General features: G+C 43.3%; 2 protein-coding genes across 2 annotated transcripts in view; one reads left to right on the top strand and one right to left on the bottom strand.

The window, feature by feature from the left end:
* Positions 1 to 37,655: 37,655 nt before the first annotated feature.
* On the bottom strand, positions 37,656 to 114,842 carry tgfbr3 (transforming growth factor, beta receptor III). The gene is made up of 16 exons (XM_083647496.1): positions 114,769 to 114,842; positions 94,058 to 94,245; positions 78,159 to 78,296; positions 65,207 to 65,390; positions 62,135 to 62,297; positions 61,527 to 61,674; positions 58,487 to 58,676; positions 57,626 to 57,915; positions 56,686 to 56,841; positions 55,578 to 55,727; positions 54,939 to 55,127; positions 52,916 to 53,188; positions 51,449 to 51,569; positions 46,657 to 46,707; positions 46,217 to 46,324; positions 37,656 to 42,394 (listed from the first exon to the last, which is right to left on the bottom strand). Exons 1-16 carry the CDS (start codon positions 114,827 to 114,829, stop codon positions 42,276 to 42,278), a joined length of 2,529 nt encoding a protein of 842 aa, XP_083503622.1. The 5' UTR covers positions 114,830 to 114,842; the 3' UTR covers positions 37,656 to 42,275.
* A 12,658-nt stretch (positions 114,843 to 127,500) lies between these two features.
* brdt (bromodomain, testis-specific) overlaps positions 127,501 to 144,179 on the top strand; it is a 27,981-nt gene continuing 11,302 nt past the window's right edge. The window contains exons 1-12 of the mRNA XM_083647291.1: positions 127,501 to 127,562; positions 132,743 to 132,955; positions 133,112 to 133,249; positions 133,605 to 133,743; positions 135,563 to 135,684; positions 137,683 to 138,039; positions 138,139 to 138,267; positions 141,369 to 141,584; positions 141,690 to 141,871; positions 141,988 to 142,277; positions 142,437 to 142,541; positions 142,634 to 142,750. Coding sequence (XP_083503417.1) covers positions 132,758 to 132,955; positions 133,112 to 133,249; positions 133,605 to 133,743; positions 135,563 to 135,684; positions 137,683 to 138,039; positions 138,139 to 138,267; positions 141,369 to 141,584; positions 141,690 to 141,871; positions 141,988 to 142,277; positions 142,437 to 142,541; positions 142,634 to 142,750 — 1,993 coding nt within the window. The 5' untranslated portion in view covers positions 127,501 to 127,562; positions 132,743 to 132,757. The remainder of the gene's footprint in view (positions 127,563 to 132,742; positions 132,956 to 133,111; positions 133,250 to 133,604; positions 133,744 to 135,562; positions 135,685 to 137,682; positions 138,040 to 138,138; positions 138,268 to 141,368; positions 141,585 to 141,689; positions 141,872 to 141,987; positions 142,278 to 142,436; positions 142,542 to 142,633; positions 142,751 to 144,179) is intronic.

Below are 144,179 nucleotides of genomic sequence, written 5' to 3' on the forward strand. Positions count from 1 at the left end.
GCAAGAAAGCTAGGTATGCTGAAATGGCAGCAGAGGCAGAGCAGCGAGGTTGGAGGGCTCGAGTGCGGCCTGTAGAGGTGGGCTGCCGTGGTTTTGTGGCAAAGTCCGTTATTGCCTTACTAACTGAGTTGGGCATTCGGGGACGGAGCCTGAAACTTGCGGTTAGCAACATGTCTCAGGCAGCAGAACGAGCAAGTGAATGGCTGTGGATAAGGAGGAAACATGCTAGCTGGGGAGCTCGCTAAGGTCAGATTGATTGTTTGTTGTTGGTCATGATTAACGGTCCGCATCAACAGGGCTGAATCATTGACAGTGGTGGTGTAGTTAGGGATTGTTTGTTGTTGGTCATGATTGACGGTCCGCATCAACAGGGCTGAATCATTGACGGTGGTGGTGTAGTTAGGGATTGTTTGTTGGTCATGATTAACAGTCCGCATCAACAGGGCTGAATCATTGACAGTGGTGGTGTAGTTAGGGATTGTTTGTTGTTGGTCATGATTAACGGTCCGCATCAACAGGGCTGAATCATTGACAGTGGTGGTGTAGTCAGGAATGTCATACCGAATTGACCTGGATAGCTAGGCTTAGATAGTGAGGTAATATGCAGTTGTGCGGTGGTAGCATGGAGGGGGGTGTTTCCAGGACGCTGGATTACACCGTTAAGCCTTCTTGAGGTGTCGTGGGCCTAACTTAACGAAACGTCGGTGAAGGAAGGTGCCCACTTGAAAACCCCAATGACATGCTTCATACTGCTGTTGGCTAGGGTAGGTAACTGGTGATTTGTGTCTTGTTTATTAGTTTGTTAGCCTGTTAGCTTGTTTTATTCTGGATTGGGCTTCTAAATGTGTTTTTCCTCGGATTTTGGCACAAGGGATAGTAACATCTTGTCCTGTGTATTAATTAATACTAAAGCTAGCTTAGGCTAGTGACTGTTGTGAATAGTGCAGCTGACAACTAGGGAAAGACCTAGTGACAGCATGGAAAGACAGCTGACAGGAGGGATTAGACCCCATCGGGGCTGCAATGGGTTAGCTGCTCATTGTGGCAGTAGCCAAGGCCAATAGGCCATTGGTTACACCCAAACTTGCTACGAAACAGAATTATGAAAAAACACCCCTAGAGTCTGCGAGAGCGGGGGCGGAAGATGACTCACCTATGGTTGACACGGTTATTGACTCTGGAACGGACTTGACTATGAGTAGGGAAAACATGTCAGTGGAAGCCACTAGTTCAGATGTAGATGGAAAGAAGCGTCAGGTTTGCTTGTGTGGCTGGCAGAAGATAACAACTTTGAGGGGCCTTAGAATCCATCAAGGCAGGAAGAGGTGCTTGGTAGAGGGAACACAGGGATCCCGCATTGATAATTATTTCTTAAGAAGTTTATCAAGTCAGTCGGGTGAAGTCCAGCGACAGGAAGTAACCCACAGCTCGCAGGACATCAGCACCCCTGATGTTGAGGCAGGTCCTAGCACCGAGGAAAGCAGAGAGGCCAGCCAGCCAAAAAGGGAGAAGATTAGTGGTCAGAAGCCTAGAGTTAAGTGGCCAGGTGCAGCGGAAAGTAGGAAGTGGGAAGATATCAATAGTGATTTGGTTAGGATGTTAGAGAAGCTTAAAGGAACTGCTGAGAGTAAGTTGGAGAAAATGGGAGATTGTATTTATGATTATGGTAAGGAAAGGTTTGGCGTCTTTGAGAAAAGGAAGAAACTAGAGGGTGAGGTAGTTAAATCTAGGCGCCAACAAGAGATAGATAGACTTATCCAGGAGAGAAGACAGCTTAAGAGGCAGTGGAGGAAAGCTACAGAGGTTGAGAAGGAAGGCATTGATTGCTTGCAGTCAGATGTGAGGGATCGGTTGGCAGTTTTAAGAAGAGCAGAGAGCATTAGGAAAAATAGGAAAAAGAAAGAGAGAGCTAGAATAGCATTCTATAAGGATCCATTTAGATTTGTGAAGTCATTGTTTAGTAAGGAAAAGAATGGTAGCCTTATGGTACCTAAGCAGAAGCTTGAGGAATATTTGGAGGAGGTTCACAAAGATAGGGAAAGGTTTAGAGAGATGACAGTCCCAGCTGATATTCCACCTATTGGTGATATAGAGAGCCAGTGTGATGATAGCCCACCAAGGTGGAAAGAAGTTCAAGAAGTAGTGAGACGTGCAAGGGCCTCTTCAGCCCCGGGTCCTAATGGAGTCCCCTACCGGCTGTATAAGAGTGCTCCAGATGTGTTGCAGTTTCTATGGAAGCTGATGAAGGTAGTCTGGAAGAAGCAGGTTATTCCTAAGGCGTGGCGTAGAGCAGGGGGAATCTTTATTCCTAAAGAAAGGGACTCGTTAGAGATAAGTCAGTTTAGACCTATCAGTCTACTTAATGTTGAAGGGAAGGTTTTCTTTAGTGTTGTGGCACAGAGGCTGTCTAGTTATCTAGAAAAGAATAGGCTAATAGATACTTCGGTGCAAAAGGCTGGAATTCCCGGCTTCTCCGGGTGCTTAGAGCACACCAGCATGATCTGGCACCAAATCCAGTCAGCTAGGCGTGAGAAGAGAGACCTGCATGTAGTATTCTTGGACCTGGCTAATGCTTTCGGGTCAGTGCCGCATAGTCTGTTATGGGAGGCCTTTGATTTCTTTAGAGTGCCAGGTAGTATAAAGAGCTTAGTTAAAGCCTACTTCTTAGATATTCAACTCTGCTTTACCACAGCAGAGTACACTACAGCTTGGCAGCAGCTGGAGATAGGCATTATGGCAGGGTGTACAATTTCCCCATTAGCTTTTACCATGGCAATGGAGATCATTATTAGGGCTTCAAAATGGGTAGTGGGTGGAGAAAGGCTGCAGGGAGGGCTGCGGCTCCCTCCAATTAGGGCATACATGGATGACATGACGACTATGACGTCAACCGCTCCATGTACTAGCAGATTGTTGGATAAGTTAAATAGTAATCTACAGTGGGCTAGAATGAAAGTGAAGCCAAGTAAGTCCAGGAGTATTTCAATCATTAAAGGGAGGGTAGTAGGTAAGAAGTTTGTTATAAATGATGAGGTGGTGCCTACAGTGTTAGAGAAACCAGTCAAGAGTTTGGGAAGATGGTATGATGCAAGTCTCAGTGATAAGGGACAGTTTGAGGAGGTGAGGCAGGAAATGATTCAAGGTATTTCAAGTATAGACAAGTCAGGGCTCCCAGGAAAGTTAAAGTTGTGGTGTTTGCAGTTTGGATTGTTGCCTCGGTTGATGTGGCCACTGACAGTGTATGAGGTTCCCCTTTCAAAGGTAGAAAAGCTAGAAAGGATGATTAACTCATTCATTAGAAAATGGCTCGGAGTCCCACGCTGCCTAAGCAGTGTAGCCTTATATGGGAAAGGCATATTGGAATTGCCATTATCTAGCCTGACAGAGGAGTTCAAGTGTGCTAAGGTTAGACTGGAAATGACTCTGACTCAGTCAAAGGATCCAGTGGTTAGGAGTGTAGCGCCCACAGTTAAAACAGGGAGGAAGTGGAACCCAAAGGAGGCAGTACAGCAAGCACAGTCAGCTCTTAGACACAGGGATATCATAGGTCAGGTGCAGCATGGGCGTGGAGGCTTAGGGTTGTGCACAGGGAAACCTGTGTGGAACAAGGCATCAGTAATAGAAAAGAGGAAGATGGTAGTTGAAGAAGTACATAGGCAAGAGGAGGCAGTAAGATGTACTAAGGCAGTGTCGCAGGCAAAGCAAGGACAGTGGGTGAACTGGGAGAGTGTAGAGAAGAGAAAGTTGAAGTGGAGAGAGTTGTGGAGCATGGAGGCCAGCAGAATTAGATTTATTCTAGGGGCTACTTATGATGTGCTGCCATCTCCCCAGAACTTAAATCAGTGGTTGGGCGAGGATGGTGCCTGCCCGTTGTGTTCTAGTGTATGTACATTGAGGCATATACTGTCAGGGTGTAAGGTCAGTCTCTCCCAGGGGCGATACACCTGGCGTCACAACCAGGTGTTGAAATGTTTGGCAGCTGCAGTTGAGGAAAAGCGGCTAGAAGTAAATTCTCTAGTTGCTAGCAAAGAGAATAGACAGATCAAATTTGTACGTGAGGGAGAAAAGATTAGACCAATTAAGGTCAGGCACAAGTTAGGGCAGCTAAGTGTAGGTGGAGCCTGGGAAATGAGGGTTGACTTGAATGAACAGCTAGTCATCCCAGCATATATAGTTAGCACCCGGCTACGTCCGGACTTGTTACTGTGGTCTGAGGTAGAGAAGAGAGTTTATTTTATTGAACTCACAGTCCCGTGGGAAGATCGAGTTGAGGAGGCTTATGAGCGCAAGAAAGCTAGGTATGCTGAAATGGCAGCAGAGGCAGAGCAGCGAGGTTGGAGGGCTCGAGTGCGGCCTGTAGAGGTGGGCTGCCGTGGTTTTGTGGCAAAGTCCGTTATTGCCTTACTAACTGAGTTGGGCATTCGGGGACGGAGCCTGAAACTTGCGGTTAGCAACATGTCTCAGGCAGCAGAACGAGCAAGTGAATGGCTGTGGATAAGGAGGAAACATGCTAGCTGGGGAGCTCGCTAAGGTCAGATTGATTGTTTGTTGTTGGTCATGATTAACGGTCCGCATCAACAGGGCTGAATCATTGACAGTGGTGGTGTAGTTAGGGATTGTTTGTTGTTGGTCATGATTGACGGTCCGCATCAACAGGGCTGAATCATTGACGGTGGTGGTGTAGTTAGGGATTGTTTGTTGGTCATGATTAACAGTCCGCATCAACAGGGCTGAATCATTGACAGTGGTGGTGTAGTTAGGGATTGTTTGTTGTTGGTCATGATTAACGGTCCGCATCAACAGGGCTGAATCATTGACAGTGGTGGTGTAGTCAGGAATGTCATACCGAATTGACCTGGATAGCTAGGCTTAGATAGTGAGGTAATATGCAGTTGTGCGGTGGTAGCATGGAGGGGGGTGTTTCCAGGACGCTGGATTACACCGTTAAGCCTTCTTGAGGTGTCGTGGGCCTAACTTAACGAAACGTCGGTGAAGGAAGGTGCCCACTTGAAAACCCCAATGACATGCTTCATACTGCTGTTGGCTAGGGTAGGTAACTGGTGATTTGTGTCTTGTTTATTAGTTTGTTAGCCTGTTAGCTTGTTTTATTCTGGATTGGGCTTCTAAATGTGTTTTTCCTCGGATTTTGGCACAAGGGATAGTAACATCTTGTCCTGTGTATTAATTAATAATTAGAATAATAACAATAATATGGCACACACAACACACACACACACACACACACACACACACACACACACACACACACACACACACACACACACACACACACACACAATTGCTTCTTTTCATTTAAAATGCAATCAACACTCATTTCAAGTTTAGCTTTACCCGACTGAAACACGTTCAGTTCAATTGCCATTTGAAACAAATGATGAATGCATGATGCTGCATCACTCCATATGACCTTGTGATACTTGTAGCAATTATGTAGTGGTGCTGACAACATTACGGCTAATAAGAGACACAAATAACACCTGAATATGTCAACCTGAGGGAGGATGTTGATTGCATGCAGTTTAAAACAATACTATAATAATTGTGTACTTACCAGTTCATTTTGAAACACTGAGTCTGCCACATGATCCTTTGAAAACCCACCTATAACAGAGAGATCAATACCAAATTATTGCATTGAATGTTCTGTAACTTTAATAATAAAGGTCTGATTTACATAATGTTTTTGTTATTATTCTGATTATTCTGATTATATTCTTCCCGTTTGCAAGTATTGGAGGATCTAACAGGACACTACACAAATCACTAAAGAAAATGGTAAAACATCTTCTCTTTTCTTTTCTTTTCTTACTTCAATACAAGTTCATGAACATTAGGTAGGCAACCTCTGACATTAGGTGCAACAGGGAAACTATCCCTCCCAGTCCATCCTTTTTGACTGTTGACTGTGATCAATAAGCAAAGGCAAATAGGACACAGAAGAAAATGCTTTAGAGGGCATGTTTGTTTGTTTTTTTAAACGGGGTCACATTACCATGGTATGTTAGCAGTATGATTTGTTAGCCCACATATTGAAAATGATTGCAATGAGCAGCATCACATAAGGAGATCAGGGCCAGCCAATTCATAGGGGAATGAATGTCACCAAAGTGAAGTAGTGCTTTAATAAGGCCCGCTATGCAAAGGTAAACAGTATGGGATTCGGAAATGAGAAAAGTGCTGCAGAATAAATAAATAAGTAAATAAGTAAGTAAGTAAGTAAGTAAATAAATAAATAAATAAATAAATAAATAAATAAATAAATAAATAAATAAATAAATAAATAAATAAATAAATAACGACTGTAAGGTGGCAATTCAAAGAAGATGATTTATGGACATTTGCAGAAGCTTCAATGGTTTTAACGGTGATTCCGTCAATTAGAATCTGGGAAAAGCCACTGCCCTTATTTTCTTCACCACTGATGTATTTCTGCAGACCTCAATGTTCTTGGTAGATCCACCTGATTACTAAAATATCTCATCTCTGCAGCTGTACCGCAGCTGAGTTGCTAATTCAGGCCAGTGTACTCCCATTTAAGTAGTCCCAGGTGTCTTCATTTATAGCTGTGTAAGCAGCCAGCCAGGCCAACAGAAAACACATGACTGTTTGCTATGCTGAGAGCATTCAGGGACTACAGGCATGACTTGGTTAAAATATTTGACCTTGTCAAGTGACACATAATCAATTTGTGGATAACATGCCTCAACCATCTGATTTATTTAGCCAAGCAGTTGACTCTCTTACTCTCTGTGGTACTGATGCTGTAAAACCTACACTAGGCTATTAAGCTGCAAGTGACTTCTTCCTACAGCCATGTAAGCTCGTCCTCCTTAGACACCTGCAGAGAGAGATGGACGCACTCAAAATCCCTGTTCCTGAACTGCTATGAGAGCTATGATGCAGACCAGTTGTCTGTAATAGACACATGACACACACACAGTCATAACTTTGCATGAGTGCACATTGCAATGACTAAATTCAGACTATATGGTTTTTGTACCTGAAAATAGTTAAATGTATCAATAAAATTTGAATCACATGATGGACATGTCCATTGCGGCTCTTTTGTGTCTTTCTAGCTCTGTTTCCTTTTAACCTTTATTTATTCAGGGGAGTCTCACTGAGAGCAATGCTCTCTTTTTCAGGAGTGCCTTGTTCACATTCACACACACATTCACACCCGATAGCTGCCCAGTACAACCACATTCTGATCTGCTGGCCACTGAGCAGCTCCACTGGAGTGGTTGGGGTTAGGGGCCTTGCTCAAGGGCACCTCAGTGGTGGTAATGAGGGAGGGGCAAGCGCTGTTTTTTCACTTTCTCCACCCAGATTTATCCTGCCGGCCTTGGGGATTGAGCCGACAACCTTCCGATAACGAGCTCACTTCTCTAACCGTTGCGCCACCACTGCCCCACAAAATACCACTCTGTTGGGGGACAGCTATACCCAAGCACTGCAGGATGTTGGACACCTTAACTGCACGGTGGCTCAGTGGTTAGCACAGCAAGAAGGTCCCGGGTTTGAACCCTGGTCCATCCCAAGTCCTTTCTGTGTCGAGCTTGCATGTTCTCCCCGTGTTCGTGTGGGTTTCATCTGGGTGTTCCGGTTTCCTCCCACCATCAAAGACATGTATGTTACGGCCACATTCCACTAAGTCCGTGTTCGGTCCGTCTGCGCTGCGGTACGGCTTCGGAGCCGATACGTTTCCACTCTAATCATTGTGTCAACTCCCACCTACTCCGCTCCCACCTACTCCGCTGCATTGCGTGTCTACTCCGTCCCAACTCCGACGATCCGGAGCTCTCCGAAAAAGATACGCAAGGCTTCTATTTTCCACGGATGTCGGAGCAAAGCTGCAGCAAGTTGGGCGGAGCCAGGCATGGAATCAACAGAGCAGAGGTGTTTACAGCATTCAATATCAAGCCAGAGGACAAACATGTATGAGGAAAAGTTAATCATTGAAGTGGAAAACCACAAAATAATATATGACATGACACATCCTTTTTACAAGGACAACACCAAGCAAGTCCACCCCTCCTCTGCTTCTCCAGTTGGGAACAATCATCTTCTGCCTGTTTGTTGTTGTATTTATCCCACATACAAATTGTCTCACGCGATTTCACCGCGAGAACTTGTCGGTCTCGTCACTCTAGCTGTCTGGCGGAGCGGAGCCGTGACGTGCTCTGCACGCAGCCGGTTAGTGTTGGCGGAGCACAGAGCACGTAGCAAAACCGGAGCACAGCCGCAACACAACACAAATGCAACCAGTGGGATTCCCCAGTTAGGGTTAATACTCCTGTCAGTGCCCCTGACCAAGGCACTGGCAAAAGAACTGGAGTTGGCTCCTAGCTCCAGATGATGGGTCAAATGCAGAGGATGAATTTCCCCACAGGGACAATAAAGGATAACTCAACTTCTCTACATGCCTCAAAGACCATGCCTGGATGCATGGATGTCTGCTGCTCACCACCTCAAGCTCAATCTTGGTAAGACAGAGCTACTCTTCCTCCCAGGGAAAGACTGCCCTCTCACAGACCTCTCCATCTCCATTGACAACACTGTACTATGTTATCCTATCAAACACCTAAGAACCTTGGGGTGTGTTCCTTGACAATCAGCTGTCCAGACAGCTCCTCCATATCTACAATCTATGGCCAGGTTCCAAACCTCGCACGACTCCCTCCACTCCTCCACACTTGCAGATCGCCTCGCCCCTGCTTCGCTACGAGGGCTCAAAGGTCGCTCATCCCGATCATGACTTTCTCGTCCTTGGCGCCCTCTAATGGTGGAACGAGCCCCTTCGGTCAGGACGGCCGAATCATTGCCCATCTTTTGGCTAAAGCTGTCAAATAAATGTAGTGGATTAGAAAGTACAATATAGGCTATTTCCAAATTCCCTCTGATATGTACCTAGTGGAGTGTAAGCATAAAGTAGCATCAAATGCAAATACTCAAGTAAAGTACAGACCTCAAAACTACTTAAGTAGTACTTGAGTAAATGCACTTTGTTACATTCCCTTCACACCATTAAAAATAGGATGTACTGTAGGTGAGATCTAGCCTATTTGCCCCACATGTTTTGATATAGCCTGTCTGTCCTTCACAATACTCTCTTGAAATATGGCAGAGGCTGAGATAAGACAAGACATGGAGCAAGTTCAGAAAGAGTGCCAACATACATCATGCCAGCAATATGGCACGTAGGCTACTACACAAACAAACTGACAAGTGACAACGTTATTACAGTAATCCATAAACAATTAGGCTATCTCTTTTCTTCCAGATGCAGGGGAAACAGCTCCTATACACGCGTTGGCGCATCGGGTACTTGATTGATTCAACTAGAAAAAGCTCCGCTCCGAAGCTGTGACTTGTCATCCTTTTGGCGAATCTCTATGCGCCATTAACGATGCCTCTCTCCTCCGGCCAGGGGGCGAGCCATGGTAATGAGCAGGACTGATGCGGATCGAGGAGGAAGCACATGTAGCCTACTGAGCAATGCCTTTGAGAAAGGAGCATGTTGGCGGGGTTAACGCTGCAATACAGTTGAGTCTTCTGAAGTTGTGGAGTGGAGGAGACACTCGAGTCTATAGCTATCTGCACGTCCACAGTCCACCAGACATTGCAGTGTCCGAGTCGAGTAGGAGCCACTGTGCAGTTTCCATACCTTCATGTCATGTCGACCTACAGTAAAGACTACGACACTTCGCTGACAAACACCTGGCTACAATGACAATGTATCCCTGCGCATATTAAATATGAGGCTGTAAAAACCTACCTCCCGGACGCAGCAAAGCGGGTCATGTTGATAAGTTTGTCATTGCACTTGAAACTGTTTCTCGTCTTCCATCTATTACGTTAGACTGTCGCCATTTTGCTTAAAATTACGCAGGTTAAACTGGTCCTGAAGAGGGATGTTCAGGGCTGAGATAGGGGGATGTGAGCGTCACCCAAATAGCGCACCGACCCCTTTACTGTATGTCCATGTTAGTTCCCCCCGGTGCTTGATAACAGCTGGAGCTTTGAACAGGGAAAGCCTTGATATATTGTGGCAGTGTCAAAAACGCCAAGTGTCCCCTGCTTAAAAATGGGAGGATCCCAGAACAAAATATTGTATGTATGTATGTATGTGTGTAGGACCTATGTATGTATGTATGTATGTATGTATGTATGTATGTATGTATGTATGTATGTATGTATGTATGTATGTATGTATGTATGTATGTATGTATGTATGTATGTATGTTGGTGTATGTATGTACTGTATGTATGTATGTATGTATGTGTATGTATGTATGTATGTATGTATGTATGTATGTATGTATGTATGTATGTATGTATGTATGTATGTACGTATGCATGCATGTAGCCTATGTATGTATGTATGTATGTATGTATGTATGTAGTTATTCTAAAGCAGTCTCAATTGCCTCCTAGTTACATAGTAATTACATGGTAACTACAGGGTAACTACATGATTTGTTCCCAGTTGTGGCCGTCAAGGACAAAGTACATAGAAATTAGCCCCACAATAAATACAGTTGCATATGAAAAAAAATCTTAACATCTTCATTTTAACATCTGTAACTACATGGTAACTACAGGGGCGTGGGCTGTATTCTAAAGCAGTGTTAATACCTTCGTAGTTACATAGTAACTACAGTGTAACGGGACCCCTTATTCCATAAATTCACATGTTGTACCCTGTACTGTACTTTTCCTGTACGCTACTTACCCTGTAAGTATAATTGTACCCTGTACTTACCCTGTAAGTCCCCTGTACTTACCCTGTAAGTACCGTGTCTACCCTGTAAATACCGTGTACTTACCCTGTAAGTACATATTTTGTACCTGTATGTACAGATTTTTACCCTGTAGAGTTGTGGGCTGTATTCTAAAGCATTAGTCGTTACCCCCTCAAGGACCCTACTTTGAGAACCACTGATGTAGTTTGGCTGGGTGGAGGCTGGGTTTACCTAGGCTATAGTTTGGCCACCATTTTATTTACCATTAGGCTAGATCACTGGGTGTACTGTATCACATAGGAATACAGATTGTAGGCTGCAATGTGTGCAAGTGTTGATCTCTCATTTGGGGTTACCATGCAACAACAGTCTTGTTTGTAGTGTAAGTTGGCCTGGATAGGGACCAGTCCCTCCCCCGGTACCATGCCATTCAGCATGGCTGGACAGAAAGGGGTTCAATTTGTGGCTATATCAACTCAATTCAAAATGGTTCCAATTAAACTTTTACTGGTGAAACTATGCTGCTGTTGTATATTTAATGCCTCATTGCTCTCATTCAAGTAAAACAGCCAGCTTTGACCCTCATTTAAATTGTATAGAGGCTATAATAACATGCTGAAAATGCATTATTGATGCTATCTCGTAATTATTTGACCAAGTATCACATGTTTGTTTTTTCCATGTTTCCACAGGAAATCTATTCAACATTTCAAACTTCTGTGTTGTGTTTCTTGATAGAAAGGTTCGTTTTAACACAGCGAAAAACATTGAACACTGTATTTTTATGAGGTGCAGCCACTTCTATAACTGACTTTATGTGCTTCTGTCCGTCCGTTATGGCACGGACTGTCCTGTCCTGTGGGCCCCAGCCCCAGAATGGTCGGTTGGTGGGGCTGTCCTTCCGTCCTTCCGTCCATTATGGCACAGGCTTAAGACCAGGAGAGAAGCCTTCAGAGAGCCCTCCACTTAATGGACACCATTGGCAAAGTGGTGACAGCCACACTGTGGGGAGAGGAGGCGGAGAAGTCTGATGGCTCTAATCTGCCTGTAGGAGCTTGTAAGGAGCTTGCCTGTCTGATTTTGGGGGCAGATCTCTCTCTGCTTTGTTCAGCTCAACATTTCATTGCCAACCCAGACACACCTGAGGCCTTTTAACTCTGGGCCTGGTATGACCAGGAGCCAGGGCTATGCTCTAAACAGCCAATCCCTGACAGAGGCGAGGTCAGCGGGCAGCGGAGCAAGGGTCAACTGGAAAACACTGAGCGACGTTAAGGATAATGTCATAACCATTGATGATGTCATGTCATTGTCAAGTGATGTCATACCCACTGATGATGTGGATAACGTGGCACGTGAGTTGACATGTTACAACCAAACAAAAAGTGCACCCATGGCGCATCGTATCCACCCTAGAAGTTGAACGTGCGCAGCGCGCAATATTTCTAGTATTATTCATAGACATGTCAATTTAGTTTTCTATATTCCTTTTAATGAATTGAATCCTAATATCTCTCTTTGTATAAATGCTTTGCCTCCCTCCACATGAGTCTCATCAAGCTATTTGGCAATACAGTGAAGCTTCAAGCAATATCCAGAACTTTATATTCAATTACCCCCAATATTAAGAACAAAATATCGTGTTCACCTTCAGTTCATATTAATATTATTAGGTGACATGGATACGAAATGTTGAATGTTTATCAAAGGATGGATTAAAAGTTAAGAGTGTTAATCCATCCACCACCAACCACATTGCATTTCATTTTGACTGATTATCATCAGAGCATCGTTCTTTATACTGCCATACACGCAATGATGTAAAAAATGCCTTTTACTCTGTAAAACATTACTCTGTATTTGACCTATCTGTTGTGGGGAAAAATAGTCTCAGTGTCATGTCCACATCGCTTGATTGGAGCAGTAATTGTCAGATTAATAAACTTGTGAAATATTAATTGGATAACGCAAACACCCACATCTTTGAATAAATTGCTCCAGTGACTGCTATTATCAACAAGAGAAAAAAAAGTCTGCAGACAACTGAAACCTCTGCAAATCTCTTGCATATTTATAAAATGGGCAAAATATTATTTATTTAGTTTCAGTAAATTATTAAATGTGTGGAATGCAGATCATTAATCATTCATATTGATATATTGAGAAACTGTAAGACATAAATATTTGTGCCTACATATTTATCCACTCTACGCCAGTTTATATTAACTTTAGGCTTGGCTCCTTATTCAACAGTGATCTGTTACTATGAAGCGATTTTCTAGTCAGTTACTGTATTTGTGCTTGCCTAACTGTGATCTGTGCTTGTCACTGTGCCTACCTAGATGGTAGAAAACACAAAGCGATTCCAAGGAGTGTATTGTCTTCTTGTGTGAGAATAGGGATTGACACAAGCCCCCTGTTTTCAGAGCATGAAGTAATTCTTTTAATGGCCTGCCAACCGTGCGTTCCAAAGTTTGATTTTGCCCTGCAAAATGAGAGCAAAAATCTCTAACAATTTATTATGCTGTTTGTGCCTCGCTCCACTAGTTATCGTCTGCAATTTATTTCCTACCTTGGGGTACTGCGAGCCATTTTTCTCCATTTTCAGTGGCTCACTTTTCTTCTTGATCCTGCACGCTGCTGACTAAACTCCTGCCTCCAGCCATAGTGCTGGAACATCACAGAAAACGACATCATTATACTGAGCTAGTTAACAAAGAGAAGCAGAGAACCAGTTTAAATCACAGGGCACAAGATATATATATATGATGATTACAGAGATCACCAGCTCACCGGAGGAGGGTTAGCTGTAATGCGTTGCAGAGGGGATGCTGTGTCCGGTTGCAGACGTGAACTAACTCACTAATAAAAGCTGCTTCAGACCTCAGCGTGTGCTTGAATTCAAGGTCACCACCTCACCTGACTGGCGTTCAATATTTTTTTAATGCATTTGATTTCATTATTAACCAAGCCTTAGTCCAAAAATGAGTCCAATGTTTGCTTTAGTTGAGCCTTCCCTTCACCTTCACATGACCTGTAATGCATAATTTCTTAGTCACACCTTCATGTAGGCTAGAATATTTATTTTTCTAATGCAATTGCCTTCACTGCAAAAGGTCCTCATTATCCAAGCATTTATATAAAAAACAATACACTGTTTAAAAACAGACTGGAGGCCTAAATAAGAATAAAACAGCCGAATGAGAGTTAAAAAAAGATATAGAAGATCTGTAAAAATAGTGTTTTTGTGAGTTGAAAGCTATAGCACCAATTTTTCCAGCCAACGGTCTTCAAGCAGGTAATGCCAAAGTCTAGGTGCCTGAATGGTAAATGTACAATCGTCTTTTGTTCTTTAGCCCAGACTCTGACTGGCTGGCAGAGTCCTGCCTGAGGCGGCACACAGGCACATAAGATGTACTCTCTCTGGATGCCAGAACGACTTTTAAAAGTTATCAGTGAAATCTGAAAAATCAATCCGAAGACTGACAAGCAACCGGTAGAGATGCTGAAATATGAGCAGGATGATCCATTGACATGTGTTTAGTCTTTTTCAATAAACTGGCAGCAAATACAGGCCAGTCCAATCCCAGCCACATCTTGTCAACTGAGACAAGAAAAAGTGAGTAAAAGTCTTGAGTTGTTAAGAGACAAAATCCTCCCAATCGTTACAAACACTTTGAAACCCCTTCTCAAACAGCTTTTTACTATGTTGCTCAATATTTCAACACAAATAACTTGTAATTGTATATTTAGATATGAACATTACACTGCTAGTGCAACATGCAGTGACTCTCTCTTTGCTATAGCTTCAGCATCAGTATTCCTGACTCTGTAAATGCTTGAATCAAAAACTAACTGAGACAGGGTCAAGTTGACCCATATTTTGGGTTCATACCCCTCATCCATAAACTGTATAATACTCTGTCCCTGCAGTAGGCAAATTGACCACAAGGTGGCAGAGTATTGCCTGCTGTGCTCCTTTCAAGTATGCCTTTTGAAATGAGACTCATTAACTCCCATTAAATCAGTGCTCACAAATTGTATTTTGATATGCAAAACGATTTTTAAATGCATATTATATGCTGTTTTAATCCTTAATATCAGTAAATATGGCATATTAGAGATTTTAATATTCTTAAGAGATTATTAGGCTCTCATAGCCTGTGTGCTTATGCAGGATTTCAGCATTATCAAATATTAATTCTTCTAAACTTGCTCTTTTAAGAGGACTTCTTTGATGTTGATGTAATTTTTTATAGCCTAAGCAGATCGCACACAGTGGTATCTGCTGGAAAGCTGTGGACCATAATTCATTGATGAGCCATGTGGAGCAAAGATATTCACATCCTAATTCTTGTGCAAGATCTTAAACAGTCCTCAGTTATGGGATGGATATGATGGACTGGCATGGTGTTTGGCCGGCCTTCTCTGGAGCCTCTGACTTATTTAAAGGTCTCAGTAGAGGGAACGGAGACATGATCAGCGTGAACTTGGTATTCACTTAAAATAGTTAAAAATGAACTGGTAACGTCATTTAGAAATGATACAGATATGAGGATGGGTTTAGAAAACGCTTGGCTTCACAGGCAAGTCATGTAAGCTGTTTTGTCAAATGTTTAGGTCACAGTTTTTTCCAAAAAAGTTCTCTTGTCACTGCGATGCAATTAACAAACAGCACTACTTTGATACCAGCCTTGTCAATATAGCACAGAAGGATTTTCGGGAGGAATATTAAGAGAGGCAATTATGGCAAAACAGAAAGTTTAAGGTTATCACACCAATTAAATTATTCATTTTTGAAAACGTTGGCTCTTGGAGTTTGGGAATTGATCTCTCTGTAAACAAGTTAAAGCAACCAAGATTGAAATAAATTGCAAAGACGAAGCCATCTTTGAGCGCTGTGCTTTCTCTTTCATGTAGCTTGACTTCAGGGGCTGAATGTTGCTAATAAAAAATGGGAAGACCTTGGGCAAGTAACACAGGCTGATTAGTTTTGTACACTGGAGACAAGAAGTGCTTTGGAGTCTGCAATGATATTTGTTTTCTTTTCAGCAGATATCTGAGGAAGAGAAATAAACAGAATACTTAAAGTTTCACCGATGTGTTTGTTCTCTTCAAAGGAGAGAGAAATCTTGTGATTCTGTTTTTCAGAGCCTATGTCAGATGTTGTATGTACATCTCATTATATTCAATGAGCCCATTTTGCCTCCCATGAATGCTCTGTAAAGAGAATAGTGGATGACCCTGGCTCTGTTTTTAACTTAATGCGTTTGCACAAAAGAATAACAGATTCTGCTGTGTGTAACAGTGAGGCTACCGTGGGAGCCCCCAGTCTGCCTTGTTATCAAGACCACTGCCTCAAATGGACTGCTTGAGTCCGCCACAGAATACAGTCTAGCCCTTTGGAACATGGAGGAGTGTGTGAGTTAGTAATCACACAAGCCAAACAACGGCTGCTTGGGCTATTCTTCTAAAGGCCTCCACTAATAGGATAATTGATTGACAGTCGTCGGGCAGTTTTATTATACTGTTGCACTTACATGCTGCAACACTTTCAATCATAATTGAGAAACAATTGGTTATAAGGGCAACACTGCCATAGGGGGAATCAAGCACTGGGACGCTTTTAATGATTCCCCTGCCAGAGAAGTTAGATCCAATATGAAGTGAGTCTCTCCGACACTCTGATCTCACCATGCCAGCATGGACCAAGAGCACAGCTATGTGGGGACTCTGGGAGTGGCTTTTGTTCGTTGTCATCATCTTTAATGAGAAATCCCACCGAAGGGCCCAGTTGGACATTATGATGGCATCCAGCTGGCCAGTTCATGTCCATTTCAATATCATGAATTACTTTGTTTTCTAGACAGTGGTGTGGGACTTTCCCTTGTTTGTTTTTGTGTGTGGTATTGTGGCAGCATACTATATTATGTACTTTTCTTTTGTTTCTTTTGTGTGTTTTACCTATTTTCTTTCTTTCTTTTTTAAAGTCATTTTAAATAGTTGTGGTCTGTCTGTGTATGTATTTTTGTTTTGTTTTATGTGAAGCACATTGTTTGCCTTAATTGTGTATGAAATGCGCTACAGTGTATATAAATAAAGTTAGCCTGGCGTTTTTCGCTCAGTTATTTTCAACACTTTAGCGTGGTGAATGGGTCCAACGAGCCAAGCAGCTTCCTGTCCTGTACATCCAGCTGCTGTAGTAAGTGTGCTACAGTACTCAGGACTCTCTACTATATTCCTGAGGAATGCAGACTTTGGCAAAGGGACAGTCTACCCTCCCCCACACACTCATCCCTCTCACACCGTGCTGTCTGTCTGTGTTTGACGAGTTCAGTCAAGTTCATACGCAGCATGCAGTAGCCTATATACTGCACCATTTCCTTGCATTTGGGTCAAAGTCAGAGAGCACTTACTACACTAAATCTAGGAAGACAAAAGGTTATGCATGACTAGCCATTGTTCCCATCTCATTTTTTATTAGCAACATTCAGCAACATTCACATTCCACACCTGTGGAGAAAGAGAATGGGAGTGTGTGAGTGTATGATGAAGACAAAAAAGAGAGGAGAGGAAACAATGATAGATCATCATATCATTGGCCGTGTTAATACTGCAGATTAGCTGTATCATTGACTATATAGTTGATTCCTCTTATCTGTGGAATTCTGAGGATGGCCTTTATACAAGCTGCATTGACCCTGTGGCCGAGTCTGTGGAGTTTTGGCCATTTATTAAACATTAACTTAGCAAATTATCATCACGCTATTTCCATATAAACTCAAGTAATTATTGTGAGGCACATAGTATATGATTTAGCCCAGATGTGAGCAGCTATGTCACTCTTTATAATATACTGTGGGCTCTAATGATGTTTCATTTCCACCAGAGGGTGCTGCAGTTGAACAAATTTGACTTGATGGCCTCACTGAGTGTTATTTTTGCTGTAATAAATGTGGTGTGGAATACTGATAATAAAGCACACCACACTATCTACTCCACAGGGGTGTTCAACTCATTTTACTTCACGGGCCACATGAGACCCAATTTGGGCTCAAGTGGGCCAGACAAAGAAAATCAATCCATAATAACCTATAAATAACAACACCTCCAAATGTTCCTGTTTCTTTAGGCCTGCAGGTACATTTTAAGAACACGGTTTCACATGGGCCTTATCTCAGCTACCATAGGCCTATCATATCAAATCTACTGTCTGTAACTGTGCATTACAATTACATTACGGTAACTGCAATTCTCTATATTCAAGATATTCAAGGGTAGGCTGATGAAAATACCATTTAGTGATGAATAGGCCTACAGAAAACATGAATAGGTTACTTCATTGTAACTTGCTCCTCAAAGCTGGTACGATTAATTTTAGGTGTCAAATCCTGAACTTGAAAAATTGGATTGAAGGACTTCTTAGTGCAATTTTCCCACTTTGCAAAGTCATCATGTGGGCCGGTTTGGACCCTTTGGTGGGCCGGTTCTGGGCCCCGAGCTGTAAGGGGGCCTATGTTTGGAGGAAGTGCCTGAAAGCCACACTTGAGTAAAAGCAGCCTACAGAAAATGACTTTGTCACCTAAGTTTGTACTAAGTCACCTAAGTTTGTACTTAAGTATCAAAAGTAATACTCTGATATTAAATGTAGTAAGTATTGAAAGCAAAAGTGCAAGTAAATGCTGTTAATAAAAAAGCAAGCAAAAGACATGCCTAGGCCCTGGGCTTGAGTGGACGTCTTCTTCTTCTTCTTCTTCTTCTTGAGTTTTAGAGTGGTTGGCAAACGTTATGGTGCATCACTGCCCCCAACTGGAATGGATTGTGCTGCATCATGATTAATGTTGCCTAACTTGCAGAGCACTGATTTGGCAAACCTGCTACCAAATTACTTTGTAGTAACAAGTAACAAAGATGCTTAGGGGAAATGTAATAGAGCATGGGTTCCCAAACTTAAAGGAACACTGCAGATTTTCAACCAGCTTTGTATACCAGCTTCAATAGTATATCCAAAAACTGTGAACAGTTTTGAAGTCATTCATTTAGTTTGGTTTTTGAGAATTGATTTGAGTTAAGTTGTGGACCAGTCATAATTTGTGCATGAATGACATCACTGGTCCACACCTTAACTCAACTCAACTCTCAGTAACTGTCAAACTAAATTCTGATATACTACCAATGTTGTAATGATACAAAGCTGGTTGAAAATTGGCAGAGTTCAATTCAGTTTACCGGGGCGGGGCCCACTTTGAAATCTGAAGATTTTTCTGGGCCCACCCCACCCAACCCTTTAATCACAACTCTGATCAACACAAGTGATTAAGATTATGTATTTCACTTTTTTAATTTAGCATGTGAATTTGGGCATACGGTAAATTAATAATCCATCCACATACAAAAAAGTTAGGCAAACTACCCAAAAGCCAGATTGCCAAAATTTCCCCCCTCTTCAGAAGCATTTGCGTGCACAATTTTTGTGTTGTCGAGTTATTTTCCCTTAGTTTTAGTTAATAAATTGTTGTTTTCACTTTTAGTGTATGGCTTTTGGTGTATAACTCCTCTCATTTGTTACCTCCTTGAGCCGGGTTGTAACATATGAGGAGTCATATCCTGTACACCAAAGTAAAAGTTAAAACAATAATAATGCACTGGGCCCAGGTGCACCCAATCAGCCTAACGACCCCAAATCCAGGCTCCTGCAAGACAGGGCCAGGAGAGTGGGAGGCTCATCACACTTTTAGATGTTATTACAGAAAGGTTATGAAACCCATGACCAAAATTGTCATACATTCTGTCATTGTGTTACTTATGGTTGGAATTAATGAAATTAAATTAAATGATTACCCTTTTTCGTTGGGGACTCCCTCAATAACCCCTGGTGGTCACCGGACCCCACTAGAGACGCTAGCCCATGGGTGTCTGCCTCCCATGCCGGTTCGATCTCCAGCCGCGGGGGTACTACACAACACAGGTTAGATACGTCTACAAGGAATTTGGCTGGCGCAGGTGTGTGTGTGTGTGTGTGTGTGTGTGTGTGTGTGTGTGTGTGTGTGTGTGTGTGTGTGTGTGTGTTCCTGAGTACGTTGGTGATGAGCCAGTTGCATCATAATGTAACGGTCAATGCTGTATTGATCTTAGCACACAAACCCCAAAGAGATAAATTATGTTATTATGTGCTTTATGTAGTACAGTACAGTTTGTCTACCAGTCTGTTCTCACTCCGAACTCGTACCAGAGCCCCACTTTGTCACACGCCTTTTTTGACGTAATGCACCACGGAGCCTTGAGCGTTTTATGGAATGCACCACGGGCGGACCATTAAAAAGCACTCCACACCTGTGGGTTCAGGAAAAGGTCAAGTACACCATCGGGCTCGTTGTCCAGAAGGAGTTGGGAAGAGGGGACTCTCTCTCTGGTTTTGGGTTTGGGGCTTGAAGACTTCTCCCCTGGTGGGACCCTAACCCTAAGCCCACCACCATATCCAGACCCTAAGCCTAACTCTGAGACCTCACCACCCAATGCCTAAACCTAAAGACAACCTACCCAATGGCTAAACTCAACCTGTGAAGTCCCCCCCCCCCCCCCCCCTTCCCGGGTGGTACTACCATCCCCTGGGTCGTACTACTACCGTACTTCCCAACTCGTTCTGGACGACGACCCCGACGGCGTACTTGACCTTTGCCTGAACCCACAGGTGCAGAGTGGTGGATTCCATAAAACGTATACAAGGTGCGTTACCTCAAACGCAGGGCTCTGGTACGTGTTCAGAGTGAGAACATGTTGTCTTGACAGTGCTGAAATTGAGCTCACAGTTACAGTTTCACCCTCTGACAACCTCTGACGCTCTCTCTCTCATAGATACCCCCCCACACACACACACGCACACAAACACACACACACACACACACACACACACACACACACACACACACACACACACACACACACACACACACACACACACACACACACACACACACACACACACACACACACACACACACAGAGAGTGTGAGACACACACTAATTTAGAGCCATGGGTTCAGTTTTGAGGCTTAATCTGACAAAGTCTTTCTGGCAAAATCTCAGTTCCACTCCACTCATCACCTTTTATTAGAGGAGGATTAGGACCAGTCTTCCTCTGGGACATCTTCACCTCCCTCCCCTCCCCTCCCCTCCCCTCCCCTCCCCTCCCCTCCCCTCCCCTCCCCTCCCCTCCCACCCCGTCCCTCTGTGAGCTTCAGCCTGAAGGTTTTGTCTGCTGTCTTTTCCCCCGTAGCCCAGATATTATGCACGGTGAGCTCAGCCTAAAGTTGCGCAACCCCATGCTGGTTCTGGTCCAACACAAACCTTTTGCCTCTACAGTGTGTGACCACCACGGCCCTCTGCGGTGCCAACGAACACATCTCAGGCCACGGTGGAAACTACACTGTGCCATCTGTAATCCTGCTGAGGTTTCTTTGAGCGAGCTGGAGAACAAGCTCTGCCCCCTTCTTACTGAATGGACGTCCATGATCAATAGGAAGGAATTGTGTTGGTTGGCATTGCAGCACAACCAATGCTCCTCCTCAAGCCTTTCATAATGCTGTTGAATAGTGATCACAAGTTGCTGAGATCACAAGTTATTGAGATCATTTTAGGTAGAGGCAGGCCCAGGACACGCTGTATGGACTACATCTCCCAGCGGGCCTTGGAGCACCTTGGAACGCCTCCGAAAGAGATGGAAAAGGACATTTGGGTCGCCCTGTAGCCACTGTGACCATGACCTGGATAGATGGATGGATGGATTACTGTCCATCTCTGCTGCGGCGATGCCCTTTCTCTACAGACGGCGAGCCTTATTTTGAGGCCGTTAACCGTGACTTCCATAATGACCCTCAGGCCCAGACGTTATGCAGGCAGGCAGAGCTTGTGGTGTCCATGTGAGGATGAATGAGTCCCCTCCGACCAGGAGAGACACCGCCGAGAGCTTCCTGCATCCTCTGCCAGGAGCTTCCCCCGGGAGTTTCTGCCTTCATGCACACAATGTTCCATCATGTCAGCTGACCATCTGGATCACTGAGCTGTTGTTTTTATTTCTGTCTTTGCAGTATTAATAATAGCGATAGTCGGCAGTGTAGCAGCATCTGTGGGTCCCTCTTATTTCCCCATCTGTATTTTTTCTCTCTCCCCCTCCATGTCTCCTCCTCTGCTCACTGGGCTTACACCAGACAGCCAAATCTCTCCAGGGCTCTCCAGATGTTTTTGCTGCTCTGTGGGGAAGAGCAGGTGGCCTCAGGACAGCAGGTAGACTGGAAGTGCCAGAACCACCACAGCAGTCTAGGGAAATGCTGCATTATAGCAGGGCTATGGCAGACATCAACAGGTAAAACATGCTGCCAGAATACAGTGTGCACTTCCACAAAAACATACACGTTCACTTAGAAACTCTACACATTTACAGTCATCATTTTAGGAGGACAGAAACAGGTAAAGGGATAAACACTTATTTAGTTTTCTCATTTGAATGATTTGTGGCACTATTAAGCCATTTCCTGTTTACTGGACTGACTGTGGGGATAGGCTACATGTGACAGTAGGGTGTCTGTGAAACTGAAGACAGCTGAAGTAATTCCCTTCACTTAACACCATTTAAGTCACATATCCAAAAATGGTCCACTCCAAAGAGATGCACGGCACGGCCTCAACGTCTGAAACATCTGGTTCACCCAATATGGGCTACACATGTATTCAAATCATCGCATGTAAAAATAACTTTCACTAACAACTGCACAGTTTACAGATTATTTCCCTATGTAGTAGATAGTGTATCAGCATTTTTTACAGCTTCATAACCCCTAAATGTTCGATAATAGGAGTCTCATGTTTGCTCTGAGCAAAGATCCTGTTTAAAATTCAAAACAGGCCCAGGAAAATATCCCCCAGAGAACCAACTAACAGCCTAATTGTCATTTGTGGCTAATCTAATGGCCTAAATATGCTTTATAAAAGCTTTTAGTGTACGCCACAGTTTTGATCACAACAGACCCTGAATCTTAATGACCGCCCACATGATGGCGTTTACCCCTGGGAGCGGGGCTTCGGTGTGGCTGGCTCAGCTACCACACTAGCTGCACTGGTGTCATTAACCATGCAGTTTATAGACGGTCCCTCTCCACTTTTAGCTTGCCATAAGCATGCAGTTTATAGACGGTCCCTCTCCACTTTGAGCTTGCCATAAGCATGCAGTCTGCATTTTGATACAACAGGCTACACTTCTTTGGCACTGCAGCGTATCACGCTCTGCCGTTTATAATACAGATGTGAGCTGCTGGGCTGGCTGAAATGGCATAATGAGATATTGTTTCACGCCAAATCCTGTTTAACGAGTAAAATAAATATATTTGATCAACATCAGAGGCCCACTTAAATATATGAACTAAATGCCTACGTATTTCAAATCTGACTGCCCCACCCAGATAGGATCTTTCCACTATTTTATTTTCTTAGCTCGCCACCCTCCAGGCATGCAAATCACACTGAGAGCTGGCACAAATAGAATTGTTATCCACACACAAAAATGGCTGTTCAGCTCCATCAGCAGCTTCTGCATTTTCAAAGTCCTTGGGGTAGTTAGTTATTTAGTGGAGGGTACTTTGCTGTTCCTGAAGAGATTACTGTAATTCCTTGATTACACACTGTACATGTTTATTGGAGGATGTGAAGACACTAACAGAGAATTAAGAGTCTGGCATTACAAGTGTGGGTATACAATATATACATGATGTACCCATATAGGCTACTTACAGTATGTGGGTAAACACATTTAAACAAAGCCTTAAAACAAAGTTAAACCGTCAGATGTAAAACAAACAAATCTATTAAATAATAAATATATATATTAAATAAATAAATAAATAAAGTTGACATTGGCTGGGTTTCCCAAAAGCTTCTTTGCGCTAAGAAGCTAATTTAACCCTTCTTAAGGCCCCCTTAAGAAGCAAACGTGTTTCCCAATTGCTTCTTTACGAAGGCATGCGTTTCCCAAAAGCTTCTTAGCGCTAAGAAGCTTCTTTGACCCTTCTTAAGGCTCCCATAAGAAGCCAACGAAGCCAACGTGTTTCCCGATTGCTTCTTAGCCTAAAATTATCTTCCAATTATCTTCCGTTAAGAAGGCTGCGTTTCCCAAAAGCTTCTTAGCGCTAAGATGATCTTTCGTTAAGAAGGTTTTGTAAGAAGGGTCTGGGGCATTCTTAACACCTTCTTAATGACGAAACACTGGCAGATCCAGCCGCGTCAGGCAAAAGGAGATACTTGTGTCCACTGTTCCTCTTGTGTTTTTCCCTTTTTCCTTTCTTTCATGTACCCTTTAGTGTTTAAAATTAGGGAACACTTGAAAATCTCCCCTGTATGTATGGTTACTTGTGTTTTAAATGTTTTACCGTAGGCTATATTCCTCTAATCAGAATGGATTCCTTTTATAATGTTGTGGATTTATATAGCACCTTTCACAGAACCCAAGGTCGCTTAAATTCTGTAGTGTTTTGAACTGCAGTCCATGTCTGAAATAAATAATGTTTAATAAAGTTTAACATGACCATGATTAGGTTATTCTACAACAGTGTTTCTCAACCACTGAGTCGTGGCCGACTGCTGGGCTCAGAGTGCCATCTAGTGAGCCGCTCCAGTTAAGATGCTTCTTAAGAGCCTTCTATTTTTTTTATTTTTCTCTTCTGTTAAGAAGGCGTTTGGGAAACACTTCTTTGGAGCCTTCTTAACTCCTTAAGAAGCTTCTTAACTCGTTAAGCTTCTTAACTCTTAAGAAGCTTCTTTGTTGGGAAACTCAGCCATTGTCTGTTCGGTCTGTGTGTGCGTGTGTGTGTTTTGTGTATCTTATGCTGTTATGCACACCCACACTCCAGGTCGGATTGGGCTGAATTGTTTTTACAGCGGTGGGTTATGATTCAAGGATGGTAAAGGATGGTAAAGTCTTGACTTGGACCACCTGGAAAGTCCTGGAAACCACCTGGAAACCACCTCACATCCACACCCCAGGTTGGATTGGGCTGAAGATTTCCATGGTGGTGTGTTATGATCCGGGGAAGGTCATGGGCAGGTTGTAAAGTCCTGGAAACCATCTAGAGAGTCTTGGAAACCACCTGGACACCACCATCATTTCCGGCCAAGCAAAAGGTGCCGTTGCATTGCTTTGCTGGTTACATTGCTAGTAAATAAATAATCCAAATCTCTATCATGATGCTCAAAGGGATGATAGTTGGATGGAGAGGGAACATGGGGATCGAGGGTGGGGGCTCTCTGAATGTTTGATTCTGCCCATGAAAGAGAGTTTGCATTGCAACGGCGGGTAACTAACTGACCACCAAAGCCTGGGGGTCAACAGCGAGGCTGGAGATGGAGAGTGGGGATGGAGTGCGTTCAGCTCCTGAAGGGCATTGAAGGAGCTATCTGGTCTCTGGTGTCTCTGGGAGAGCAGAGAACTTTTCTCCTCAAAGTGTGCTGTCCATGTCCCCAGCGACCGCGATCACAGAGATGGAGCCACAGTTGCCTATTTGGTCCCTGAGTTGCCTCAAAGGCCTGCTTTGAATTCTCAAGAACACATCATACTGCACACCAATGTGGAGGCCAGCATGTACTATCAGGAAAGGTCAGAAAGCTGGCCAAACTGCCATTCTGATACACAGAACCTTTGTGATTACAATTTAATCCATCGGGTATCATTTGATTTTAAGTCAGAGTCAGATTTTGTATATATTTGGTTGTAATTACAATGAATCATAGATTTGAAAAGCGAATACCACTCAGTTGAAGAATTGCCCTATCTATTTTTTATAATCCAGTCAGTATTTGTGAACATATTCTCTACCAAGATAGAAAATCGAGATTCAAGATTGTAGTTTGTTGCACTAACATGCATCCCACTGATAATACCATCCCTGTGTAGGCTACCATCCCTACACATTTGTCTAATTAAAGTAATGCTATCAGGTATGAATTACAAAAGGTCTTTAGATTAGAAAATAATCTTGGCCACTGTATCACATTTTTCATATTTTTCAGTCTTCTATCATTTTTCTGGCTAGTCAGTGGACAGAGTGGAAGTTGTAGGGCAGGTGTAACAAAGGGCAGGGAGGCTTATGTAGGGCAAGTTCAATATAGGGTAGGGTTACTCAGGCAAAAGAAGATCACTGTGGAGCAAACACATCAGGAGGAAGGGTCAAAGCGGTCTCTCAGCAGGCAACGCAGGGTTAATGGATGAGTTTGGAAAATGTTGACAGGAAGACACTTGGCTGGAGGGAGTTGTGGGGTATGGAGGCAAACTGAATTAGATTCATTATAGATTAAATGCTGATGTGCTACCATCTCTCCAAAGTCTCTGTTAATAGGTGAGGACCACCTGCCCCCTTATGTTGAGATTGGAAAGTGTCTGTAGGTTTGGGGAGACTGCTGCCAAATCCCACAAGAAGTAGTGACTCAGTGAGCAATGAGCATGATCTTAAGGTCATGACGTGTTGAGGTCAGAGTCGCAGTGCATGAGCATGATCTTAAGGCCAGACGTGTTGAGGTCAGAGTCGCAGTGCATTGTAAGGAAGATACTCGGGTAGGCTATAGCGAGCTGGCAGTGGAGATGGTGCAGTGGGTTTAGAAAGCTACAACATTGCCCTGTGGGAAATTGGATGCCGATGGTTTGCAGCAAAGTCAACTTTAACACCACTGGGTGAATAAAGTCAACTTTAACACCACTGGGTGAATTTATTTATTTATTTTATTTTTTATTTAACCTTTATTTATACAGGGAAGAGCCCTTGAGAGCAAGCTCTCATTTTCAAGGGAGCCCTGTTACAGTGAGAACATTTACAATAGTTACAATATTACAGACAACTTATACAAATATTACACTATATAGAAAACATTCAAGATTCCAGATAGAAATAAACAAAATAAAAAGCAATAATGAATCAAGTCAACTTTAACACCACTGGGTGAATAAGGGTCAACTTTAACACCACTGGGTGAATAAAGTCAACTTTAACACCACTGGGTGAATAAGGGTCAACTTTAACACCACTGGGTGAATAAGGGTCAACTTGGGTGAATACACATTCCTGGTTGGAGGTGAAAGCAGGCAGTGAAGCTGATGTCCGAGGCTGAGATGGGAGCCAGTGAGTGACTCTCCCTCAGCAGAGAGCAGACGGCCTGAAGCACAAAGTCACTAAAGTCAGTGCCCTTGAGTGCATTTTCTTTTTCTTTTTTCTGAGAAAGTCTGAAAACTTGGAAAAGTTACAAGGCGAGAGATGTAAACGAGAACCAATCAATTCATGATCAAAACAAAACAAAAAAATAATAAACCAAATATCTATTAAAGATGCTCTATGGTCCTCTGGTGAAAGGCTTAGTTGGAGGGAGAGGGAACATGAATGTTTGATACTGCCCATGAAAGAGAGTTTGCATTGCAACTGAGCCTAACTGACCACCAAAGCCTGGGATCAACAGCGAGGCTGGAGATGGAGAGCGGGGATGGAGTGCGTTCAGCTCCTGAAGGGCATTGAAGCAGCTCTTAAAGGGCTGCAGCCACCATCTCTCTGGGGGAGCAGAGAACTTTTCTCCTCAAAGTGTGCTGTCCATATCCCCGGTGAGCAGGATCACAGAGCAAACAGAGCACAGTCGCCTGTTTGATGATGCTTTGAATTCTTAAGCACACATATAGCCTACATACTGCAGTGCACACCAATCTGAAGGCTCATGCTGCGTTAGAACAAGATGAAAATAAAACATTGTCGCTAGAAATTGGAAGCAGTCATGTTGAACTAATTTTGTATGCCTATGTCCAAAGTTATTTGTATTCATGAAATTAACAAGGGCGAATCCACCATAGCTGCGTCCAGAACTGCCATGTTGTCACAATCATACATAAGTGATTTGTCACAGTCATTGATTATTGTCAAATACATTGTGACATCATCAGTGATGATGTCATCACATCATCAGTGATGATGTCATCAGTTATTTCACTGAGCAATTGTGATGCAATGGTAGCTGCAAGTGCAGCAAAATGTAGATGGATGTCACCACTGATGATGTCACAATGATCTCATTGGTGGAGGGCTGTGTGAGATTTCAGTGATGATGTGATCATGATATCATCTCACCACCAGTGTCTGTCACAAATCACTTGAGCAATTGTGATGTCATCAGTAAGTGTCATCATTGATGTTTGGAGCACAAATTCACAAGTAGGTAGAGTTGAGTGTTACAAGATGGGATGTTTAGAACTGTGGTGTGCTTGCTGGGCCTTCTCGTGGTGTTGTAGTGCCTACTTGATAACCGTAATGACACACACACACACACACACACACACACACACACACACACACACACACACACACACACACACACACACACACACACACACACACACACACACACACACACACACACACACACACACACACACACACACACTCAACCCTGTAACATTTACATGAGGTGGTTGGAGAATGGTGCTGCCAGCCTGATGGTCCTGCAGATTGATGGCGGCGTGGCCTGATGACCTCTGCAGTAACCATTAGAGGCTTAGTCCATCATTCTCTTGACATGTGAATTGGGCTTCTGTATGGATGCTTGCCCTGGATAATGGCACAATGGCTTGTTACATCACACCCTGTGTATTGGTACAGTCGCTGTTGTTTCCACTCTACCAGGCACCTTTTCCCATGACATTTTAACAGGAAAATGTACTTGTTGAGGTGTGCGAAATGTCATCTCTTCAGTGTTTTTCCTTTCTCTTCTTTTTTCTTCAAATTGACCTAGGTACCCCAAGTATTTCTTGCAGCTTGAACATGGAGTATCGTACCACAGATCCCCCCCCCCCCCTTCCCGTGAATTCAATACAAACCTGCCAAACTATTCTAAAGCATGGTGGGAATATCATATAGCAAAGCTAAAGTCCAGTAGTCCAGGTCCACTGGGACATTACTGATTCAAACTAATTGCATGATAAAGGCATTAAATCACATCATGTCAGTGACTCGTCAGCTAGTGCATAATAAAAAACGGATATACTGTACAATAAGTTCTATTTACAGTAATATACAAAAGGAAATCCTAAATCTCAAATCATTCATTATTGAATATCATTCAAACACAGAATGTCACAAACAAGGATACAGTAGCTTCCTCATTAAAGAGCAGTAAATAAGTAAAATTGGGTTTTCTGTTTGTAAAAAGTGCAGGGGGGAACTTTTGCATCAAATATAGTTCTGGTGCAAATATCTTACACATTCAAAATTATAGATGCTAGAGCGACCTCCTACTGTAGCTCCTGGACCTCCATAGCAGTGAGAGAGCTGGGGACGGTGCAGCTGTGGAAGGCATTAACAGATCAAACCAGGCACTGTCTGTGCGTCTAGTAGCTCTCACCACCACGCAGCAAGGTCACACCACACGCTCTGCTCTCCATCACATCCACGGCTGATTTACTTTCTGCTGAGGTGTTAGCAGGCCAATAAAATCCCTCGTTATTGGAAATGCTGAACAAATGAAACACATGTGTGTATATGTGTGTATGAATTGAACACAATAATGTAATATGATGGGGAACAACATCTGCCGGGGAGGTCTCACAGGTGCAGAAAAACGAGTGGCATGTTCATGGACGTCAACTCTTTAATCCTATTTATGTGACATTTCCATCACAGGGGAATCTTTAATGAAATATGTTGACTGGAAATCGCCGTTATGACATTTAGACGTGTGTGGTTGTTAACTCTGAACGCACCACAGTCACAGCTCATTTGCCACATGTACCAGAGAGGTTTATGTTTCACTTTCTAATGTTGACAATTCTGAGATGTGAAATTTTCTACAGCTGGGCTACTCCAGAGGACAACCCCAGAAACGTTCACAAAAATGTGAAACGTTGGGACAGTGACACTTACATAAACAGAAGTCCCTTTGAATTATTTGTTTGGGGTCCTAACCCCGAGTGTTTTTACAACGCTGACCATATAGGGTGTCGATTCTCCACAGGGCAGCAGAGCCTGGACGGCACTGTTTACAGCAGAGTAATCAGGCCAATAGGACTTTTATAATAATCCAAGAGGTTCTTTCACAGTAACACATCAGCACGCCTGCTGGCCCTCTGCTCCTGACAGCTCAAAGAGTCAGAGCAGCAGATAGGCTATCTCAGTGTGAAAGGTGCTCTGTCTCCCTGATGCTGCCTAACCTGGGGCCCTCATCATGACAGCTGTTTATGTAATCCTACGTATCGCTGTCTGCAGGACATTATTGATCTTCGGAGGAACTCAAGAGCGAGTCAAGCCCTGCTGTCAGACTGTATAAACCCGCTGATTCATAATGAGGCTCTCTTAGAGTCCTACAGCTGCCTTCAAAACATCAGGAATCTTTTGTACCAATGTCAAAAGACAAATTGAAGCAGGGCGGATAGACAAGGAATCGTACGGTGTGTGTGTGTGTGTGTGTGTGTGTGTGTGTGTGTGTGTGTGTGTGTGTGTGTGTGTGTGTGTGTGTGTGTGTGTGTGTGTGTGCAAGAGAGAGAGAGAGAGAGCGAGAGAGAGAGAGAGAGAGAAAGACCTGAAGGACGAGGGGATAAAAGAGACCTAGCCATGACTGGTTGGATTGCATGAAAGTCTGCTATGGAGATTGAGAGAAGATATGAAGACTCCTCAGGGAGGCTTTATGGTAACGTGTCTGTGGAATTCGGCTGGATCCAGCCAGCCAGGGCCCCTTGAAGGGATACCTTGACAATTTTACGCGGCTATTTTTCTTTGCCAGGCACTTGAGGCAGGAAAACATTCCACATTCTGTCCTTGAGATACCTGAAAAACAGTTTGTCAACATTCTCATTCCCCCTTGATACGAATTGGCACCACTGGCTATAAGTTAATGAGACTGCTGCTAGCTCCCCATTGGTTTCAATGGCAAACATGAACAATACAACAGGCCATTTATTAACTGAGGTGTCAAAACACAAACCTCAAAACACAAACCTTTCCCCCATTGCACCTACCTGGTGAAATAAAAACAACCAATCAAACTGGACGACGTACGGGCAGGCCTGTAATGACTCTACTCATTCATCCACAATCACTTGTGCCATCTGCACAATCATCACCACATTGAGTCTGTGTGGTTACAGATGGTATACCCACTAGATACTGCCTTCGAAACCACATCGATCTACTGAATGTGGATCAAATTATACCACAAATGTCTGTCTTCTATTTCCTCATCATTCTAACCCCATCTAATCATATCTTTCATCTAAATCAAGAAAAGATACTGAAGTGCGAAGTCGGTTTTTCTTTTTGAGAAATTAGTGTTTTTTCCTCTGTTTGTGCAGCTGGTAAAGGCTCACTGTAGCCTCCTGTGGCAAAGACTTTTGATTGGTCTGTTTTTTATCAACAAGGCAATCTTCTCTCAGGGCATTCATCTGTACAGGACACATGTCAAATTAACAGCCTGAATGCAAATGCTAGCTTACATGGAGTATTATGCAATTTATAATCTCGAGTTGCATGAATTTATTAAAACCAACACAATACAGCGCTCTTTCTTTCAGATATTCCGTCCACTATCTAATGTTGAGTATTGAGATGCGTGTGTTTTTGTGTTCCTCTCAATGTAAGAGCATACCTCACAACACACATGATGGTCTTAATGTGCAAATGTTTCTCTCTGCCACAGGGCCGCCCCAGGCATTTTGGGGATATTTGATTCGGTGGATCCCACCTGACCCACACTGAGGCTGTTAATCTGCCCAGTCGTGTCAAACTGTCAATTAAACCTCAGTTTCACCACTCAAATCTATTTGTCATGACAAAAAAGCATATCTATAGGGTTAGGGTTACCGGGTTAACAGCTTTTTACCTTTTGGCAAAGACAGTTCTACTCCAAGTTGAATTAATACCACAGTGTGATAGGCAATTGTCAAATGTAATGTAATAAATGTCCAGTGTAAATAAATGTAAATGTATTAATGATATGTAGCTGAATTAATGCAAAATATCTTTTAAATAATTGAATCCTTTAGATGAAGAAACATATAGGTAAATCTTGTGCTTTCAGAGGTATGTTGTTTTTTTCACATCTCATTATTTTAAGACTGAAGGTTGGAATTGGTTTACTGTGCACAATTTAATTATCATACTTTCGGGTAATGTATAAATTCATACTCCACTGCAAGTATAGGCTGTTAAATGGGGGGGGGGGGGTATGATTTATCTCAAGGCTACAGTTGAGGTGCTTCAAAAGCCTGATAAACCTGACAGCTAATACTTCTGATTCTAGATCAAGGTTTAATTGACACATCACCTGATTCAGAGAGAATCAAAATATGTCTTCCTTTATATCATCAGTATTATCTGAATGACTTCATGACTTAATCTGAATCAAAGCTGCTATATGCCTAATCAGCATTTCCAGTTCAGACAAAGACAACCAAACTGTGAATTTCTGATCCACCTTGGCATTCAATCTTCTAATGATAGAAATGTTTTCAGCACTACAGGTTCTGGTCCTCTCCTCTGAATGGCCCTGCAGCTTTTATTTCCATGCTATATTTGACCATTCTCTTAACTGCAGCTCAGCTTCATTCACCACTCAGTGCTGCCTGGGGCTGCGGACATAATTTCAGCATTCTACGCACAGTCTGCACATCTGTTTCCTGGATGACAGCTTTCACTGATCAGCTGGAGCTTCCAGTGGACCAATCAGAGAAAAGGTGTGTGTTTTCTGTCATTATTGGTTGAGGGCAGACATCTGGTTGTATTTAGAGGCGGGTACTTGGACCTGTGTTATTTGGTTTGGTTGCAGTACAGATTTGAACTCTAGGGGCCTGGCGAGGCAGTTCCCCTGCACTGGATCTGGGCTGCATGGAAAAACAAATCTTAATGAAGTCTGGCCTTCCCTCCTCCCGTCCTCTGCTATGTGTCGCTTGTGGGCCCTGGCAGCAGGGAGAGCTGCATTTTCTATCCTATGACATCCTTCAGGAACAGCCACATCCAAGAGAATTTCACCAGGAAGATTAAATCAGACTGTCTATGGTACTTACTACTTCGAGAAAGGTTGTCCAGAAAAGGGTCCCATGAAAAAGGTTCTAAAAAAAGGGCGTAATATCAAATTTTATGTCATAGGTAAAAAAACAACAATGATATTGACGCAATCAAGAGGCCATGCATTTCCCCAACCCTATGAAAGGCCGAGGTCCAAGGGCATAACTTTGGTTTTGAGAAGTGGGGGAGACACAATAACCCCCCCCCCCCCCCAGCCCCCCCCACACACACACACACACACACACACATACTACATACACACACATACACACGGCGGGGGTTTCAATTCTACCCAGGTTTTCATTTGCATGATCTCTGATGTCCACATGTGGGACTATGTGCTCTCACCCAAGCAGATCCAGCTCCACAAGAATGATGTGAAATTCACTCCAGGGAATATCTTCAACTAGTATCAGATCACAGGGCAAATCCTGGTGGAAGATAAGGAGGACATGTCCTTATGTTATGCAATAGGACCAATCAGCGTGACATCACTGCCACCCAAAAATGCGTAACCCTGCGGCAGGTAACTAGTATGAGTTGTGCCAAACAAACGTTAATATCTCAAAAAGTATACATCACATCGCATATATTTTGACATTCTGAGTGAGAGCAGAATTAGCTCAAGAGTTTAATGTATAATATATGCATGCCGTGTTAAAATTGTGTGAACTGTCGCAGTTTTTAAATTGTAAACACGGTCAGCCGGCTAGAGTCAGACGCTCAAACTCAGGCTCCATAGGGTTCCATTGCCATTGCCACCCAGTGGTGCGGTTTGTTTACCAAAATGCTGCTCGGCTGATCCCTTGTATAACTAAAATAAATACATTGTCAAAAGTTCATATTGTGTTTCACATTATGTTTTACTGTTTATTACATATTGTGGGACTCAGACTCACAGTCCATCTGCCTACTTATGGTTTATCTTTCAGTGGAATCATGATGATATGATGATTTGGGGACAGTTCTATTACCACTAATACTAGTATTACAATTATTACTTAATGGTGATTTAATTAACATGAAATGTGTTGAACCCCTCGTCAAAAACGGCTTCTCTGTAGTTTGTGTATATTACTGGGCAGCCATGAGGCATAAAAAAATAGTCTTTCAAACCAACTGGTAATCACATAAGCACTCAGCAGTCATCTGCACAAAAGAGAATACGCTTGTTTTGGTGCAAAGCCAAATGGGCACGGCAGACTTCTCGCTCTATTGAAAATAAACAGCAGCCGTCCCACTCTGTTTGCCTATGAGTTTTGGAGTCATAAAAACTGTCGCTCACAACGGTTAAACCCTCAGTTCACATTCAACATATATGGATCCACATTTTCCACAAAAGTAGTGGTAGCCTATATGAGGACTATGTGCTGGATCTGATAATGATCATTGGAAATGTTCTGCCCGAACTGAACTGAACAGCAGTGATGTTGTGTCTTGCACAAGTTCATGGGTTAAGTTCAGCTCTGCCACGGCCACATTCATCTTGGCGCCTGAAATCCTCCATTTGATAAGCAGAGATATAAACAGCTTTCTCAGTCAGATAAGGCAAGTTGACCAAATAGAGACATATGGATTGAAAGAATGAACGCTGTCTCATGTTTTTCCTATTTGTTTGGATTTGTGGTTCCGGGCAGTAAGTTTGTCAGGAAAATTAAATGTGAGGAGGAAGGTCAGAGTGTGGGTTGTGTGTGTGTGTGTGTGTGTGTGTGTGTGTGTGTGTGTGTGTGTGTGTGTGTGTGTGTGTGTGTGTGTGTGTGTGTGTGTGTGTGTGTGTGTGTGTGTGTGTGTGTGTGTGTGTGTGTGTGTGTGTTGTGTGCGCGCGTGTGTGTGTGTGTACACATGGATGTGCTTAGAGAGGAAAGGAGAGGGAGAAAAAGAAAGACATTAACATTAACTGATTGGGAGATGTTTGTGGTATATGGTTGGTTATGATCGAGCTTTTTCATTAGGAGCAGTGTAATTTTAGGCTATAGGCTTTTTTTTATAACTGGAAACGCTCAAGTGTTTTCCAGCAATATGTATGAGGGCCTCAAACACACATGCACACACACACACACACACACACACACGCACACACGCACACACACACACACACACACACACATACACACACACACACACACACACACACACACACACACACACACGTGTGCACGCGCACACATACACACACACACACACACACACACACACACACACACACACACACAGGGCCCATGTGCTGTAATCAAGCCAGATTTTGCAATTCAGCAAAATGAAACTGTTTTATGGATTCTGGCAGCTCGCCTATATGAAACATAGCGTACTGATTTTTTGATGTGCGGTAAGAGCTGTAATGTGTGTAGTTGTAATGTGAGGCTATGTTAACGTACCTCAGTCAAGGCTCAGTTTCAGCACGGCCGAAGAATTCCCTCAGTGGAACAGGAATGCTAACTGGGCCAGATAAACACCTTTACTGGACAATATATTCACCCATAACCTGCGGAAACACAAACTTCACCAGAGACTAGGAAAGGAAGTGTGCCTGCACTGATTTTAAATATTTTACATTAGCACTAACGGTGTAACTGGCTTAGCATCTTTGGAGTCCCCACACATTTTCCTGGATAATTTCCTTAGTGTTGTATTACAAAACTCAAGTGCTTAAAGGGATAGTTCAGATTTTTTGATGTGGGGTTGTATGAGGTATACTTGCATACAGTCAGTGTACTACTGTACATGCAGTAAAATGCAGCTGGCGCGGTCCCATTTTGGAGAAAATGGAGACCGGCCGGCCGTGTCAGGTAAGTAGAGCCGTGAGTGAAGGGGGCCATGAGCAAAAACGTTAAAAAACAAAAGACAAAAATACATTAAATGCTTCTATACTGCTCACCTGGCATAATCCAAGTCTCCACAAGACCTGAGATTCCAAGTTAACATGGAAAGACATCATTTACACCCTGTTTTTAGCTGAAATATAGCCATGTGCAGCTGGAAGCTCACTTCTATTTCTTCTTCGTATAGCTTGAGCACTTGGCTCCTGTGCAGATTTCAGCTAAAAACAGGGTGTAAATGACATCTTTTCAAGTCAACTTGCCATCTCAGGGCTTGTGGAGATTTGGATTACGCAGTGTGCCAGAATGTGAAGCAAACCATTCTGGGTCTCCTCCTGGGTTCCAGGCAGCTCATCGCAGGACGTGCTCTTATTGTTCTGACCGCATTGCTATGGGTGTTTGCCACAGAGCAGGAAGAGGTGCTTTGCGGGGAGGTGTGCACAGCCACTTCATCTGGCCCCATCCCCTCGAGACGCTGTAAACCAGGCAGCAACGTCCAAAACATCTCAATTAATTGACTTTAAGCAATAGTGTTTAGGATACCCAAGTCTGTTCCAAATTAGGCTGGCCTCCCCATAGTGTCAGTGTTAGGCGTCATGTCAGCCAAGCAAACTAGAGGCCTCCTCTTTTCTCTTGGAGCAGATTCAGTCATGTCTGGGGTAGAAGCAATCAGTGACTAAATACATTAGCTTTAGATAATAAAGGCAAAACAGCAAACGTGTGTGTATGGAAAGCTGGGAAGGAAAATAATCATATCAGAATCTATGATCTCACCATGTGGCTGTTGATGTGAACGAGCTTGATGAGGTGGACCAGCATTTATTAAACAATTCAATAAATTAGTCATCAGTTGGACGCAAGCCTCTCAGAGTGAAAGATCTGGAGAAGACTCTGGAGAGAGGGCAGGATGGGAAAGCATAGAGATACATTACACATTATTATCATACTGAAACATTATGTGACATCATAGAGGCAGATCACACTGCCTGGAAGGGTCAAAGTGACCTGGGAGGTGTGGGCCAGTCATCCTAATCATGCCGTTCGCCCTCTTGGCCTCTGTCTCTCACACTGTATAACATATCTGTCTCTCACACTGTATAACATCTCTGTCTCTCTCACTGTATAACATCTCTGTCTCTCACACTGTATAACATCTCTGTCTCTCACACTGTATAACATCTCTGTCTCTCACACTGTATAACATCTCTGTCTCTCACACTGTATAACATCTCTGTCTCTCACACTGTATAACATCTCTGTCTCTCACACTGTATAACATCTCTGTCTCTCACACTGTATAACATGTCTCTCACACTGTATAACATCTCTGACATCTCTCACACTGTATAACATCAGGCTGCTTACAAATCTACTCTCAGGCTCTAATCCAAAGCAAAGACGGAGCGGGATCCCAGGAGGGGGGAAAGAAGTACACACTACACATCTCCATTCAGAGGTCCACATGGTCTGTATCATGTTATGACCTCACCAAGGAGACGGGTCATGACTTCACTGCAACAGAGCCGCCCAACACATCATTACAGCCTATTGTTCTAAACCAAATCCATACAGGAGAGCTCTATCAGGAACCGTGCCATGGCACGCAGCATTTTAGAGACATCACGGAAGAAGAAACAAGCACAATCCATTAAGCCCATGGCGCAGTGGTGTGGCCATTCAGTTTTATGGCAGCACGCCCGCTTCCACCACCCACATCGCCCTAGCCACCCTTTGCATCCCGACTCTCTACCACCTTACTATCCCCAGCTATGGCCCCTTTTCCCTCATCCCCCCATACCACCACCACCCATATCCCCCTAGCCATTGCACCTACCCACCTCTCCAATCCTAACTCTCCACCACCTTCCTATCCCTATAACTACGGCCCCTTTTCCCACTAAACGTCCATGAGTGAGTGAGTGACGGAGTATCCTGACTTTTCCATCTTATGACCCCGGCGGGCCCTGCTGGCCCAGCATCGTGAGAAAAAGGAGACAGAACCACGACAATCATGTGAATAAATGAAAATTTATTGGGCATAACAGGTATACAAATATCATGCGTATTTACAGCATATAAAAAGTTTCAAGAACCAAAATGAAACAATAACGGCCGACAAATGTTTTACACATACACAACACCCTAAAAAGGCATTACCGGTGTCATGGAAAAAGTCTTAATCTTCATCGGCTCATTGGAGTTTAAAAAAGACAGCAACAAATACCATGTAGGGACTCAGCTCAATTTAACTGCAGTATAATCCATAATGATCTAAAGTTGGACTTTTTCTTTATTTCAAACATAAGTACAGAAAAACATACCCACACACACAAACATTCACATACACACCGTACACATTCATAGAAAAAGGTGAGGTAGTCAAATGGTTAAAAAAAAATAAAAAATCAAAAATAAGTACAATCAATAATTCTAGAGGTTCGTTTAAGGGGCATATGGATTTCGCTTCAGCTGTTTTCAATTCAGCATTAACTATAAGGAATATAGTGAGTGGTCCTAGTCTAAAAGGCCCTCAGTACATTCTGTACTGTAACAATGCTGCTCTCACTGGCATACCAGATACAGCATCATGATTTCAGTTCACCAATTCATTCCATATTTCTACTTGCTTATTCCTATTCCTATCCCAGCATGCATCACAGAGGGGCGGAGCCTATCCCAGCATGCATCACAGAGGGGCTGGAGCCTATCCCAGCATGCATGGGCAGAGGGCAAGGAGCACTCACAGCAAGAACATTCGCCATTCGCACGACAATTCTCATGAAATGTATTGATAGTTTAAGTGAAAGAATATCCCTTAAATTACACCAAATGAAAGGATTCAGATCCAGAAAGTAACTTGAGTCCCAGCCTCTTTACAGCGTTACACAAGGTGGGGGGGGGGGGGGGGGGGGGGGATAATTACATACTGTGGATGAATTTGCCACAGTCGATAAGAGAAACCACCAAACTACAGGAATGTCAAAAACACCAAATCCCACATTGACCACTGATTATAGGTTATGGAATACTTCCACATAGCAAGAGACAAAATGTGTCAAAAAAGATATTCCAACTACAATGTGATACAGCGTTGTTGTTTTCCAAGATTGATTCACAATAACAGTTTACTGGACAAAGGTCTCGGATGGATTTTGGTGTGGGACGTACCGGACTGACAAGATAAGCCTGGCCAAAATGGGCTCATCAGTTAGTTCCAGCTGCAATTTCAGAGGGATTTCGTATTTATAAAGTGACATCGAAACGGTTAGTTTTAAGAAATAAAAAATAACAGATACTAGAGCCTTCTCCACTCTTCATTGCAAATGAGTGCATACACACACACATAACTTTACACTATTTACTCCACTTTTATATTCTAAATTTGGTTTAACTGCTGTCATCAGTGGTTACACATTGTTTCCTCTCAATGCTGCCCTTGTATCGGGGGAAATGTTATAATTTGTGCTAGCAGAAACTGGACCACCATTACATTTGGCAGCTATAGCATGGGGCTGTGGTGATAATTGATAATGGGCTGTGTTGATAATTGATAATGGATTGCTCATTGGTTACAGAATTAATTCCATGATTTACTAATATCATGATAATGTACAGTTTAATATACATCACTTCAGCTTCTCATCATTAATTTGAAGTTGCATTTAAGATATGGATTCAAAATATATTAATTTTGCAATGCTATATAATAATTTTCTTTTTCACTTCATATGACAATATTTTAGTAAACATTATTTATACAAAGTAGTAATCAATCTGTAACAACTTCAATAGTGAGCGAGTAGTTGGGAATTAATAAAACCATTAGATGACAAAGGATAATTTTCTTTAAACAAAACATGATGTGTTGTATCCCATGTACATGTAGGAAAGAAATATTAGCAGGTTATATTTTATTTGTAAAGCATTTAAATATCATATTCATAACAAACTCGTGACAAGTTATATGACACATTCATGAATGACCAAATAAAAGGAGAATTATTTCAATGTCAACATCCTCTGGATGGACCAACACCATTTTTTTTTTATTTAGGCTTAGTATTTTTAACCTTCCAAAGCAGCTGGATTCACGCGAGAACGAGCTCACGATCACCCAAATCCAAATTCTAAAGTGAAGAGTGAATCTCCCAAACCACATCCACTGCCAAATGAATTGGCTTGAAGAATGTTTATTTGAATCTAATATTTTATTATGATATAATGTAGTCATATGAAAGCTTATTTTTCATTAATGAATGTGTCATGAAACATGGCATGAGGCCTTTATGAAGCTGTTTAAATCCCCTACAATAAAGTGTTACCTATGCGCATACAGAATTCACAGTACTTACACAAATAGAAGACAATAAATTTCTTTTGGTAAATATATTCCAAAATATAATTTTATACACAAATATATATTTATACTCTGTTCCCTCTGTAGAAACCTTTATACATGTTTACATAAAATAAAATAAAATAAAATAAATCAAAAGCTTTGAGATAATATACATTCTGTTTCTCCTTAACAGAGACAAAGCAAAAATGGTACAAAGAAAATTAACTCTATGATTCCCTTCTCAAATTTGTCCCACCGCTCGTAAAAACACACACACATATACTGTATAGGTTCAAGGAAGGCACAATAACAGACATTCATATTATTTTATGACGGTGGGATAACCTTGGGTTTTCAGTTATAAGCAAAATGACATATTGGACACATTGGTAAAACATGAAAATATGTGTTCATAACAACGCGCTTAGCCTACAGCTTATTCTTATACAACACACTGTGAAGTGCCCGATTTATACAGAGAAGATCAACAGAATTGGGAAGACCAAACCAATGAGATGTGTGGAGTATAAACTATACACTCTGAGTGTACTCTGAACGGATTAAGTGGCAAAGGACCCAGACAAAATAATTCATGATATAAAGGTAATTCCCAATGAATACCTTAGTTCATTCTCTAAAAATTCTCTACTGTATTGTCATTCAGCACTGTACTGTATTCATAATTTTGAGTTCTGGGGGAGGGCTGGTATTAACATGCACCTCTAAAGTCCAATCCAGAAGTAAAATAAAAAACAAAACAAAAAATCTCTGCCTCGTAACATTTTTGGATTATTTACAATATTCACAAAAATATACATATCTTTACAACAGCTGTTCATCTAGTAAAAGGGAAGCCGTAATGCCCCTGTGAACTTGCGTAATGTCACTGAAACTTGTGAGTCAGACCTTAGCTTAGATCTAGAACTAATTAAACGCATGACTAGAATGACTGAATAGTAACTACAACATGCACTGCTAAAATAGTGTTGACCAACCTGTGTCTATAACTATTATTAAGACTGGTGATAAATTTGTCTATTCAAAAATGTGGCGTTATTTATCAGCATCAGTCTTTCACATTTTTCTTTCACATTTTTTGGCATTTACTGTATCTTCTGTATACATTCAATATCTACACTGCTCTGTATCTTTAACTCGTCCTTTAAAAATAGCAAATGACTTTCATAACACATGACGTCATCTCACTGTGTCGAACAGGGATGACGTCACTGTTCTCCGACTGCTAATAGTGGTTGCTTTGCTCGTTTGCTACCTTCAGGTTACACGTCACATAAAGTGTTGGACCCCATGTTAACATGCTATGTACAGCATGGGTAGCCATCACCATCTCACTTGCTAATACTGACACTATCTTGGCAAGCAGTCTTGTAGCTTTGCCTTGCCATTGGTGTACGTTTTGTAACCTTGTGCCTAAATGAAACCGTTTCAGGTAAAAGCAAAAGGCTCTGTTATGGTCGGAAAAAGCAGCATTTGGATTAGAAAAAAAAGCTTGGTAGAGAGAGCCAAAGTCCCACCCCCTTCCGGGCGGGGCCTACATGCACCAGCGTTTGAAAAAATATGAATGGTGGTGAATGGCAAGAGACAATAATTTTTTTTATCCTGTTTGAATTGTGACATGAGCTACACATATGATGTTTGTCAATTCAAAAGATAACTTTGCAAGTCAAGAAAGTGGCAGTTTGTCGTAAAACTGTTGCACTATAAGTTCTAAATCAGAAAGACTACACACCAGTCACATAAGTGATGTCTCTCCCGCCAGGCCATGTTGGTGTTGGTGTGACCTATATTGTGCGAGACGAGAGATGTAGTTGATTGAGTGGTTTCACACAAAACTAAACGTTACATTTCAGTTTGTTTTGATTGAGGAAATTGAGGAAAAATCACGTGTACTTCATGGCACAATTCAAACGCCGTTCACCACCACCCATATTTTTTCCGGCGGTGGTGCGTGTGCTGAAGCAGGAAGTAGGCGGTGACTTTGGCTCTGTATTAAACTCACATTTGTTTCTTGTAGCTGTAGATAAGCACTAGATTCGAGGTGTGGCTGCCAAGCTGGGCCTCAGATCGATAATACCAGGACAGTAGTTTTGTAACTGAAGGTGTTACTATGTTTTTTCTTCAACTTCTTCTTTAAAAAAAAATCATACTTCTTTCCTTCCGATCACAAAGCATCCCCAAAATAATTATTTTCATCCGAGGAAACAAACGTCAACAAACCAGTCCCTGTGACCCGTCTGGCCCTTCCTGCGTCCCGCTGGGCCGCCCTGGGCTACGCCGTGCTGCTGCTGGAACAGGGCGTGCTTTGTGTGCTGCCGATGCTGTGGGCCGCACTGCTGTTCTCCGAGGCCGGCTGAGGCTTCTGGACCTGCTGTGTGCCAGCTGTCTCTCCTAGACATACAGCAGGATCGAGAGAGAGAGAGAGAGAGAGAGAGAGAGAGAGAGAGAGAGGGGGGGGGGGGGGGGTTGGTATGGAATAAAAGGAAGATAGAGCAAAATTTATATAAATCGCAACATTCCAGGGGTGGGCAGGAACATAGTACAACTATTTAGTTATAGCTACACATCGTACTCCTCCAAGTCACTGGAACCTGCTCTATAGTTTTACTGAAGTTTATTTTGAAGAAGGAAATTGCTGTCTACTCGCTTACAGTTGACTAGAATTGTCGCTACTTAACCCCTGAGATATAGTTGAAATGATTGTCTTCATTCTTCGTTGCATTGTTTTGTACACGCAGTCCTAAATAGACTATTCCCTATATTTGCTGAGTGGAAGTATTTGTGTAGGCTGCTCATTCTTACTGCTACTTCAGTAAGAGTGCATCTAAGTAATGCTGATTTCCTTTGATCTTATGACTGTGCACTTTGTGCAAGTTGTGAACTTTTGATCTGATCTGTCCCATCTTTTTTCCTTCCTGTACCATCTGCCAGAGGCTAATACCGCAGTTATATGTTCTTCTGCTGTTAATTATCCATAAAGTGACCACTTTGCTGCTATGCTTTTTTTTTACAGATAGCTTACAAAAGACGTCACCTCAAATCTCAGGAGCGACCAATCATCTATCTGACAGATGATATTCTGAATAGGAAGAGGTGAGGAGGCCTGTTGTTCATTCAGTTCATGCCTTTGTTATCTGGAAGCAGTTAGCGTAGCTTTAGCAGATAAAACAGAATAAACAGAAGAAAGGGCCTTCTGACTAGATCTCAAACGGACTTGTTTATTGTTCTACAGTATGTAGGCTAATGTATAAAGGAGCATTCCAGTTTGTAGATTCCCAGGATCCAGAGCTTTAAGTTAAGGGGCAAATAAATGCTTCCATTTGTTTGGAAAAACCTCTCTGGCAGAGCCAACCAAAAACTGTTGAAATAAAGCCAAGTGTGTGTTTCATTTGTGTATTTGGCAAAATGCTTCTGCTATTAAAATGCAGTGCGTCCGCTGCTGGTTTCCAAGCCACGTCCCACCCAGAAAAGTGGAGAGGGTCCTACATGTAGGGTACTTTCTCTTTGTAATTTGTGCTATGAGTGTGTGTGTGTGTGTGTGTGTGTGTGTGTGTGTGTGTGTGTGTGTGGGTGTGTGTGTCTGTGTGTGTGTGTGTATGTGTGTGTGTGTGTGTGCGCGCGCGCGCACGCGTGCGTGTGTGTGCATGTGTGTGTGAGTGTATATGGAGTGTGCATGTGTGCGTGTGAGTGTATATGGAGTGTGCGTATACGTGGACTCATATTTGGCAGGCTCTCTCGCATCTCACTCCCTCTCATAGGCCCCTCAGTTCTGCTAATGTTTACCAGAGCAGAGCTGCCAAAGAGTTCCGGTGAAAAAACAGTCTCTCCCCTCACAGGATCCTGGCCTTTCAAAAACAAAGGGACGTGGATTCACCTCTCCTATCTGTCCATTCTGTGAGGAAACATTAATTCCCAAGTCTGGTCTATTGTATTATCTTGCAAGATAGGAACGATAAAGGGTGATTCCTATGTCATGGAATTATATTTTGTATGAAAACCTCACATCCACTGGCTGCAATGGATGCCTCTCTTGGGACAATCTGCCATAACCTGTGAAAGATGGTTGTGGTTGCTTGATCATAGCACCTCTTGCACAATAGCAGAGTCCACACTCCAAACATAGGATTTCCCAAAATACATGTCCGAGGATTCTTTGGCAATGTAGAGGAAACACCGTGACATTTGTTTTACAAGCGCATTCTTCTCTGTTGTAGTTGTGGAAAAGCCCTCTCTTAAGAGTGTGTGTGTGTGTGTGTGTGTGTGTGTGTGTGTGTGTGCGCGTGCGTGCGTGCGTGCGTGCGTGTGTGTGTGTGTGTGTGTGTGCGCGTGCGTGCATGCATGCGCGCGCACGTGCGTGTTTGTGTTTCGAATCAATGGCAAGATTAAGAAAAAAAAATAGCAGAATGCAGACTGATTATGTGTTATATAGATAAGGAAGGTCAAGATAAGAAAACAAAAATGGAATAATATGTTATGGTGCCTTTTGAAGTATTTAAATTCCCTTGTAAGGAATTAAGCTAGTATGGATCCCAAAACTCCAATAACAGCTCCAACGTGTAATTAAAAAGAAAAGTGGAAACTGGGCTTTTTTCAAGCGACCGAGAACATCCATTGTCCACTGGCCCTAAGGGGATAAATGTACTGTAGCTCTATTTTCATGTCTCACCACGGGTTTAAAATATACTCTGATATTTTTGGTGGTTGTTTTGGGGGATCTACATTCTTGGGGTTAACACGGAACTGCCAGTGTTGCCATGTAAGGGTATTTCAGTGAAGACAGCAGCATAACAGGCCCGTCCAAACTGACCCAACAGAAAGCCCTGCTTTAACAACAACAACAGTACCGGGAACATGCGCCTTAAGCTCTTTTATCACAAATGCTCGCAGGACTGGACCACTTGTATTCTTTTCATAACTATACGATCCTGACACCTGTTTCTCTTCAGATGTTCAACTTTTGACCTCCAAAATCTTTGGGAGATCAGCCAATCAAAAGGCGTGCGTTTCTCTGTTGGTCCCTCTAGGAAACTCATCAAACTCAAATAAAGTGGCTTTCTATAGAGGTGCCAAAATAAATGTTGGGATAAAGATAAGGGAACTCACATCTGACAACTGAGCTGTCCTGCTCGCTGAATGAAAATGTGTTGGCTATACCAAGTAGACTAATGATAAATGCGACTGAACATGACTGCGACTGCACTATCCAACAGTTGGTAGTAAGTGTGTCCATATCAAAAAGCACCTATCCATTCACAGCCCCCTGAGCAAAAAGCTGCACAACTTACTGACGCTGTCCAACCTTGAGCTCCTTCCAAACCGCGAGTGTAAACTTAAACACTTAGTCACATTGTTGTATCTTCTGAAGCGCCTAACCTCTAAACTCGAACTTCCTGGCCCTGTTTATGAAAGATGTCCGCGGAGAACAGATCGGCTGTGGGGCGGCGGGTCAACGGCACGGCAGATCAGCAGTCAAACGGCCGGGTCAAGAACAGGCCGGGTCAAGAACAGGCCTGCTCTGTGCGGCGCTGAACTCAGTGGGCTGCCGGGAGCGCACTTCCTCCCAGGGGTCAGCCGGGGTCAGCGGGCTGGGGACGACGTGGAAGGTCTTTCCATCTAATGGACAGATTGTGTATCTTTTCCTGTGAGCGACCCGCTAAACCCAACAGGGGGGGGATTTCCCAACCCGTCTCGTAGCCATTGTGCTGAGACTGAGAGTATGATTCGCTGACCACCCCGCAGCCCCCCAAAACATTCAAAGGCAGGAAAGAGGAGAGCCGTTGTTGCTGACCAACAGGATATATTTACAGTAGAGGAGTCAATATGTTATTGTTAACTGGCAGCAGGATGTTTGGCAATCCCAACGGCAGATCTCTGGCACCAAGACACTCAAGACATTCTTCTGCACCTTATCTTTTCATTAACGTGGAGAGGCGGGCGAGGGCAGTGGAGCAGCAGGTAGAGAGAGAGAGAGAGAGAGAGAGAGAGAGAGAGAGAGTCAGAGAGAGAGAGAGAGTCAGAGAGAGAGAGAGAGAGAGAGAGAGTCAGAGAGAGAGAGAGAGAGTGAGAGAGAGAGAGTGAGAGAGAGTCAGAGAGTGAGAGAGAGAGTCAGAGAGAGAGAGAGAGAGAGAGAGAGAGAGAGAGTCAGAGAGAGAGAGTCAGAGAGAATCAGAGAGAGAGAGAGTCAGAGAGAGAGAGAGAGTCAGAGAGAGCTACCTGTGTGTGAGTAGATAAACCACAGGGCACCGGTCAACAGCGCCCCGATCACAAAGGCCGCAAAGGCGATCCCCACTACTGTTGGAGTGTCCAGGACGTACAGTATGGCTGAAAGACAAGGAAGCACACAGTTCATACTGGATCACCTGATAACTGAGATATTAGAAACTAAATTCACGCAGGCACGCAGGCACGCGCACGCACACACACACACACACACACACACACACACACACACACACACACACACACACACACACACACACACACACACACACACACACACACACACACACACACACCATACAGTGCACACATGGTATCATTGCATTTCTTTATATTTATTCTTGTATATATGGGGCAAAGTGGGTACAGATATTTTTTTAAATAAGAAGTAAGTAATAGGAATACAAATAAGATAGTTTTGCATAATAACTTACTTTCACCAGGGAGACTGGGCGGGCTTCCGGGTGTTGTGCGTGTAGGTAAAACTGCAAAATAAAAATCAGTTTAATTTAGTATACGACCATGAAATGAGGCAGAGTACAGTACATCATGAACTTGAAATGTGACATTTAAACTTGACATTCAAAAGAACACAATGGTTTTTGCGAGTACAGCCTGACAGCCACACATCAAGAGCGAAGCAGATTGCTGATACTGCACTGTGCTGATATTGCACTGTGTTGATAAGCAGCTCTCTGTGGAATGTGATACAGGAACCTCAACCAGGGGGAAAAAAGTAGCTTCAAGAGCGAAAGCTATTCTGTGCGCACTGACAGTGTCCGAGAGGATGAACCTACTGACTCCAACAATGGCTCCTCTTACCCACTGATTTCAAGGCATCTGGACGGCTTTCAAAAAGTGAAATGAGCTCTAATGATGTCTTAGCAAACAATACAAAGGCGCTTGTGTCGTGGTGAGCTCAAGAGCGAGCCTGGTCCCGGTCCAAGACCCAGCAGGCACAATGGCTGCTATAAGACCCTGCAGGCACAATGGCTGCTATTCTAGGAAAGGAACACCTTTGAATTTTCATCCCGCATGGCGGGTGATGACAGGTCATCAGAGGAGAGTTTAATTTCAGAGGGGGCAATAGCCAGAGGACGCCCCCCCCCACCCCCCACCCCCCAAAGTGGTATCTGTCCCTCCTGACCTGTTATGTGAAGAATGCAGAGACTAGCCACTTTCAGCCCCACAAGCAAGAGAGCAACAACAGCACACTAGCAGCTGAGGCCAGCAAGAGACTGTCATGTGAAACTGTCATGTGGTTTCGTTTTCACACATGAACTGACATTTTGCATCATCTTTCATATAGTGAGAAAGTTACATGACTGTAAAGCTCAGAACTCATTGTATGTTTTCAAAAAACAACATGGGTGTCTATGAGAAAATTGGCCACCATCAAATTCCTGAAAGCGGCTTTCATCTCGCATTTCAAAGCAGTGATGAAATGGAATAAGAACAATAAGGATCCTCTCAACATTACACTTACTTTTTACCTTACACTACCACAGCTTAATTTACTGATAGTTTGTACAATAGTTCAGACAATAGACAGACTCGCATGGCAATATGGGCTTCACATCTCTTTCCCTTCTTATTGGCTGGCGGCAAAAACACTATTTTCAGTGTACCTGGAGATCTACTATAATTGTTGATAACCAATGACATAGTATACCCACTCTCACTTCCATCTATATGGAGCTTAGGACAATCTTTGTTTGTTTGTTTCAATTTTTGTCCCACTGAAGATGTCATAGGAGGCATTGTGACATCACTGATGTCATAAGACTGATGATGTCATCAGTGATGTCATAAGAGCAAAATCATCTTATGACACCACTGATTATGTCACTGATGTGAACTTAAGTGGCACACACACACACACACACACACACATGCGCATGTAACCTTAAGGGCAATAACAGCAACACACACACACACACACACCCGTGTGCCAATAGAGCAGGCGAGGCCACGTAGCAGCAGAGCTTCAGGTGAGGCCGCGCAGCGGGCGAGCATAGGAATCTCACACGCGTAGCGCATGAGATGCCTCGTCATTCAAAACTGCAGCACTTAGTGTAAGCGTTGCTCACTATTTGAACTATTAGACAGCCAGTGCTATAAGAGTTGAAACTAAAGTAGAGCGATGTTTGCAGCTTGAAGCTCTTGCCAGAGTTGGAACAGTTCTGATATGTGGATGAACGTCATTTGTTTATCCAAGTTTGTAATGGAAGAACACTCCTATGAAAGGCCTTGTTTCTGTTCACCTCTGACCTCTCCCTCCTCATGGCGTGTACAACCCACTGCTGGAGCCTCTGTGAGACTCTTGACACTGGAGGTCTGTACACAATAATCTGCATTTGAGTTGACTCCAAAACACTCCGCTCAACAGTTCAAAGCGTGTTTACTCCAAACAGCTCTGCTCCACAGGCGAGGCCATATGATAAGAATTAGTGCAGCGCCACAGACAGCCCATACACAGCAGTTATGCATAAGCATATAGGGTTTGTAACACCGTTTGATGCACAACCTTCCCTTCAGTATGTATTAGGTGGAAACAGATCACAGTTGTGCATGAATGAGCAACAGCTACCATCAACTGAGAATCTATTTCTGTTTAAAGTTTTCTCAGTAGCCTGTTTAGCCTGTGACACAGCACTTAACATTACTACTGCCACTGTGCCCTCAATACAACAACACACACACTACAAAGTTTAGTCAGTGCTTCTGCTAGTGGGTGTGGTTTCCAGCCATTACCAAAGTTGTTGCCAAGTCCATAATTGTGTTACGAATGACACTATTTTTTCAACACATCCTTGCAGATTTATAGCGAGTTGCTAGCAATATCAGTTGGGCAGCATAAACTTACAGTAGGAAGTGGAATATCTCACGCAAAAATGATCTATGTTTATGGTTCACATTTGCACCAATGGAGATTAATTTACAGTATGGAAATTATTGTAGGGCGTGTGAAAAGTTACTTTTAGAATCAGCTGCTTCAGTAGGCAAAACATTTGATGATAAATTAGCCTAAATGACATAGTTGAATGTATAGCCTATGAGCAGCAGAAGTTTCTTGACAGCACGTGTAAGGTGATTTATTGCTGCTATAGTAAATTAAAATCACATAGATTTATCAGCTGCTTAGTAGGATAATAATTTTGAAGGCCAACATATACCTACAGAACATATTTAGTCTTCCTGCTAACTGTTATTGCTATAACTGTTATTGCTATAGATCTAATATCAGAAAAAGCAGATTAATGTCACCGAAGCAAGTCTTAATGTAAATCGTTCTTGACACCAAGGTTTTTCCCTTGTACTCAATAATCATCTTCATTTACTCTGTGCTGAGTAAAAGTAAATTGAACTTGTACTTGAGTAATGATACTGTCTACCCTCCCGCCTCAGAAAGAGACTAAATTATTTGACTTTTCCTGAAGGTAACCTGATCCGTTAAAAAAAGGGAGTAAATTTATTGATGTTGTGAAGCAATAAATCGACTTTGGATGGCACGGCTTTGAGGCCGTTATGTTTTTCCATGCGGCGTGTTGGCCACAAGTGGCCCTCTTTGATTTGTAGATCAAGCTGAACTCTTTGGGAAGATATCCACTCCAGTGCAGAACCCTGGGCCTTGAAAGGCTTCTTGTTTTGTTTGCCATCTCAGCATAAGAGATGCCTTTGTGTTGGAAAACATGCCCTTTGAAAGTGTGGTCTTTCACCGGCTTTATGGCATATCTGTGTTTACTTCATCTGCACCATGGAAAATAAACCCAGTGCACTGGCGTACTGGCAGCAGGCAGCGCACACTGCTGCCCGCTGCCAGGATGCACTGGCTTGGCTTACTCTCACATTGGCACAGTCTGCCCTCACTCATTACTGCAGATTTCACTCTCTCTCTGTTCTCCAAGCTCTGAAGGGGCTGACATGGTCCAGGTTCTTCTCTAACATCATCAGATCATCTCATGCTTTCCCCCCAATGATTGCATCTACATCTCTGACCCAGCAGTGAAACCCAAAAGTTGTGCATTACGTTCGTTAATAGCATCCAATCAAAATGTAATAAACCCACCCACTTCTATCCGGCATGCTGATATGCTTGTTGAACAGTCGCAGCTCACACTGATTAAAAAGCCATGACATATTGAACTTGTGAGTCAATAAAGCCGACACAAACCGACCAGAGTTCCCGCGTTGATGTAATTGCTCGGAGGGGGCGCTGACTTGAAAAGCTCTGGCAGTTGAATGGAGATTGGGCACACATGATATCACCACATCTCAGTTGAGGTCATAATGAGTAAAACGTGGTGGCGGTGACCTCAGACCTCCGCTGCTGCAGGCTCCACCCACCCTCTGGTCACACTCTGTCCCTGCTCTCACAGCCCCAGAGACCATACAGTGTGATAGAGTGAGTGACTAATCAAGCCATGAGGGGGCTCTGGCAGCACTCCTGAAGCCGACAAGAAGACCACCTCCCCTCCACACACACACACACACACACACACACACACACACCTCCCTCCGCCCCCTCTCTGGTGGAAAGGGGAGGCCACAGTGAAGGCCCTGCTAAGTGAAAACAACTGGAGGTCCGTGCTCATGACTCCTCTTTTTCCACCTCTCCCTCAGCACAGACCGGCCCAGAGCAGCACAACTGGGCTTCAGCGTGCGCAAACTCCCTTTCCCTCCAATCAATATACTGTATGCTAGCGCGCGCACACACACACACACACACACACACACACACACACACACACACACACACACACACACACACACACACACACACACACACACACACACACACACACACACACACACACACACACACACACACACACACACACACACACACACACACACACACACACACACAGCGCAGTTAATGATGACCAGATGTGGGGATGTGATGTGCAATGTTTTGTGGCTTGGATGGTTTGGTCTAATCTCCAAGTACTGGAGTGAGATTTCTCTGGCTCATTGGCCAGCGAGACAGGCTGCTCTCTTTACTCCAGTTCTCTTATCACTCTCTGTGTGCTCCCCGGAACGGAAACCAGAACTCAATTCATAATGTGGAGCTCCAACAAGAAGGAAATATGGATGGAAGTCTTTTTGAGAAGGAAGTAGAAGTGTGTTGACGGCGCTAGATAAATGCAGACGAGCAGCTCGGGAGTCATCGTTAATCAGATCTAAATAGGTAAAGAATGTGTTGTTTTTTTCCACTGTGCTAACCTGGCATCTCGTCTCCATCCGCCACCACAACAAGCGGCTTGAATGATGTCTTCGTGTTCAGCATCATAGCCAGGAGAGTGTCCAGAGTGACAGAATCACAGGTCTCATTGGGTTTTAGGCACTGTGTGGAGAAAAAAAACAATCACAATTAAAATAAGAGAATGAAAAAAGAAAAGAACAAATATTATTTTTATTCCCCCCCCCCCTACTGAAAATGTTTTTACAAAGCAAAAGGCAAACGTCTTCTCTCATCCCTGACCAAAAGATATAAATGTGAGGAGATCATACAAACTCATTAACCTCAACTTTACCCTGATCATAATCAGAATGTAACAATTAACTTAACTGTCACGAGTCAGCCTCAGGGCCCCGTCACTACTTTGACAAGATGTTAATCTATCAGCCATGGAGGTCAAACGAGCTTGGCTGAATTGGATAGATGACATGGAGTGACTTGGATGAGTTGGATAGATGACATGGAGTGACTTGGCTGAGTTGGATAGATGACATGGAGTGACTTGGCTGAGTTGGATAGATGACATGGAGTGACTTGGCTGAGTTGGATAGATGACATGGAGTGACTTGGCTGAGTTGGATAGATGACATGGAGTGACTTGGCTAAGTTGGATAGATGACATGGAGTGACTTGGCTAAGTTGGATAGATGACATGGAGTGACTTGGCTAAGTTGGATAGATGACATGGAGTGACTTGGCTAAGTTGGATAGATGACATGGAGTGACTTGGCTGAGTTGGATAGATGACATGGAGTGACTTGGCTAAGTTGGATAGATGACATGGAGTGACTTGGCTAAGTTGGATAGATGACATGGATTGAGGCTGAGTTGGATAGATGACATGGAGTGACTTGGCTAAGTTGGATAGATGACATGGAGTGACTTGGCTGAGTTGGATAGATGACATGGAGTGAGTTGTTGAGATGGATGCTTCTTTTGTTCTGCAGCTGGATACTTGGCAAACCTGACATATAGATTCATGTTTCCTGCTTAGCTGTGGGTGCAGACCTGAAACTGAACGGTTCAGGCCAGCCAGTGCAAAGATGGCAAACTAAAATACCGACTTCAACAGCTAGTCTACTCAAACAAACACTGCTAACGCTCTATGGCTCTGGAGAGATAAAAAAAAACACCTTGATGGATTATAAATTAACAAATCATTGGAGACAAATTGGGGAGGACCAGAGACTTTTCAATATAGAGATACTGCAACTTCCAGTCACTTCCTGTATCTGTGTCACGTGGGTTTTGCCCATGGTTTGCCACTGGTATGTGTGGAGTTTTGGGAACTCACGATCTCTAGCTCAAGTTAGCTTGCTAGGTGAGCACAACACTTCAAGGGGAGAGGTGACCACACCCATTTAGGAGACAGGAAGAGTACCATTTCATACTACTGGAGGAGCCTGGAGTGCAGTGTCTCTATATTATCGGTCTCTGATTATATTGCATACCTGCGGCAGTCTTTGGTTGTTCTGGTATCTCTTGGAGCACAGAGACATTTCACAGTGCAGGAAGAGCAGGGACATATTGAACTTTGAGTTGAAGGTGAAGCTGAACCTCCTCCTGTTTGCCTGGGCGTGAGGATAGTACTTGACAGAGTCGTCCGTGGGACAGATATTCTCCATGAGGGTGTAGTCGGAGGCCACGTTGGGATTTGAGTTGGGAGAAATGAAGCATGATTGGATCATAAAGCCCAGCTGTGGATCTGCTGTGGTGCCTGTGACCTAACGCACAGGAGAAAAGGGGAAAAAACAAACGTTCATTCTTCAGATAGATGCATCATTTGTCTTTTCAGTGTTAGCAGTATTGAAGTGATGATTGATGAGTGAAATTATTTCTTGTTGACAAAGGCTGTTGGGAATTCGCAGTACCACTCTCGTTGACTAGTTGGGTAAATTTTTCATTTTTCATGCTGTAGTCATGAATACTGTTAGGTTTTGAAGGGGAAAACAACATCCTTTAACGTCACTTCAAAAGGACTATCACCATTTTACACTCAAGGGCCTAATGATGAGTGTGTCCATCCATCATTTCTGCTTACTCAAGGCAATCGAGTTGTTCTCATTTTTAAGATCTGTGCTCAGTGGTGCGTTTCTGTTTACGTGAAAGACTTTCAGCGTATTTACTGTATACTGTGGCTACTCATTTTGTTTGGGCAGAGAAAACAGACTTGGTAACAGAGACACACACAAACTGAGCTGCTGTTCAAGATGATCACTCTGATCAATTCAAATCTTGCACACACTTTTCACTTCTGGTTGTTGAACATTTGTCAAAGACAAGTCTAGCTAGTCTTTTGAGTGTCTGGAAGCATACTGAGGACCTCTTGACATCGGCACAATACTTTGGCTCTCCTGGAGCTCCTTGAGAAATCCTGTACATTTAAATTTGAATTCAGTCCCAATAGGAACACCAAGATCTTACTACTCAGAGAACACAAGACAAGTCAATTATCCATCCTTCCGTCGTACTCTTTACGTACCATTTTGGTACTTTTTAAAGGCTTTGATACACCCTAAATAACATTAAATGCATTTTCACTTCATTCCTGGCTCTGTGTGAGAGTGCCTGAAGCAAGCCAAGAGGCTTTCCCTTTGCGTTAAAACTTCACGAGGGACCTTGCCTCCACCTGGAGACTACAAGTGAGCACTCGGTAATTCTCTTCTTGTTGCTAATTTATCCTTCTGTTTGATTATCACTGCCAATGTTTTCTAATGAGGACATCCTCATGCCAAAGTTGGTTGAGACAGTTGGTGACAGGTAGGCTCTGAGTTCAATAAAAGCTACACTGTGAGCGCCCGAGTGCGGTTGCACAACAGCGATCTCCGGCGCACCTTTTGGCCGCTGCCTCGGGTCAGCTCTCGGGCCGGTGTGAGATGTGAAGAGAGGGGCAAGCCAAAGCTTCATACACAGAAAAGCCTTTGTAACCTGCTGGCTCTGTGTCCACACTGTCAGCCAAGCATCTCCCTCTGATATCACCATAAATCACCGCTTCAAAGGAGCTCATAGTATGAGTCTTTACCATCTTTAACATGACCTCTATAATTACTGTTGCAAAACAAGTATTCTGGGCCAGACAGGGTACCAGGACACATGGAAATGAGTGTTAGCTGTCTAGCTTAAAGTAGACAAAATACAAATTGACCGTGCGGGTGCCACGCTAGATCAAAGCATGTTAGCGTTGAAATCCTAGACAAAGAGTACACACGGCGCAGTTTTCTCTGCTATTACGACAGTGTTGATATTCCAACAGGCAGAGACCAAAAAAGTTGTAAGTCAGTATTTATTACAAAAATCAATCCTTCGGCTCCTTTGTCCCCCGGTTATTCTTTTGTAACATCCTTATCTCTGCGGTCAAACTTGGGAATGTAACAGTTGCACAAGACGATATCATATTATCTGCAAGACTCACAGGATGAGGAAATGTACTCTCAAATTTTCCAAACGGTAAAAATGGATGTGTGCACAGTGTACCTCCACAAAGACTTGCTGATTTTCTGAAACCGTGTGGAAGGCCTGGGGCGCTGGGTCCCGGAAGAGGTTTGTATTGTAGAAGTCCATGGTGAACGTCACGTTCCTGACTGGCTCCTTGTTGGCTCGTCCCGGTACAATCCTGGGAACTGCTTTTGGGGGTTCCTGGTTCTTTCGGTACGTGCAGTTGAACTAGGAGGAAATAAGGCAAAGCCAACACAAACATCAGCAGGGATCTGAGATCAGATTCCACCACTGAGCAAGCTCACCCCACATGACTCTGTGTCAGTGTTTCATCACAGCAAGATGGACCAGAAAGTAGGGAAGAGACAAGAGATATGGACAAGAAAAATGAGGGGACAGGGAATGGATGAGACAAAGGAAAATAAGTCGGTAGAGACAGGGGGAGAAGGAACAAAGGAAAGTTATCATTGAAGATGGAGACATTTCAAAATGGAAAATGGAAAAAGACAATGAGAGATTGCAGAAGCCAGTCTTTACTAGCACCATGGGACTCTGGGAAATGAAGTTTAATCCAACTGGACGTGATTTACATAGAGGTATAGATCATCGGCAGGCTTGACTCGTCGACTCTCGCTCTGCTCTTACAGTGCGAGAACCAAAGTGAGTCCGATGTCTTACCATTAAGGAGGACTGGTGCTCAGTGGGCTCCAGAGAAGCCCGCTCCAACTCCTCCGTGTCTCTTGGGAACAGCACGTCTCCAGACTCCAGATCCTCATAATCCAGCGGCCCACCACTCCCATCCTTGGGCTCAGTGTGACTTATGATGACCTGTAATCCACAGCGGGAGTCCATAATTCGCACAACAATAAGATACATTGTGAGGTAAGAGAATGGGACACTTTGACAGAAATCCTTTCCAGGTTTTTTCAGCCAATCTACTGGTGAGTGGTGTTGCTAAATTGCAAACGGCACAGAGATTTGAATCTGCGAGAGGGCTGCCAAAACATTCTGCAACCAATGAGCAGGATTTGAAATGTGGGAATGTCCAGCTATTTCAACAGCGCAACTGGCTCATGAAACATATTTCGCATTTCTCCATAGACTTCAGGAGGTCAGGGAAATGAGTTGAAGGTATTTTGGGAAAATTTGATTTAATGAGGTGAGAGCACGACCTCAGTGACATCAATTGTCTTGCATAAGTCTAGTTCAAAGTTAGCTGACCTGCCACTGGCGCCAGAATCATTTATCACAGGGTCAGAAAATCAACAGCCAACAAAAGGAGATCATCTTTGATGTGTAGGGACAAGAGCAAAACATTTTTTTTTTTTTTTGGTTTGACCAGAGGTCTTAGATGTCACTGCATCCAAGAGTTAACACAAAGGAGATCCTTGGACATCTGCCCAGGATTTTAATCGGCATTGGACTGAAAATGTGTTGTTCAAAATTTCCCCACAAAAGATTTCAAAAGGGCTGGGAGGAAGTGATTCATCCTTACTTGTTAACACACTGCATGCATTCCATGTTAATGAAGATAACTGGGAGTGTCAGATGTGAATATGAATCTCATTCAACTTTAAAGTGTTCTCCACGATTAGAAAAAGATGAGACAAAGACTTTTTCTTTGTATTTACATTATAAACCAGAACTCTGATCCTGTGAGAAGCCACTGGTCATGGGTTAATTTGAACAGTATTGTTGCCATTACTTGTTACCTGATACACTTTACTGTAAATCATGGCATAACGGTAAATTAGGATCAAGAAGTAATTATAGGCATCGTACTCACAGAGTTGATGTAGAGAACCATTGAGCTAGCCTGCATGGGATAAATGGTCGTTTGACAGCCAGTTAGAGGGGTTTCCAGTGTGTAGTGGGTGGCGTTGACTGTTGCTTTGCATTCTGGGTCTTGGAGAGTTAGGTTGGCATGAGGAAACCCATTGGCCTGCGGACAAAGTAAGATCAAACCATGGTGAAATTGGATGCAGATCAAAACAACTTTTCCTTTATTAACTAATTTTCAAAATTAAAAAAAGAAATAAAATAAAATAAAAAGAGGCCACCATAGTTCTGCTCAACTTCAAGTTCCCAGGAATAAACAAGTCCCACAAGGTGGTCTAGCTCCAACCCTAACTTCTCCTAATTACAGTCTATGGCAGTTTCCACACTGTGATGTGGGCTGATTGTGTTCTCCCTGTGTTCAAGTGCCAAATGTTGGGAACCAACACACCCGCTTCAATGTCAGCCAGCATTTAAGAGGGACACCGCCATTTCCAATTCAGCAACATAATGATGAGAACATTCCTCATTTTACTTATGGGACTTGTATCATTTTATGGACCTAAAGACATAACTGAAATCCCCCCAAATAATAATAATGATAATAATCCCATTGTCATGCTTATCAAATGTTTATGTTTGCATATGGTTGTGTTCAGGCAGCATGCAAATCCAATTTATTTTTCTTTGAGGCTGGCTGGGTCGCAGCAAAAAGCTAATAACACAGAAGTTTTGCCGTTGGTAATTCTGAGCATTGATTCCATATGTCTTCTTCTCCCAGTGTGTGACGTCAAAGACGTGTTGTGTGGGCAGTGATGGGGGCAAAAACATCTGAAATCCAATCTGATTAGTCAGAGATACAGCAGTCCATGTGTTTTTTTGCTGATCAGACTCAAGAAAAAAAAATATATATATGTGGAGAAGATGCAGAAGGCACGCTGTCCACTCACCTGTAGGCTCTCCTTGTCGACGCTGACTACCATCCTGGTCTCCTCACACTGCACACTGAGACCCACGCTCAGGACCCCCTGGTGCTCCTCGGGCTCCCCCGCCTCCCACGGCCGGTCGTCCAGGGAGGAGGGCAGCGGCAGGTAGGGTAGGCCCTGGGCCCCGGGCGGGGGGAAGGGGAAGGGCAGGCTGAAGCGGCGCGCGGCTGCTCCCGCACCTGGCTGCAGCGGGCTGGAGTCCCGCAGGATGGAGAGCTCTGGAGGGAACTTGCTCTCCAGAAGATCCACCACATCTGGAAGTCACACAGGCTTACAGGATTACAGCCTGCTGGTGCTTTTACTGGCATGGAAATTGCACAGGGCCCAAGACTGTAAAGCCATTTAACAATTTCACGCTATTCTCTTTATTAGGACAGTGAAAGCTGTGATATTAGTCATCAACGGAGCCTATTTATGACATTGTGGCAGCTGCTAAAACTTGTTAGTGTATTTCATATCTCTCCCAAATTTAACTGAAAGCCCCCCATCACTTTTTTGAATCTTCTTTTAACCATTTTGCAACAAATGTTAAACAAAATGTCTTAACATCTTCATATTGTGGGGCTTTTTCTAGTTTGGTATATGTAAGTTGTAGTTCCTTCCTTTGATTACACTTGTACTGCTTGCCCTTACCTTTGTTTTATTTCTTTATCTATTACCTGTATTCCATGTTTTTACTGATTGTATAATTTTTTTTACTCATTTTACTGTAAAGCACTTTGTAACCTTGTTAGGAAAGGTGCTACATAAATAAAAAGTATTGTTATTATTACATTTGAGTGTGAACAGAGTATGGAGCGGCCGTTTTCCAGATGTTCAGTGTACCTGGCTCTCGAAGGCGGAGGATGAAGTGATTGGCCACAGGAGTGCTGGTGTAGGAGGTGACCGGGCTAAAGCCGCGCTCCTCTGCCCACTTGATCAAGGCCTGCGACCCTGAGGGCAGCTGCTGCTTGGGGCTTTTGGACACTTGCATCAGTCTCTCCGTGTTTGAACTAACACTTACGGTATCGGAGGTCTATGGGAAAGAAACAAATTGATTACAAATATACTGTAAACCCCGGTTCTTGTTAGATGAACGCTACTGTATTATGGTGTACCAAGGAAAGCTACCAGCTGATCCGACCACACCATCACAAAGTTCATAAAGAACCACAGTGCTAAAACTTTAGAAGGTGTGGAGGTGGAAAGAAACACAAGGTGCCACATGACACATGAAAAGTCCAATATGAAAGGTGAGACTGCTAAGTCTCTTTCCTCTCTCAGTGGGAGATGACAGGTGTTTGACAGCAGGTCACTATTCTGCCATGGCTGTAAAACATTTCTTCTCATTCAACTAAGGCCTATTCCAAAAGTAATTTACTGAAAGAGAATATAAGTCATACTGGACAAGTCCACTAAGTACTAAGATACATTGATTGTATTGATAGTAAAGGAAAACCCTGTCCTTTGGTATCAAAAATCTATCCTAACTGACATTTACATGGAAAAAACATAAGAACAATGTCAGAACAAAGTTAAAAGAATTTGCCAGCAACTGCTAAAGTTTCATTTGTTTAGCCTGCATCTTGTCTGTCAGCTCTAAATTAAAAGCTAGCATGACTAGAGGCCAGAAATGAAAGTGAGCTGTTTTCAAATCTTGGATAAGAAAGACATGATTTGTGCTCCGGCACTATCACAGATATTACATTCTAAGTGAGAATCTACACTCAGCAATGTGTCAAGTGTGAGTCAAGTGTACTGTATGTGTGCGTGTGAGGGAAAGGGCGTGTCATAGCTTAACGCATCTGATTCTACTCCTTCATTACTAATTCCCTGATCTTCCCTGCTGCATGTCCTCCCTATGTGAATGATTCTTTCTCACAGCTATTTCCCACACCTTCAGTGCATCTCTGGAGCAACACTGTGGGCAATATGCCTTCTGACAGGAGGAAGGCATTGATTTTATGAGACTATCATATCAGATCACATAGATAGCTGACATTCTCACAAACAGTGATACTGTTTTTCCTACCAATTCTCATGCTTGGAGATAGATTAAAAACACATTTGCCCTTGCACAATAGAGTACTGCAGGGATGCCGCATTTTTGTAGGGTTAACCAGAAATCGCCCCCATTTTTGTTCGTCATTGGAAAAGTCTATGGGGTTTTAGAATGGGGATTTCACTTAAATGCACCAAATAAGGTCTGTGATTAACAAAAGTTTATGGGAGCGTGAATTTGGGTTCTTCACAAACGTTAATCACTTTTATGCCTTTTGAAGCATTTTCTAAAAATCGCTTAAAAAAAACGCAGTTACGTTCCAAAAGACATAAAAGTTAATGACGTTTGTGAAGATTCTCCTGCTGAACCCAAATTCTTGCTCCCATAAACTTTTGTTCACCACAGACCTTCTTTTATGCATTTAAGTGAAATCCCCATTCTAAAACCCCATAGACTTTTCCCGTGACGAACCCGGAAGTATACTTCCGGACTCATTCCTGCAGTGCTCTATCACTCGAGTTCAGATGAGCCAGCATCTTTCATATTCACTTCATATTAACACAGGCATGCACACATTGCTAATAGATATGGAATTATACATTCTCACAAGTTAAACAGTTTAGGCAGAACAATATGAAATAAATTAAAGTTCCTAACCCAAACTGTGTCACATATGACAACAGTGTTGATGCTATACTGTAGTAGAAAGCTATAATGTAAACTAGGCATAAAACTTATTTATTCCATAAATTCACATGATCAGACAGTATGATCGTACATCAAGCTCTTAGCTCGCAGCTGTTGAATAAATCTCCCCCAGCGCGACGATCCACCCTTTGTGCTGTTCTGTAAGTTCCATAGGTTTTGACCTGGCATCACACTCACAACATGATTGACTTACTGTAGAGCGGTGACCAGGCAGCTGTACAAACAGACCTTGCCTGCACTGCCTGGCAGAAGTGCAGTGTCATGGCTGACAGCCGCCCTGCAGGAGTATCAGCATTACATAGTGAGGAGACGCAGAATCCCCAGCACACCTCCACTGAGGTCAGCATGGGGAGCAGAGCAGAGCAGAGCACAGCGGATGGCCAAATGTCAGCAGACGTATGGCATGGGTGAGATGGTTTTTGGTAAATGTTAGATATTGGTGAGTGGTCTCCTTCTGTTTTAATGGCACTTGTTTTTTTTAAACTACAGTTTAAAATTTCAGCCCCCAGAACAAATATGGTCATTGGACAGTTGCCAATTTCCTCATCTACCTGCTCTTAAACAAAACAATTCCACCAAAGTGCAGGTCTCATCTTTCTGAGGGTTGTGTCAGACTTGAATAACACTAAAGCAGACCTTTTAGATTAAAACTGTATACACTACTGTATCATGCTCAGTGTCAAGAAATAAGGAACTTAATAGTACAGTTCTAGGTGCAGGGGCACTGTCTGCGTGTGATATATTGCAGTATTTAGCCAATGTTTGTGTGTTGTATGTGATGAGGTCCAAAGTGCTTATGTCTTAGGAAACCTTAGAAAGAGTGCCTGAAGCAAGCACTGCTCATAATTCACATGATTGTGATTGATGGCAAACTGCGTTGGCTGTATGCACAGCAAAAATACTGTAGGCTCTGCCTATGAAAATGTCTGACTCCCCCCTCACACTGCTGGCATCTATAATGTGATGAAAATCCCCGGAGCTGTCGTGATGAAATTTCACAGTTACCCTCTCCACCCTCCTCACCTGCTCCACTACCCCACCCCTCTGCTGCAGCAGGGACCAGGTGCCAATTCAACGCATCTCTTTTATTGTGATAAATTCCTTGCCTGGTCAGTAGCAAAACGGGTGTGTGATGTGATGCGAGTGTGACCGGATAAAATCGCATCTGTCACTCACCACTACGTCCAGTTTGCCGATCACACTGCGGGCCTTGATGACCCAGTTGACGGCCTTCGCACACTTGAGGAGCAAGACGACGTCACGATGCAGCGGGGCATCGTCCTCGAGAGGTCGTAGATCTACTATGACATCCACCTGGAAAGCACTGCATGGAGAAAGAGGAGGAGTGAGAGAGAGAGATAGAGAGAGAGTGAGAGAGAGAGAAGAATTTTGGATGGTGAAATCTACTCAGCATTAACATGCCTTCTGTGTCTGGCCAACTGATTAAAAACCTGGATGCACTCCCAGAAAAAAAAGCAGGACATGTGCAATACAGACCACTGGGAGCTACATCATGGCTGCCCCATTCCCAGATTTGAAGACACTTTTGCGTATACAGAGTAATCACTCGACTGGGGGAGTGATGAGATTATCTGGCAACCTGGAGATAGAGACTCAGGTCTGAGATATGCTTCTCAAAAGAACACCACTAGGTCAATACTACTAACCCCACCCCTGCTTGATGTCTATCCAAAACAAGCTCCCCAGAGACCAATGAGAGCATCTTGACCTCAAACATAAACTGTAACATGTATTATTTTGCTTTGGTTCCTCTGGCTGATTACCTGCTGGAGTTTGGGGCTTGAAGCTCAATGATGTGGACCTCTTGGTCTTTGTCCGGTCCAGACAGGACACAACCCTTCGATGTCTGAGGCTCAACGTAGCCACCCAGGTAGTTCAGAGACAGAAACTTGTTGTCAATCTTGCAAGTGTCAGACAACAATGGATCTGAAAATGGAGAGATGTTGGTGTTACTGGTTGGGGTTTCCGGTAGAGGAATATAACACAGAGAGTTAGCATTTCGCTTTTTTTGTAGGGTTAGTATTGATCCCCAAAAAAGGATGTTTTTGGAGCGGGTAGGAATAGGTCAGTGTCTGCTCAAGGAGACTTCAGCAGGGCAGATGTTTGCTAACACAGGTCAGTGTCTGCTGAAGGAGACTTCAGCAGGGCAGATGTTTGCTAACACAGGTCCAGTGTCTGCTCAAGGAGACTTCAGCAGGGCAGATTGTTGCGGGGCTTTGACCTGCTCCTTTCCAGTAACCCTTTGGCTTACAGCATAATGGTATTTCCATAGACTGCCTCCCATCCAAGTACTAAGCAGGCCCAGCCCTGCTCAGCCTCCAAGCCCGGACGAGATCATACCAGATCGGGCGTGTTTGGGATGGCACGACTGGTCTTCACATCAGCAAGAAAATATCTGTGTATTCATTTTACATGGGAAAACTAAGTCCAATATTTTGTCAGACTGATTTAACAATATGACAATACCAATCATAAAAACACTCAATCAATTCTTCCAGTATTTCCCCCCCCTCCGGCAGAGCTGTTTGAAGGCTGACGAGCGTATTTACTCAAATATTTGTGAGCTGAAAAGCTGTGAGTTGTTTGTCTTTGACAGAACTCCCAAAAAAAAGCTAGGCCTTGTTTCTCCACACTGAGAGAAAACACAAGGCAGATGCTTCCTTATTTGGCAAACAGAGTCAGATTGCAGAGTATAAACTACAGCGTTGGCACCTTCCTCTCCGGAACCCTCATGGCACTTTAAAGAGCAGAGGAGGGAGCCCAGAGTACGGGCCTGGTACTTTAAAGAGCGGAGGAGGCAGCCCAGCGTACGGGCCTGGTTGGGAAGCAAAGTGAATGAAACACTATCGAAGAGGAGAGGGACTGGAAATCCCGCCGCTCTTCGCTCGAGGTAAACATGGCACCTTGGGCCTTTGCCAAACCACAGGCCCTAATGACACAGACCAAACGCTCGGAGGCTAAGCAACCGCTCTGTTCTCTATAGCGACCGAGCACACCAAGCGCACCTCACCGGCAGCAGTGGAGCCATTATTCCTCCCCTGACACCCACTTTGTAGTATTTCCATGCGGTGAAAGATGCTCATTAAGAACAAGGTGTCCTGTCTGAGTGCTGACGCATTGTGGAGCTGGACGTGCCGTCTGTTCACTTTATAGAGGGCCGGCGAGGGGGAGTGACGCATTGTAAGGCCTCGGCTCAAACATGTGCGAGTATCCATCATGGTCTCCCCTCGAGAATCCCACTTCAAACAGACTCCCCTCTTACCTCTGCTTACAGGAGAGCTTGCTCTATCTGCTCCAGCTCATCTTTGACAGTTTATTTCCACTCACATTTGCTAAACCCATTTATGCCCTCCACAAGATATCATTCTTCCCCCCCCTTAAATGTGATCTTGCAATTTAGGGAGTAATGCCCTATCATCTTCTTAGTGGTATCTAAGGGAGTAAGACCATTATATAGCACAGACAAGTCTGACAAGTCCAGTAGTAAGATCATGTGGGTGACTATGACTATCTGGTGATTTGTGCAATCATAAATTCCCTGTTATCAAGTTTTTTGAAAGACATTTTCTGTAGTTGCCTTTTTTTTTGGGGGGGGGGGGGGGGGGGTCCTCAGTTTTAGTTGAAATCAGTATTCTAGCTTCTTCACATTTGAGTCTCTACATTATCCAACATTCACTTTCTTTCTCTCTCTCTCTCTCTTTCTATACTAGCAGGATACCCGTGCAGTGTACCGAGTGTAATGTTGCGTTCTCTGCACGCCCAACTCGTATGGACTGCGCTGGCCAGAGCAGCGGGGACAGACATTTCCGCGTAGTCTTGTGGATTCCCAAGAAGACCCATACATGTAAATACATGTAGTAAAAATCGTGGGAAATAGCTACGTGTGTTTAATGTACATGAATGTACAAAACTGCCGCTATCTGATTTGTGAAACGCGCATTTTAAAAAATCACGATTTGTCTCTTCCTGGCGCTGCAGGACATCTCCTCAACTCGCCTCAACTAACTACATCCGAACTGCGGAAGCTCCGCCCCGGCTGATGCACAGCCATTGTACAGCATGACCATGTTTGGCCATTAATCTGCACAATCGGCAGTTAATCAACCCTAATTATCTAATTAGCGGCTCCATTAGCTCACCCACCAGGGGGCTCTTTACACTTGCTGAAAGATTCAGCGTGATTGCACATAAAATGGCATAGCTGTGGCCGAACACAATGTGCTCACTCACACACAGTCACTTCTGCCTTCGCATTCTTATTATAGGATTACAAATATAGAAATATAGAAAATGTGTTTTCCTCCTTAGTATGCACATTTATGAATCAAGGTGCACCAAAATCTAATCAGATCATGTACTACTCCACAGGGGGAATCTGTGGTGTAGTGTTTAGATTCTATCATGTATTGCTCTTGAGTCGCCGCCATGATGACATAATGTCCCGCATGGTGGAGGGTCAACTATTTATAAATTAAAAATGATCATAAAGAGTATGTAACTGTCTTGCATAGGTCCGAATCTAGCCAGAATACACAGCCCATGCACTGGGACTGCATTATTCCTCTGGGGCCCAGTACGTGGCCACCACTGAGATTAGCACAGGTACCACTGAGATTACCACTGAGATTACCACAGGTAGCCCCTAAATAGTGTTGAGTGAAAAGTAAAATGCTTGTTCAAGACTAGGAAACATCTTCATCACAGCAGCAGGTGTAAAACCTCTAGCAAGAGACTGGATGCAGACGCTCGAAGTGAAGTTGTGGGAAGTGAGCAGGGAACAGGGAGGCGTGCCCTGGGGCCGAGAGCTATGTTTGGGAATCCTCTCTAGTACGCACCTTCTCCAACTTTGATGTAGATGTCTTGAGTCATCTTGAGCTCAGAGAAAGAGGTGACGGCTCTGTACTTCTTCTGGGCCCAGGTGAGGAGGTGCTCGTTGCCATGGGGGAAGGCCTCCTTCTGGATCTGGCAGGTGAGGGAGAAGTTTCCCGGCTGAAAGTGAACCTCGGAGCCCTCGGATACCTTGGAGGAGGAGGAAGAGCGCAGGAGCGTTAAAAGGAGAACAGAGCGGCGGCGATAAGTTGTTATCTGTGTTCTGCACAATGAGATCATTCAGCTTTTAATGATGTTCAGTCTCCCTGTCAGAGGAGTGAAAGATGTGAGAAAACAGAGCAGCAGGCGTTTGGCTTCGGAGTAAAAACACAGATGATTTATAGGACTTTTTTTCTATCTGGCTTATAGTATGACTTTTCAAGACATCTCCTTACAACGGCTTCTTTGTTGATAATGATATGCACATAAAATTCAACTCTGTATTGACACCCATCCATATATATATATATCTTTTTTTTTTTACAGAAGAAATTTGAGATGGAAAAAGGAGACGCTGCAGGGAGACTGAAAAAAGCACTAACCCTAAAACCTTTCCAAAATTAAACTCACTATCTAAACACTGCGAAACCCATCCTTCACCCGAGATCGCAACCGTTATTTCAAGGCTTCTACAAATACGCTCTAGGTATTTTCACACATGTTCTTCTTCCACAATAAGGTGTCTGCTCTCTAGTGTTTATACAGTGTGCTGTGTTATAGCGCGTCATTGCGAATGTGCAGATCTTTTTTCCCTCCAAAATGGCTGCAGATTCGAGTCTGTGGCCTAACAGAAAAGACAGACAGGACAAATTGACAAGAGAGATAGACACGCACACACAAATAAAATGTAAAACACACACAAACATTCACGGCTCATGCTATTACGCAGAGGCCAAACCACTAGTATCTGTGCAGTCAGTTTTGAGCATATCCAGACTCTTGCCATTGCACAATAACTTTGACCTATTAAATTTCATGCAATTTAATTTAGTTTTGGGATGATTGAATACTAGAGTGATACTACTGGAGGCTGCCTTGCTGTACTAAGCGCGTCAAAGTAGAAACTCCAGCTGTGAAATGTAAACTGCGACCAAAAAAACAATACAAAAAATAGAAGAAAAATAAAAAAAAGGCAGAGGAAGAGGTCTTAAAACGTGTGGAGGGCAATGAAGTGCTGATGTGTTTTTTGACAGGGAGACTGGGCGAGGCCTAGGTAGGAGGGAGGGACCACCCCTTTGGCACTTAATGGAGCTCGGCCCATATGCTTCATTTCAGAGAGATAAACATTCACATGTGCTGAAAAGCCTACCGTACAAACCCAAGCAGGCCAAGCACACGGTCTAGACAGCCCAGCTCATTATATTTCCATGCTTGTTTTTCTTCCTCCCGAGGTATCCTATCTGTATGCATGAGAGTTTAGCTGAGACACTGCTGCCAGGCCCAATTAAAACGTCCAATCGACTAGCCCACTCTGATGCATCCAAGAGGAGCACGTAAGAGCGTTCAGGGCCTCTTTGCGATGACGTTATCGAGTTGTGCCTAAATTTGCAATCATGCTTTAGCGATAACGCGCCCCCGTGTCCCCGTGGGGTGTGAAGCTTTTTCAGACAGAACTTTTCAAATCCCTGCCTGCTTCATGCGCAACATCTGCCTGACCTCTGGACGCTCCACTCAATGTTCCTGGCATTGTCACCAGAGGCAATAAATACGGAGTCCTAGGAGACAGACTCTGTCGAAGAATTCAGGTCGACGTAGATTTTATTTTTAGCGGCGTTTTACTACGGCGAGGAGGAAGAGTAGAGCAGAGAGGAAGATGGTGCGCTGCGCTTCACCTAGCAAAAAAGACCAAATAAATAAGAAGGAGTGGCTGTGCCCTGAGCTGGCGGGGAAGGGGGCGGGGCCGGGGTTTCTTCGCAGACCTTGCCAAGCTCAGCAGAGTTTATCAATTTAATTGCGGGAATGCGACTGTAATTAGTCGCAAAGAATTAGAGGGGAAAGCCTGAAAGCCAAATTAGCTCCAGGCCTTCCAGCGCACTGGAAACCTCAGGAATTTCAAATGGGGAAGTCAGGCACTCACTCTGGGCTTTAACACTCTCTCTCTCTCTCTCTCTCTCTCTCTCTCTCTCTCTCTCTCTCTCTCTCTCTCTCTCTCTCTCTCTCTCTCTCTCTCTCTCTCTCTCTTTATGTGGAGTTGACAGATGAAAAAGGACTTGAAATGCTGACAAAGTACGTTTACTGTCATGGGCTTCGACTTTCAATAACAAATACCCCTTAAAATAAATATCCATCAGTTTCCCATTTTACAAGCAAGCATAAGCTATCAAAGGCAATTAAGAGTGTTACTTTTGCTTACTCGTCTACTCCCATAATGCAGAAAAGCCCCACCAAAGGCTCAATCTTTTCTCATAAACAGAAGTCAGATACTGATTTGGCCAATCTGAGGGTCTTATATTCACTCCAATAAATCAGTGTGTTGTTTATCTCTGTTGTACTATCAAGCAACTCCGGACTGGAATGATTCCAGGCCTGGTTTCATGTCGGCTTCAAGACCAACCAAAGCTTGCATTGAAGGCCTTGTGTCTAATCTGGGCCTGATTCTACTGAGCTGTGAGAAACTTCCCTTTGCCAAGTAAAGCATAACCTCACTGTATGAAAATACAGTTCATCTCTACTTTAAAAGGAGTTCAAGTCGACTGAAGGTAGACTGTGTTAGCTGTTTGGAACTTGTAACATGCTCCTAACTTGAAATACATGAGAATTATGCTGCGTTCATGTGCTGTCAGAGTCTTGGGAAAAACGAGATTCCGAGAGTGAGAATTCACGTGAACGGCCGCTCAAGCTGGAACGACAACTCGGCGAAAATGTTGGTACACAAGTTGCTGACTTGACGCCATATGCAGAAACCATAGAGGCAGAAACATGGCGGACAAAAGAAAATGCTTTGTTGATGGCATGTAATTTGTAACATGGTATTACCTTTAATTTGCTGTTCATGTAGAGTGGCCTAGATTATTTGGAAAAGTTACATATTAGCAATTTAGCAGTAATCCTGATTTGGTTCACACATTCCGATCATTCCGACATCACAAGCACATGAACACGCAAACGTCAGAAGAATGACTTGCCCGCCCGGAAAATAGGACCATCGGAGGAGCGGATGAACGCAGCATAAGATGTTAGACTGATTTGAGAGGAATTTGTTCAGTTGGCAGTAGAGAAAACAAAGAATGTAGAGAAGTTAGCAACAGCATACCATGGGGATTGAAACTCATGCACTCATGTTACTTATGATATTTGCAGGCAGGCATGTTACTGTAACAACTCGTCCACCCTGGTAACCCTGGACTTCGCCAATGTAAAAGAATCAGCATTCGTTCAGCATGGTATCAGTTTATAGTTCTGTTCTAATCTGTCTCTCATATTGTAAGATAACTCCCTCACTCCCTGCGGTGATAAAAGCAGGGGAACATCTGCCAGTACTGAGCACACTGCATGGACCAAGACATTTCAAAGTAGATTTCCTGCCCTTTCTGCCTATGAACATCTACATATTACAGCCATATGCGTAGTACCCAGTAGACAGCACGCCAAATGTTTTAGATCAATTATCATAGAGCTGCAATCCTCCACTGCCTTCTCACTGAGCAAGGCTGTTTGGAAATAAGGATGTGTTGCAAACAGAGGAGGCTGATGGAGAGTGCAGAGAGGGCTGATAATATGATGCAATAAGCCTGTGGTGAAATGAATGTGATAAATGCTTTCGTGGCTGATTTGATCCTCCTCTCTCTCTCGCTCTCTCTCTTGATGAGATACGGTCCTCTCTCGCTCTTGATGAAATATGGACCTCTCTCTCTCTCTCTCTCTCTCTCTCGATGAGATACAGACCCCTCTCTCTCTCTCTCTCTCTCGATGAGATACGGCCCTCTCTCTCTCTCTCTTGATGAGATACGGTCCTCTCTCTCTCTCTCTCTCTCTCTCTCTCTTGATGAGATACGGTCCTCTCTCTCTCTTGATGAGATACGGCCCTCTCTCTCTCTCTCTTGATGAGATACGGTCCTCTCTCTCTCTTGATGAGATACGGTCCTCTCTCTCTCTCTCTTGATGAGATACGGTCCTCTCTCTCTCTCTTGACAGTGGCGTGTCCAGACTTTTTTTTACCAGGGTGGCACAAGTGGGGCACAGACTTATGAAGGGGTGGCCACGGCGCCACCCGCAAGGGCGGTGGCGAAGAAAATTTGACGTTTTTTGGACTTTTAGCCAAAAAAAACACGCACTCGCTCGCACTGTGCACGCACACGGCACACGTCAGAATAGCGTTAATTTACCATGTTCGTCCCAACTAGACTACATATATCTACTTTAATTAGTAACATTACAGTGTCTTACGTTCCTGTGTTTAAAGCATAATTTAAGAGAAATAGACCCATCAATCACACAGAGTAGCACCATACAAATGTAATATAAAGCTTCCCAGTTCTACACACATAATTGACAAGTTTCAACTTTAGTTGCAATGTCTGGCAATTAACCACAATTCCATTGACATCAAGGCAATATCAAGATAACTGTTTAGGTTACTAAAGATAAATCTGGAACTATTAGGATTTGACAGTATATACATACGCACACATACAGCTGGGGGCTCCTGCTGTCAAGCTGCTGGCTTGACTCATCTGACTGACAAGGAGGAGAGCTTGTTGCTGCTCTCTCCTGCAGCTCTGACTGTGACTGACTGACTAGTAGCAGTGCTGCTGGCTGCTCTGTCCTGCTGTGCAGTTTTTAATTTCTTTGTTTTGATGGAGAAGAAATCCTCAATGTTCTGATTTCTTTTCATACTGTAATAGTCACATGAATACAGTACATACTGTATGTCACTTTTATCTCTTGCACAATAGATTTCCTTGTGCATGCATGGATACATTTGACATGCTCACATCAGGCCTACAAAGTTACACAAGACAGATTTACCTAGCTAGCATTAGCATTGACAACCAAACAATGACTGACGACAGGTTTGCTCATGTTAGCAACTAGCAAGCTGAGATGAAAACACACCTGCTGCACCACATTATCACGTAGCCTATAGCACACAGGTGTATTGTCCATTTACCCTGTTAGTAGCAGGCTTAGTTTTAAAGACAGGGTGAAGTTTCAAGTCTACCGTAACATGTCATGATATTTTTTTTAGCGAGGGTGCTTAATTTAAAAGTGAAAATCTCCGTGTTTGTTGGCAGGTAATGCATGTTGTCTTTCTTTAAACCACTGGCACAGTAGCTATGTCATGTGTATCAAAGAGTCTACTCACGCATGCCACAATAAATAAATAGCATATAGAACACTGATGCGGAAATATACCATGGAGGGACAGCGCTTGTGCCATATCCTAATGTTATGATACCCAGTATTGATATGTAGGATAATGTTGCCCGGCCCTGTGTGTGCGTGCGTGTGTCTGTGTGTGTCCGTGCGTGTGTGTGTGTACGGGGCTCTGGTGGGTATGCTGTCTAAAAATGAAACTATGATTTCTGTTCCCTGTTTATCCCAATCTCCAGACGAAAACATCCGTTTCTATAGTAAAGTTGAGTCAAATGTATATCTGAAACCCTCCTGTCTGTGTCGTCAAACTTCCTCTTTCCTTGCAGTGTTCCATCGAAAATCCCCAGATTCTCTGAAATGTATCTGATCAATTCTCTAAAATTAAGGTCACCAAAATCAGATGATTCTCGTGTTAAGGTAAACATGTTGACATGTTTCCTTTGTACTGACAAATTAAGTAAAATGTTAACATTATGTGTGTCTCTGATAGAAGTAAGGGTTATAGTAAATGTTAACAAAAGGCTAATCTGCTTGCTGGCTTATAGACTGTACGGTCCATGTTTTTATCGAGAAGGCCGGAATTGGGTGGCATTCGCCATGTTGAGGTTTACCAGAAACTTATAGCAAAAGCCTGGGGTTTTCCATCAACACTTAACTCGAGCATGAAGACCAGTCGCAAAATGTTGCTTTGTGCCATAGTAATGCTGCATAAGGGATGTAAGGTAAAGGGGATGAAATGTGTTATTCTTAGCAGGAACTCAGTAATATAGCTTATCATTTATAATTGTTTTACTCTGGCACCTCTGCCATTTGTTTGCATATTAAGTGTTAATAAAATAAAGTAAGATATGAAAGTTTTGCATGAAATGTGGGAGCATGCATGTTTGTGGAGAAGCAGTGTCACATCTGAAAGTGTAAGTCTCCAGTTCCTGATTGAAGAGGCAGTGTCACATCTGGAAGTGAAAGCTTCCAGTTCCGGAGAACATCAGCCCTCCCCAACTGGAAAAATAGGAAAGGAGAAGTTGACTGACGGGAAATCATCGTCAGAAGACAGAGGACCACCCACTTTTGTAATTGCTTATTAAGAGGGTCTGTGGCTATGGTCAAGGGTCAATCTCTGATGGCCGATTGATACCAGGAGAGGAGTTTACCCAGATCTGTGTATTGTATTGAGCTTTTTATATTCAATGTCTGTTGTCAATTAATTCTCAGAAATAAATGTCAGATATACTGTAACAAATTGTCTCACTCTATTTTACTTCACCATTCCATGGGACGCGCTGGGAAGGCAGAGATTGGCTAAACTAACCTTCTGATAACTTATGTCTTGTACCAGAAAAAGACCTTCCTGAATCAACACACCTGGTCCATGTAGCCGCCAGGAATCAGACAGAGGACGCTTCACTTCGTCACACACACACACACACACACACACACGACATTGGTTTAGCGTTAAGTTGTTTGCTGCTCAGCTGCGCCAAATCCTCAAATCAAGATCTCCTTCTCTGGGGCTTTCGGCAGGCTAGACACTACTATGGCTCATTACTGCCTCTCAGGTTTAAGACTGGATACACGGAAGCTTGGTTTACTGACTGTGCAGAGAGCCAATCATATGGGGTGGCACCTGGGGTGGCCAATCAGATTCTAGGGGTGGCCCATGCCACCCCAGGCCACTCCCTAGACACGCCACTGTCTCTTGATGATATACGATCCTCTCTCTCTCTCTTGATGAGATACGGTCCTCTCTCTCTCTCTTGATGAGATACGGTCCTCTGTCTCTCTCTTGATGAGATACGGTCCTCTCTCTCTCTCCTGATGGGATACGGTCCTCTCTCTCTCTCTTGATGAGATACGGTCCTCTGTCTCTCTCTTGATGAGATACGGTCCTCTCTCTCTCTCTCTTGATGAGATGCGGAGAGCTAATCAAGCTGCTGGCTCCAGACGTGCGTGTGTTCCTGTGAATTGGCACGCTCTGTTGTGTAGAAAACAATACCATCTGTCTCAGCGGCGCTCTGGAGCGTTCCTCTGCCATGCCGGTCTCCAAATAAAAATCAATAGTGGCGAGCCATGGTTTCAATTAGCAATCCCAGTGAGGGGAGAGCAGTGCGCATGTGTGCGAGTGAAGGGGGCCTCATACTACAAAAGTCTTTAATAAAAATAAACGCGGGAGAGAAAAGGCACGACTTGGTAAACAAAGTAAGGGGCAACACATGCCAACATCCAAACTATGAGAGATGTGTTCCAGATTAATCTTAAGATGCATCATAACCCAATAACACAAAAGCCTACACAGCCCAGCGACATGCACCTCATTCTCAATCTTAACGATCCCTTGGTAAAATGAAAATTGGCTTGAATGTTCCTTGCTCGTATTTCATGTCATTTTAGCCTCCTGCTGATTCATGCCGGCTGTTGATTGACAGAGAGTACTTCAGAGAACATGTTCAGCAACAAAACTCTGGATTGTGGCATTTTAAAAGCCAGGAGGGCCTGGTGGCCAACAGCAACAGTGTGCTCAACATCTCTGAAGCTTTTCCAGGCAGCCCATCTGTGTCCACGGAGCCCAGAGCATTGGGACCAGGAAACAAGGACTGGCAGGCCTGATTCAGCATCCAATTAGCCCCAGGAAATAGCCTCTCCTATGGAAAGCCGAAGTGAGGGAGGTCTGGCAGCGGGGTTCTGTTCTGAAGTGTTAAGACCCACAAACCAGTCGGCTTGACTCTGTCGCTCTGCAATCTCACATCATATTTTCACCTCTGACACTTGGGTCCAAAAGCTGTGGGACTCAGCAATGTCACTGATACACCCCCATTTCAGCATTGGTATAATCCTGGTCAGTACTTTTGACCAGCAAACTTAACTCCATGAAGGTTGAAGGTTCCTACGGCTGTTAGTCCTATGATTGCCGTGCAAACAGGGTGAGAAGATACAGCTGGAATCTTAGCGGTGAAGAGGGAGGCTGGTTATCTTTTCTTTCAGCGGGTTGTTGAGTTCTGTGGCGGCATGTTAAGGAGGTGTGACACTGAAGAGAACCTGAGGAGAGCAGCCGGGCCTGGGCTGGGACTGGCCTGGGTTAGGGGCCATGTGCAGCCCAGGCTGGTGGATAAGATTTACTGTCCCAGCAGTCTGCAGTGCCACAGGGCTGTCACGCAAACACAACACACGCAGGACAGACAGACTCCCACAAAGCTTCTGGTTCAGCTTTGTCTGAGTACAAGTTAATTTGTTTTTGTTGCAGCCAGATGAATGGCTGTCCATCATCATCTGATATCCATCTGAAAAGGCCATGAGATTGTGAAAAAGTACATCTGTCCCAAGTGAAGGCACAGTGACCCGCGTCGTGTCCCACGTTGTGTCCCACGTCTAACATCATTAGATACACAGCAACAACTCTGCCTGTGCTATAGGCCTTCATGGCTGTTCTGTGCTATAGGCCTTCATGTCTGTTCTGTGCTATAAGCCTTCATGTCTGTTCTGTGCTATAGGCCTTCATGTCTGTTCTGTGCTATAGGCCTTCATGTCTGTTCTCTGCTATAGGCCTTCATGTCTGTCTGTTCTGTGCTATAAGCCTTCATGGCTGTTCTGTGCTATAGGCCTTCATGGCTGTTCTGTGCTATAGGCCTTCATGTCTGTTCTGTGCTATAAGCCTTCATGGCTGTTCTGTGCTATAGGCCTTCATGGCTGTTCTGTGCTATAGGCCTTCATGTCTGTTCTGTGCTATAAGCCTTCATGGCTGTTCTGTGCTATAGGCCTTCATGTCTGTTCTGTGCTATAAGCCTTCATGGCTGTTCTGTGTTATAGGCCTTCATGGCTGTTCTGTGCTATAGGCCTTCATGGCTGTTCTGTGCTATAGGCCTTTATGGCTGTTGTCAGCTGTTTTCTGTCTGCCATCGTCGACAAGGGGAGACATTTAATACGACGCTGACCTGCTGGTGTCCTCAGAGACACCCAGTGCGTTCACTCCACATTATCGCAGCTTAGAAAAATACAAGCAGGACAGATGCACATTCATCTGCATGAAATGCATCCGTTTCTTTCTCTTGACATGAGAACATTTCCACTTGGGACAGGAAATAACACCATTAAAATGAATTGGTACTCAGGCCTCATGTCTCCATGTTGTGTAGTGCTATGCCCTTGAGATAGGGGCAAACTGAGCTGTGGTCTCTCGGGCCTCGGCTATAACGCTTTCTCACTGCACAACATGCTGAGGCAATGTATACATGACCACTTCCCTTTAAGGCTTGGTTGGCTTGCCCTGGAACTTCAACCCTTACTGTATGGCTACACATTCAATTTACTCCACATCATTCGACCTAGAACTCGTGAACAAGGAAGACGGGGGGATGGGCTTATTTTCTTGGTGCTTTCCATTTTACCTCACATAATTCATAACACAACTGTGAATTCTTCCTCTTTCCAGGGACGCTTTCATGGCAAAAACTTTTCTTTCTTTCTTTTTTACAATTCACTATCCCCTATCAAACCCTTTTGCAACCTTTTCAGTGAGCAGTCATCTCTCTAAATGCAAAGGAAATCATTGTCCCTATGGACTATGGATCGGCTCCGGTCTGTCCGTCCGTTCATCTGTTCATCCTTCTGTCATGCACAATATCTCAGACGCCACTGATGATATTTTGACAAAACCTCTGGGAATGATACATCCCATAGTTTCAACATTTTCAAAATTACACCCATCAGCCTAAAGGGGGCACTACAATGTTTGTTTAATTGTCAGGTAGGTCACACACAATATCTCAGACCCTGCTGATCGCATTTTCATGAAACATACGGAAATGATGTGCCTCGCTGCTCCGTTTCCGGCATTTTCCAAATTGCACTGATTGGCCTAACGGGGGCGCCGTTTTAATTGTCTATGTCACGTACAGTATGTCGGATCCCAGTGAATTGCACCTCCTCATACGTGAGGGACAATGTGTTTACTGTGCACTTGTTGAGTAATAGGTCTCCTCTCCTTCATTAAGAAGGTCACATTTCAGCCGAGTCTCAAAACGATGACATTTCTAGAGGTCTAGAAGAGGGATATGGTATTAATATACCGTACTCTGTTACAAATGTGCGTGTGTGTGTGTGTGTGTGTGTGTGTGTGTGTGTGTGCGTGCGTGCGTGCGTGCGTGTGTGTGTGTGTTTACCAGTACACATGTTTATTTACATTCCTGGGCCCTGACATGCGCCTGTGCACATTGCGTGGCCTCATGTACTGTATGTTCATCTCCGTGTCACATGGGCTTTCATGGCAAGGTGTTTTGCGTGTGAAGAATAAGCAAGAAAACACTAGACCACCACATATGGAAAGGATTTGAATACCTGATGCTGCATTCTTGTAGAATGCTGTGGTGTGTTAACATACAATTGGAAATGATTGCTTCTGAGAAGCCACGATGCAGTAAAGCCTTCAGAGCATATAAGGGAAAAGTGAAAGTTTTCATAGCAGCATGGTTTAGTTAAGCTGGGGCTGAGGCCTCTTGGCCTCATTTCACTATGATTTTCTCATGTGATACACAGGCTTAGACCAGAGCTGAAGCAGTCCATTTTTTAAGTCTTTCATTGAGGTTCCCAGCGAGGCCCTCAGGTCCCCTTACTAAATACGGCTGGCTCTCCAGGGGGCCTGGCTCCCACTACACTCACAAGCCATGTACCCTGGTCCGTTTGAGCGTGGCGCTGGACCAGCGGACCACTGCGAGGGGCAGGGAGGCGAGGCGAGGGAAAAGAGGCCATAGGGATAAGAAGGTGCTAGAGAGTCAGGATTCAAGGGGTGGGTAGGATTATTGGCTAGGGGGAAATGGGTGGTGTTTGGGGGGGGGCGTGGTCTATGGTCGTGGTTATGTTATTGATGCCCTTTGTTTGTTTGTCAGCAGGATTACGGAAAAACTACTGGGTTGATTTTCATGAAACTTTGTGGAAGGATGTAGCACGGGCCAAGGAAGAACCCATTACATTTTGGAGCGGATCCGGATCCGACTCATGAAATCTGCATATCATAGCATTGCCCTTGGCAGAGGTTTGCACTCTCCATGTGCCCTTCTAGTTTATTACTGAATCCACTACAGAGAGATATGTACCCTGTAATCAATGTCAGTAATAATCTTTCTGAATCAAGCAACATCTTGTTTGCTATTACTGCTCTGGATCACTTCCCCCCGCAGAGCAGATCGGACACCAACTGCCACCGTTAGGATTCAAATTATTGACAAACCAATTACGGAAAGCCTACTCTTCCGGCTTGGAGCAAATATCAAAAGGAAAGGAGGATAGATGAAATCCCTCCTCACTAGAACTCATTGTACAGAGGAGGCGTAGCTTGTCAGGCTATCTCACATTAGCCTTTGTTGGGGTTTGGGTGATGTGAGGCTACGCCCTGGCTGATTTGAACAGCTGCCCAGCTATCAACAGGGTTGTTTAGAAGAGGGCGGCAGAGGGGATATGGCCCTGCACTGTTTCACAGCAACACTGGAGAACAATCATTTTGTCAGGGAGTGCAGTGTCAACAAAGCCAACAAAGGAGTACAGTATCTCACTTTAGCCTTTTAGATTAAGAGAAAAACACATTATTATCATAGTGTGGGACTGTTACTGCTTTGAGGTTGGGAGAATTCACATATAAGTAAATAGAAAATAATGGAACTGATAATCATAGTTGTATTACAACAACACCTAAAATCTAGTGTGCAGTAAGTGTTGTAGTAGAATGAGGGTATTTGTCAACAACAATTACAGTGTGCTAGAAAAGGAAATGGAAATCCTACATCTGTGCAGTATTAAGAAGAGTCCACAGGCATGGCTAAACCACTAAGCACCGATTAAGCATTAAGCAGAGTATCCCTGTGATTAATGTCTCACCACAATGCACAAGGGTGAGTGTGGTGCAGACTGCGTGTGCATGTTGTCCAGATCTAACCATACCATGTGGTGCAGACTGCGTGTGCATGTTGTCCAGATCTAACCATACTATGTGGTGCAGACTGCGTGTGCATGTTGTCCAGATCTAACCATACCATGTGGTGCCGACTGCGTGTGCATGTTGTCCAGATCTAACCATACTATGTGGTGCAGACTGCATGTGCATGTTGTCCAGATCTAACCATACCATGTGGTGCAGACTGCGTGTGCATGTTGTCCAGATCTAACCATACTATGTGGTGCAGACTGTGTGTGCATGTTGTCCAGATCTAACCATACCATGTAGTGCAGAGTGCATGTGCCATGTTGTCCAGATCTAACCATACCATGTAGTGCAGACTGCGTGTGCATGTTGTCCAGATCTAACCATACCATGTAGTGCAGAGTGCATGTGCCATGTTGTCCAGATCTAACCATACTATGTAGTGCAGACTGCGTGTGCATGTTGTCCAGATCTAACCATACCATGTGGTGCAGACTGCGTGTGCATGTTGTCCAGATCTAACCATACCATGGGAAACCTCCTTTGGAGCATGGAAGGCCTCTGTAAATTAACAGCCCCTTAACTACTTTACTCAAAGAAGGAAGCAACTGAAAAGGAAATACAGTTTAGTCTGTGAGGAAATGAATAGACCGTGTTAGGAAGTTGGATTTGAAGGGTCTTAGTGACGCTGGACTCACATGAAAGGTATGTTTGATGCCCTGGGCAAGCTTCTCTGTCTTGATCTTCCAGATCAGCGGTTGAGGGGAGTTGAGCACGAAGACCAGGGGCTTCTGGTGGAGCAGCAGAGACTGGATGGGCTTCAGATGCAGCTCCACCTAGTAAGGCGACCATACAGAAACAGACAGGCGGTTGGAGCCATGTACACTTAGTACACACTTAGTACACACTTGGTAAAGCAGTTTCAGCATGAGGGGGAGATCAGGGCGCCATGCCACAAGGTCAACCACAGTACATCAGATCAGAACATATCACACTGCTACATTGTGCAAATATCAAAGCGTTAATTTGCGCAGGTTCACTCAATATTATGAAAACATCGGGGGAGACACAGTTACTATCCTGCTGTAATTACCGGGCTCTAATGTAGCAGAATGTTGTTCTTTATCAGGCTGTTTGGCTGTTTATGCGCCCACTTTGCTGATAACACCACGACTACAGCGTGCTGTGTTTCTCCCTGCAAGGCACTTGCTTAGCTCTGATATGTGGTCTGATATGTGGTCTGATATGTGGTCTCAGTGGGATCTGAACTTTCACACACTGGGGTCTTTGTTAGGCGAGAAAGAAGTAAGTGACGGGTCTCTGTTAGCATCTCCGCAGCATGCAACTACGCCTTTGGTTCTCAGGCTGCCATTAAAATAGATTTTCACAGCCTGTTAGTGAAACAGGGAGAACAGGCTCCCTCTTTAGGGACCTTAGCTGTTGTATTCTTGTCAGTGTTAGCCCTGTCTGCACCCGCCGGACCAAATCGAGTCAGGTGATTTACAACCTGGCACTGAATCCAAAGTCACCTCCAGCTAAGCAGGGACTCAGCCCTCCATCATCATCTTGACAAACAGACATAAAACTAATCACTGTCAAGTTTCAGGTGCTTCTATATTAAACTGACTTAAAGTTAGCATTAGCATTAGCTTATTTCAAGTACGGTAGATGAGAATTCTGTCATATTCTAACATTACAAGCTTTGAGGAAAAGTGCGTCTGTAGCGTACGGCGTAACGGCGGTCTCTGCTTTAAACTTCCTTCGGTTCTCAGTGTGTGTATTCCCAGGCTAATCATATTAGCCCCTTCCTGTGTGTGACTGGTAAAAGCTTGTAAATCACTAATTCAACCCACAAGAATTGAAGTCTGAGTCACATTAGACGATTTTACAGCCCCTAACTTAATCAGACATGGCTTGTAAAAATATTGGCCTTCACTCTTTACAATAAACAAAGGTAGCCGCTTACGTTTGATTTGATTATAGGAAAAGCTATCTATATTCACAAAGATGGACGCTGAGAAAAATGAACACATTGCAATGATATGATTGACAGTTCCATAACAGTACAGTTTAGATGAGTTAGTCGTGAAAATTAACAGAGAAATGTGTACCAATAACTTATTGCATATTATCAACACTGACATCCGTATCATAAAAAGAAGCCACTACAATTTTTCTGGTGCATTGCTGTATGGTCATCAAATATGGTCATTATTAACCATATTTATAAACTATATTATATTCTTTCAGAATGCTTTGTGTAAGGGCAAAGTCAACCATTTAAATAACAGCTTTATGGGTGCTGGACCAGACTAAATACTGAAAGTGTGTGTGTGTGTGGGGGGGGGGGGGGGGGGGGGGGATCTCCTGCCATCAACCCCATACTTCCTATATTTCTTTCACTTACTGTATACTTTTGGTGTTTTCATATAATGTCAGTGTGTGTGTCTCTCTCTCTCACACACACACACACACACACACACACACACACACACACACGCACACACACACACGCTTCACCAAGTCAACTCCAGGCTAAACTCCAGCCTAGCTCGGCAGAGATGTATCCTACCCAGGAAAGTGACATGTTTATCCACTGTGTGTGACAGATACTCAGCAGTCAAAGATTTGTCTATCTCATATGGAGCCGGGGAATGAGAAAGTGACACAGACAGTATATACAGATAGTGAACATAAAGCGTCAAAACCTAATAAACAGAGTTTTCCACTGAGAAGAGGAACACAACTGAAAGAGTTTAATGATGTGGACCATAAAAGTGCTGCAAAACTTATTAAAAAAAGGCCCTCTGAGAGACGCAAAAGGAAGAAATTACTGAACACTTATCGATGAGGCCAACTGGCTGGTGCCAAACAAACAGGCAAACAAATATCTCTCTCTCTCTCTCTCTCTCTTTGCATATTTGTCTCTCGCTCAGTCCAGGCGCTCTGGAAAAAGCCCGTGCAACGCTCCTCTGAGAATAACAACAACCAAGATATAATCATACCTGGCTTGGCTTTGAGGCCCTGGCTTTGCGCGATGGTAGAGGGAGGCAGTAGGAGAATGAGAGCGAAAGTGAGAGAGAGTGTTGTAAAAGACGAGGAATTTTAGACCCAGACAGAAACATTTCCAGAAGACGTGCGTCACCTGAAAACACGGGCATAAACAGAGTTGTGAGGAGAGGCACTGGGAGTGGAAAAAAGGGGGGAAATAGACATTAGTAATCCATTGTTATGAATGGTTCAGGGAGTAAATAATGAGATATCAAATCTATATGCTTTCTGCTTGGAGCAGAGTTGTCGACGGCAGCTGCTGTGCGTCTCTGTCCACACACTTTCCGGCGTTGATGGTTTTGGGCCATGTCACACAGCCAGGGTGTGGAGAGAGAGGGGGGCCAGCAACACCGGGCATCAAAGTACCCCCATTGTGTTTGCACAGGATCAGGTGGCGCAGAGTTGTCCATGGTGCAGCTACCTTCAGAAGACCCTGTGGAGGGAGAGGGTCCTGCTACCTTCACAAGACAAGACCCTGTGGAGGGAGAGGGTCCTGCTACCTTCACAAGACGAGACCCTGTGGAGGGAGAGGGTCCTGCTACCTTCACAGCACCCTGTGGAGGGAGAGGGTCCTGCCTCCTGATTGATTATCGGGAGGCTGGTACACGGATTTGGGGGTCCAGTGTCCATTACAGTTACAGCACAGGCCACATTTGCCAGTGGCCAGGCATGGAGGAGTTATGGGGGCTTGTCTAGACCTATCACATTACTGAAATCAAACTCCACACAGGGGACGACAGCTGGAGGAGGCCAGTCACAGAACATACCATTACTGGCCGAAGCATGTGTAAACAATGGAAATGTGCTTGTTGGGTGGGTGGGTGGGGCGGGGGGGGGGGCAGTATACCTACAACTTAAAGCTCAGAATCAGATCAAAAAACAAACATGATGCCAACTGGATGTAAATCTCCTTTGGAGAATTGTAAACCTGTTGCTGGTTTTTAACAATACAACATGCTGATGACATCACTGATGACATCATCAGTGATGTCACAATGCCTCCTTCTGTGTGTGTGTGTGTGTGTGTGTGTGTGTGTGTGTAGGTGTGTGTGTGTGTGTGTGTGTGTGTGTGTGTGTGTGTGCGTGTGTGACACAAAATTGAAACAATGCCCACATTGCCAGATTTTTAGATATAAATAGATAGAAGATAGATAGATAGATAGATAGATAGATGCCTGGCAGCCTGCACTTGTAGTGGGTGATTCCAAGCATTTGACCTCTATTGAGCATAGCCCTGACAGAAATAGTGGACTATTTAGTGTGTCGCCATTTTTTTATCGTGTCCAAATTCTCAACTGTTAATTTGATTCACTATTTAGTCCACTATAAAATACCCACAATGCACAGCGATTTCTAGTGAACAGCGAATGTACCCTACATTTTCGCCGGTATACTTTACTTTATTCCATTTTACTTTACTTATACCACAATGCAATGTGGCTGTCTTTACCGAAGGAGAAGAAGAAAGTTGTTAGCTCGCGAGCTAACAAGCTTGTGAGCTACTTGACCTGCACAGCCTGCTATTAGGAGACAGCACCATAGTTGACAAAACCACACATGCACGTAATTAGAATTTCAACATAAGAATTTCAGCATAAGAATTTGTACTACGGAGTGACAATAAAAATCTTGAATCTTGAATCTTGAATCAAGGATTTATTTAGGATTTATCAGTAAAAACATGCAACAACATCAATACTACCTGAGGACATCTCAACCTGCTCGCGAGCTCAGTTGTTTATGTGATAGTGGGCGTGGATTGCTTGCGTCACATGAATACCCGGCGCATCTGGTGACGCAATGATCTCCAGGAAGAAAATGTTGTGTAGTGTCCGAAACTCATTTTGATCATTCCCCATATAGTTCACTATATGATAAACACTATATGGGGAATAGTGAATGAGTGAATGAGTGAACGATTCTGAACGCGCCTCATGTGATTGCAATTCCATGACCTTTCAGGCCGGCGTAAATTACACATAGTTGGGAGAGTGCTTCATCAACAGAGCACATCAGCACTGTAACCTAACACTTTCATAACTGCATAAGCCCTGCTCAAATATTGTGCTCAGCAATGTGACCAACAGTCACATTGCAGGCAGAGCTTACACTACGGGGCTCAGTATCCCTGCAGGAAAAGGGAGTTTCCTTTATTGACAGAGCTAATTAAGTGCCTAACTGTCCTCGGTGACTCCGAGAAAACTCAAAACATCCTCTAATTAACCAAAAAGTCAGCCTAATCTAGGAATACACTCTCCCTCCCAGGAAAGAGTCATCAGCTTGGGAACGACAGCACACTGGATTCCAGGACAAGTAGCAGAAAGATATCAGTGCAACGATAAGGCCCGGCTCGCATCGTTTGCCTGTTTGAAAAAGAAATCAATACGTGCTGATATCCTGCGAGTAAATGACATGAAAAACGTTTACTTGACACACTAAACTGGATAAACACGCCACCACATGCTAAGCCCTGGAACACTTTACTGATTTATGGCACAGGGTCCACATGCTAAGCCCTGGAACACTCTAGTGATTTATGGCACAGGTTTAGAACAAATAGGACTGGCCCAGTACTAAAAAGTCAAAGCTACAAGAGTAGGAACCCACTGCCTGGGACCAATCATACTGGTTTATCTGATGTGTGTGTGTGTGTGTGTGTGTGTGTGTGTGTGTGTGCGTGTGTGTGTGTGTGTGTGTGTGTGTGTGTGTGTGTGTGTGTGCGTGTGCGTGTGTGTGTGTGTGTGTGTGCGTGCGTGTGTGCGTGCGTGTACGTGTTGTCTGCCTGACTGGATCTTGGTTCTTTCCGGATCATTGCACTTGTGGGAGGGTTCTGTGCATGGAGGGAAAGCGAGTCGGCAGTTTGGGGCAGAGCAGAACCTGTTGACTGCTCTTATCAGTGCCACCCACTGATCCGGGTGCGATTGGGGACAGTACCTGGAGCCTTTCCCCTGCACTGTGATGGTAATCAGTCTGCACCCAGCGCCGCGCCGCGCAGCCAGAGACAGACAGGGCCTGGATAGCCATCTTGCAGTGAGAGGGTGGAATGGGAGCAGATGCTGCCGGCATGAGGCAAGGGGGAGACCCAGATCTCATGGTGATAAGAGTAAGTGGATGGAGTCCTCCTTACATCTCTCTGCCTTCATCACAACATGCATTCACATGACCAGAGCACCTTAAGAGTTAACGTTCTTCCATTCTGTATCATGCCGTACAGTCTTAGAACGCATGCAGTAATGTCGACGCACAAAAAAATAAGTGCATAGAAATGGCCCAAAGTACTGTAGGTACAAGATTCTTTCCTGTAAAAAGGTGAAAAGGGTGTTGGTTTTGTGTGCATATGTAGTCATATGTTTTGTGTGCACGCTAGACTCATATCTGAAGCTGTGCTCGTCGCTCACTCAGTCAAAAGATATGTATGAATTCCAGCTGATAAAACAATCATCTGCTCTGCCGGGGACCGAGTCAGAGCCAAGAGCCTGTTTGATGTTTGCCTTTGGTAAACTGATTAGAGGAAGATGGCCTGTTTGAGATATCACCGGAGCCTTTTTCTTTATTTTCAACCGTATCACCCAGTTGTACGCCCAGACAGGTACAAGCCGATCAGACCTGTGTTTATCTCCACCGTTACCAAATACCTTTTGTGCCGCGTGCGAAGGCAGTGACGTGGGGAAAACACAACCGCTATGCTGCTAGGAGAAACATTACCCACAATGCCGCGCTCGCCATCAACACAGATGTGGTGGCGGCTTGTTAGTGGAGTGTGTAGAGTAGTGACAGAGGGAGCATATGGAAAAATATTCAAACTTGATACCCTAACCATCAGACTACCAGGGCAAGAGTAGCAGAAAGGAACACTTCAGATGAGGTCATTGTTTTGGTAGAGCGTCAATGGCAAAACACCAACACCTTCAGGTCAAAACCCAATTTGCCCCAAACACCCACGGGGCTTAGAGCTTGAATGAAATATGAGCAGGAAGTCTCGTCTGTAATACAGCTCACTCTGACCAGAACTCGCCCGCTGCACTGCCTCTCTTACTTTGGACTTACTACAAAACTGCAAATCCAATTTTGTGCAAATGTGCCAAAAAATTATTCTGCTATCATCTGAAAACAGCATTACCCCCCCCCCCCCCCCCCCCCCCCCCCCACACACACACACACACACACACACACACACACACACACACACACACACACACACACACACACACACACACACACACACACACACACACACACACACACACACACACACACACACACACACACACACACACACACACACACACACACACACACACACACACACACACACACACACACACAACCCTGACCTGGTAATGACAGGCCTTATTACAACCTGCCAGCCAAGACCGCTCACTTTAATAGGCCTATATACCAAGCTGCTGCCTCTCCAGTCTCCTCGTCAGTCTCTCCTTTACTGGCCAACATGGATGTGAAGGAGGAAAGAGGCTCCTGTTACATTGTAGCAGATGGAATCATCGCTCTTTAGTTCAGAAAGACAACTGTGAATACAACGTTGCTAGCAAAGGCGTGCTGTCTAGTTGAGCCAGTGTCAGAACGGATTGTTTCATGAAGAAAGACAGGTCCGGGGAACATGCAACAAACAGTCCACTGTCTGCAGTAGTGCTGATTAAGAAACCAGAGTACGATGGAAATCACGCCATTATTATGTATCAAGCCAGTGAGATGATTGCATTGTTTTGAAAGGGACTCCTAAACTTGGCTTTAGTGCCTTTTGAAAAACGTGCACCTTTAATACGCTGGGTGTTTGGGAGATTGGTCCCTTGGTCAACTTGTGAGTGACGGGAACTTAGACACCAAGTTTCCCAAGGAGACCATTGGGTCTGGTCTTTGTTGCTAACACTGTAGCATACATTATGGTGAGTGATCCCAGATGTTTAGAATTACCACAACAGTGAGAAAATGAAAAAAATTAAAACATGTACTGCAGCAGCTCTGGAGCTAAATAATCATCTTGAATGATGTGCGGCTATAAGTCTGGTTTTATGTAGGACAGAGGTTTTCAAAGTGGGAGGCGGGCCTCCCCAGGGGGGGCTCCAAACAGTTTCAGGGGAGTGGAAAAATATGCCATTAGTTATTACATTAGCTATCAAAAGATCACATAGCCAAAATGTGTGTGATTAGGTTAAAGAGATAGTTCAGAGATACAGTACAGTAGTTTGGGGGAATTCTACTGTATTTCCGACTTTCCTAGAGTCAGAAACAAATAAATGCCTTCAGACAGACATTTGTTTTAGTCTGAAGTATGTCAAAAAGCAATATCAGGCTATCTTGTCTCAATCGTTGAGTGTCTATGGGATCAAATAACATAATTGTCCAAATAGTCAGTGACTAGAAGTCACGACTGGTGAGCACTCTCAAAAGTTTCAAAAAGTTACGGTGCACGGCTCAAAAAATAATAAGAGAGGGGCAAAAAACCAGCACTCAAAATAATTCCTTTTGGGTTGTTTTATTTACCTTCAAGCAAGTTGACAATGTACGTTTCGGCGTGGAGCCTTCCTCAGCATTGTCATATGTCAAAAAGCAATATCAGGCTATCTTGTCTCAATCGTTGAGTGTCTATGGGATCAAATAACATAATCACAATCGCATGAGCATCCAGGAATTTAGCGAAAGTCAGTAAGCAAGTAAACTAGGGGCGGAGTGGGAGGTGGTGTTCTGTTGCCCACAGTTGCAGACTTTGAAAACCCCTGATGTAGGAGATGAATAGAATTTAGAAGAAATGTGAAAATAAAAAACTTTTAAAATGCCAGGGACTACTACGGTGGAAAGGTCTTCCAATGAGGCTTGGCGCGTGACTCATTTACATAGGAAGTGAAGGTGGTGGGCATTGTGCACAGCAGATGATGGTTGCTCACCTGACATAGATCCAAAAATACACCTGGCTACATCAGCAATACTGAGTTAAGGATATTTATGTATTTATTTATTTACTATAAATGTACAAGACATAATAAAGACACTTATTGCCTTGACTCAAGGACATCATTTGGATAATGCTAGTCGCCAACTATAAATCAACGCGGTGTATTATAAAGAGCACCGGAGCAAACACTACTACACATGGCTGATTTTGTCCATGTTCTCATCACTTTGACTGATGACTCAATCTCCTAAAAACGTGCTGTATTGTTGTTGAATCTTCTGACATAACGTAATTCCTCCAAGGAGACTCTGCTCTGCCCTTGTTGAGGTAAGCAGCTAATTTAAGAGGGTTGATCATCCCCACATGATGATGTGATTTGAATTCCTGCCTTTTGATTGGGGGTTGCATTTTGCACGTTTGTACAAAACTAGAAATAGTTAGATTCTTGTTCTCCTATTCACAGCAGTGCAAAGTAACTAAGCACCTACTCTAGGATTATTACATGAGTGCAGTTTTGTGGTAAGTTGTACTTTATTTCAGTAATTGGATTTTAGGAAAGCAAACTGTATGCACTGACTAGACCAACTCAAATATTTTGCGTTTTACCTTAATACACACTATGTTATTCTAGCAGCTGCAGTTACTTGTTTTTAAGAAAAAGAGCCTCTATTCAAAAGACGATCAAATCATAAAAATCCTCTTTTAAAGTTTGAGTCTGGCAACATTCATAGGAGGCAATAAGAGCAAATGCAAGTTTCCCATTTAGCTTTCAAGGTTGGAACATCATCGTCACACTCATCCAGCAGACACTGCAATACTTTCACTTAATTAGAATTGAACAGAGCCTATACTGCACCACCGTACTATTCAGAGTATTATTGTGAGTATTCCTACATTTACTTGAATAAATAATTAGCATACTTTCTCTCCATCTGCTCTGTGAATAAAAAACCGATGTGTTGTTATTACTTGGTCACAGCCAGCCGTGTAAAGGTGAGTGCGTGGCTGTCAAAGCACTATGCACAGTCACTGCTGAGGTGTTCTGTTGCACTTAATAACTCAAGGTTGGTGTGGAGATTGGCCAGGAGCCAGGATGTGTATTTCTGAGTCAAGTCCAGCTGTGCATTTGGCTCTGTTACGGAGCGGCTAACAGTGCAGTGCAGAGCTGCAGACCCTCTGGTTATGAGTTCACTGGAGCAGGCAGGAAACAATTCATTGCTCCCACTTCTTTACTGAAAACACGGACCAACTGCAAGCCGTGACTTTCACACATGGCCGTGTGGACGGGATGTGTAGCAGGCCTCACACACACTGCAGCTGCAGGATGTGTGCGTGTGTGTGTGTGTGTGTGTGTGTGTGTGTGTGTGTGTGTGTGTGTGTGTGTGTGTGCGTGCGTGCGTGCGTACATGTGTATTACTGCATGCATACAATGTGCAACCGTGGCTTTATTCCTCTACTTTGCCCAGACTCTCTGCAGTTACTTAGTAACGAGTCACTGCTGCATGATACAGTATTGGAAAACAGTAAGTGGTGCGTTCGCCTGCAGCCCCCTAAACCCAAACAGGCAGAATCTGAGTTGAGCTCAGCCAAAGCTACCCACACCCACAGGCACCTCTTGTACTGCCGGCCATCGTTTAGACATCCAAATACAGTCTGTTCTGTGGCCTAGACACCACTTCCTCCCCCATCAGGAGAGGGAGAGGTGGAGAGCAGGACTTTAGAGTACATGTTGGTCAGTCTGTGATTATGTAGATTCTACTGACCGGCTACCTCTCTGCCGACTACAAGAATGAGCGTAGGAAGGACACACATTCCAAAGCAGCAAACAGGGGAAAAGGCCCATTCAATCTGCAGGCTTCCAAAACCGATGTGGATTAAAACATTCAATTTAACTTGAATTGAATTCAAGGTTCCCTCAAACATTTCACAAAACCGAAGCTAACTTAGGGTTACTGTATCAGAAGAAAATACTTTCGATTTTTATGCTTGAGATTATACAAACCGCAAAAAATATGTATGTATGTTAACAAGTTACATTGGGCTCTATTCCTAAAAATCAACGGTAACAGCGTTGCAGTGCACAACATCTGAATTTATTCATAAACCTATTGGGACTTTGATTACCATGACAGAGCCCCATTAACACTGCATTAGTCTCAGCAAGAGCACAGGTGACAGCCAATGAAAATCAATGTGTTAATTACAGTAAGGGTTACATGTTTAACAGCCACCCTGATTAGCCACACCTGTGTGAGCCGCATAAAACTAGCTAGAGTGTTGTGGAATAAAACCAAAAGGTGAGGCTCTTGCTTTTAGTATCAGGGCCTACAGATGTCACTAAAGTTCTATTTGACCAAGCTGACTTGACATTGGTGCCTGTATGTAAGATCAATGGACTTTATTCTAGATATGTCAGAACAGCAGAGAAAGGCAATATTCTCCCCAGCTACATATTATACAGTAAGAGAAAAGGTTGTGCAACTTAATGTAAAATTGTTTGGAAAAGACAAGAAGGGGTTTTTCATAAAACCCACATTATGGGCTGGGACCCAGGGGCGTTACTTCACTAAACTCTAAACTATGGGAAAGTCCCCACATCCAAATACACTATTATCCACAACTTTCAGGGGACAAAGTGGCGTAATGATTGATTACTGGCTAGATATGATTTGGTTCGGTTCATTAATATGTTAAATTTTCAGACACAAACCTTTGTGAACATTTGTCCTGTTGTGATGTCCTTCCCCCCATATGGAAGGACCTATGGAAGGACATATGTGATGTCCTTCCCCCCACATGGAAGTTGGAAATCTTCATTAGTGTTTTGCTTGCACTTGTGCTTACCCTGTCTTTTCGACACAAAATGGCCCCCGTGAAAAGGGTCTATTGACAGGTTTAGGCAAGGGTGACAGATTGTTTTAGTAAGCCAAACCGTTATTAAGGAGTTTCATATATCCATTTGCTTGAAATCCACAGGTCAGAGTTGATATTGGCTAGTGCTGATATTGACATTATCTACTGGTGTTCAGAATGGGTTTCATACTGTAGACTCTCATGGGTCAAGGGGTCAATCTGTCCCCATAAAAACAAAGACAATTCAATTGAGATATTTAGCACAACACAATCATATTTCGCAACCTTGTAGATGAGGGCATCTTTGGCCAAATGTGGCTGTAGGGGTTCCACGATAAAAGCTTTGAGTTCTCCTGAGATAGAGAGGGTGGATTCCTTAATATGGACGTATGCCCTCTTGTCACTGGAGATCAGGGGCAGTGTGTGTCCTTGAGACCACAGTCTGACGTAGCATCCGTCCCACACTGCACTCTCGTTGAAGGCCAAACACAAGCAGAAAGGAGGCTTGGGTCTAAACAGGCAGATGTGTTTCTCAGGTGGAAAAGCCATCAAGGACCCGAGTGGGCCGAGCATCTGTGACGTTTAAGGGGATCTTATCTAATCAGAGGCGCCAACCTACAGTCCCAGAAGGAACATCTACAGGGCCACCTAATCTCTACAGAGCCTGGGTGTCCTACAGCCAAGGCTACGGGAGTTTGACTTCACACTCCTCCTCTTAACTGGACTCTGCAGGGGATATGTGACACAAGGCCAGGTGAATCGACGTGAAGTGATGGATAACAGACCTTAAAAAATGAAAAAATGAATCCATGATGGTAACGCTATAGAGACACTGCATAGTTCAAATAGGCCACGCCCATCACGTGGGAAAGCACTCCCTTCACTTCCATACACCAGCGTCATTTTCCTTGAATTAAACATAGCTAAAAGCTGTTGTGTGGTGGGCTGCGCAGACAACAAATGTAAAAAATCGCAATTAGTTTTTTTTTGTATTCCCCGAGTAAAACAAGGAAGCCGTTGAGAAGAAAAATGTGGATCGAGCTGTCAAGAAAGTAAGTTGGAGTGTTCATCTTCCGTATATATGATCTTTATGTGCAACACGTGACATAGGAGAATGCCAGGATTGCGGGGGAGTTTCAGGAAGCAGAAAGTCAGCAGACAAATGTTGTGATCAGCTCACGTCTCGTTCGCAGTTCAAATGAATGAAGTAAACGCACACAACGTGTCATTATTTGACACTAGCCAGTTACTCCTAAGATATCTGTAAAACTATATGTATCTGACGAGAGTTCCTTTGTTCGCCCGGTTAGCCGCAGTTTGTTTTGCTAGAAGTTGGCGCAGTACAGTAGTGGTTCGTTTGTGCTTTCCCCCATGTTTTAGGCATGGTTTCTGAATGATGAGGCGCTCCGCAGTGTCTCTATGAGGGGATAGAAGAAATGATGAAAAATATCAATCCAAGTTGGGAATGGCCCAAACCCCAAAGCAAAGGGGAGGTCATTAAAGATCTCAAAAGGAAAATTCACTCATGTAATATTATAATTCAAATGTTGAAAGTGGCAATTGTTGGTCTGTTTTTCACATGACAGCCTATTAATTTGTCTTTCCTGTACAGAATATGTCCATTCGGTGGGGTGAGAAAACAATGTAGATTTCACAATGGGTGATCTGATGTGAGGGTCACCACCCTGAAAGTTGAGTGGGCTTTTCATAGCGGTACAACTGTATTTCTGTTGTGATAGCACTGGCATGATTGTGAAAAGAAATGGATCTAAAGCAGACTGGCCTTTTTCTCTGCCAAAGATGCCCTTTGATGTTTGTCCTTTAGGAAGGAAGTAATTGGTATGGTATTCATACACTGTGCACACACTACTTGCCCTCACACATTTCCTCCTCCACCTGTCATCTTCAGGTTCAGGGAAGAGCCAAAAGACACAGCAAAACACATTGGAAAAGGCACGCGAGAGTCAGGCTCTACTCCTTCTTTGAGTGTTGTGTAAACTCAATCACATTGCGTGCGGTACACTATAAAAAAAAACGGGGCTATTAATACTGCAGCTAAGTCAGTGCCCAAAATTGTTGAGGTTCAATCCAACCATCGCTGCTCGTTCGTTGCTTAGATTTAAAGCCCAATAAATAAAGTCTGTATGAGGAGCAATGACAGAGACCGAAAAATATGTACGTTTAAATAAGTTTGGGTAAAACGATCCAACAAAATCATGCAAAAAACTTTATGATTCAAAGATTGACGACAAGCAAAACCTTGCCATGGCAACATCACATTGATTAATGTTTGTTGTCCCTCCTAGGCAGATTTAATTGACAGTACAACGCAACAATAACTTGCTCCACCACTAAGTAGAAAGAGTCTCCAGACTGGAGTAAATAATTGCAAGAAATCTATGCACAGCCTATATAACACCCAACATATAGTAAGATAACAAGTTTCTGCATATGTCTTCAAACAGCAAAGGCCCTTGTTTTGTGTAGGTCAAAGATTCTCATCACCCTTTGTCCTGCATTCACTAATCTCTCCCATAAGAAATCCACACAAGGAATCAGGGGAATATCTGAGGCTTGGAAAATCTTATCTGTCAGCAGCTGTAGACAAAACTCAACTCAGATTGTTTTTGTATGAATATCTATCTGCGTCTTATCATAATCCACCTTGACAGTATATCTGTCGTTAGATGAAACGCAGCACCCCTCCACTTGGCAGAACACTCCTGTGCAAGGAATGAAGAAGTGCAACTGCATTCACAAAAAGCATATGTTTTGAATCGAGAAGTAACAGCTGACACCTGAAGGCCTGAAATAAGTGGTAGTAGCATTTGTTTTGATCAAAATCTCAATTTGGTGGTTCATTATATAAAACTTGATCAAAGAATTGGATTGAAGCCTACATTTTACATAGGGATGCACCAGCTTTAGAGGTTTGTCTGCCATAAACCAAATTAAAATCTTATCCAAACCTATACTTTTATTACTATTAGCACAATTGAAGTCCACATAAATGAGAGTAACTCAGCACTTTATATTATACTTATGATGGGCAGACAAAGGCACTGTGTTCTCTTACCTAATATCCAAGACTAATCAAGCAAATATTTGGCAAATCTCAAATGTGTAAGAGGAAATAAATACAAATTAATCTTAAATCCTGCATTTTTTTTCTTTGACCCAGCAGGGAGCCACAGAAACCAGAGAGTGATTTCCTTACAGGCCCGGCGCTAGGGGCGGGCCTGACCGGGCCGGGCCCCCCCATTCAACAAACTGGCCCCCCCATTCCAAAAAAAAAAAAAAAAAAAAAAAAAAAAATTTTTTTTTTTTTTTTTTTGCTAAACGTTTTTCCGTTTTTCTGTTTTAAAGTTTAACATGGAATCTGGCTGTCATTAGGCATTGATTAACTGAATGCTATTGCTAACTGTTACTTTGAACATCCATTTGCAATGATTCTGGCTGGATATTAACTATTGTAAATTTGTCACAATGAATGCAATTTGTGCACAATGTGTAAATACACTTAATATTAATTGTTTAGGCCTAATTATTTGTAAAGTCACAACACATTAGAGATGTGTGTAGTTCTTCACAGATTTAGCCTCTTCATTTTGCTCTCAAATGCACCAGGTTGACGAATTTTACTTTAAAATGTACAAAATCTTCTTCCGGGGGAGAATCCCCCCGGACCCCCCTTGGGTAGCTTGGCCCCCCCAAGCTAGTGGCAGGCCCCCTCTGTAACTTGGGTCTGGAGCCGGGCCTGTTTCCTTATTTACCTGCTGATGCAGCAAACGGATGCACACTGTGTTTCTGTATGTTTGGCCTTGGCAATGCTTAAGCCTACATCAGCAGCAAAACTGCAATGGCAAGTCCATACATGCTGCTTTTCACACTGCCGTGACTAGGGGGGATGGGAACTTGGGACAGTTTAAAATCCAGACGCAGCATTTTCGTGGGCTGTGGGCCCATGATTCATATTAGAACTATGGCAAACAGTGGGAGTCTTGCCATTCGATATTGCAGCAAAACGCCTAAAGACAGGCAGGGGTTCGAAAATTGGCATCCACCCTCGAAACACAAACAAGAGTTGCGCTGACAGTCTGTCTGAAGAACAACCGTTTTAAAGAGTTTTAATCGAAACAAGTGTGACGGTGGTGGAAATATTCTTACGTACTAACAAAATTAATCACAGTATTTTTTTTCCTCTCACCGTTTAGAAAGCCAGGTGTCAGGTGAGACCAGAAGGTTTGATTTGTAGGCAGGCTTATAGGTTTATTTTGCGGCACGTTGCAGAGCCTCCAATCACAAGCTGACATCTAACGGATGTTTACAATATTTTGCTTCCTGGCTTTGGCCAACAAGCTTCGGCTCAGAAAGAGGGGGAAGGAATGGCGGCCATTATCAGTCACTGATTGCAATAGGGGTAAAAGAGGGCAGTGGAAAGATGGAGCAGATCTTGTGCATTTTATCAGGCTGAAGCAGGCAGCTCAACTCAAGATGAGGCCAGGCCAGAACAGGTCAAAGCAGAATGTTTCTGAAGAAGCTATTTTGTATTTTCTATGGATAATGTTGAAAAACATAATGCACATTTTTGGAGAATTACCTTAGTATATTCATAGCAAGAATAAATGTATTGATAGATGTGAGTTTTATTAAATTTTCGGATGTTTCTCTCCTGTACTCGGCTCTTGACCAAAAGTCTAAGTTGACAATAGTTTGACTTTTATTTTTGAGTTTGATATGGAGGCAGAAATCAAATCGTTGAGTTTGGTGTGTGTGACTCACCTCTTGTGGGACGTCCTGTGGTGCGTCAGGAGCAGGGCTCCTCAGGTTGATGATGTGGACCTCCTGGGGGAGGCTGGTGGTCCCCCTGCTGGCACAGCCTGACAGGGCAGTGTAGCTCTTCAACATGGCCTGCACCGGGTGTCCCGTCCCCACAGGGAGCAACTCACACGGGCTGCGAGACAACGGCCCTGCAAGGGATTAAAAAATATATTATTATTTCGATCATGACATCTTACAGTATATACGGTATGCACACATGCAAATGTTGTGAGTAATTTGTTGTCACCTTGTTTATTTAGATCATGTATGAACACATTTTAATGCTCTAACTCAAACACATGGTCAGAGTCAGTCTTGAAGCTAAACAAAAGGGTTAGTCTCCTAGAGATTCTCCCCACTGAACAATGCAGCACCACCCTGTCTGACCATCTATAGGCTGTGCGAGGTGCCAGACATCAGATTATATTCCCCTTCAGACATTTTTATTTTCCTTAAATGGTCAGATTTGACCTCCTCTATTCACTAAGGAGGAGGAGCAGACTTTACACTTAAGTGCACTTGGTGTTGTAAAGCCCATAATTAACCATTAACCGTGGCCTTCAGTAGTTGTCTTGGAGACATGGCCGGCGCCTGGACAATTTGAGATGAAAAAGCTGTCAGCATGGTCGACAGTAATGACCTGCTGATTCACACTGTACCACTCTCTACAGGTCATAGGTCACCGCCCGGCACCATCAAAACAGACAGGAGCAGGTGTGTGTAAGAGGAGTCACACAACTGTACATATGTCAAAGATGATCTAAGGGCAAGGTCATATTTCAGGGTAAATACACAGTTTTGATGTAAACAAATAAATAAATCCAGACCTATTTCCAGCTCTCATTTTCTTGAGATTACGATTTTGGTGTTCAGTGTGATTCATGCTGATATAAATCTATTCCTCATTACTCAATTATTGTTCATACCAACAAATGTTGGAATATGTGAGATGACAGGAATTGAAAATCACAGAAAATGTGAAGTTATGTCTTAAGGTCCTTACACAACGGGAGCATTATTAATAATATTAATATTTTTCGAACCTATGTAGAAATGAAAGGATGTTTATGCAATAGGAAGATGTCAGCTTGCGGTGTTTATGCGATAGGAAGATGTCAGGTTGTGGTGAAGCTAGTTAACCACCTGAAAGCTTGTGGCCGATGTAGCGGAAGTTCCCTAATGTTTATGTGAATGAAGTGTGGTAGTAGCATCTTGTAAACCAGCTGACTCAATCTGTCTTTAAATCAACCCGCTGCCTGCAGACGTTCACAAAGTACTCAACTGTACATTACTGTAGGCAAGCAGACAAAACAGATAGAGCCATGCTCTGCTTGACTGATTGACTGTACTTCACATCATAGTCAGTAGTCTGTCTCTGTCTTTGTCCTGTGAGTGACTGAATGAGTGTCTACCAGAGACCGGTGAATATCCAAAATATTGAAATTAACCATGTCTCATCAGACATTTCTTTGCGAGAAGTGACCTGTTTATCATTGGTATCAGTCAAATTATGCATTATCATTAGTTTTTGTCTTACATCTATATCAACACACATTTATCAATATTTTTTCAAAACTTTTTGTGCAATTTCCAAACTTACCAAGACCTAGAAATTGCAAATCTTTTCCCACACATTCCTCTGTATATATCCATAGTGACATTTTAAAGGCTGTTACACACCAAGAGCGATGCAAATATACAGCACGGAATTGCGATGCAAATTTTGCAAATTCGTCGGACGCGAATTTCAGAAAAATCGACCTTGGTCCGATAAAAATAAACACCACTTCGCCGTTGGTATGCACGGTTGCATTGAGTGATATTAGCCACTTGAACGCAGGCAGGGATTGACTTGCGCATGCGCGCACACACACACACACACACACACACACACACACACACACACACACACACACACACAAACACACAAGAATGTACACATCTCTCTTGAGTGAGGTACCCAACAGCCCGTTTCCATTAGAACGTCATCCATCCCATGGGAATGTCTGTGGCCAAGGTGTTTTTTTCTCTCTGGGGGTCAGGCCTTGTATTTTACCCCACAGCCTTGTGCCAGCCGAGGCCCACTCACGTTTCAAACACAGCACACCAAACACGCAAAGGTTGCCAATAGCGATCAGATGGAACATTTGGAAATAATTAAGGTCCAAGTGAAAGACAGGGAGATAACAACTTTAAATTCTCCCCCAACTGACTCCAAAAACACTGGACGGTGCCTCAACAGCAGGAGACAGGGGGGGGGGGGGGTCTTTGCTAAGAACACATACTGTAGCTATTGTTTTCTCTTCAGTGCCGTCCTATAGGCTTATGTTTAATGAAATAATGTATGGCTCCTCCCCCTCTGCTTGTTCTGAAGAAAAAAAACACACAGATGCTTTATTGTTGCCATTTTGTCCCGTGAGACAAACCCTGAGCTTTAGACAGATGTCTGGACCTGGACTTGTGAATTCATCCCCAGCCCATATAGATTGCTCTTTGAAGTATACATTCAAACATGGCAATGAGAATTTAATGGCAAAACCTTGTTGTGGTGCATCAGTGCTTTCAACCCCCCTGCCCTTTCCCTCCCCAAGGACTGAAGCACCGCGCTCCCTCTCTAACCAAAGTCACCACGCCTCGCCCCACCAAACACGACCGAGGGCACTCAAACTCACTTTTTCCCCCCACACATATGGCTGTGGAATAACAAACATCAGCCAGAGAAACAGAAAGAAAAATTGCTCTTTCTGGGAGACTGCCAAAAGATTACAAAACTTGTTGGGCAATGATATGATTTATTTAACTGCTGAGAAAAAGACAACACGCAATAGAAGTCTATGGGAGAGACAGTATCGCAAACATAGACAATAGCGGAAAGGAAACTCAGTATTAAACAAATAAACAAGAATGAAGTTTGAAAAATAATGAGTTCTTGTCAAAATACAAATAAACAAGAATGAAGTTTGAAAAATAATGAGTTCTTGTCAAAATACAAATATAGAGTGAGAAGCAACCATTGCTACTTCTCACTCAAAAAGGACCATTCAAAGGATACAGTACATGCATGCATTGTTTGCTTTATTAGATCAGGTTGAGAAAATGTCTCACAATTCATTATAAGTAGCCTAACCATGGAATAGGTCTTGGGGAAACTAAACTTACTAAAAAAACCTCTTCAATATGAAAGTAACATTAGCCTTAAACATTCACCAGTCAATTATGTTTTCTTTCAAGTTGAAACCAACTGAATTATAATCCTGTCACATATGCTATTACCATTGGTCCATAACCTCCAAGGACAGAGGGGGGGGGGGGGGGGGGTACAGGGGGAATGGGGGGGGTGTCTGCATCTGTTGGCCTTGCCACAGCTTTGTGTCTTCTGTCACCTTGTCTGTCTGCCTCCTCTGCCCGTCTCCCCCGCTTTCCCCAGGCGCTGCTGGCTCTCTCCCCTACTCTCCAGCCATCGTTTCCCCCGGTCAGCGATGGAGTACAGAGACGTCCTGTCCAGCTGCCGCTTGTGCCTCTGGCTGGCCAGGCCGAACGCCCACAGCAGAGGAATGAGAGAATCTGTTGTTCACTCTGCGTGAAAAACAAGTCCAGCCTGAGCCCACCACCAGACACTCCACAGGCTGCACTGCCAACGCCTCCTTAACAGATACAGCAACATCTGATGGTAACGCTGATACTCCAGCTGTAATAGTAATCTCTCAAATATGTTAGAACTCTTCTGCTGAGATAATAAACCATGAGCTGCTTGGAATAGAAGCTTTAGACAAGATGTATGGCTGAGGCTGTAAACTTCTAAGTACAATCTACCAAGAAAAAAATAAATAAAAAAAAAATACAACACCGCTTGATTAAATCTGTACTTGGCAATGTTGCATGTTTGGCATTGGCAGCCCCCAAAGTGAGAGGTAACTGTTCAATACCCAGAAATCATGACATCAGTACGTCAGTACCTCAGCACCTCATCTCTACCAACCCAGCTGATCTGTTATCACTTTATACCAAAGGATATCACAACGATGAGAGACAAAAGATCTAACATTGGTGAGTCCAGCAGCAACTATCTCTGGACGGAGAGCTGACTCGTTGCTATTTAGGATTCAGGTCAGCGTGTATTTCACTCTTTAAGCTTTTCTTTAACTCGTCACTTCCTGTGCGTGCACAGAGAACATTTCCTGTCAGCAGTCATACTCAACACCACAATTCAATTTGGGTCAACAGGCCGAATGTACTGCATCTCAGCTGGGGGGGGATGGGATGCTCTTCTCATTTGCAGCCACACATGATTTAGGCCAATAAGACAGGTGATGGCATGGCGTGATGGAGTCTCACTCTAGAGTCTAGACCAATCAGTAACAAGTATCACCTTGTTTTGACTTGTAATTGTAGCGCGGCCCTCCTTGGGAAAAATGGTTCAATATTGAAGTTTTGGCTAAAACAATTTAGTGCGTGAGATATGGCACATGACACATGGATAAACAAACACAGCCCTTCCTTATACATCAGTCTCTATCAGCCAACCAACCACGGCATACTGACCCTGTGGATGAACCAAACAGAGGGAGAGCTGTATCATCCCCTTTGAACTTTGAAACCTGACGATTAAACATGGTTAATAAAATATCTATGATAGGGGCAATGTAATTCCCCTAAGATTCTCTTCTGTGTGTCTTGGCCTGGATCCTATCAGCAACAGGCAAGCCTCCAGCAGTCAAGAAAGAAAGCAGAAGCCACTGAGAGAAACTTCTTCTCCCTCACTGTGACAGAACAAACTACTGCTCCCTCACTGTGACAGAACAAACTCAAACACACACATCAAAGATGATTTTCAGCATATGGATTCTTCGGAAAGCTGAGGAGTACCTGCTACTTTCACCAGTTTCTGAATGTCATGAGGTGTGCATGATGAGTCATTTACTTTGGTAGGTCAGGCAGGTGTCAGAAAAGCTGGCAAATATGTCAACTGTTTATAGGTTACAAAGCCACATGTGGTTTTTAGGGGGAAAGTGAGAAATTAGGGGGAGGCCATGTGATGGAAAGTAACTAATTCAAATGAGTAACTCACCATGGCAGAAAACTCCCCTGACTCTGGCTACACACATACAGCAAGAAACTCCATCTTACTACAGGGGCTTTTTTTGCCTACTGCTTACACTTCTTTGTGGTTAACCAAATCACTCTCAAATATAGCTGACAGAGTGATGCTAAAATAAGAGCGCTTGAGTGCAAGCTGCTTGAGAATTTCCTTTTATAAAAATGGTATCTGGTAAAAGTACGTTTTAAGTCAGTGTGAAACTGACACATTGTAACAAAAGACCCTGTAGTTGCTACAGCTCATAGTGACACAGGATCATAGCTCAAATACAAGAAATGCATAATTGTGCACACTTGCTATCACCCTGCTATTTGCCTGCACTAAATATCACTGCAACAGACAATTTCAAATCCCATTCTCTTTCATTTACAATATGCATATGCATCAGATATCTCAGTTTTTCATTCTTCTAAATGACGTCCATTCCTGTAGGATTCATGACCAGGATTCCCAGCAGCGGGCCTCATTATAACTAATGAGGAAAACACACGCACATTAGAAAAATAACATCACAGGCTCACATGCACTTTAACCTAGTTCCATACCTATAGGCACCTGTTTTATCCCTGTTTCACATCATACTGTATAACCAACCCCACTCACCAGAAGTGTTTATTTCTCTATTTTTGGTGGATTAGCACCAAACATACACACCTTGATTCTAACAGCAACACGGGATATGGCATTACAAGACCTTGTACATGAGGAATTTATTGACCATAAAACAATATTAATTGGCTTTGTTATTATACATTCAGAAAGCGCATTTGGTCTTGATCACGATCCTGATAGTATTAGTAGTAAGACAGGAAGTGAACATAGTAAATCCAAATGTTATTTAAGGACAGTGAGACTGTATAAATACTCTGAAAGACAACCCCCTTTTGATATATTTAAACAGACTGAGGTCTCTGGGCAGTGATGTCACTAGACACTATTCATAGTTTTCAGCAGCTTCCTTCTAGAAAAATGCCAAGTGTGATTTCAGTACTAATGGCTCTGTCAGTTATGTTGTTTGAATCCAGCGGATTGTCACGATCTTTCCAGATGTAACCGACTATTATTATCTATGATGAAACGAGGTGAGTCCTCTTCTCATTTCCTCGCCTTTCACCAGACTATACGTGCTCCTTCAAGGCTCTCCTGTCTTCCAAGAGCACACAATCTCACCATATTTCAAGGGTAAAAACTCATAAACACCATATAAATTCACATTAGACAGGCTTTTGGGTGGCTTGTGGTTTTTAAAATGATTAACCAGTTTTGAAAGAATCGTTATTTTCAAGTCATAAAGCCAACCACCACATATCTTAAAGTAAGCCTAATATACTGTAGGTGAGGTTTGATGGGAGAGGAACCAGAAGAACTGATGCCATCTAATGCAAGTAAGCAGAAGAAATGAACTGGAGGGCCTGGAGCTGCAGCAGAAACAATGGTGTAATGAGTCTGTAATGCTCGCAATCCCCAAGTGTTTTGCGTCTGAAGTAAGCACACACTGCACTAGAATACCATGCAATCACGCAAGCTGATGTCATACTATCACACATTTTGAAATAGTCAGATGGTTTTTATTCTTTAGAACAGTCAAACGACTATTGCATGATCAAAGAATAGACACTGAAGCGTATGATTGGTTTGATACTTAAAAGAAAACTCTGGGTAGTGTAGAGAGGTACACTGTACCAGCCAGGGACACACAGAGGGGCAGAGAGGAGTAGTTCACTTCTGGTCATCTTGCCATTTATTTGGTCATTATATAAGCTAAGGTGGAATTAGTTTGAGAAATAGGTGAAACGCTACTATGTCACAAGCAGAAGATCTGTGATCATGGGTGGTTCTGGGAAGGGACAGGCTCTCTCTGCAAGGTCCGTTCTATTCCTGTACATTTATCTACGCGCTGCTCTCAAATCGGACTAGTAGAGATAAAACGCCTCTGGTTCCAAGGAATGCACTTTGTTGCCCTTCACACTACTGGCACTGTGCCAAGAGTTGGGTACAGGAAGTGATGTCAGTCCGTGTGCCAGTTAGGGACAAATCTGATATATTTCCCACAAAGCCATTTCCGGAGAGAAACAAACACAACCTTCCCCCACTGTGGACACACACACACACACACACACACACACATCCTCACATGCCCACTGTGCACACACGCACACGCACACACACACACACACACACACACACACACACACACACACACACACACACACACACACATATCCTCACATGCCCACTGTGCGCACACACACATCCTCACATGCCCACTGTGCACACACAAACACACACACACATACACACACACACACACACACACACACACACACACACACACACACACACACACACACACACACACACACACATCCTCACATGCCCACTGTGCACACACAAACACACATCCTCACATGCCCACTGTGCACACACAAACACACACACACACACACACACATCCTCACATGCCCACTGTGTGCACACACACACACACACACACACACACACACACACACACACACACACACACACACACACACACACACACACACACACACACACACACACACACACACACACACACACATGCCCACTGCACACACACACACACACACACACACCCTCACATGCCCACTTCTCAGTATCCTTCAACAAGCAGGCGGCCTGTGTTTCTTCAGATGATATGAAGGTCACAGTAATACATGTCTTGTTTTTTTTGTTACAAAATGTATACACTTGCTTCGAAAAACAAATGGCGCCTAATGTCTCCTATCATGGTGCAGATGGAGAAACAATGGAACTTATTTTGAGTACATTTGTTCAATTATACAACAATATAATAATAAGGCTGATTACAATACATACATACAAGTACTACAGAGGGGACTTATGGGGCTGCTGTATGTCTGCTTCCAGCCTGAGGTATCCCTGTTCCCATATGAACCATGGGATTAAAGCAATCCTCTGGTCTCCATGGTTCTCTACTGCAGGGCATGATTCCCATGCACCACGAGCCACGCAAACCAGTTGAGAGAAGGCAATATTCTGCCTGCTTGTGTTTTTCTAAGGGGCTTTGGGCTTAAGAATCACTAGCCCTGCAGTGTTGACACTACCGTTACTCGCTCAGCCCTGAACCTTGGGCCGCTAATACAGGAAGTGGATAAATCCTTTCATAGGGATAGTGTGAGTTCACTTGACTGGCCTGGCCTATCTGGGCTTGACTGGCCGGGCCTATCTGGGCTTGACTGGCCTGGCCTATCTGGGCTTGACTGGCCTGGCCTATCTGGGCTTGACTGGCCGGGCCTATCTCAGACAGTCAAACTGGGTGCATAAGACAAGGAAGTTGGAAGGGGATGAAGGGAGGGGCAGCAGGGCAGGGGTGAGCCTGCACTCCATCAGGGAAGTCGTAAACTCCCGCATCAAAGTGTGAAACCTGTGGTCAAATGTCACACAAAGCTGTCCATAACCCAGCATCGCCAAAACACTCTTTCCTCGCAGTGAAGAGATAGGCTACTTTCAATGGAATATCTACTCTATGTGGAAGGTTAGGGAGCAAGCGTGAGAATGGATACACTTGGATATGGATAAGCTTCATTAAGTTGTAAAGTATGCTAACAGGTGGTCAGACAATAAATTACATCCCTGTAGATGTAAAAAAAAAAAAAAAAAGGTCCAGCAACAATTGAAGCCAATGACTAAAAAGGGAAATCATCTCTCGGCATTTAAAAACTTAGGGCACAGCTTTTTCTGCTGCTAAACTCTTATATATTGGTTGATGATATTTCGTAAGTGTTTCAAATGTGTCTTTCTTTTCTACAAGACAATGTAGCAGGCTCGTTTGTAAAGGACTAATACAGTAAATGCAACTTAATAGCTTTGTTCCTTTGTTCCTCCTCCCCCACTATTCTAAAGCATGGCACCCATTCTACCCTAAAGCATGGCACCCATTCTATTCTATATTTCTATATTTTCTATATTTCTCTATCATATGATTGTTCAATGTATTATTATTACTACTGCAATTCCTACTGTTGTGTCAGCTAGAATTAGCTAGACATATTTTCTGTGAAGTCCTCTGAGACATGCTTGTGAATTAGGGCTACACAAATAAACTTGACTTGACTTGTTCCATAAAGATAGCCTCCCGATAATATTGAAACACGTTTGATTTTATTGGAGTTCAGACAGCTCGGACTGAGTTTGATCACCACCGACCTTACACCAAACGATCGAGGTGAGGGAGCGTGTCACAACTCCAGCAAAACTCTCATGATTTCATCGCGACATTGGCAATTTGTCTGCGACAGGGAAATCACTTGAAAAGTCTTTTGGTGTAAGGTCAGCATTAGCAAGAAAAAGAAAAAGAAAAAAGACACAGCCAGTTATGAACAGCATGTTAAGCCAGAGGCAGTCGGGGAAGATGGAAGTGGGTAACATTTCTCCCCACCTCTAAAAGCAGGCATAAATCAGAGGGCTTTGAAGAGGTGGATGACATGGCTAATTCCCTGGGGAACACAGGGGCCACTGTGCAAAGTGAGACAGCTGGGAAGGAGACGCAGGCCAACACATGTGGGCATATGACTAAAGATTTGACTCAGTGCTGCCATAGTGTGTCTCTACTGATGGGTGTTGACATGGGCTGTCTGGACGTATAGTCAAGGACAAAAAAGTTGTCAAGAGTGGAAACATGAATTGGCTGCATCTAAAAAGAGGTAAATGGCAACCTGCCAACAAAGAAATGCTGGATTGAAAGGAACAAATGTTTCAAGAAAAACGCCCAAATAGTGAAAGTAAAACTGTACTTTAGACTGCCTGCACAAACTGGTCGGGTACCAACAATATTATATTTTTCCATTAATTGCAGTCAAGCGCTATGTACAGTACAGAATGCAGTAATGTGGCTGTGTGTTGCAGCAACAGTGTGGCAGCAGTAACGTGGCTGTGTGGAGCAGCAACAGTGTGGCAGCAGTAACATGGCTGTGTGTTGCAGCAAGTGGAGCGATCTCAAACAAACTGACATTGATTTGGTGAGATAAGTGGAGTGCATGATCAGCCATCGGCCCACCCAGCACAGTGCAGGACTTAGATCAGTCTTGACCCAGCACAGTGCAGGACTTAGATCAGTCTTGACCCAGCACAGTGCAGGACTTAGATCAGTCTTAACTGGTTAAATGGGGCAAAGGAAAGAAATGACTGGAGTGCCACTTCAAAGGCATCTCTCCCATCAATCATATAGACGTCTGCAAGAACAGTTTTCTTCTACAGCAGCTCAGTGGGGTTTCGGGAGCAATCTGCCCAGGCTCCGGGGAGGAGGAGGGGGGGGGGGCACTTTCCACTGTCCTACTTGATGTTAGCCTTGTTTCTTTTTTCCTTAACGACCTGTCTTGCCAGAACCCCTCATAGTATTTCATATTGTCCACCATTAGTGATGAGACGTCAGTCTAATTAACGGCCTGGTGAACAAGTCTCACCTGTGTCGCCTGAAGCTTGAAAAGACACAATTGCCAATATGCTGATCTCTGCCACATGGGTGTGTGATCATGTAGAGAGAGCACAGTTATAGACATATCTGTCCCAATCTCAATCATTTGATATTACAGAGTAAATTACAGATTAAGTCTAGGCTAAATGCTTTGTACTCATTAGGAAGTGATTTCTTGTCAATTAGAGTAAATAGTACCCAACACATTGGGTCAACTAAATTGGATTTCGCCCATAAAATGATTATTAAACATGATTCCTCTGGGTTGATGGTGCTGCCTGACACCCAAATCAATAGGTCATCTCTGGGGTGCAATGTGAATTTTCTTTTCATTTCAGATTTCTTTGTCAATGGGACGCTTTACAAAAACACCATGGCTCCATCGTGATAACTGAGGGTTTTGAGAACCAGCGGGTTGCCACCAACAGAAAGTGGAGAGCAAAACAATGCTAGGCCTTTGTGCCAATGTTCCAGCAGCCCAGTGTGAAGGAGCCAGAGAGGTGAGGAAGGCCAAGGCAGACACAGCGCTTTCACACAGCCATTCCAGCGGGGCTCCTCACCTCGTGGAGAGGTTGGGCAAAGAAGAATGACCTGTCAAAATCCACGCTGCTCATGTATTAACACGTACAAAGGACTCTGGGAGGGCCTCTTTTACTCGACAGGTTAACAAATGGAAAGCACAGTGAATAATGAGTTGGATAGCCCAGTCACTAGAATAAATAACAGATGAATAGAATTTTGGTATGAAAATACAAGAATGCATAAATAGTATACATCAGTGATACTCAACTTGCGACCCGGGGACCAGATGCGGCCCACGATAGGGTGCCGAGTGGCCCCTCGTCCAATCTCTAATTCACAATGAAAAGTAACGTTAAATAATGTTTGACTGAGCTCCAATTAAATTGTCAAATATCTCGCCACTTATTGTAACTGAACTGAACCTAACTAACTATCCTGTGTGCACAAAATTGTCTGACTAAACTCCGGCTGGTACCCCAAAAACCTACAATCCACTAGAGAAAAATGTATATTATTGTTTGTTTATTAACTGGCCCCTGGCCTTCTGTCATTTTTGCAAAGTAAGTTGAGTATCCCTGGTATCTGGTATTCAGGGAGGGGTACATTCAACAAGGGGGCACTCTTTTTTGATGATGCTTCAAAAGCAGATAGGAGCATAGTACCGCAGGGATGGCGTATTTTTGTAGGCTTAACCAGAAATCACAGCGATTTTGGTTCATCAGGGAAAAAGTCTATGCAGTTTTAGAATGGGGATTTCACTTAAATGCATAAAATAAGGTATGTGGTTAACAAAGGTTTATGCGAATTTGGATTCAGCAGGATAATCTTCATAAACGTCAATCACTTTTATTCCTTTTGAAGCATTTTCAAAAAAATACGTAAAAAAAAAACCCTGCATTTACGCTCCAAAACTCATAAAAGTTATTCATGTTTGTGAAGATTATCCTGCTGAACCCAAATTCGCGTTCCCATAAACTTTTGCTAACCACAGAGTCTGTGGCATAAAATAAGGTCTGTGGCACAGACCTTGATGCATTTAAGTGAAATCCCCATTCTAAAAGCCCATTCACTTTCCCTCTTACGAACCCGGAGGTATACTTCCGGACTCATTCCTGCGCTTCTCTATGCTGCATCAGATATCAATGGTTTAACAGAATATTACTCTCTGAAGGCGATATCCTTAGGTAAATACGTTTAATTCCTAAAACGGCTAAAATGGCAACAACTCCGCAACCACTTTCTCCATTAGATAGCTGAAACCTATTATCCCATATCAAAGTTTGAAAAAAGTGTAAAAGCCTAATATGAAGTTTTCAAGTGTCTGCGTGTCTGTGTATTTGTGATCTAAGGCAGAATATCTGTTATTTAGTGCAGAGGACGGCCTACTGTCGTCTTTTGGAAGGAGCTCTCCTATTTTCCAAAGGATCATTGTGAAATTGGGACACGGCCTTTCAGCAAGACTCATCTGGTGGAAATGGAGTGGAGAAGGTGAGGCCCCATGAGGGGCTGCTCTGATGAAAGACACCACCTGGAAACCTTCAGCTAGCATCCCACATCACCTGGAAACCTTCAGCTAGCATCCCACATCACCTGGAAACCTTCAGCTAGCATCCCACATCAGCTAGCATCCCACATCACCTGGAAACCTTCAGCTAGCATCCCACATCACCTGGAAACCTTCAGCTAGCATCCCACATCACCTGGAAACCTTCAGCTAGCATCCCACATCAGCTAGCATCCCACATCACCTGGAAACCTTCAGCTAGCATCCCACATCACCTGGAAACCTTCAGCTAGCATCCCACATCAGCTAGCATCCCACATCACCACGCTTTCTTCACATGATACCTTTGGATAGAGTCATGCACTCAAAAGTAAGCACCTACACCAGGTGATTAAGTAGCGGATTTTCTCATAAACGTACCGTTAGCCGTGGTTGGGAGATAAAAACTAGACAAATGACCTCAACCTAGCCATCGTATTCAAAAAAAAGTTGTAGCTACTTGCACAAGATTAAAAAGAAACCATCAGAAATCAATACCAGATCAGATTGTGTTTCCAATACTTCCTAAGGCATCAGGACAGAGGGAGGGAGTTAATTCTTTTATTATTGTTCTCTCTTTCTTCAATGAAGTCACACTGCACATAACTGCCTTACTCTAGCTCTCCTCAGCTCCAGTGGCCTCTGCTTCTTCTGTTTTTTGTTTCATAGGGCTCGAGAAACACAATGGAAAATGCACGATCACCACAGCTGTCTCCCATTACTGGCTCTGGCTGAAATTATTTACACGCCTGCTTACTGGAACTATGGAGAGAGAGAGAGGGAGGGAGGGTGGGAGAGAGGGAGGGAGAGAGAGGGGGGGAGGGAGAGAGAGAGAGGGAGGGGAGAGGAGAACGGGTGGAGGGAGGGAGAGAAATGGAGGGAGGGAGGGAGATCCTGCAGATCTGCGTATGCATACTTTTAATGGGAGGCTGACAAGAAATGACGCATGAGTACGGGGTCACTTACTTCTCTGTAGAGAGCTGTCTCTTGGAGTACTGTAGATAGAGCTGCTTTCACTTATTTCCTGTGTGCGTGTGTGTGTGCGTGTGTGTGTGTGTATGTGTGTGTGTGTGTGTGTGTGTGTGTGTTTGTGTGTGTGTACATTGTGTGTACATGTGTGTGTGTGTGTGTGTGTGTGCGCACACGTGTGTATGTGTGTGTGTGTGTGTGTGTGTGTGTGTGTGTGCGTGCGTGCGTCTGTGTGTGTGTGTGTGTGTGAGTGTGTGCGTGTGTGTGTGTGTGTGTACCTGTGTGTGTGTGTGTGTGTGTGTGTGTGTGTGTGTGTGTGTGCGTGTGCGTCTGTGTAGGTGTGTGTGTGTGTGTGTGTGCATCTGTGTACGTGTGTGTGTGTGTGTGTGCGTGTGTGTGTGTGTGTGTGCGTGTGCGTCTGTGTACGTGTGTGTGTGTGTGTGTGTGTGTGTGTGTGTGTGTGTTAGACAGAGACAGAGAGAGAATGACTAATGACTGAGTAAGAGAATGAGCAAGAAGTGATTGACTGGGGGGAGAAGAGACTCAGGCGAGACCTTAGAGAAGGTTATCTCTGCTACAGCAGCACCACTTCCCAACATATCACATGTGAATATTCCACAGATCAATGTGTCCGCTGCTGTTAATGAAACAGGGTAATAATAGCAGAGTAAGCTTCATTCAATGACCAAATGACAGCGAGGGCCAGGAGGCCTGCCGCCTCTCCTCTCTCCTCCTCGACAGCGTTGTTGAGATAAAGGCCTCGCCATGGGGGAGAGCAGACCTGTAATTAGACACACACGGGACTCCCGTTGCTATGTAAACATCTCAACCGCTCTCCCTAGCAGCACACAGCCTCTGTGCTGTGCGGCTCTGACTGTCGGCATGAATCACGGGGCAACATCTGGTTTAGCGCGCTGGAAAGGAACTCTGTCGGTTTGGCACGCCGTACGTGTGTGGAGTGTGTCGATTTGGACCGGACGACCCACGCCTGCGCCTGCCTCTCTCCTCCCCCTGGCTACCCCACCTCTCACATTACAGCCGTTGCACAATGCTTTTTGGCAGTCCCCCGCTGCAGGCCTTAAGAAAGCATTGTGGATATACTATAGACGGGTCTATATACGGTCCATATACTATAGACGAATTTATCACGCAACCTTTTGCTCAACTGTGCAGGACTGTTCTACAACTGCGTTTGGCACAGCAAGGGGCTCCGATATCAATTTTAAAGTTATCTACCAAGGGTACACAACAACATAGACAGACGGGAGGTTGTAGACCTCTGAGCGAAGTTAAGCATTGTCGTGGACAGCCCTGAAGCTGAATGTATGGACTGTGAATATGAGCAAAATGTAGCTTCCCTATCCAGGTGTTTCCACAGTTCCTTCATAAGACCATGTGGTTCTCCTCACAGAATGGCTTAAGATAGATTCCCACTAATAGCTCTGTCATTCATCAAGCCACGGGATAAGAAGAATGAGGGAAGGGCAGAGAGTTGGAGAACGAACGTCTGCACTCAACAATACCAGTGTGTTTTTCAGTCGACCACCGGCCCCGGCGTGGTGCCTCCAGTATTACCAGCATCCTGCCGGAGCTGTTTCTGGCCAGTGCCTCAAATTGATATCTGGCATGGCTCCTGCATGACTTTATTTCATTGCGAAACCCGAAGTCTGCCCTTAATGTCCATAATATAGCCCTCGCAAAATAAAGCTTTTGGCAAATTGAGGAGAGGCACACGCAAAATGGGAGTAGGGGAAATATGGAAGAGTGTAAAGAGCAGAAGCAGCAGAGCAGACACTTGGAATAGGAACATTAAAGGTGCTCTTAAGAGTTATGGCATGGGAGGCCCAGATCCTGGATTGCATTACAGAGAGAAGACTAATCTAAACATTACGTAAGAGCTCTCCTGACAAGTTTAGAGGGCAGATGGGACTGTTTACACAGATGCTGCAAGATGATATAGAGAGACAGACAGACAGACAGAGAGACAGACAGAGAGACAAACAGACAGACAGACAGAGAAACAAACAGACAGAGAGACAGAGAGACAAACAGACAGAGAGACAGAGAGAGAGAGGTGTGAAAGATACTGTACTGTATGCTGAAGTGGTAGAGCATACAAATGCTGAACCGAATCTGGCTGTCTCAAATGTGTCCCCTGAGACTCAGTGCAACAATGCTTCTTGGTTAATGTGGAAGAATCCAGTGGAAAACTTCATCTGTGAGCTCATTGTGATGCAGATCCTGGCATTGTGGGAGAAACCGTACGTTTGCTCTAACCAGAGCACATGCTGACTACATTGCTATTGTTTGTGTAATAGTCTGTCAGCAACAATCCTCTTGAGTGCGGTTCCAAACCTCTCGGGAGAATAGTGAAGAACCTTTCAAATAACAGCCTGTGGCGGCGATCAGACTGAGGGCCTTGGAAAGGCGAACCACACGTTTCTGGAGCGCTAGCTAGCTAGCACGACTTCTACCTGGTAATGACTCCAGCGTGACCACAGAAGACTAACACGGGCTATTGTATTGTGCACTGAAACCATCACTTGTAATCAGTACAGTTTACACTACATAGAAAAGGGGAATTGTACCCCCCTTCCCCCAACTGACGCACAAGGCTCATTGGCAGACTTTTGGACGTTTCCTTCAACCACATTTCAAATGATCTATTTACTCACTATATTATACAGAATGATTATTTGTTTAATGATGGTACATTTGTTTAATATTGTCTAATTTCATTTGGTTAATAATGCCAATTTGAGTTTTCCAATGAGAACATATTTGTTTTTGCACTACACTTCCCAGAGATCACCTGTAGTTACAAGTGTGGCCAGCACCACTGTGATGAATTTTACTTCAGATTTGATGTTGATGAGGTTTCTGTAGGTGGCGCTCTTTTCTGCTGCTCATGCTAACTACCCGCTTCTTCTCTTTGTTCCAAACAACATGCTGTTGCTACATAAAAGGCATCACTTCCTGTGTGGCAGAGGATTTTCCCCAGAAAAGACCTAGGCTACCTGATACTGGTGTTCAGAGCAGAAAAGACCTAGGCTACCTGATACTGGGTGTTCAGAGCAGAAAAGACCTAGGCTACCTGATACTGGGTGTTCAGAGCAGAAAAGACCTAGGCTACCTGATACTGGGTGTTCAGAGCAGAAAAGACCTAGGCTACCTGATACTGGGTGTTCAGAGCAGAAAAGACCTAGGCTACCTGATACTGGTGTTCAGAGCAGAAAAGACCTAGGCTACCTGATACTGGGTGTTCAGAGCAGAAGACCTAGGCTACCTGATACTGGGTGTTCAGAGCAGAAAAGACCTAGGCTACCTGATACTGGGTGTTCAGAGCAGAAAAGACCTAGGCTACCTGATACTGGGTGTTCAGAGCAGAAAAGACCTAGGCTACCTGATACTGGGTGTTCAGAGCAGAAAAGACCTAGGCTACCTGATACTGGGTGTTCAGAGCAGAAAAGACCTAGGCTACCTGATACTGGGTGTTCAGAGCAGAAAAGACCTAGGCTACCTGATACTGGGTGTTCAGAGCAGAAAAGACCTAGGCTACCTGATACTGGGTGTTCAGAGCAGAAAAGACCTAGGCTACCTGATACTGGGTGTTCAGAGCAGAAAAAGTGAAAGCTTTCAAGAACTGGTTATAGGTTGAATCACTATTAGATGGTATCAATCCCTAATAGTCTCCTGTAGCCAGTGTTGGGCAGTAATATATTAGGGCTGCCTATTGGCAAGGACCTCACGATACGATACGTATCACGATACATGGGTCGCGATACGATTGTATCACGATACATTGCGATACAATACATATTGTGATATATTGCAATACTCTACATAATTTACAGAAAATTTAAAAATAGAGCTAAAAATACAACACGCTGTGCATCACCCAGGTAGTGTAATAATATGTACATCACTTTATATTGATAACTTAGTGGATAAATTGAGTCAAAACTACTGAGTGTTGAGTGTGTTACTGAACGCACTGAAATAAAAAGTATTCTTATTGTGTCACTGAAAACACGGCTGTGGGGAAAAATAGATATGGCGATATATCACGATATTTTTCTGAAATATCGATACAGTATTGCGGAAAAAAGTATTGCGATATATTGCCGTATCGATTTTATTGCACAGCCCTATAATACCGGTATATATTACTCAGTAATATTATTACTGTAATATATTACTTTTCCAGTAATAAGTAGTGTAAGGGATTACAATCTCCAATACAGTAATAATATTACAGTTACTAATCCAAGTAAATTCAAGTTACTCCATTACTTTCTCCAGTGCTAAAACAAAATGTGGAGATGGAGATAGGTCTGGCTATGCAAGACTACTGCATTGTCAGAACGCAATGAGGTTTTTTTGTCCTAAGTAGGCAAATAAATAAAGTATTCAGTTTGGCTGATTGTTGATTCCTCCTCTAAGGTTAATTACATTACATTACATTACATTACGTCATTTGGCAGACGCTTTTATCCAAAGCGACTTACAATAACACATTTTTTGTCAGCAATAGAGCAATCAACTATGGAGCACAGTCTATGACAACTACAACTTCTGAAGGAACAGTGGTACAAGTTTAGGTTAGTGGTACAAGGTTGGTTAGTTTTTTTTTATTTTTTATTAATTAATTAATTAATTAATTAATTAATTAATTAATTAATTAATTAATTTTAATTATTGTTCCAATAAAGTGGATTACATTCTAAAAAGACCTGTTGTCACTTTTTCAGAAGGGGGGGTGGGGCAGTAGCGAAAGTAATCTAGTAATATAACGAGTAACGTAACTAATCACTTTTGATGCCAAATAATAAGTAATGTAATAGTATTTATTTTTAAGGAGTAAGAAGTAAAGAGTAACTTATTACACTTCCTGAGTAACTTGCCCAACACTGCCTGTAGCCAGAAGCAAAGAGAAAACAGCTGTGATCCCATCCTCTAGTCGGTCTCACCAGTGTACAGAAACAAGGAGAGAGATATCAAGAGGTTTGGAAAAGGTCACTGTGACAAAGCCACAGAAGCAACTTGGTACGTAGGCACTGTGTCTCACATTAGGCTTAGGCCTTTACAAGTTGTTCTTCATATTCACAAATACCGTTTGGATTGTCAAAGGTCATAAGAGCAAAACATACATTCTTCAAAGTGAGATGTACTCCCCCCTTCAACCAGAAATGGGGCATGGTGTGGATGCGTTGCTAGCCTGATATTCAGATTGAATTGTCAACCCGTAATAAACTCATTTCCATCTTCTAGAAGAACAGCCCAGGTGGGACTTCAAAACGTCTGGAGCCAGGCTAGGTGGGTTGCAGGAATGAATGAAGTCATCCAGGGTGCTGACGTGAAATATGATCCATTGAAAGCATCCCTCAACCACAGGGTCTCTGCATTCGTCTTTGCAGTTGTTTTCTTGGTCTCTCTCTCTCTCTCTCTCTCTCTCTCTCTCTCTCTCTCTCTCTCTCTCTCTCTCTCTCTCTCTCTCTCTCTCTCTCTCTCTCTCTCTCTCTCTCTCTCTCTCTCTCTCTCTCTCTCTCTCTCTCTCTCTCTCTCTCTCTCTCTCTCTCTCTCTCTCTCTCTCTCTCTCTCTCTCTCTCTCTCTCTCTCTCTCTCTCTCTCTCTCTCTCTCTCTCTCTCTCTCTCTCTCTCTCTCTGGTTTTTCTGTCCAATAGCATGTAAATTACTGGGTATTTTGCAATGTCTACATCTCATTTCAATCAATCTGACAGGATACATGGCGGACCTGCTGAGTGTTTACATTGTGAGATTGAACTTGTCAGCACTTTCTTAATGCAAATCCACCTTAGTCACTACTCTGACAAGCATGGTCTCGAAAGGCATGCTGGGAGAAACAATGGAAAATCCCAGTGTGGACAAAGTCATATTTGCCTGACCAAACAGGCAACACAAGGCTCTCTGTGACAAGGCCTTGTATTGCAAAATGGTCTTCCTTGGATTGCTGCTGTAGGCTTTTAATGTATTATGAATAACTCAACCTCATGCATTCCCTATAGAGCTCAATAGTCACGTGACTTTCCATGATGTTTCCAACCCGGAAGAGAGTTCCCAATTCATTTTCTCCATAGACATTTCGAAAGGCTGGAACCAAGCCAACCTGTGACCTACTGAATCGTGAGTGACCATAAAACATTTTAGTTTGAGCAAAATATTAAAAAAAAAAAAAAAAAAAAAAAAAAAAAATCTAATTCAAGATTTTTTCACCGTTTTTTTTGTTGTTGAGCTCTATACCAGACTTCGATGGGTTCGATTTTTTTCACTCCCATTTTCTCCACAGTTGTATTTGGCCAATAGAAGTCACGCCCTCTTCCGGGCTCAGCATGGGACATAAGAGATTTCATTCCCCATTAATGTCCCATAGACGGTCGGGGGGGGGTCACTTTTTTCTTTCTTTTTTCTTTTTTTGCTGTCCTGGTTGTTGCTTCACCCGCTCTGCCGAGAGCTATAGACTAGCCCATGCTTCCTCCGATACATGTGCAGTCACCAGCCGCTTCTTTTCATCTGACGTAGCGTGTGGGAGGATCACGCTACCCCCCCCCCAAACAGCTTGACCGACCAGAGGAGGCGCTAGCCTAGTGCAGCTACCAGGACTCATACCCTAGCCTGGGTAAACCCAGCCTTCAACGTGACGTCACAGGCTATGCCTGTAGTGTAAGTAGCAAGTTCTTCGTGACTGATAGCACATAGAGGTCACGTGGAGGCTGGGTTTACCCAGGCTACTCAGACCCCACCGGCTTCCTACCCACAGACATGGCCAATAGTGTCTGTAAGGTCTGACCAAGCTGGAAGTAACATACTGCTACCGGAATTGAACCCAGGTCTCTGCGGTGGTCGGCGAGTGCTTTTTACCTCTACACTAACACTACCCAGATGGGTTCCATTTTGACTACTCTTGATACGAATATTCTATTGTTCTGCATGTGACAGAGCGGGTCCATTATTTATACATACAGATAGGAATATTTTATTGTTATGCTTAAACATGTACATGTGACATTACTTATACATACAGATAAGCAGTGAGCTAAACTTACCTGCAGATGCCAGGCAACATATTGCAAGAAGCAAGGAGGGAATTGTGGATCTTCCAGCCATTGTGCTTCTATCCTGCAGCTTCCCAAACCAGGAAGGTGAGTGAACGGGCCTTCAGAAAGGTTCCCTCTCTATGAGACAGTCTGCAGAGAGTCGGCTCCCAGCTCCAGCTGCAAAGTGAACACAAGAGGAGAAAGTCAAGCAGAGGAAGCAGCTTGTATTTCAGCATGGTCAAACAGCAGGGAACTGGGCTCTAGCTAATGTTCCCTGTGGGAGTGATGAGATGAGACAAGGGAGACGGCGGTCTGCGGACCAGGGGATTCATCTGGAAGGGTTAATTGGGGGTCGTGCAAGCTTCAAAGGATGGTGTGGCACACATCGTCCCGAGCTCCATGGCCAGCAGGGGGGGCTCTCTCAGGAGCATGGCACAGATGACTGGCTCGCTGGGTGTCAAACACTTTTGAACACGCCACGGGTTACTGAACACACTTCCATTGAGAGCGTCAGGAAACACTGGCTCCTGCAGCGGGGTCTTGAGTAAGCAGCTTAGTGCAACCCTGCTAAGCAGCATGACCTTGGCTGAACCCTTAAATTTACTAATCTAACCCCACACACTGACCACCATGACAGGGCACGACACACACACACACGCGCACGCACAAAAGCGCGAGCACACACACGCACACATACACACACACACACGCGCACGCACAAAAGCGCGAGCACACACACGCACAGAATCAGAATCAGAATCAGAAAGACTTTAATGATCCCCGGGGGGAAATTGGGAAGCTGCACACACAAGGCCCTACTACCTGCTACCTGGGCAAGAAAGTCCGGGTCAAGTGCAACTCTGAGATCACAATCTGAGATCTGAAAGAAACTCATTGCTGCTCAGACAGGAACCTGGGACAAGATTGTATTGAAGAAATGGTACGCCATGTTCAAGGACCACATGTCCCTGGGTGACTATGAAATCCATGATGGCATGAGCCATTGAGCTGTACTAACCAGTAGACCAGAAGAGGACCGCAAGTCAACCCCCCTCCTTGACACACATATACATGCTGCATAGACACACACACACACAAACACACGCCCCACACACACACACACACACACACACACACACACACACACACACACACACACACACACACACACACACACACACACACACACACACACACACACACACACTCACGAGTTTAAAAAATAAAATAAATAAAAACATATTTTGGAGATGTGGGCTACACAGAAAAAGTGAAAACAACTTCTCCAAGTTATATTCAATTCTTCACGGCCACAAAACTGTCTATAAAATGTGTCAAAATGTGAAAGACTAGTGCTGTGTGACAGGAAGTGCATTCATGCATGGGGGTGGCAGGCATGCTATTGCTGAGCTGTGCTTCTGTGAGCAGTAGGCGCGCTGGAGAGAGAAACAGATGTACACCTATCTTCTGAGGTGAACCATGAAGGCCACATGGGTAAGTTCTAAGGTGCATGGCTCTGCAGTGCAGTGCAAGCAGCTGAATGGGACAAAAGAGGCTTTGACTCGTCTGGCAGCTGCTGGGCCTGGGAAGTCATTTTGGAAGATCACGACAAATATTACACTTCCAGCTCGTGGAGGAGAGCGAGTGCCCTTCCTTTGATTTATGCCCCCTCTCTCCCCCCGGCCCCCACCTCTTCCCTTCATCTCTTCACCCTGACTAAGTGGCGGTAAACTGTGCTGTGCTGCGCTATCTTCTTCTGAGCCAAACAGCCAACCAAAGGAAAGTGACATTCAGACATGCGATCTTACGCTCCTGTGATACCACACACTGGAAAGCAGCTTCACTCTGGGATAGAAGAGGATTGTCATCATCACTGATGGAAATGCATTCAAGTCAGTGCCCAATTTAGCATGTCTCTGTGTGAGGCCAACCCGGAAATTGCATTTGTTCGAATGGCCAGTGGGGGGCGGCGTGCAGGACTGCAGAATCAAAGTGCACTGCATGCAAATCAATGCGATTATGAGCCAACTTCCCTCTCGGTCTATATCTTAAATAAACACTTTCCAAATTAGTTTATGGTCTGAATCAACAATTTCAAGTCTTTTTCATGCTCTCATGTCCTCTGTTTTCTAAATGATGGTCCCATTTCGAGTTTAATAGACAATAAATACATTGGATAAATAAGAACAGTTATACTTCCGAACAATAGAGGCAGCAATGTGCTGCCAGTAGCAGAATGACATCGCCGCCCCGGAACATCCCAAAAAAGAATTCAAACCGTCTTGAAGTCAGTGTAAACTGTCCAAAATTCTAAATGTTATCCTTTTCCTTTGTTATTGTTATCTATAGTGCTTATTTGCATAAAAACACAATTTGATTAGGAAATTATTGTATCTTTATTTGAGTATGTGCTTTGATTTAAAGAAAAATGTAACTCAATTTGTAACTTGTGTTACTTGACAGAGTATAATATTACTGAAATCATATTGGTAATAAGTTATATTACTGAGTTACTGCTAAAAGTAATATATTACATGTAATATGTTACTTTTGTAATGAGTTACCCCAACACTGAAAGTGACCCAGAGACCAAAGTTTTGTTTTGGGTTGATAGCATGGGCTTTACTCAAACGGACACACAGTGCTGGTTTTGTTGCTGCAACAGCCAGAATCACCTCATGTGACTTCTCTTCAACCCTGACTGTCTAAGCAGAGCTACTATTTCACTCAAAGACGATCTGGAAAAGACATCAAAACATGCAGACCCAGGCCCAGACTGAAAGTAGAGCACATTACTGAGCCCAAGCTAAATACTTGCGGTCAATGCAAGGTTAAAAGGCCTGGCTTATATCGGTGTCATCATCGCTTATACATACTATACTGTAGTTAGAGGTTCTTACATCCAGAGGCATATGTTTCTGTGATCACAAAGCAGGGAGTAAGAAGAGCAGCACACATGGATGGGATGTGTCATTTCCAGTAGTGTCTCTCTGTCTGTCTATTATGCATCTTCACTATATGGTACATGAGTCAAATGTATTTTAATGCAAGTCATCTTTAAGTTTATGGTCACATGAGCTGGTGAGCTGATGATTTTAGAATAGATCATCAGTCTGAATGTTCAGACCCAGAGGTGGAAAGAGTAATGACAAATCCTACTCAAGTAAGTATTGGAGGCTCAGTAGTTAGCGCTGTTGCCTCACAGCAAGAAGGTCCCGGGATCGAACCCCCGTCCTGTCCCAGGTCCTTTCTGTGTGGAGGTTGCATGCTCTCCCCATGTTTGTGTGGGTTTCCTCCAGGTGCTCCTGTTCCCTCCCACTATCAAAGACATATATGTTAGGGTTAATACACCTGTATGTGTCTGTGTGTGTGTGTGTGTGTGTGTGTGTGTGTGTGTGTGTGTGTGTGTGTGTGTGTGTGTGTGTGTGTGTGTGTGTGTGTGTGTGTGTGTGGCACTAGCAATTCTAACTGGAGTTTCAAGGGACAACAGTTGAAAATGAGCCATCTGGCTAACACGCATTTTAAAGTAATGTTCATCAATGTGCATTGTCCAAATTGTTGTTATTTTACTGAAAATTAACTCAAGTACAAGTAAAATTACTAGTCCAGGAAATTATTTAAGAGTAAAGAAAAGCCAATTTAAAAGCACTTGTGTAAATGTACATTTGCGTTACTTTAAAAATGTTTTATATTTTAATTATTTGCCCTAATAATTACATTTCACACATCCAGCACGTTACCAGTGTTACCTGACACTGTTGTTGTTAGTGTTAGTGTCACTGTCTTTGTCTGTCTTGTCTTTCAATACTGAACAGTTCGTTCAAATGTGGCCAGGGATGCTCAGTTTTGCCATTCTCTCCTCTGCCAGACGTGCTTGAGCTGCTAGCAGCAATATCACAAGCAGATACAGCCATTTAGCTATGGCTATCAGCAGTGTCAAATGACCTAAAGTGACGATGGAGATCATTGCAATTTTGGATGTGGATAGTCTACATCTGTCTAATTTATTTGGCCAGTCTTGACTCTTGAGCAGTGAGCACGATTTAGTTTAATTGAGCACTGCATTAACGAGCCACCAGTTTGGGCACCCTAAATGCAGAAGTGATTCTGGACCTTTTAGCGAGTACCGGTAGTTTTCATAGTGCGGTGTGCAAAACACAAATCTGAACTTACTCCTTTACTCAATGTACTTTTAAAAGTACTTAAAGTAGATTATTTAATTGACTCAAGTACTGTAGAGTAAAAGTAGCATTATAAAAAACTACTTTAAAAAGTACAGATCATAAAAAACCCTACTCAAGTACAAAGTATACTTTCCACCTAGCTGCTCAGACCTGACCGACTGCCTGTCTCCTCATCTGCTTTAGAGTGCAATCATGTAGAGGTTTGACTTATAAGAGGTCGGTAACGCTGCCCTCCACCAAAGATTTTCTTAGTCAACTGATAGTCATTAGTTCAAGCAATTAATCGATTAGTTGATTAGTCGTCCATGTCCAGCAATACACCCGCAGGACACACACACACACACACACACACACACACACACACACACACACACACACACACACACACACACACACACACACACACACACACACACACACACACACACACACCTTGCTTCATATTTGGATGGCATCAAAATCTCACCCCAGCCAGGTACACAAGGTTGACAAACCTGGTCTAATAGGCTCCAGGATGCCGTTTGAGTGTTTTTTTTTTCTTCTTCCTGCGACTAACTGACTAATAACAACTTGGTCGACTAAGACTCCGCTCCTAGGAACCGTGCCCACACACTTTTTAACACATCTGAAGATTGGGGAATGACATGCTACAAACATGCCAGCCTGGATTCAAACCCACAACTTTTCTGCTGCATGGTGTGCACATCTGCCAGCTCAAGCCACCTGGAGGTCCCTTCACACATAGCCTACTATTTACCACGCTACCTCTGTGACAAATAACAGCCAAGGTTTTTGTTTCTATCACAACTATGTCTGATGCATCATGTTTGGATCCAATGCTGATTGTGAGACTAAAAAGTAAGAAACATTTACAATTAGTATAAATTGATCCAGATGTTTCTTCAAAAATGACTTTGAACTGTCCATTCTATTAATTTAGCTTAACATGTGAGGACAAAATGATCTTTACTTTTAGATTTACAGCATCCCTAGTTTCAGGAGCATTACAATTAACACACATTAACACAAACCAGTGGATACGTGCCAATGCCTTGTGGGCTATGGGGCCAGTACAAGAAATGCTGACCAATCAGTATTTTATCCGTCTGATCCTGAACATAGATTCATATAAAACATATTCACTGAAAGCTTTACTCGTCCATATTGTGTAATTACCATCCTCACCCTCGCTCACAAACAACACTGATAACATAATGACACCGTTAGCTCCACAGTCATGCACGTTTAATGAGACAGAGCCGAGCGCTGGAACTGAAACGAGAGAAGACGCGTCTTTTCTGTCCGTACTCCGCAGGGAATCACTTCTGGATGCACTGGGTAAAACTAAAACACTCAATGTTCACATGTGACTCATGTTGTTGTTCTTCAAACAAACACGGACAAAAGAGCCAGGGCATCAGCATGGGTGTGTACAGCGTGTAATATGGCTTCAAAAAGTAAAGAAACAAGGAAAGCTATCGGCTATGTTAACAGATGTTCAGCTGGATAACGTTAACGCGCTTTGACATAGCGGTGGAAAAGATTGTTTATTTTCATATGAGACGGCATGTATAGCGTTAGATGTTGTGCTGTCAGCCTATTGGCATGAGTTACATTTCTAGAAGCAAGCCAAACACTAGCTAAAAACTATCTATGCAGTGTTTATCCCTTGAAAACGAACGGGACGTACCATGCAGTCTTCAGAAAATGTCCAAATAAACTTGGTTGAAGTTGACGCGGATGGTATCGCTCCTCTCTCCACATGAAATTCACACCATTCCGTTGTCGGGAAAACAGCCGTGGACGAGCTTACTGTTTTACAAATGTCTGAATAAACAGTTCCCCTCGCTCAAAGTTAAATAGTTATCTCCCTTTTGACTAAAGTGCTTCATTTGGGGGTGGGGCTTCGGGGGAGGAGGCTAGCTGTGGGCGAGGTGGGCTTCAGCAGGGCTTCCCAAAGTGGGGTGGAGGGTCCCCCAGGGGTCCCTGAAGGCCTTCCAGGGGGTCGTCAACACACTTTTCATTTGAGAGTAATTCCAAATTACAGAATGTACTGTATGACTGTTTGCTCGAAGGTTTCACCGCAGACAGTTATGTAATTCGCCTCACAGCTAGAAGGTCCTGAGTTCGATTCTCGCCTGGGACGCTGGAGTTGTGACCCCCCCATATCTTCAGTGCCTACTGCCCAGGTGGGCTATCTCATCGAAAGGGCCTTTCTGTGTGGAGTTTGCATGTTCTCCCTGTACCCCCCAGGGGGTTCCTCCGTACATAACCCCCCACTAAAAACATGCAGAAGATTGTCATCCGACCAGTGACGACAACATCTGGAATTGTTCCAATGATGGTCCAATGATGGTCCCCGGGCGCTGGAAAGAAAAAGCGACCACTGCTCCTGGCCTGCCCCCTGGAGAAAAGGACAAGCCTGGAGGGGTCAAATGCAGAGGACATATTTCACCGGCCACCGTCCGTCAGCATGAGTGTGTGTTATAGTGTGTTCGTGTGACAATAAAGACGGGCTTCCGTCTGAAATCGTGTTTTTTTTTTATCGTAGCCTAAATCTTGGAAGAAGAAGAAATCAGGACCGTTTTTAGCTTGTTGGGGCCATTATGCAAAATCTTGAATCCAGAGGGACTTTAACTCCCAACTATCACTTTGACACATGGCTGCTGTTTCAACTTCACTAGCTTTAGTGTTTTGAACTCTTTCTGAAGAGAATACTGTAGCCTACTGTGACAAAATGTTCACCGAAACCACAACAGGGTCTTGTAACATTTAACTTTTTTGAAATATGTTGCAATTTTGGCAGCAATTAAACTTTTTAGACTAGAGTAGAAACCAAACAGAGCGCGCTCGCCATTCCCGGCAGTGATCATTCCTACGGTGCCTCATCATCATCATCATCTTCCTTCTCCTCCTCCTCCTCCTCCTCCTCATCGCTCATTTTTACTGTAGCCTACCTCGTTGGTTTGCCCTCACGCAGCTCGTGCGCTCGCCCGGCCTCACCTACTTCACGGGCTCGCATTCGCAGCTCGGCGCCGCGCCATTGGCCCTTCAATTATAATAGTGGAGAATGAGATTATGTACCTTTGCCATTTATGTGTATTATAGTAATTTACTAATTTATTATGAGGCCTGATTGAAATGTAAAAAATATTACTTTGTGCTCATTGTAAAAGTTGTGGGCCAGAAAATGAAAAATGGACTCTAGCCTACGACAGTGACCTTTAACCCTTTGTAATATTATAAAGCCAACCAAACAACAATGCTTCTGCATCTGTTAGACATATGATCTCTATTCCTGCAAAGAAAAAAACTTGCGCTTAGCTTTGATATTTTTTGGGTCTTGATACAGACAGTGGGAAACAGATAGAGGAGAGAAACGTCTGGTCGCAGCAGAGCCACAGCAGAGATGTGGTTGCAGAGAGACTTAACCATTCATCTGTATTATATCTGGGACCTAGATATAATACAGTTGAATGTGTACCCAGAATGCAGATTCTGGGTACAGCACTATCTTGCGAGTTTCCCATTTGACACCATTGCACCATTTCTGCATGTGCCACCTGCAGGGAGTTTCCCAGTGCATTGTTTTTTGATCATTTGTCATTCTGAGTTTGAATACTTTGCGATGAGTCTGAAAAAAGCAATGACATCAAACCAGGAGACTACCATCTTTATGCACCTAATGTATTGGTTAATGACACAAAACTAATCTTGAGAAATAACAAACGAATTGACAGTGAACTAATACCCATACTATCTTAGGCATGTGCTAAATATGTACCCCACAGATAGTAATAAACAATGCCACCCAAATTTAGAGAGGGGGAAATCAATTCAGACGCAATTGCCATAACATTGTCACAGTTGTACTTCTAGCAAACTGCCATACCAAGCTTTTTTTAATCAGTTATTCTTAGCTGTTGAATTAAAACCTTGAAGGGAAGAAAGTGAAAGCAGAAATTTAGATATAATTTCTGAACCAACTGATGCATCAGGATCATTTTTAATTTTCCAACTTTCCATCATAGGATGATGGGTAAACAATAGATTTTATATTTTCTATAAATAGTTTGGTCTGCTAAGCATGCCATATCAAGGTCAAGTGAATAGCCACAGCCATGCATACCTAGCTGCTAGCCAACTTCAAGCAACTCCATGGGGGAAAAAAAACATGGGAATGGCGGCACTCTCAAAACAAATTTGAAAATGACATTCAAAATTTGACAAGACTGGTTCTCAATTATTTATGCCACATTCTTATTGATGGTCCACATCATGCTAACACACTTCATCTTCATCAGTGCACCACATTTTTTCATGCATTGCTTGATGTTGGTTTTTTGGCATTTGGCCGAAGGCAGGTGAGACACCCTGGACATGTCACCACACCAGTCCATCACAGGCGAACACACAAATGCACACACATTCAAACTTCCATCTATGGGCAATTTTAGTCTCCAGTTCACCTGACCTGAATGGGATGGCATGCACGGTGGCTCAGTGGTTAGCAAAAAGGTCCTGGCTTCGATCCCCAGGTCCTTTCTGTGTGGTTTGCATGTTCTCCCTGTGTTTGTGTGAGTTTCCGCCGGATGGTCCGGTTTCCTCCCACCATCAAATACATGTATGTTAGGGTAATAGGCTACTCCTGTCAGTGCCCTACACTGGCAAAACAACTGGAGTTGGTCCCCCGGGCACTGTACTGCGGCTGCCCACTGCTCCTACAGTAGGTTCTAGATAGGTACCTATGTATTGTATAGGATCCCAGCAAGCAGCTGGGATGCTTGCTGAAAAAAAATACGAGCACTCATAGGAAACTCACAGGAAATCCACACAGAAATGCCCAGGACAGAGATTTGGACAGGACCTTTTAGCCATGCCACTAAGCCATGCTGTCCAGCCCTAACCTGTATGCTAATTATTAGTTTGGGTACTGCTTCAGTGCCGATGTGGTATGTAAACTGTATACATAATGCTTTATGTTGTCCCCAGGCCAACTGTATTACAGATTCACTACAATGACACTTAGAAAAGAGTCAAATGTTTTAAATGACTGAGTTAAAAAAGGTGGAGATTACAGGGGGGAAAACAGGTGGGTTGCATTTCTCCCAGCGTTCAAGCTTCAGGTCTGTTGAGTAATCTTGCTCCCTCTCGATCCATTACCAGACATGACAACTTTTGATGATGTCTTTCATGTGTTTTATTGCTTCGAAAGAGTCCTTGAGCGACAGACCTAGCAACAGGGGCCTGTTGCCAGCCTCTTGTGAGACAAGGTTGCCAGGTTTTTGGCACAGACGTGAAGTAGTGCTGTTTCCCAGCACTACTTTAGTGGAGAACATTGGGGTGCTGATATCATTAGATCTGGAGTCAGGTGTGATGGATATTGATGTCCCGATCTTGCCCTACTGTGTGAGGACTACAATTGCTGAATTCTGTAGTTAGACAACCTGTGTTGAAATTCCATTGACCTCTTTCTCGGTTGATTTCGATCTGATGAACAACTCAATAGCAGACATTCTAAATTAGGTTAATGCTTGTGTCTTTGTCTGTGCAGTAAAAACCTGGCTGTGACCAGCTTCACTCCCAGTAACTTTACTTTGGCTCTGTCATTCGCTCTTCACCGTGAAAATTATTATTATATAGCATTATTCTATAATCATTATTATATAGCATTATTCTATGTGCAGTTGGGATTGGTATGAGGTGGAGAGGAGGGACCTGCAGGGGTAACTTTGTCCTGGGCACAAGAACAATACAGAGCGGCCCTGATGATAGTAGGCTGTATCATCACAATACATACACCACAGCACACCAGTGCATTACTGGTAAGATTGCAATTCCTCGAGTGACATCACTGGTGACATAATCAATGATGAGATCACGCAACGATCTTATTGCTTGAGTGTCATCACTAATGACATTATCATCAAGGGCTCGACTGTGATGATGTCATAGACATTGTGACGTCATCAGTGATGTCATAAATCCTTCTGCGTCCAGCTGCAGCTAAAAGCGCAAACTCTCCCTCTCTAAAACAAGGGCAACTGTGGCCCAGGACCACATGCGTCTAGCAACCAGGCAACCTCATGAAACTCAAGCCCATTCGAGTAAACTATCTTTCAAGAGCCCAAGTTTGGCAGGTTTAAAAATGTTTTCAATATCTTCAATCTCTGGCAGATGTTCAGCTGTGTAACACTGGAATAGAACCATCGCCAAGGCAATGACAGAACATACGCAGAACTTCTTAACAGAATCAATTTCAGAGAAAAACACGAGGACCTTCTTAATCCGAAACTCACATCAAGCCAAAGTCCAAAAGAGCATATTTTCACCCAGCCATTTGTTCTCCTTTACTGACCTCAAGACTGATTCATGCTTGTATTTCTTCAAGATTTGACATCAGTCACGATTTGTGATTGAAGTGATGTCATCAGTGATGTCACTTGGGCGATTGTGATGTCATCAGTGATGTCACTCGAGCAACTGTGATGTCATCAGTGATGTCACTCGAGCAACTGTGATGTAGTATGAGCCAAAAGGTGGGGGTGGGGGAAGAAGATTGGTTGAGGCGATGTCTCATCATAGACAATCTGGCTGGGGGTGTGGTCAGGGTGGGGTAAATCACCCTGTTCTCTCCATACAGCATAGTTAGCATTTAGCTGCTAGCCCAGCCCAGGCAGACACGATCGGGGATTTAACCCCCGCAGTAAACACACATCTGAACAGACGTCTTGTGTTCTGCTCTAGAATCCCCAATCCTGTAGTGTAGAGCCACAGCACCGTCCTTTGGTGAGTCAGCCCATTGCAATTGCCCACCTGAGCCGATTTTACCCCACTCGTGCGCCAGCAGTATAAGATTTTGTGGGTGTTCCCACACAGACCGACTGTCTCTATGAGCCGATGGCTCATTTGCACGATGCACGATGGCGCCTATGGGTAGGCGGTGTCTGTTTGTCCAGCAGTCACGATTTTGGAAGCCCGTGGAGCAGGCGATTTCCATAACTGCAGCCATGGCGCATCATCTCCAGAGTTTCCACCTTAGGATAACTTACAAAGCAATATGTGGCTTTATGCCACACTCTATGCTTACCCAGTGTCATTCCCCATATTTGAAACAACAGGGGGCAGGACCTCTTCCTACACAACCTCCTCCCTTTGATACAATCTTCCTGCCATTGTCATGGGGAAGAGACTCTACATAACTTATGTCATAGATTCAAGACTCATTTAGGACATCTGTACTTAGAGAGCAAGCATGCTGCAGTGCTTGATGTGGTGCGGAACTTCACAGGGCTGTGCATGTCTGAAACTGTGTGATTTATAAAGGGAACAAAAGGGAAACAAAAATAAGCAGGTCTCTCCACCTTTGCTGACTAAAACTTTCTGAGAGTCAATCAATCTTGCTTGCGCCATCACACCATTCTCGCTTGGAACCGCTTGGAACACATGCACCCATACATTTTTCTTCCTATGGCTCCATCTTGTGGAATAACAGTGTTTGCAATTAACAGGAAGTTGTTAGATATTTAGATATGAATCAAGTGTGATTCTGATCGGATTAAAGTTTAATGTGTTCCAAGAAATGCTTAACAGTGTCAACAGTCAATCATAATGCCATCAGGCCTGATCAGAAATAATTATTCCAACAAAGATAACTTATTTGATTTTGGTTAGAGAGAGAGGGAGGGGGGACGGTAACCTATTATGAGTTGATCAGTAAAGTGGCTTAAATAGTAAAGCTTTTAAGTGATTACTGCCTTGAACTCAAGGCATTTTCCAGTTATTATCAGCAGTACCCTAAAATAAAGGTCTTCTTTCTATGAATCTCAAGATCAAATCATGGCCTTCCTTTTCTTTATGCAAGAATATTTTTTTATAGACGGAATACATTATTATTATTATTATTATTATTATCATCATTCTTATTATTATTCTTATTCTTATTATTTTACCGCAATTAGCCTACATTGTTAACATGCTAACAGAGTTAGTAGTTTTTACTCAGTTTACCGAAGTCGGTCATCACGTGAACCACACTCCACCCAGATCTCATTACGTCCCACTCTGGTCCCAGCGTCCCACCATTGACGGTCCCACCCACCACGCAGGAGCTCAGCTGCATGTTATGTTACCAGGCATGTTACAGGCTTTCCCCCCTCTCCTTTTCTTTTTTAAGGCGGACATTATCGGTAACCGAGATCACTGACATTTGGAAGAGCATTTAGTGGTAGGCTACTTATTTGCTCTGATCAACCAGTATTCGTATGGATCGTGAATGTTCCAGAAGAATCCTAACCTCGCGTCACCAGGCTCTCAGAAGAATCACATGACGCCCCGTGTTGCTACCATCGACCGTCTGTTGTACAGTTAGCCTACTTCAAATTAGTGTATGTATGCCTATGCCAGAAACGTATAAGAGACGTATTTTAATCATTTTTCCTCTAGAGAAAATCAGAAAACTGCACACGTGGTGTGTTTTGACCAATCAGTTCAGTTGTAGAGGTTTGACCAGAAGGGGTATAAAAATACAAGGCGGTTGCCGTAGAGACGTCCGCCATGCCATGAAAGGCTGCGACACACTACAGCGTAGGAGCCGGTAGGAGCCGTGTATCTTGCAAGGTAATGCTAGAAAATGTGAAGCTTACTAAACTTACACAGCTACCAAATGTTTTCCGAGCTATATTTGGAGCTAAAGTGTTGCCAGAGCTAACGTGACACAATAAGTAACGCTAGCTAACGTTAACTCCAGCGGGCAACTTCAACGAGGGCTAACGTTAGCCAGCTATGTTATGCACATTGCTGAGTTAATAAATGCAGCCGCCTTAACGTTAACGTTACCCTAATTTAACAAGAAACCCCGGTCTTGTGCCAAAGACGTAACGTTAAAGGTAAATAGGCCGACAAGATACATTGGTTAACGCTGACTGTAAGCTACTGCTAGCCGCTAATTAACAAGCAAGTTATCATGCATGCTAACGTTAGCTACACACGTTTGCTAGCAACGCTTATCTGGTCAGAGTTGTAAATATTTGAATCCAGATTGTGTTTTGTGCATTGACGGTTTTGTGTCAGCTGGTGAAATTGAGGCCTGGACTTTTTTTTTTTTACTGAAAACGGCGACAAACAAACCCCATTCTTTTGACAGCAGCGTTAGCTTATGTTAGATGCTACAATCAAGCCGTTCGGCCAGTGGGCGGGGTCGCCTCCATCCAAGGGGTGCCCATGGGTGCCTGTCTGCTGAGATTTGCATCAATTGCTTTTGTTTTTCCTTAAAAAAAAGTTAAAACAGCAGAGTGACTAATCACATGCACCCGTCATTGTGGTCGGAATCAGATGACCTGCGACTACAGCAGACACTCAGAACGCTCAGAATAAATCACTCTGCTGCATCATTATGACGTCATTCGTGACGTCATAACCCTTTACCGGCTGAGGCCAAGCCATGCTGCTGCTGTGGTGACTTGCTTCACTGTTTGGAAAGTGTCTAAATAAACCCATAAATTAGATGGGCCCAATTAACCTTCAATGAAGTAAACTGGATATTAGTCTTTGTTTTTATATATACAACTAATTATTAGACATGTCATAGCTAATAATATCAGTACTGAATGGTCACTTGACTCAGTAGTATGCCTCAAGATGATGGATGTTCAACATGTCTGTAGGCTACCTCAAGGACAAGAACTATTTAAAAAGTTAATTTTCATTACATCTTTGTACCAAGAGAAAATATCCTGTCCTACTGTATGTGACTGAAATCTACTGCCCCCCCCCCCCCCATTTAAAGTAGGGATGACCGATGTGGCAATTTTGGCTGATACCGATAACCAGTATTAACATTGCTGTTATAGCTGATAGCCGATATTCACCAATGTCAATATGATCTCTAGCATATACATATGGTAAAAAAAAAATACATACTGAAAACCAAATGTAAACACTGAATTTGAAGAACTAAGAGTACCGCAGGAATGAGTCCGGAAGTAGCGCTTCAGTTCGTAAGGGGAAAACAAAAGTTTATGGGACCAGAAATGTGTGTTACAGGATAATCTTCAAAATGTTTTTTTAACGCAATTTTCAGAAAATGTTAGTCATAAAAGTGGTCCTCTTTAGTGAAGACTATCTGCTGAACACAATTTTCCACTCAAGCTTGTGTTAACCACAGACCTTATTTCATGCATTTAACTTGAAATCCCCATTCTAAAATCCCATAGCCTTTTCCCTTTAAGCCTACAAAAATACATCATCCCTGCAGTACTGTCTCACTTTATTTCCAAAACATTTGGAAAAGCCCATAAATCAGAGATTTACACATTACTTCCTCTCAATATGAAAATCTTGGCTGATACCGATATTAACATTGCTGTTTATTTTGTTCATTTTTAAAAATAGGCTGATACGATATGATTGCAATATACTAATCTGAATGGTACATTGAAATAAAAATGATTTTGGATGTGGAGCTATCTTTGGATGGCTGCATATTTGCAACATAATTTGATTGCTTTAATGTTTCATCATCACCTACACCAGGGGTGGCAAACTCATTTTACTTAACGGGCCACATGCGATCCAAATTGGGTGTCAAGTGGGCCAGACAATGAAAATAAAGAATCAATAACCTATAAATGACAAAACCTCAAAATGTTCCTGTTTCTTTTAGTGTAGAGAATTACACGTACAACCCTACAACACGTCAGGTTATCTCAGCTACCATCAAGCACATGATCAAATCTACTGTCTGTACTGTGCATTACAATCAGGGGGTGTAGTGGAGGGTAAACAAGTAAACACAATTTACCCACCCCTTTGAAATGAGAGATAGTTTACTCACCTATTTTCACATCATCTCAATCAATGAGGGCAAACAAGGTGGGTAAACTACTCAACTTGGATAGTTTACCCACCTCTGTATTTATCACTACACCCCTGATTACAATTGATGGCAACTGTGCAATTCTCTATAGTCAAGCAAAGGTCATGAAAATAGCTGACCATTTAATGATTAATATTAACATGAATAGGCGACTTAATATTTAACTTGCTCCTGAAACCTGCTACCTCTTAGCCTTCACAAGTGCATCACATTGAATTGAAGAACTTCTCACTGCAATTTTCACGTTTTGCAAAGTCATCCTTTGGTCCGGATTGGACCCTTTCGGGCCGCATGTTTGACACCCCCTGACCTACAGAGTATACTGCTTAGAATAGATTCCCCCCTTCCATATGAATGAATTTCCTGTAGGGTACAATTTAACTTTGTATGAACCTGTATGTTCCAAAAGGGCTAATATGAATAATGTATAATATAAAGGGTTTTTGTATAAACGATTTTGTCTTGAATTTTAAAAATAAAATGAAAAAGATCAACTTAACTTGTATATTCTATTTGTTGTATTTTTTTATTTTATTTCTTTTTTGGTGGGGGGTGGTCGTGATAATCAGTTGAAGTGGCAGGGATGGCCCATTCATTTGGACAACAGTCTGCTAGGATGTATCGCATGCTATTTCCATTTGCTGCTGTTTCTCTGTTGTTGCCAACAAGGAAAGTTCTTAGTCCAGACATGGGTTACTAATGTTTGAGACTTGACTTCTTGAATCTTGTCCGTTGGAGCTGTCATCGATGTATATTTATTGGCTGTGTAGCAGAGGATCTCAATCATCAGACAATAATGCCTAAATGATTAATAATTTTGCAGAGTAGTAAGGTTTGTAGTCTTAGGCAAGCTAAAACCAGGTTTGAATATCTTTGACTTGGAGCTTGATAAATTTGTCCATATGCACCTGTAAAGCATAAAACATGTTTTCCTTTATCCTGATTTGTTTGCTTCTTACATGTGACGTTGAAGATAATTTATTCTAAAAAGATTGTTGTCGTCCTTGTCTTTAATTTGTTGCCCTGTCCAATCATTTTATTTTATTCTTGTCCAAGTTTATTCTTTTACCCCTCCCCCCAAATATAGTTAAATGTTCAAGGTTCTGTCTTGCAAGTATGCAACAGTGATAATTGGGATGCACATCTTATGGCAGTTGATCAGTATTCCGGCCTCAGCCTACATGGATAAATCTGTGGATAAAGCATCAGCTCGGCCTTGGAGCATTTTGTGACATAAGTGGTTATGGGACATGGCAACATATACCTTGTTTTATTGTTTGAAGTCACTTTTATCGTATGTATGTATCTATTCTACAGTACAACATAATGCTGAAAGTGACTTCTGTTGAGTGATGGCCTTGGAGTTATATTCTATGTGATGCAGTAGGTGGCAGCATTAACCACAGATTTAGCAGTAAAGAGGATTTGTCTAAAAACATCTGCAAGTTGGAAGTTGCTGTTCACATCAATTGACTTGTACACTGAGATTTTTAATGCCCATCCCTATGGATATGGGCAATTAGTTTGCATTTTTCTTTTAATAAAGATGCCACTTAAAATTCGAAATATATTTTTTCCATTCATAATTGGACAGTTTATCCCCAACATTGCAATGCCTTTCTGTATTTTTATTATATCATGGAATAAAGCTTTTGTTTGAGTGAGTAATAATGGTTGCCTTAATAGTTTCATAGTCAAAAACTAAAAGCAGTGATAGTCATGCAATTTTGGAGTGAAATGTTACATCCATCTGATAATCCCCCCCCCCCCCCTTTTAATTTGAATGGTTTGAAATTATTAAACTTGTCAGTAGGCCTTTGACTGGCTCTGTTGTTGGTGACCATTATAAAAAAGCTTAAGTATGTAAGAATGGTCCAATCCTACCTGCAGGTTCATTGATCCTCATTCTTGTGCCAGGTTTAATTGGAATAGGATCCAACTACTTGCCAAGAAATCGCCCTTCAATTTAATCTTACACAAAAGTACCTTGAGAAAGTTGATTTATATGCCACTTAACTAGTTTTTCATGTGATTGAGCAGATTGACCAATAACATTGTAACTGAGCGAAGTGTGAATTTTATTGAAATAAACACTTTTGGAACAGTTCCACTTCCACAACCTCTTGTACCTAAAGAGTGACTATCAGGGTTAAGGGGTTTCATTCTTAAATGCTGTATTGTCAGGTGGCTTAGTTAGTACTTGATTTGAGATGGATGTGGACTTTCCTGACAAAAGCCCCACATTTTCCCCAAATGCTGCCATAGCCATTTTTTATAACATCCACGTAAAAAACAGTCTGATTTGCAAGCAACTTTTTTCCACGTACTTATACTCTACAAAAGACCCAAGGTCCCTCAAGGTCTGCCTGGAAAGTTTTTGAGAGTTTTGGAAAACACATTTTTAACATCTCCTAGCCTGTTTGACCAATCTCCAACATCGCTATGTAGCATCTATGGACCAAGCTCTACAAGTTATTTCAACATTTTTGAAATCTCCTTTATATATCCATACTGCATATAATGAAGTGGATCCTATCAAAACATTGAAAGCTAAGGGAATTGTCTGAAAAAATGTGGTGCTTTTGTCAGGAATGTCCACATCCATCTAAGCTGCCTGACTACGGTATATGCTTCCCTCTACTGTTATTCAGCAAATGGCGTGTTTATGTAGGCTACATTTTGTAACAAAAAAACTCCAAAATCATGCTTAGACTATACGATGTCAATTATAAATCTTCTATTGGGCAGAATAGAGGGGATGACTTCAGACTCATACTGAATTACCCTTTTATTTATTTTTTAATGCAATCCATATCTTGAAATTAATTTGCTATGGATAATTACTCTTCACTCTGTTCAGGAGTGTTAACGTGATGAGAGCTGCAGCAAAGCCCATCTTGAGACAGCCTCCGCTTCTTCACAGGTTTTGGACAGCACAATGTCGGATGTGAAAGTCTCCAAGAATCCCACTGTGGGTGGAAATCCTCCCCCTCCAGAGGTCAGAAATCCTAGGAAGCCTGGACGTGTAACCAACCAGCTGCAGTATCTGGAAAAGGAGGTGGTCAGATCCTTATGGAAGCATCACTTTTCCTGGCCTTTTCGCCAACCTGTTGATGCAGTGTCACTGCATCTTCCAGTAAGTAGTACAATTCTCTCAAGGCTAGATTTATTGTAACATCTTTAAGCCTGATTCTAAATGCCTGTGAAGATGATTTGAGATAATGCACTTTTCTTAATGGGGAAGTTCAGGAAAACCTGTGCATGTTTATGCCAGTGCCTTTCCCCTCCTTAGGACTATTATGCCATTATTAAAAACCCTATGGATTTGGGCACCATTAAGAAGCGTCTCCAGAACAATTATTACTGGAAGGGGCTTGAATGTATACAGGACTTCAGCGCCATGTTCACCAACTGCTATATGTACAATCGGGTAAGGAGAATTTACATTTATTTCTGTTATATGTAGTGCCCTCAAATGTGTATTGCAGACTTTACAGCATACACATAGAAATGTCAAGTCAATTTGACTTCTATTATGGAATGTTATGCAAAAATAACACCTGTAAACTGACACACTTTTCAGTTATCTATAATTGCTCTGCTGTAATGTAACGGAGTTCCGCCCTCATTAGCCAAGAACCACATCGTATGTTGTTGGGGGGGATTTTTTTTGGGGGGGGCATGTTGCAATGCTGAAGATGGTCAAAATTATATTCACAGTTCAATCTTGATAATCAGTGCATGCTTTGTGATCCTTTTTGATTTTTTTTGTTTGTTGTTCCCAGCCTACTGATGACATTGTTCACATGGCACAAAGCCTGGAGCAGCTTTTCTTGCAGAAAGTGGCCCAAATGCCTAAGGAGGAGAGTGAACCGTCAGCAGTCACTACAAAGGCAGTGGGAAAAGAGAAGACGACAAATCCAGGTATAGTTGACACATCGTTTTATGCTTTGTTTGGAATTTGCTGCGCGCTGTCCTTTCTAGCCTACCGTGCCTCGTCCTCTTCCTCCTTCCCCATCTCATCGCTCATTTCTGCCGTCCGTCGTTATACGCAGCTCGGCACTCCTTTCTAGCCTACCGATACAGATAACTACCCTAACCCATCCGGTCGTATCTATGCCTTCTGGACAAAACCCCCTTCCGTGTCCCCTGTGCAATCACCTGTTTCCATTAGGTTTACATGTGTTGTAATTGGGCGAATACCATTGAACTTCCGGTTTGAAGTGTTTTTTTCTCTTTGGCAGATGACAACTTCCTCTTGCCAAATTTGAATGGTCCGGTGTAGGAGCTTAAACCGGTTTGATTTAATGCCAACCGGCTGAACTGGCATTTGTCAGATTATGACTGAATTAAAAGGTAGCCTACATCAGCAACCTGTGCTGAAACCAACTTGTATTGTAGTTCAGCAATATGACAATGTGATTAACATATTAGTTATAGTTTGTTTATAAACGGAGCTGTTCCGTTTGACGAGCGGAGGCTGTAACATGAAGGAGATCACATTTCAGTAGGGGGAAGGTGTAAGGGCTTGATACATGTCTATTCACTAGAAACTAGGGATGTCACAATATATCGTCCCACAATATATCGCGATATCGAAACATGACAATATGTATCGTTGAGATGAAATCTCATATCGCGAGAAAAATAAGCTGAACATGGTGGCACTGATCTGCATCTGATTGCATGCTGGCTCTCCTTTTCATTGCTTTGTTTGAACAGACGAGGGACGTTACAGACGCGGAGGATGAAAATGGTGAAATTACTCAAATTAGCGTGGAGGATGCCCCTTCAACTTACAAATCGATCGCAAAAAAATATTGTTAAAATATCGTATCGTTATCGTGAACCCAATATCGTGTATCGTATCGTGAAATCCCTACTAGAAACTTTTTTTCAGTGACAACAAGAGCAGACATCACAGTTAGTAGTCTCAAAGAAAACAACTGCGCCAATATGGTAAAATTTCCTTGCATATTCCTCCTATCAAAGAATGTGTTTGCTGCAACGTTACTGTGCGATATTCACGTCAAGTTGCAGGACTCCCTTTGGTCCGTCAGTTTTCTCTTCGGTGAATGATAATCCTGAATCCGCATTGCTTGCTTGTTGACATCTACCCGGTACTTGTTATATAATCGTTGTGCTGACATTATCTGTTAAGCATAACATTTCCTGTTTATACTTTAGGTGTGTGAATTGACCTCGATATGAAGTGTCTGTAACTCAAAATGTTTGTTTCCCTCCCCTCCCTCTCGTACTAAAAAATAATAATTAATCAGCAGTCATACATAGGGGAAAGTGACGCACTAACCGGCATTACCATGACCAAGTGGACTGGAGGCACAACACTGTAATTCATGGGCTCTTTCAGTCTCATTATTTTACATTCAGAAGCAGCTGACTAGTCAAGTGCGACACCTAGTGGTATAATTCTGTATACCGGTCCTGTTTGGTTTTTGGGAAAATATCAAACCAGTGGAATAGATGGACTACCTTGAGGGACTAACAAACATGCTGCCTGATATACCTTGCCTTGTTTTCTTTACCCCCCCCCCCCCTTCCCCCCTTACCTTTTTGAAAGTTGGTTCACCATCCACTTCAAATAATTCAGCAACTGTGTTTTGCTGTGAAACACCACAAATGTTTTGTGGACTAAAAAACATCACCCATCCTTCCACCAGCATGGGGGTGAGTAGAGAATGACAGAATTTTCATTTTTGGGTGAACTTATCCTTTAATGCAGGTAAACTGAGACCCCACTCCCCTGTGTCGGAGGTTGTGTTCCAGCAGACAGTGATGGTCATTCCTCCTGACGTGCTGCACTCCCTCCCATCCACCCAGCTCTCCACACAAATAAATGCGACAGTAGGTGTTTTGAGAGTGCACACATACAGAAAGGAGGTCCTAACACCTCTGCCATTACAAAGTAGGAAACATTTTGAATTTTCTTCCGAAACTTGGTTGGATGTTTTGCTACTTCAGTAAATGTAACCCGTTATGCCGCTCAATAAAGAACAGACTTGATTTGAAACTTTATCCACACCATGACAAATTATATAGATAGTGAAGGTAGTATAGAGCAGGGGTTCTCAACCTTTTGTAACTTAAGGCCCACTTCTGATTGTTAAAACATTTCCGAGGACCACCTTCCCAGATAAATGAGTGAGAAAAAAAGTACCGGTAATTGAAATTATGCATTTTAATAGGGAATTTTATGATTTATATAAATTCTTTAGATATAGACATTTAGATATAAAAATAAATAACTTGTTTTAATCCAGATTTTATTTTTATTAATCTATTTGGCAATACCACTGCCTCCGCGGCCCACTACACGGTGCTCTGGGGCCCACCAGTGGGCCACGGCCCAGTGGTTGAGAATAGCTGGTATAGAGTAATGAAGTGTCTCACTCTGCTGTTGGCCTGACATAGTCACCACACAGTAAAGTGTTTTTACCATTTTGCAGTTACTGGTAACATAGTCTCGCTTGCCAGACTTTGCTCCATGGAAACAGACTGCTGGCATAAACTCTCCCATTGGAGCCATCCATTTCAGCCGGTGCCAGATAGAAATCCTTTCCACTCCCTGCAAGCTCTGCCTTTGGCTCCGACCATATATGGATTTCCTTTCTGCTCCCTCCGTGACTGATCTGTCTATCTCAAATGCCTCTGCTGCTGGGCCTGTCGAATCTGTCGATCTCAAATGCCTGCGCCAATGTGAAACAGCATCAACAATAGGGCTGGGTTCACAAAATCCATTCTCCGATTTTTAATCGATTTTTATTTTAATCCTTTGATATCGATTCATTTAAATAAACATAGGCTACAATATTATAGGCTGTGTGTGGTAGTTGAAACATAGTTTCAAGTTGACGTTTATTTATGTTTGTAGTTTAAACAAAAACATAAATACTGTAGGCTACATAAATGGAAATGTTTGATCATTAATATCTACTTTTAGAAATTATATAGGCTGAAATCAAATCACTGTGCATAATTGTGAAAGTGTCTTTATTGACAGATGAAAAGGCTGTTATTTACCCTTTGTCACCACCTGGTGAGTAAATATATGTGTAACTAAAACCATTAAAATTGACAACCGGTGGCGCAAAAAAGGTTGGGAACCCCTGTGTTACATAACTGGACAATCATGTAATTCAGGTTACAGCTCAAAAAACATGTTTTAGTATCACTAACCAAATCGATATTGAAATTAATCTAATCTGAATCGAATCTAATTGAATCGGGATTAATCGATTCGGAACCTTGTGAATCGGAATCGAATCGATTCTTGAAATTTGAACCAATACCCAGCCCTAATCAACAATGCTAGCTCATTGCTCCACGCTGAAAACAATTGGATCTGTATTGTGCCCTGCTTGTTACTTTCGGTGTTTGGATGTAAAGGTAAACGAAGCCTTTTCCCCCCGCTATACCAGAGTGTCAGGCAGTACAGCCAGACTCTCCCCCATTGTAGGGAGACAGTCTGGCAAGCGAGACTACTGGTAACAGAGTTAGGGTGGACCTTGGAAAATGGCAAAGTTGAGTAGATCCCCACAGCAGCTAAGAGCATTACTGTTATAAGCTCCTGGTTGTCTGTCATAACTGTTACCAAACTGAATAAGTTCTTTAAAATAAGATGAGACTGAAGTGATGTTTCTGGAGTATTTAGTGGTATTGTGGCCAAATACTAATGTAAAATGAATGTTAAACGTTTTGCCAAAATACTAGGAAATCTTAAATTTGGGGACGCAATGTGTTTGACTGTGCTACATTCCTGACTTAAGGGGCTATACGGACATTGTGTGCAGTGGAATTTGCTTGTTTGATCAGAAATAAACAAGTCTTTTTCTTTATATTCAGATTAAAAATGGTCCTAAGAGAAAAGCAGACCCCACAACTTCAACCACCTCAGCAATCGCCAGCTGTAACGTATCTCCTCGTGTGGAGCTTTCAGCACCCTATAAGTTATTCTCCAGGCGAGGCAGCGGAAGGCCCATCAAACCACCCAGGAAACACCTGCCCGATTCTCCAATTTCATGCAAGAAGGCCAAACTTTCAGAGCAGCTCAAGTACTGTGATGTTCTCCTGAAGGAGATGCTATCAAAGAGGCACTGGGCATATGCATGGCCCTTCCACAACCCTGTTGATGTCGTTGCCTTGGGCTTACATGACTACCATAACATTATCCAACAGCCTATGGATCTGAGCACCATACGGGTAAGATGCTGATGATCATCTAAATGGAGTGTTTAACACTGCGCTCTATACAATCAAATGCCAATATTTAGATCATGAGACCTCAACGTGTTTCCTCAGAAAAAAATTGATCAACGAGAGTATGCAAACGCCCAACAGTTTGCTGCTGATTTCCGATTGATGTTCTCCAACTGTTACAAGTACAATCCACCTTCGCATGAAGTTGTCTTGATGGCAAGACGACTACAGGTATAGTAACTATCTATATTGTTAGTTAAAAAAGACAAAAAATATGTATATATTTTTGGCATTAATTATGTTAATCAACAGTAAAGATTTAAAATGGAAATTAAATGGTCACACTGCTGATGGTGATAACTAAAGGTCTTTTATTTTATTTATTTAACCTTTATTTATACAAGGGGAAGTCTCACTGAGAGCAATGCTCTCATTTTCTGGAGTGCCCTGTTCACATTCACAAACATTCATACCTGGAAGCTGACCAGTACATCCACAGTCTGATCTGTCTCCCACTGAGCAGCTCCACTGGAGCAGTTGGGGTTAAGGGCCTTGCTCAAGGGCACCTCAGTGGTGGTAATGAGGGAGGGGCAAGCACTGCCTTTTCACTTTCCCCAGCCAGATTTTTCCTGCCGGTCCCGGGGATTGAACAGACAACCTTCCGCTCACAAGCTCGCTTCTCTAACCGTTGGGTCACCACTGCCCCAAAGACCAAAAGTGACTAATCCGTGTGAATAAATCGCACGGCAATTAAAAAAAAACTGAACCCATTTATCTCTATGGGACTATTCACACCAAATCAGAAAAAAATCTGCTTTGCAAATTTTGATTTGGTTGGTTTGGCTGAGTTCGAAGCAGGTTCGAAGCCGTTGTAAAATACACTATAAACACACACCTGTGACCGCATCACAGTATTACTGCGCCATTTAGCTAGCTATGTTAGCTAAGCCCGCTGCCTGCTGGCTGTAACAACGTTCGTCAGCCTCAAAACGCCCCCCCCCTTCCCTGCCACTGAGTGATCAAAACATTAGCTTGTTAACCATTTCGAGTCACGCTCTTCCTATCGCATCAGCTTTAAAATCCGTCATCTGGTTATTGATATCTCAGCAACAATGCAGCTAACCTACTGAGGGAATAATGTTTGCGGCATAACTTGCGCTGTTTTTCCACTGGTATCTAGGGGTGTCAAAAATAATCGATTATAAGATGCATCGCGATGCGGACGTGCACGATTCTGCATCGATTAACAAATATCAAAAATCGATTATTAATTTTTTTATTATTTTTTTATTTTTTTTATAATCAAATAAAATAGAATGTAAGTACATGCAGTTGTTTATTTTAATTATGGATCATAATACAATGCAATTCCAAATGCACTTTTATTTTAAAAGTAGCCACACAGTGAGAAAAAAAAGTGAGAAAAAATAAATCATGTATTGCGGAAAAAGTGATGCATCGATTTAAGATGCATCGCGATGCATCGTTTAATCGAATCGAATCGAATCGTTGACAGATGAATCGTAATCGAATCGAATCGTGAGGCCAGTGAAGATTCACAGCCCTACTGGTATCTCTTTGGTGTATAGCTTAGATCAGAGGTTCTCAAATGTTTTTCAGCCAAGGACCCCTTACAAGATAGAAAATATACCGGGGACCCCCTCATTCTGATTTGTGATTTTGGGCTAAGCTTAATTGTTTCCACGGTAACGTGCTTGACTTTTAATTTGATAGGTTTGTTATTAGAATGTAATCCATGAACCATTTTAGATTTAAAGCATAAACTATTTTCGTTGAACTATGAAGATTTTGCAATTTTTTTTTTTTTTTATTACATTACATTTACATTACGTCATTTAGCAGACGCTTTTGTTTTGTCCAAAGCGACTTACAATAATATCACAATTTGTCAACAGTACAGAAAACCACTATGCAACACAATCAATGACAGCCAAGATATTTTGATAGACTAGCACCATGTAGGAAGTAGTTTGAGAAGGAATAAGTAACATGTAGCATTTTATTTTTTAACTCATTGAGTGCCAGCCACTTTTGGAGAACGGACGCTCCCAGTGCCAGAGTTTCAGAGCGTTTTCAGTGATTTCTCGAGGCCCACAGAATATTGTGTGATATTACTATGTAAACACCGAACACGCAAAAAGAACAAGGAGACTCTATTGTATCATCAGCAAAAAAAAGTTTATTGATACCATTTTCCGTTCTTTAGTTATCAGCCGGAGAAGATAGGTCAAAAACAGCAAAAACTGGCATTTCCATCTAGAAGCTGAGATATTCAGCCTTTTGTGAAATGAAGCATTTCAAGCACATTCACTGACTCTAGCTAATATTTTCTGATGTAGTGACGTGGTGTAGTTGTGTGCTGCCCTGCGTGCCCCACCCCCCTCTCCCCCCCTCAGCTGCAAACTCCTCCCCACACTAGTAACACACAGCCTCACGCACCCAGCTTCTATTTTCGGAGTGCTTTTTGTGCGCCGCCTCCCAGGCAGCGCGACAAGGAAATGCCAACCCGGACTGCAGGGAAAGGTTTGGCACTTCGGCGTCGGGTGCTGCCTTTCTGGCGGCTAATCGTGTGAAGAAACTATGCAGACAGACAGACAGAGGCAGAGGGGCTCAGTTGTGTGCGCGGATTGACTGCTGTTGGCAGGCACCGTCAGCTGCAGCCAGAGCAATCTACATGGCTCTGGGCTGCAGCATGAGCGGTTTCTCTTTGATCACGGGGCTTTTTCAGGCTGTATTCCGGACATTTCTCTAATCTGGAGAGCACTGTCGCCACCTGATGAGTCCATAAAATAGGTTATACAGCTTCAATAGCTACAATATTTGTACAGGACATACATAAGGCTTTGATCCACGTCCCACCGTCAAAAAAGGCAATTGACGACAGCTATCGTCTTTGGCACTCTACGTTACTAATTACTTTGACGACAGGCGTCGTCATTGGCACTCAATGAGTTAATAAAAAAAAAAGACCCCCATTTGAGAACCACTGGCTTAGATGACGTGCGACTTTACAGCAGGCACGCATAGAATGTGGGGGGGGGGGGGCTTGAAGAACTACAGTGCTTGGTGGAAGAACAATTATTTGTTATCGCTATTGCATTTTGTTGTTGCTCAAGCCTTACCAGGTAGGCTATATGTAGTAATCATCATTTTATAAAAGCAATAAGCCCATGAGGCTGTGATTTACCCCTTACTGTAGCTGTTGTAAAATCACTGCAAACCACGGCCTCTTGGGGCTTATTGCTTAATTAATGGTGCTAGTAGTAATATTAGTTATATTATTAAAGAAAAAGTTGTGTTTGCACTGCCAGGATGTTTTTGAGGCCCGGTATTTGAAGCTCCCAGAAGAACCACAGAGTCAATCCCTGCCATATGGGACTCACTCATTACCTGTTGGAGTTGACAAGGGAAAAGGAGATGGCCCTGCAAGTCTCTCAACCACAGAGAGTACAGACAGCGAAAGCTCCTCTGATTTGGAGAGTTCATCCAAAAAGAGGGCCGTTCAGCTGGCCAATTTAAATGAACAGGTTGGTGTACATGTCTGTAAAAGTGAAATGCCATTTTTTGAGAATTTAGTCACCACTTGGCTCTTTTGCTGAATTGCCTCATCTCATTAATGACTGCCTTTTCAGTTGAAAGCAGTTAGTGATCAACTGCAGAGACTCACCCACGTGCCCATACCGAAACCAAAGAAGACAGAGAAGATGAAAAAGGACAGAAGAGCCAAAGAAAAGGATATCTTTGGGAAAAAGCAGAAATCCTCAAAAAGCAAATCGAACATACAGAAACTGGTCAAAAGCAAAGGCCCTACTGTGTACGTGAGCTCCACTTTATTGAATATGGGTTTTATTTTATACGTTTTGCCAGTAACATAACGGTGACAACTTGTGCTAAGGATGATGTGAGATGTTTGTATGTGTACATGTCTAGGCATGGAAAGAGACACAATATTCACGGAGTACCCTTAAAATGTGAGGATGCGGGTATGGCGAAGCCAATGTCCTACCATGAGAAGAGGCAGATGAGTCTGGACATCAACAAGCTGCCTGGTGACAAGCTGGGCAAGCTGGTGAAAATCATTCAGGCCCGGGAGTCTTCTCTGCGAAATGCTAGTCCAGAGGAGATTGAGATTGATTTTGAAAAGCTGAAGCCTTCTACACTGAGGGTTGTGCAGAGGTTTGTTACCACGTGTCTGAGGAAACGCTCAAAGAGCGTTGGCAGTAAGTGAAATTCCCTCCCATTCCCTACGAGCTTTCCTCTTTGGACAAATGCATCTTTTTAGATTAAGAGTTAAATTAAATACATCTTTAAATTAAATACTTTTCTTTGCTTGGGATGGAAGTTTGTCATCGTTGCCATTTTTCTCTGTCATCCCACAGAAAAAAAGTTGGTGAAACCAAAAGGAGTGCAGAGTAGGGTCTTAAAGGATGCTGGGAGAGCTCTGGTTGTCCATAAAGAGCAGAGCTTGACCAAGAATTCAGAGTGTGAGAATTGAATACCCTTACCAGTGTGATTTCAGTGCTTCCACAGGTGAGGCACTGAGTGTAAATGACAGCTTTCCCTTTTTGTTTAACAGGTGAAGCCATGGTGTCAAAAGACACCAGCTACGTGCCGCACCTCAGTGAAAGTAGCAGCTCTGACGGCAGCAGCAGTAGTAATTCAAGCACTACTCATAGCAGTGACTCTGAATCAGGTTAGCTGCTCTCCTCAGCACTCTGCCCTCACCTACCTCCACTCTTAACACATTGACTGCCAGCCGTTTTTTTCTTGCTGTAGGTAGCTTCTGCCAAGCCGTTTTTTGAGGATTGTGGCTCATTTTACAAGAGCCGAGGATTATTTTCTGCTTGGAGTTTGTGAACATACAATATCTCAAAAGTACTAATAGAATGTGTACTTTCTCTGTCTAAAAGAGTTAGTTTGTAGAGTTAGTAGTTATGTAAGCATTAGCAGTTGAATACAGCATGGTTTTAGCGTCAGAAAAAATATTCAGAGATAAACGGCTTTTTGTGAAATTCGATAGAACTGTCACTTTAACCATTCATTTTTGGCATCAGTAAGACCTAAACAATAGTTTTGAACAGTAATTTCCTCCATAACAGCAGTAAACTTCCCTCTGCTCAACTCCTCCCTCCTGTGGGCGTTCTTTTTGGCTGCAGCGCCATGTCACAAGCACTTTCCTACCTTTGCAAATGCACTTTCTCATACTCTCGACCTCTCAAATAAATTTCTGAATAGAAATTAAATTACTCTAAATTATAGCGAAAAAGAAACAAAAAAGAATGGGTTGAAAATCCCATTCTAAAAGCCTTTTAGAATGGGATTTGTTTCCAATTTGGTGTCGGACTAGGGGGCAGTCCCCGCTTGTCACCAGTTTGCTTTGCTGCTGCTGTGCGGGTGTGAGCCTGTCTGTGCGGCCGCTCTTTGAGGAAGTCTGGTTAGACTCGCTCGCTTCTTGGAGTTTTGGTTGAGGGCTTTGATGAAGCTTTTGCGATTCTGGTCATATTTATGCTGCGTGTTTCAAAGTGTGTCCCACCCGCAATCCACTATGCAAATCTGCAATCCCGCACCGCCAGCAATCAGCGCGAAATGAAAGCGCCTTCGCCAATCCACCTTCATGAGAATGGCTTCAGTCACACTGCTTTTTGCTTGCCTTCCTCTAGTCAGGAAAGCACTGTCACCACTTAGTGGGTCGGTGGAATGGGTTGTACACGTTGTACACGTCCAATACCTATATAAGAGATGTAAAAGGGTTCGATGCACATCCCACCGTCAAAAAAAAAAAATCGATTTTTTTGACGAGTCAACTCGTCGCTGGCAGTGAACAGCTGGATTGTGTTTGACGACTACACTCGTCGCTGGCAATCAAGGTGTTAAAATAAGGGACCAAATACTTGGTTATTAAACCATTTTTGCATGTTCATTGTTTTTTTCCCATTCATTATTTCATGCACACTTAATCATCTGTCTGCACTCAAGATATGCACAAACCTGTCACAAAGCCATCTGAGCTTATTGTATAAAAAAATATTTGTATTTTATTGTAGTTAAACTTTAACGTATGCCTGACATGCTCCTTCAATAGTACTATACTATAGGGATGTCACGATACCAAAATTATGAGT

The sequence above is a fragment of the Poromitra crassiceps genome (genome assembly GCF_964638095.1).
Source record: "Poromitra crassiceps genome assembly, chromosome: 12".
Classification (NCBI taxonomy): Eukaryota; Metazoa; Chordata; class Actinopteri; order Beryciformes; family Melamphaidae; genus Poromitra; species Poromitra crassiceps.

Coding starts and splice junctions, on each gene's coding strand:
- tgfbr3 (XM_083647496.1), bottom strand. CDS start 114,829: ATGGCTGGAAGATCCACAATTCCCTCCTTGCTTCTTGCAATATGTTGC. Junction 55,728..56,685: donor TGGTTCTCTACATCAACTCT/GTGAGTACGATG, acceptor TGTGGATTACAG/GTCATCATAAGTCACACTGA. Junction 46,325..46,656: donor GCCCAGTCTCCCTGGTGAAA/GTAAGTTATTAT, acceptor CTTGTCTTTCAG/CCATACTGTACGTCCTGGAC.